We start from the raw sequence: 144,179 nt of genomic DNA, 5'->3' as shown, positions 1-144,179 counted from the left end.
TCTTCCTTCCTTCCTTCCTTCCTTCCTTCCTTCCTTCCTTCCTTCCTTCCTTCCTTCCTTCCTTCCTTCCTTCCTTCCCCCCTTCCTTCCATCCTTTCTCCCCCTTTTCCTGAGGGAATTAAAAACAACAAAAATTCAAAGAAAAAAGTGTAGACACCTATAATCATGCAATCATTTTCTTTCGTCTTCCTTCTCTCATTTTGTATGAATGTACAGGTAAACACCATTATCTGCAGTGGTTATGTTCTATAAAGTCACTGCAAACACTGAATTAGCAAATATTGAACCATTGCTCCAGGGAGAAATACAGAGTTAGGGCTTGTGAACCTCTGGTCACAACATTTTTCACCAACAGATCAATCCATAACTTTATTTTAAGTACGTTTCTGTTTAATGGCATCTCATCTAACATATACTGTTGATGCATTAGCATTGAACTCACGACCTATAGCACTGTGACTCATTCTTGAATGAAGCTTATTTAACACCCGTAGTTTCTCCAGAAGGCACTTCACAGCTTTGTTGTGTTTAGGATCACCAAACAGCACTTTAGTCCTATGCTTGGGGGACATATTTAACAGTGAAATCATGAGGAAAAAGCACAAAAATGCAAAAAAATGTGTCATGAAATTGATAGCCAAAAGGACATGTGTTTAAAATATAAGAACTGAAATAAGAAGGTAAAGCATCACCCTGTCCAGTTTCAGATGAAATTATGCCCATCCGGCTATTTGAATTTTTGTCACTCTGTGCACATCTGTAAATGACCATGAATGCACAGAGTATTGACTTGGGAGACAGAAATACATTTCACAGAGTAGATGAATTTGAAAATATGGAATTCATTAAAAATGAGAATCAATGGTGCAAACACACACACATCGCCTGTTCCCTTTCACATGTCTTTGTCAAATGTACTTTTACATATATTTTGAGGAGATTTTAGGAAACTCTAATACATCCCATTTAGATAGAAACTAGCTGTTAGCAGATACACTTCCAAGAGATGTGAACTTTAAGTTTAGTTGAGATGTGCTGATTTTTGCTGTGCCAAAACAATTTAAGAAATTGGAAAAACAGACCCAGCAGGCCCACCTACATGTGTTTTTAGCTGTCATCAAGGCAGGGACACACGCAGAGCTTTTGAGGACTTTTGGCAAAAAAAAAAAAAATGGCCCACTGGCAGATGTAAAAAGGCCCTTCCCTGTACATAAATAGAAATGAGGAATAAAGTATATTCCACTCTAAAGAGTTAACATGTTTCCTGGTTGAAAGGTGGAAGATAAATTTCTGTATGACAGAGAGAGAGACAAAGCAAACTTGTGGGCAGCCCAAGTTGGTGCTGAAGCAGCTTCCAGGCCCTGGGGGCTCAGACAGAAGGGATTGGTCGAGGACAGAAGCCAAGCCTCCACCCAAAGGTCAGAAGCTGGAATTTAGCTTCCCTTCACTGAGCCTCAAAACCTGCCACATCTATGAAAGGGGGTAAAAAGCACTCCACCCACAAGACTTGAAAAATAACAAGAGTTGTCATTTTTAAGAAATAGAGACTGATTCTAAATATGTTCTGAGGATAGGAGTCTATATTTATTCTTCCCATAGTGGGGAATTTATGTGAGAAATTAATAAATAAACTGGTGAAATTCTTGAGGCCTAACTAAATCAGTCCTTTTATATAGACATTACCAAAGACAAATGGAATTCTCACATATAATCTCCACAAAAGTCAGGCTCTAATAAAATATTATAAACCATAAAGGAAAACACTATCATTAGAGAGACATGACACATAAAGCAAATGGGAGAATTAACATTCTAAGCTGATAATAAAAAATTTGAAGAGAATAGAAAATAATTTTAAATTAAAGACATAAAAAGAACCTATAATGAAAGAACAGGGCAATATTAACAAAGAATCAAAAAAGAACAGGCTAATTTTTTGGAGAAAAAAAAAAAAAAAACAAACAAAAACAGACATTCCAGGAAAGAAAATTCTGATTGTTGAAAAGAAAAATCTAGTGGTTGATTTTAAACTCCAGATTAGACACTTTTGAAGAAAGAATTAGCAATCTGGAAAATAGATCTATCAAAATAATCTAAAATGCAGTACAAAGAAACCAAACCAAAAATAGACAAGTGAAAATATATCAAACTAAAATCCTTGTGCACAGCGAAGGAAACTATCAAAGGAGCAAAGAGACAACCTATAGAACGGCAGAAAATGTTTACAAACTTCATCTGGTAAGTGACTAATATCCGGAATATACAAGAAATTCAAATAACTCAACAGCAAAAAAACAAATAATCTGATTTTAAAATGGACATAGGATCTGGTTAGACACCTCTTAAGAGAAAACATACAAACGGCCAAGTAGATGAAAAAATGCTGAACATGACTAATCACTAGGGAAATGTAAATGAAAACCACAGTGAGATATCATCGCACTCTGGTTAGAATGGCTATTATCAAAAAGGCAAATAAATAAATAACAAATGCTGGTGAGGATCTGGAGAAAAGGGACTGTTACAGAGTATTGATGGAAATGTAAACCAGTACTGTCATTATGGAAAACAATTTGGAGGTTTCTCACAAAACTAAAATCAGAACTACCATACAATACACCAAGTCCACTACTGGGCATTTATCCAAAAGAAAGAAAATCTGTATGTCAAAGAGATACCTGCATCCCCATATTTATTGCAGCACTATTCAGAATAGCCACGATATGGAGTCAACCTAAATGTGTGTCAACAAATGAATGGATAAAGAAAATGTGGTACGTATACACAATGGAATACCGTTCAGCAATGAGGTACATTGATATCCTGTTATTCTTGACAACATGAATGAACCTGGAGGATATTAAGTCAAGTGAAATAAGTCAGGCAAAGAAAGACAAGTACTGCATGTTCTCATTCATATGTGGGAACTAAGAAAAATTGAGCTCATAGAAGTAGAGAGTAGAATTGTGGTTATTAGAGGCCTGGAAGAGGTAGGGGAGGAGAGGATATGGAGACGTTGGTTAACGACACAAAATTCCAGCTAGATAGAGGAATAAGTTCTAGTGCTCTATATCATTGTAGGAGAAACAAGGTTAACAATAATTTATTGTATATTTTTGAAAAGCTACAAGAGAAGATTTTGAATGTTCATGATACAAAGAAATGATAAATATTTGAGGTGATGGATATGCTAATTACCATGATTTGATCATTATATATTGTATACATGTATTGCAATATCCCTCTGTCTCTTATAAATATGTGCTATTATTATATGTCAACTAAAAATAAATAAAAGAAGAAATGAAAGTTTTAGAACTGATTATTCTGACTATGTCGTGATGATTTCATACAGATATACATGTCAAAACTTAAAAAATGTGCAGTTAAATATATCCAGTTTATTATATGTCAATTATACCTCAATAAAGCTGTTTAAATAAAGAGATGCTACCATAGAACAAAAGCTGTTTGGTTTTCCATACTTGAGAAGTTCATTAAAAATTAAAAATTTTGAATGTCAAAAATAGGTTGCCAAGTAAAATATATGATGCAATTCTATTTTAGGAGAACAAAGGGAAACAAACATTAGACCAAAGAAAAAAATTCCAACCTAGACCTGGTGCAGTGGCTCACTCCTTGTAATCCCAGCACTTTGGTAGGCCAAAGCAGGCAGATCATGAGGTCAGGAGTTCCAGACAAGCCTGGCCAATATGGTGAAACTCTGTCTCTACTAAAAATACAAAAAAATCAGCTGGGCGTGGTTGCAGGCACCTGTAATCCTAGCTACTTGGAAGGCTGAGGCAGGAGAAAAAAATAATGGTGTATAATATAGAATTTTTCCCTGGTTCCTGCAAGGGAGCCTCTAAACCCTCAGAATTTCCCAGATGATAGGAGTCTTTGATATTTAGGGTGGACCTCTCGGACCATACCTGAGTTGAAGCTCCGGAGGTGACTCATGGTGTACCCCAAGATAGTTGAGGTTGATGAGATGACTCAGGACGGGGACTGGCCATAACAGAAAGACCAGCCATGTTAGAGCATTAGGGCTTTGAGCCATGGGTATCAGTCCGGCCTCCAGAGGAGAAACGGAAGCTGGAGCTCAAGCTTAATCACACAGCCAGCGACTCAATCAATCCTGCCTATGTAGTGCGATGGATGGATACCAGAGCTCAGCTGAACTTCCCTGGTTGGCAGTGCTCTGCCTATCGTCACACACGAATGTGCTGGGAGGATGATGTTTCCCTGAGGACACAGAAGCTTCACATTTGGGACTCTCTCAGACCTTATCCTATGTTCTTTTGGTTGATCTGAATGTGTATTCCCTTCTATTTTTTATAATAAAACTTGGAAGTATAGGCTTCCTTGTGTTTTGTGGGTCATTCTAGTGAATTACAGAATTTGAGTCAGTGAAAGAACCCTCCAAATTGCAGCAAGTTGGTTGGAAGTGCAGATGGCCTGGGAAACCCAAACTTGTGACTAGTGTCTAAAGGGAGGCCAATCTTGCAAAGGACTGTGCCCTGAACCTGTGAAGTACGGCCCAACTCTGGGGATTTGGTGTCAGAAGTCACTGCAAACAGTAACCACTAGAAGACTAAAAATGGAATGAACAAATTCCAAACCCACAGGTGGTCAAAGGAGAATAAGGTAAACTCGATTATTTCAATGGAAATCACAAACAGAAAAAAAACAAAAAACCAAAAAACAGAAAACAAGAAAAAGATCGTGATAAAAGGAAAACACAAAGTAGGATGATAGAAATAAAGCTAAGTGTATCAGCAGTGACAATAAATGCGAAAAAACTAAACTTGCTTATTAACAGGTTTTGACATTTAAAAAGCACACTGACGCAGTCATAGAAAAAGATCAGAACTTGAATGTAGTCCCTTATGCTTGTTTATATTTGAATTATATATGGTGGAGAATATACCCTAATCTTCTCAGGGTTTAGGGTGTGTAAAGGTCTTTATCTGCCTTAACATGAAATACTTTTATAGCCCTGAGCTAGTTATTTCTATGGAGAGGATGTGGGCTCTGGCTTTTGTATTGGTAAGATGTGGATATCGAAACGTGGGTGAAGGTTCTGAGCAGCGGGGTTGCTGAGACCCAGATATGAAGGACTTGTTGCTGAGTTTGAGGCACAGACTGAGCAAACCTCTCTGCCACCGCCCCCAACCCCCACCAGTAGAACACCAGCATTTAACATGACCTTCCATTATTAGCTTCCAGCAGCTTTCTCAGTGAGGAGCAAGGGCCGCTTCAGTCCACCGCAGCAGGAAGCAGGTGATCAGCAATGTGGGGTGAGCACTCAGTAGCAGGAGAGTGGAAACCGCTGGCACAGGATTTGTGGCTGGGGGATGAAAAAGCAGTGGCAGGAATCACAACTGTAGAACTCATGATTTTAGAGTATGTCTTAGTGTTTTAAATTAAAAGGACTCACTTTAAAAACAAATGGTCGTATCACACACAAAAGAAATATATGTTTAGTTGGTAAAATATATCATGATGTAAAGTTGCTATCAAACATTTAAGCAATAATAGCTATACTTTCTTGAATACTTTCTGTGATTCAGACACTGTACTGAGTGTATTTTATATGAAGGAAGTTTTATTCTTACAGTGGATGAGGAAATTGAGATTTGGAAGTTAAATGCCTTGTTTATGTTAATATAGCAAAGAGATGGTGGATGTAAGATTCAAATCAGCTCGACCTGACAGTGACACAGCCAATGCTGACATTATGGCTATGTGCATTTGATGTCTGCAGCAGAAAACACAGATGAGAGGCACTACTGCAGTCTGCTCCAATCCTGTTGGAGTTTCCAGCTGGTCATGTACAGGGGAGCTGGGCAGGGGAGGTGGACTCGAGAGCAGAATCTTGGCAGCGTTCAATGGTGAGAGTAGTCAATGGAGAGAGTGATTCCTTCCAAAGGGCTTGGGAGGTACAGTGACGCCTGGCAGGACCCCACACTGGAAGAGCTCACAAGCAGATCTGAGGGAGGTGCTCAGGTACCAGCACTCCGTACATAGAAGCAATTCGACCTCCTAGCTGGGCTTATGAGGGCATCAGGATCTGAGGCCACACTGCAGCCACACTGCATGCTGGTGACTCTTTCTCTAAGGAGCTGCGCTCTCTCAAGCCCCATGTCTCTCCTCTGTGCTGTCCTCAGCCTGCTGTGCTCCCCATCCCATCTCTCCATCTAGCATATTGTCCTTGCTAACTCACCCTCATCTTTCAAGCAGAACAAACAGCATTCTCACTTCCAGGTTTGCCCAACTCTCCTTCCTGACTTGGGCACCCCTACTTGGTGAAGGCTGGCATGCTCCTTTACAGAGTTAATTATACTAGACTCCAGTGAAGCTCTGAAGATTGAGCTTTCACCAATATACCTTGCATCCTGCCACTTCACTGCCGAGCATGCTTCAAAGGCTTCCCTGCCGCCTGCATGACAATAACACTCTCTTGCTTCATTGCTCATCACTCCTGGCCTCACCCTCTGGTACTCTGTACCGGTTCATACTGATCCTTGATGTCCCTAGAGTGGGCCTGTCTGTCACTCCTCCAGAGTTTAATCCATGCTGCTCTTTCCCCCTGGGCTGCCCTCCCTTCTGGTCTTTGTCTGGGCAACTTCCTTTCATCCTAAACAATTAGCACTTAGCTCAGCTATCACCTCTTCCAGCAAGCAGTCTCTGATACACCTGGGGACAATTAGGTGCCTGTCTTGTGAGCTTTCCTGCCAACCCTCCCATCACCTGCACCCACCCCGAGGGTTCCACCAGGCCAAAAGGGGCTGGCATCATCAGGGCAGGGGGCTCTACTTTAGATACTCACTGCAGAGGCAGCCTTTGCCATGGACTGGCAAAGCACAGGGATGTCAAACATTTATTTTTCTAATAGCAGCTTGATTCATTTTTAGTTATAGATCCTAAAAACTATTTCACGTTCATTAAAAAAAAACACACACACAGACATCATAGAGGAAAAAAATAAAATCACCAAAATACCACCTCTCAGAGATAAGTCCTGTTACTTATAACCATAATAAGTAAGGAAGTGTTTCCTTCCTGACTTCTCACATTTTTAATCATACTATACAAAGATGTGTACAATATGTTCCCTTTTCTGTCCACTTAGAAATGTATTTGAGCCATGTTTATCAAGTTAGCAGTAGTGGTGGTCATGGTGGTAGGAGTAATCTTTACCCATTGAGAAACATAGATTTACACTCCACATTATCATTTTTCGTTCTTGCACAGTATTCCCCTAGTTGGAAATAATCATGAGAATGACAATAATTGCTAACATTTATCGACTGACTACTCTGAGCTATGCATAGTCATAATAATACTTTATAATAATAATCAATAATATTTTGCAGTCATGATTGTATCTTTACAGTAACATTATGAGGCTGGTATCATGATTACCTCCATGCTTTGCTGATGAGAAAACTAAGCCTCAGAGATGGGTCTTGCCAGAGTCGGTCCGACTCCACAGCCTACATTGTTAACCATCATCAAAGGTGTACTGTCACATTAAAAATTCCCCTACTGGAAGATAATGAAGATGTTTCCAGGGGTTTTTGTTGTTGTTGTTTCTTTGCAATAATAAACAATATTATTTTTGGAAAAAAGAAAAACCCCAGGACCATTTTGTTATGCCCGTATCCCTGCCCTCCCTGACCTGTTCTCTCATTACTTCAATTTGCAAAAGACCACTTTAAAATTCCATCACATTGCTTTTATGAAATACGGTGGCACTGGTATAGGCAGGTCCTCAAGACTCCCTGGATCCCAAGAAATCTGCAGCTCTTTGGAGTCTGGTCAGGTCTTCAAAAGACTCATTTAATACAAATATTATACTTGGAAATTCTTCAGTGCTCAGTTAGAGGTTGATTTGGCTCCTACTTCCTGGGGTGTATTTAGATTCAATTAGGCCAAGAGCTTAGGCTATTGCCTCTCGAGAAAGATTAGAAAATGGGAGTTTCCCCTTTATAGGAAGATTGTCATAAAGAATCAAGCACTACACTCTCAGTTTGAGAGGTGTTGATGTAGCTTTGCCAAACTTCCCAATTAACGCTTTGCGAAATGATCAAATTTCCATGAAGACACACGACATTTCCATTTCCTCATAATGTATACGGATAGTTTAAGAAACTAGATATCTGAAGATGGGAAATTCAGATTAAAAGAAAACCAAAAAAAAAAAAAAAAATCCTTCTCTACTTTTGACTAAACTTGATTTTTTCCTCCCAATTATAATTTCCATGAATATTTTTCATCCTCTTAAGTCAAAAGAGAATGACACTTAATGTCTCCTTTTTAACAGTGACTCAAAATGAAATAAAATAAAAATGCATAACAGCCTTTATGTAATCAAGCAAAAGGTCTTGTTAGCTGAATGTATTTCACCTGAAATGAGTTCCTAAGCTAAGCAAACCCGAAAGATTGAGGGTGGTCTGTGCGGTGTAAATTACTTGACATCTTGGTTCTGGTTTCCTGGTGTGAACAGTGATGATAAATGTTGACTCTTCTCCTGATTTACCAGGAGGGCAAGACATTCACTCGTGCTATTGTGAAGACACTGCAGAGCTGACGGGAGCTCCATGCCTCCTTCACCTAGAGAGCACTGTTGCTGGCCTGTGTGCTGAGAGGACAGGTCCCACTGAATTGATGTCAACCAGAGCTTTCCTAGATCTCATTAGCTTTTGTTTGCAAATACTTTCCCATTATTTCCTAATTCGGTTTTCTGTGGTTTGCCCAATGCAGATTTGTTAGTCCCATTTCAAAGTTTTGCCTTGTTGTTTCAGGAAGTGCTTGGAGGACTAACCAACAGTTTTCACACAGTTTTCCAATCTGGGCCCTTGTGTTGACTTCTCCTGCTTCTAGAGAGTTTACTACTGACCCCTGACCACCAGAATACCTGCTGTGCCCATGCAGAAATCCAGGGCAGGCCCCTTTCTCCCTCTTCTTGGCTCCTGGGTTTTGGAGAGTCATTGCTTCTCAGATGTATGCTTTCCCCATTCCCCTTAAGAATAGAAGCCTGAGGAAGATCAATTCCTCCTCTGTCTCTAGGTGAACTTCTCATAGTTCCTTTTCCTAGAATAGAGATTCCAAGGGTTACCAACCCTGAGAGTTGCCTGGACATGTACAAATCTGTTTTAGGTTTAAAATTAACTTTAGTGAGACAGAGAATTTCCCTGCTCTACTCTGTAAGGCTGACCATGGAAGGGGACATCAGGAACTCTGTTTCTCACGTTTTGAGACGTTAGGTATCAACGGGAAATTAGTGTAGTTTGAAGTGCCCACGTGGCTTACCGGTAACCACAGAGCATTATAAACAGAGTTATTACACATGATATTAGATACCACAAAAACATTCCTCACCAAAAACAAAAACAGGAACATATTTGACTGTCATGCATACAGAGTTTACACATGTGATCATTATGAGTTCATAACAGCATATTAACAAACGTAAAACCAAGACACTTGGAGAGATTTTGTGAAATAAAATTAGTAAAATTTAAGCTTGATTACTATGTAGATTATAGATCATTTGTGGTTTCTGTAGACTTTTCTAAGTCAGCGAGTAAATAGCAGAGATGATCTGTTGCTTTATTTAAAATTTTTTTTGATATTTTGGTGAAAAGAATAAATCTTTAGCTTCTCTCTCAGGCCCTGCCAGAACACTGGTATGATGACCTTGTTTAGGATGACAATTCCATCTACCCACAGCAAACAGAGTAGCAGCAACCATCTGTTTAATTATCCCTCAACACTTTCATCACTCCTTTCTTCTCACCAACTATGAGAGATGGACTAAATAAGCAGGAAAAATAAGTTGAAATTATGTAACTGTCCTTACTGCGTCTTGCTAGATCTAACTTTCCAGGAAAGGATGTATACAAATGAAAAAAACAAGCGATCTTAGTAAAATTAAATAGGATATATGACCTCACTGTGTTCTAGACCAGCACTTTGCACAATTTAATGTGCACCCACATCACCCGGGGAAGAATGTTGTTAAAATGCAGATTCAGATTCAGTAGATTTAGGGTGGGATCTCAGATCCTACCCTTCAACAAGCTCTCAGGTGATGTTGATGCTGCTGTCTGAGGACCACACTTAGAATAGCCAGGAACTAAGAGATGCTTACTTCTCTTTCACTTTTTTTTTTTTTTTTTTTTTTTGAGACTGAGTCTCACTCTGCTGCCCAGGCTGGAGTGCAGTGGCACAATCTTGGCATACTGCAAACTCTGCCTCCTGGGTTCAAGAGATTCTCCTGCCTCAGCCTCCGGAGTGGCTAGGATAACAGGCGCGTGCCACCATGCCCAGCTAAGTTTTGTATTTTTAGTAGAGACGGAGTTTCACCATGTTGGCCAGGCTGGTCTGGAACTCTTGACCTCAAGTGATCTACCCACCTCGGCCTCCCAAAGTGCTGGGATTACAGGCCAGCCTCTTTTACCGTTCTTTATATGGCTACACTGCCAACCATTAGTTAGGACCTCTGAGATTAAAATATGAGAACAAAAAGTAATTGGAACTTAGGTTTGCTAGTTATTGGCCATTGTGACAAAGATTTAGTGAAAGAAGCTACTAGACCACTGCTTCTCCAATGATACAGTGCATAGGAATCACCTGGGAACGTGCTAAAGTGCAGATTCTAATTGAGTAGGTAGGGGTGGAGTCTGAAAAGCTGCATTGTAACAAGCTCCTGGATAGCATTCAAGTTGCTGGTCCAAGGATCAAACTCCGGAGTAGTCAGGGTCTCTAGGCAACAAAATTTACAAAAATTCACCCCACATCTCCTTTTTTTTGTTAGGCTTTGTTGAATTTTCTGAAGAAGATGAGGAAAAGACGTGGTCAAAATCTAAATTTTTATTTAAATGGGATAATTGTTAGGATTCTGGAGAGGGGAAGATATGATGGAGGGGGTGGGATGGAGGGTTTGGCATCAGGAGGGAGAGCGCTGCATTCCCGTGGGTTTACGCTCTTCCCCACGTGGGTTCACATGCTCATTATTTCACTATGGGTGTGCCTGCACTGTGGCCTTGCAGCCTGGAGGTGTCTAGACCGGTCGTCACTCTGCTGCGTGTCCCAGGGCACGTAGAAAGAAGGCTGAGAACAAATAATTTTAGTTCAGGGAGTTCCCTGCATAACAAGAGCTACCTCTTTTTCTTCCCACTTTGAATAAATAGAAGTCAGCAGGACTTTTGTCACCTCTCACTTCTGGCCAATTCAAGTTTCTGTCTGCACGTGTGCACACATACCATCTGAAGGCAAACGGAAAGGCTGGGTTCTGTCAGACCCCAGTCCAGAGCAACTCTTCATTTCCTAGACTGGCAGTGGCAACTGAGTGCAATTTTCCATATGTGCCTAAACACTGTTCCCTGTAAATTCATAGGGTGAATCCTCCCCCAACACTCCATCACCCCCCTCCGATGTCACTGTGCGATTTACGGCTTCAGTCTGGGCTCTAAGTATTGGACAATGACTACTGAAGAAAAGCAATATAGAAAAGGCTGAAGATCAAGGTGATCAGCAGGCTGTGATGTTTCATTCCTTTGCTCACTTTCTCACTTCATACCCATATACTTCAGATGATCTATTGTTTCTGTGCTGAACACACAAACACACACACACACAAACACACCAGCTTTCTCTGTTTATTTCTTCTGAAATTATATCACACAAATATGAAAACCAAAAAACATCCCACTTCCTCACTGGGCAGTTGAAACTTTCCTGATGATAATCCTAAGTAACCACAACAGGGAATGAGTTAACATTTCAGTTGGGAGGATTTCCCCACCTCTCCTCTCCTGTCAATGAGGCATGAAGTTCCCAGTTGATTTCTCCATCTGGCCCAACCATTCCTGGAAACCTGATTCCAAAGAAGGCAATGAGAAGATGTGAAAGAGTTGCCTGGGCAAGGGAGGTGGAGGCAGGAGGTCGATGGGGACTGTGGCTCTCTCATGAGTTCAGGGGTGAGGGCATGCTGCCAATTGTTAAAACTTTACCACTAGCTTGGAATACAAGGTAATGCATCCCTATATGAGAGGGATGCAAGCCCTTGAATGGAAGTAAAATAAAATAAAATAAAATAAAATAAAATAAAATAAAATAAAATAAAATGTGGGAATGCAGAGGAGTTTCAGTTCCTCATTGGAAACATTTTCAGCATGAAAATTTCAAAGACTGGCCTCATACATGAAATCTCAAATGATTTCTGATAAAACGCAATCCACAATTTCAGCAGGAAGGGCTTTGCTGAGCTTACTCATATACATACACAAGATAAAAAACAGCCACAGTAAGATACAATTTCTTAAGTGTTGAAGGGCAGACATCTCTCACCAACCCTTAATCTTTCTCATGATTTATCGAAGAGGGTAGGCTGCATTGTCTCACAGAGAAGTCAATCAGTGTTTTCAGAAGTTAGACACCAATTCAGTTTTTTCCAACTGGGTGAGAAAACTTCCTGGAAGTGTAATTACTTGTGGTTCGGGTAACCACTGCCATATTTAATAGAATTGTGCAAAGGAAACTCTAGCAATAAGAGGCAGAGAGTTAAGATTGTTAATAGTGATGTAGGAGATCAAGATGACCAAGGCTTCTCCCATGACCTTTATGGGGCAGAGATTATTCAATGCAGCATAGAATCCCAGGAATTCAAGAGAACCCAGATTCTCAGATTTTACACCCCTCACACAATCTTTGAATCAGAATGGGTGCCCTCTTTGAGACTGTCTCAGTGGTGTTACTCCACATTGCTTCAGTAATTTCCATGACAATGGAAGAATAATTCTTCCCTTTGCTTTGTGGCATTGGTGACCACAGAGGCCCACCCCCTTCTCATGTGGCTCAGGCAAAGATGCTATTGTTATTGTTATTTCAAGTCAGAGTGGGAAAGATTCCTTTCTGGATGGATCAACCAGTATCAGCGCTGGGCCACTGACGTTCTGGTGTTTGTGGGATGCAGCAGCGGTGACACTGTGCACGCAATGCTTGTCAGGCACAGAGTTAAGTAATTCACATGTTATCTTGTTTAGTCCTCACAACATCCCTTTGAGGTACATACATTATCCAGATTTTACAAATGAATAAACTGAAGACAGTAAAGTCCCTTAGGTGAATTGGTGGGAGGGCTGGATCTTTAGAGGAAGGCATTTGACCTTCCTAGTAAAGATTAGTTACAGAGAGATCTTGAGAAATCAGCAAAAGGCTGACTGTCATCTAAGCAGCACACAAAATTAAGTCAGTCCTCATTCCTCTATTTGAATCATGTTTAAAATTTTTGTAAAATTTATTTGAGCAAATGTTTAACAATAAACAAAAATGTTTACTGTAAACAAAAATCAACTTAAGATGAATTAAGAGCCTAAATACCAAAAGCAAAATCTTAAATTTTTAGGAAATTATTTAAGTAAAAATCTTTCAGACTTTAGGGTGGGTTTTTTCCTAAGCAATCACAAAAACAGTAAGTGTAAAAGAAAATATTGATAAATTTAACAACATATAAAATTGAGAATTTCTGTTCATCAAATAATAGTATACACTTGAAAAACAGATATTTAACATATCAGCATATATATCAGAATATATAAAGGATGTCTATAAATAAATAAGGGGAAAAAAACACTGTCCAAAAGTCCATAAGTCTGATATTGAAATATTGACATCAGTCTTACAGACTTTTAGACAATGTTACCTTATTTCTTCTAGTATAGAATAATGTTCAACTCAATAGCAAAACAGATAAATACCTATGCTGATGTTTCACTTTTTAAAAAAAATACATACAGCCAACAAAAACGTGTTAAAATTATCATAAAGCTGTCTCTTTATATATTTTAAGTTCAGCCTAGCGGTTTCGCCATACATAATGAACTGTAACCTCACTGGATGTCTAAAAGAATGGTGTCAGACTCTTGTGCCAATCACCGAGATTTTGCCAATCAAAGGTGGCCAGCTGTTCAAACTGTGTTCAAATAAGGCAGAAGCCAAGCTGTAACCAACCTGGCTGTTTCTGTACCTCACTTCTTGTTTGGATGAACGGAGGCAAGATGGTGCACTTCCGGGTTCTTCATCCCCCCAACTTTTCCCACGTGCGCGAAAATGCAGCCCGCGACCCGGGAAGGTGCAGACCAACTAGGCATGCGCCAGGTGATGTCAATCTGAAGAGACCAAGATTTACCTGGTCGCACCTGTGGAACGCCCCCCACCCACACACACGCCCGTGCCCCGCCTATTGCCCTCCCACTCCTAGAAAAGCGGCTCCGGACCAATGCCACACACAGACTTCCCAGCTTCCCCACTGTGGTCGGGACTGTTGGAACTCCGTCCAAGAGCTGCACGGGTGACTCTGTGGGCCTCATTTGCCGGAGGCCAACAGACCTCTCCTACCCACCTTCTTCCCCTGAAGCTAGGTGACCAAAATAAACTTGCAGTTTTGCTCCTACCCTTGCCTAGTCGCTGGTTCTTTTGTGCCCGCTCTGGTGGTCTTAGAAAAACAAATCACTTCTGTTTTCTATATGTCTCTTTCCTTTTTGTATCCATAAATCTTCTTCTGCCATGTGGCTGCGCTGGAGTCTCTCTGAGCCTAGCCTCCTGGTTCAGGGGACAGCCAGACTTAAGGATCATTTTTTTGCTCGGTTAAACTTTGTTAACTTTCATTTAAATTTAATTTACATTTAACCTGTCTAAGGTTTTTCTTTTACCACATGTGACACGGTGCTCACCTTCAGTAGTAATAAGGGAAATACCAAGTGTGGATAAGGATGTGGAGGGATGGGCACTTTGATAAACTGCTGATAGAAAAGTAAATTAGTACAGCCACTTTGGAAAACTGTTTGGTAGTCTTTAATTAAATCAAGAATACAAATTCTTATGACCCAGCAATTCTACTCCTAGGTATATATATGTACCCAAGCAGGCCTTGTTTTATCTAATCCTGTGTTAACGGAAACTTTTGTATATTGGAAATGTGTCCTCATTTTGCACAGTTCCGTGACAACTAAGGTAACAGTGATAAGTTACCACAGAATCTGCAAAGCGAGGACAGACATATACAAGTTTTATTTAACACGGCACTGTGCCAAATGAGGATTGTGTGCATGTATGTGGGAGTATATGAGTGTATATATGCATTCAAAAGAAACTTATGCATATGTGCACCAAGATAAAGGATAAGAAAACTAATTGCAATATTGCTTATAATACCCAAAATTTGTGAAAAAAATTAAATATTCATCAAAAGCAGAATGGGTGAATAAATGTGTTATACAGAAGATGGAATATTATACAGTAGTGAACAAGACTGAGCTACAGCTAAATAACAATATGGATGAATCTTATGAGCATAATTTGAAAAAAGATGCAAAACAAAAGAAATCATATAATATAAATCAGTTTACAGAATTTTTTTTGTTTTTTGTTTTGAAATGGAGTCTCACTCTGTTGCCCAGACTGGAGTACAGTGGCATTCATCTTGGCTCACTGTAGCCTCCATCTCCTGGATTCCAGCAATTCTCCTCCCTTAACCTCCCAAGTAGCAGGAATTACAGGCATGCACCACCATGAGTGGCTAATTTTTGTATTTTCAGTAGAGACAGGGTTTCACTGTATCAGCCAGGCTGTCTTTAACTCCTGACCTCAAATGATCCACCTGCCTTCACCTCCCAAAGTGCTGGGATTATAGGTGTGAGCCACTGCCCCCGCCCTGGATTTTTTTTTTTTTTTTTTTTTAGACAGAGTCTCACTCTGTTGCCCAGGCTGGCGTGCAGTCACATAATCAAAGCTCACTGCAGCCTTGACTTCCCAGGCTCAAGGGGTCCTCCCATCTCAGTCTCTCAAAGTGCCAGGATTGCAGATGTTAACTTCCACGCACAGCTAGTTTATATAAAACTTAAAATTAAACTATGTTTGAGAATCATATATGGTGGTAGAACAATAAAGAATAAACCGAAAATGATATTCACAAGAGTTAGAATAATGGTTAATTCTGGGGAGGCAAGAATTGTCTTTGGAAATACACAAACACAGGAATTTCTATGTTTCTAAGTTGTTTTGTTTCTGGCCCTAGTTGTTATTTATGCACCATACTGTAAGTGTGAATTATTTAATATATTTTTTAAACCACAGAATCTTAAAATTTAAGATTTATTAAGTGCAACATGGGTCAGTCCTCCTATTCTGAGTCTAAATTAATAAAGAAACAGAAACCAGTGATCTCAGTGATTCTCAAACTTGAATGTTTACCCCAAACACTTATTCCACCCTGGAGATTTCAGTTCCATGGTTTTGTGGGTGGGATCCTGTAATCTAGTTTTTAAAAATTCCCTAGGTGACTTCTTTTTTTGTTATCGTTTTTTGCTTGTTTGTTTGTTTGTTTGTGATGGAGTTTTGCTCTTATTGCCCAGGCTGGAGTGCAATGGCACGATCTCGGCTCATTGCAGCCTCTACCTCCTGGTTTCAAGTGATTCTCCTGCCTCGGCCTCCTGAGTAGCTGGGATTACAGGCATGTACCACCACGACCAGCTAATATTTTGCATTTTTAGTAGAGACAGGGTTTCACCATGTTGGCCAGGCTGGTCTTGAACTCCTGACATCAGGTGATCCGCCTGCCTTGGCCTCCCAAAGTGCTAGGATTACATGTGTGAGCCACCTTGCTTGGCCCCTAGGTGACTTTGATGGGGCTCATAGCCTTTAGCCCTTGAAATAAAGGCTCATGATTGTACTTATAAATTTAAAAGGGCAAATGAAAACAATGCAACTGTTAAAAACCTTCTGGAAAAGATAATAACTTCTGTTATTTCAGGAAAAATTGTCAGTATCAGACTTACGGACTTTTGGACAATGTTACCTTATTTCTCATGGGATTGGATAATACTTTGGACTTAAAGGGAGATGTTACGTTTTAAAATTTTGTACTTGCACACACAAAATTTGCACTGTTTGTTCATTTTCTACTGATTATTTCTTCTAATAAAGTGGCTATGCAGAAAATTGTAAATGTTATCTTTCTAAAGTTTTGTTTAAAAGTAAGTTGGAAGGAAACCATTCCCTTTGAAATTAGGTTAGACAAGGTTGCTCCCTGTCACGATTCTAGTCAACACTGTATTTTAGATCCTAACTTGCACAATGTCACAAGAAAATATATTAAAGGCATTAGGTTTGGAAAAGAGTGTATAAAATTGTCATTGTTATTGTCTACATAGAACACACATGCCTTTATGGATAAATTATTTGGAAATAATGGGTGAATTCAGCAAGTTGACTAGATGGAATACTAATATACAAAAGTCAATTGTACTGGTTAGTAGTACTAGGATTCCGTATGATGAAAGTGTAATACTTAGCAGATTTAGGGAGAAATATGTCCTGGCACAACAGTATTCTATGAAAAAACATTCTGTTTTATGGGTGTGGTTTACCACTTAACCAATTACTGTAGAAGCCATAGTTATCAAATCAACTGCAAGCTGAGCTTATAACCGGTTGGTATTCATCTATAGCAGTAGACAAAGGGGATTTTTTAAAAATATACAACTTTATAAAGACAACAGAAAAATGGATTGAGGATTCCACACTATGGAATACAGCTATGTAAAAATTAGTCAATTATTTTCAAGAAAAGTCATTATATGCATGTAACAAACCACAATTAACAGACAGCATTACTTTTACTTCAACTTCTCTTCCTTCTAATAGACGTCATGAAACATACAAGACTGGTAGGGTGAGATAGCCCTATCTAAATCTCATTTATTTTGTTGCTGTCTTCATTCAGGTTTTTAGCTCTCTACTGATTTCTTTCTAGGTGTCTGGTACACATTTGCACAGGAATGGTCACCTCTTTACATCAAGCTAGATGAGAAGTATTAGGTTTTTGTAAAAATTTTAGTTGCAATTTCTTAGCATTCATACTTCAGTAGAAAGTCTGTATCATGCCCTTGCCCAGATTCATGGATCTGCGGATTTTAAGAAGAATTTATCTCCTGCATTTCTTCCTGGAAAATGTCCCCAGCTGCTACTTATTATAAGATAAATTGTTAGTTTATCTACTTGTGTAGGATTTCACTCTTCTTTTCTGACTCTTTGTTTACTCCTCTTCTTCCCATTTTTGGTGAGACAAAAGTTAACTTCTGGATTCCAAATAGTTCTGGTACCATGTGGAAAACTCCCCCAAACTGACAGTGGCCCTGTGAGTTCATAGGATCCTTTATCTCATTCAGTCAAACTTCTTAGTAATGACATCATCTCTTCACTTCATATGCCCACTGTTGAGTGGGTCGCAAAACATTTCTGTTTTTAAAGTTGCTGGGTTCTTTCTAAATGGCTTTAATTAAATTTACTTGGTATTTTTAAAAACAATAGAATAAAATATGTAGTGGCCACAAAAATGGTAAATGTCTAGGAAGAAGTTTAGAGTTGTGCAAAATCTATGTGGAGAAAACTTCAAATCTCCGAGAGGCAAAGGGAAAAATCGAAAACTTGAAAGGGCGTATCTTGTTCTTGAGTAGGAAGACTCATCCCCATGAGGTCAACTTTCCCTCAATCAATCTATAAATTTATCATAAGCCTAGGATAAATACTACTGGGAGAGTTTTAGAACTAAATAAACTGATTTTCATATTCATCTAAAAAATAACTGAAAAAATAGAATGTAACAATCTGAAGGAAAAGAATAATGGAAGGATATTAGGCATATTAACAATATAAATCCACTGTAATTAAAACATGAAGGCATGAGACTGCAAATAAACAAATAGATAATAGAATTGCGCAGAAACTGACAAAGCAATCTATGTGGATTTAGGATGTGAAAAGCTGTCACTGTGTATCAGTGAGAAAATACAGTTTTTTAAATTAATAATGTGGGGCTTTTGCACAGTTATCTGAGAAAAAATCACATTGGATTCTTACCCTTCTCCTTACATTAAAATAAATACAAAGTGAATGCAAGATTAAGGGTAAATAGGGAAACAACAAAAATGCTAGAAAAGAATTTTCAGCTAATCCTGGTAGGGGAAAGGCCTTTTTAAGCATGATACAAAACCCAGAAAACATGGATACATTTAATTACAAAACAATAAAATATTTCTGTTAACAATTTCTTGTGCTTTGGTTGAAGAGTACAATTAAGAGTGTATGTGTGTGTGTGCATTTTGTTTTTTTGTTTTTTTGTTTTTTTTAGATGGAATCTCGCTCTGTCACCCAGGCTGGGGTACAGTGGCTCAATCTCAGTTCACTGCGAGCTCTGCCTCCCAGGTTCATGCCATTCACCGGCCTTAGCCTCCCAAAGAGCTGGGACTACAGGTGCCCGCCACCATGCCTGGATAATAATAATAATAATAATAATAATTATTATTATTATTATTATTATTTTGTATTTTTAGTAGAGATGGGGTTTCACCATGTTAGTAGGATGGTCTCAATCGCCTGACCTCGTGATCTCCCCGCCTCAGCCTCCCAAAGCACTGGGATTATAGGTGTGAGCCACCACGCCCAGCCACAATTATGAGTTTTGAGTGCAAAAAGATTATCTGAATAAACATTTCTATACTTGTTAAAATAAAAATACAGGTGCGTAGAAAACAGATTTTATTACTCTCTCAGGTACATACCGGCTATGTGAACTCCAAGACTACTCTTTCAGTTTATATACTTAAGTTCTTGTTTAGTTTTTTTATGTGTTTGTTTGTTTTAGACAAAGCGCCCAGAAAGAATAGGTTCTTAAATGTTAGTATTGTAAACCCAAGCCCATTACTCAGGTCCTATAAGATCATAACATGCTGTTACCCTGAAGGGAAATAGCATCCCTGAGTTTCATCAGAATGATGCTTCACTAAGTCTCGCAGAGTTTCTATCGTTATTAAGGAAAGAGAGAGAGACAGAGAGAGAGAGAGAGAGAGAGAGAAAAGCGCTCCTGGATACTTTCAGTCTGATGTCCACTCATTCAGTCATTCTGTAAGGTCTTCAGCCAATATTGATTGCATAGCTATTTTGAGTATATTGTGTGTAGATGTTGCTGCACATGGGGATGATTGTCATGGTCCCTGTCTCCAGAGAACCTATAGAACCTACAGACTTTGAGAAAGAGTGGATTTCTCTTTGAGTCAAAGACAAACATGTCACTTGACACTTAATATACTTAATATGATGTTTAAGATCAGGGTGGTCTTCCCAAAAGATGACTGAGACCAAGAGATTTTGTCATTAGTTATTTTTTAAAGAATTGGCAGTTGAAAGTGGCCTGTCAATTCAGGTTTTGTTAAAAAACATTCTTATTGACACGTTCCTAAATTTTGGACTTGGTAATAGTTTTGTGAGTTTGCTAAGGAAATTTTTAAATTCACTGCTAATTGTGGCAACAATAATGTATTTGATTAAGTAAATAGAGCGGCAGATTTAATCTTGCATGGCATGTGATTCACCTCTTCATCTATTTCTCTAATAGTATTACTAAATAAGGAGAAAAAAATGATTAAGCCCATTCCTTTTGGGGCTCTAGGCTCTTTTAGCATCATATATCAGTTGCCTGTTATTTCATTACATAAGCTGTTGATTAGCTTATGTAATGTGAGGTACTCATCAATTTACATAGTGAGGTATGTAAAGTGAGGTACTCATCAATTTACATAAATGTGTACACCTGAGTTTTCTTTTTTAAATGAACTGCTATTTTTTTGCTCGTTTACAGATTGTCAACTGACTTTGCAAGGATCATTCAAATGTCTTTCTTAGTTCCTTGAAACCTATTTGCTTCCTTAGCAGCTTCTCCCTCTTGGAGTCTTGAAGTGTCCTAATAAGCGGTTCAAAGGTGAGCCAAGTACCGGGTAGCATTTTCTTTTTTTTTTTTTTTGAGATGGAGTCTCGCTCTGTCACGCAGGCTGGAGTGCAGTGCTGCGATCTTGGCTCACTGCAAGCTCTGGGTTCATGCCATTCTCCTGCCTCAGCCTCTCGAGTGCTATAGGCGCCTGCCACCATGCCCAGATAATTTTTTGTATTTTTAGTAGAGACAGGGTTTCACCGTGTTGACCAGGATGGTCTCGATCTCCTGACCTTGTGATCCGCCTGCCTCAGCCTCCCAAAGTGCTGGGATTACAGGCGTGAGCCACCACGCCCTGCCCCGGGTAGCATTTTTGAAGCAGAACGCTGGCCTGGTATGTGTCCTTCTGGTTTCCATGCAAATACATCAACCTTAGATCATAAAACTCAACCTGTAATAACAATCACTAGTGTTTAATAAATTGCTGACTGGTTTGAAAACCTGTTCAAATATTTTGTAGCACCCACAAAAGCAGCTGTAATAAACTGCTTAGTTATAAAAATCATGTAACACATAATTATTGGCATTATCATGTTCATTTGTTCTCTCATTCTCTCTTTTTGGAAACAAAATTCTTGGTTTGAAAAACAACTTTCCAGTGGCATTTCCTGTTCCGAATTGTGACGTGAATTTTAAGTAAAAAATAAACTTGGGCAGCGATAAAAATGAAATTGGACCTTTTTAAAAATAAGCGATCCCAAACTATAATTTTAAATGAGTCACTGCTGATTAATATAATAATAATTTTCATAGGGAATTTATTGCAATGTGTATAGAAAAGCCACTATGGAAACTCATAAAAATGCTATGGTTTGTCAAGGTTTTAGATTAATTTTTTGCAAGAAAAATAACTTGGAAACTATAAACATGCGCCTGAGTTTAGTATAGGGAATTTTGGATTTTAAAAGAAGGCATTAAGGTCCTGGCTTATTTCTGCTGTCCAGGACTTTACTTTCTAATGCCCTAAAACATATTGAGTTCCTGTGCTTTGGATCCTATTAGAAATGGATATTTCGGCACCTGCCAAGACTCTTGCCCTTGTGCCTGTCCATGTAATGGGTATTTTGTTTTTAAATCCTGAGGTGAGTAGGGAATCTATTTTGGTCCATAATCCAGAGTCAACAATTTTATTAGTCCAGCCAAGTATTAAAAATATGTAGGAAAAATAAAGAGCATCCCAGTTTCAATGAAGCTTTAAACAAAGTTGGCTGGTTATCCATTCAATGTGAATTCTGTTGCATAAGAAGGGGCTATGCCTTTCTGACAGTCACTGATCTCAGGAAGCCATGTACCACTGACAAGTCACTGCCAAGCATCCTCATCACACTCTACCTCAGCGTGCCTCTGTTCAGTGTCTTGACATCTGGGAACAATAGGTAACTTATTTTTTGACCCTTTCCTGTAAAAACTAGATTAAAATCTTAGGCCATTCTGGATAGGATGAAGGTTAGGATCAGGTGAGTGGCAATAGTGTGCCCATGATGAAGAGAGAAATCTATATGAAGGCAAGCTCTGAGTTTGCTTTGTAATGTCTATATAAAGCCCATCAATCAAAGACCAAAGGGAGATTTCACCAATGGGACCCAAGAGCTACCAGGTGCAGGGAAAAGTGTGAAAAACACCTAACACCTCTTAAAAGTCTTTCAAATTAATTTCAGCTGTGAAACTGTCCAAGCCCACACTATGTAATTTCTCTTGCTGTGGGGTTGCAACCATTATATATCTTAATTATGGAGGAGGAAGTTAAACTACAAAGGAAGGGTGATTTACCAAAAATTTAGGAGAAAGTCTAATTGGATCTTTAGTTAGACATGGCAACTTTCTCTTTTTCCAGAAGCTACCTTTTGGCTTTTTCTGGAGTCACATAAACTGCTTGGGTAAGGAGTTATGTTTTAACTCTGAACAAGAGCAGGTACCATCACCCCACAGTTTGCCAGAAGAAGCCTCATGTGTCAGATGAAGATCTGGGTGATAAACAACTACAGACAATGGGGTGCAGAGAGAGGAAACACATGTGAAAGGAGATAATAATATGGTGTTTGTATCAATACCTTATGTCATGGGCTTCCCAATGCCCATACTCCCATTCATCCTTCCTTCAGATGATTAGTCTAAATTAGTAATTTATTCCCCTGGACAGTGATTGGTTCTGGAATTTCAGGCCTAAGCTAGCTAGAGAAAATGAAATATAAAGAGAGTTCAGGATAGCTTTAAAAATCTGAGAGGGAAAGAAGAAAATATACAAATATATGTGAGTTTGTCTATATATGTATATACATAGATGTGTGTATAACACAAATATATATGCATGTATACATATATACACATATATACATGTATATATGCATGTGTATGTGTGTACATATATACATGTATGTATATATACACATGTACGTATATGTGTATGTATACATATACACCTATATGTGTATATATGTATGTATACATGTATGCACATATATGTGTATGTATCTATATGTACACATATATATATATGTATGTGACACTGTAGTCACAGAGGGACACCAAAACACAGCTTCCAAGTGGTGGGAATGGAGAGAAAATGCCTTAAACACTGTTCATTTCCTCATCTCCACCTCTGCCTCACCATGTCCAGATGTGAACAAGGAGACATGCTTTCTTAATTGCTACTGGTAAACCAGCCTTGGAATAATGTTGACCTTATTGAGATGGATAGAGCAGGGAAGTGCAAATACTTAGATCCCTTGATGACATTTGAGACCTCTGATGTCCCTATATTATGAGTTAATACATTTTTTCATTATATAAGCCAGTTTGAGTTGAGTTTATCTACTTGCAACAGAAATCCTAATCAATATAGGCAACATTTCTTAATCTTCACATCATGTTGTTTTTTGGGGTATGTGTACTGGTCACTTACCTCCCCAACATATCCTATCTTATCTTTCTTGTCTGTCCTCAGAAGCTTGACAACTTTGGACTGCATTGCCTGGATTCCAGTGGGAAGCAACAGTATAAAGTGGGGGACAGATAAAGAGTGTTAGGCGTTTCTTCTCCATTCCCACCAGCTTGGAGGCTGCCGTGCTGTTGGCAGCTGTGCCCTTGCATGACTATAGCTCCTACAGGGTGGCCCTTCCTCCTTGGCCCCAGGAACACCCTGTCTTGAACTTGTCCCTTCTGCCCAAGGGGCACTAATGGCTTCTTTCTGTTGCCTGCCTTTGGCTGCTCCAACATCTCTTGTTCCTTCCTTTAACTTTGTCTATACTTCTGGAAGTGACTTTTTTATTAAAGTCTCTTCATGCAAACCATCTGTGGGGAATTCTATTTTCTTCCAGGACTTTGACTGATGCTGTCTGCCTTCTGCCTCACTTTCTGGCTTTCATTTGTTTAAAGTTACAAAATTCTCCAACCTTGAACTATAAGTAAAGATACTTGGGGCAGAGATTGGAAATTGGTAAAGATTTAAAGACTCTTTCCTTTTGCATATTGATTGCCTTTGAATGAGTGAGGGAGTGGCAAGTGTTTTCTATAAATACGTTAGGCTTCCTGGGCCATGCAGTTTCTGTTGCAACTATCAACTCTGCCATCTTTAAATGAATGGGTGTGGATGTGTTCTAATAAAACTTTATTTACAAACAGGTGGTGTGCCAGACTTGGTGCCTGGGCCACAGTTTGCTGAGGTCTGAGTTCGTTCATTTTGTTTATGACCCTGCAATATGGAAACAAGATTTTAGCCTCCTAGACAGTTTCAGAAGAGAATGCATTGTGAGGCATGTTTTTTGATTACAAGGTGACTCCTGCATGTGATAAATGCATTCTGAGGAGATGCATTTTATGTTAGACATAGCACAAAAGAATAATTTCCTGTGTCTACCAATAAGAGCTAAGCACAAATACAGCAGTCACCAGGATTGGGCCCCTCACTCTTGGCCAGGACTTCCAAACTCCCCTCTGCAGCCTGAGTAGATTCATAGGTCTGGGGACAGGCACTGGAGTTTAGAAGCCACTTTCTGCTGCCTACTCTTCATGTCAAGCAAGGACAGGAAATGAGGCATTCTCCCAGGGTGGCTCCTGAGTCTGGAGGAAAGTCTGGGTTGGTAAGCAGCACAGAGATCTGCTGAAATGCCATGTCTTCCCAGGAGCTTTCTGGATTTTTCAAGGTCAAGCGTCCCTCTTCCTTTGTGTGTTTTTCCATAGGGGTTTCTTTAGCGCTACCTTGGAGTTGTTATTATACCTTGGGTGTGGTAAGTTGGCAGTGCTCATGGTTGCCTTTGGCTACCAGTTAGTCATAGCTTGGGGACTGACACAGACTTAACTCATCTTTGTGTGTGCCATGAAACTGAGCATCATGCCTTCCACATGGTGGGTACTCACCACTTAATTAATAGAGCTGAATTTAATTTCTAAATAATTTGTAGGCATACCTTTAACATTTTCAGGGCTGGGAGAAGAGCATCATTGAAGGCCCATAGACTAAAAGCCAAAATATTTAAGTTACTCTGCCTGCCTTGCATTCTTATCCATGGCCCTATAGCCTACTCATTGGGAATCACCCATATGATCTGGGGGCAATGCTGTCCCCTGGGCCAGCCCTGTTATCCTCAGCCTAAGGGGTTGCCCAGCCTCCCGGGGCACAGTAGGGTGGAAACTGTGTCCTAGCTCAGGATTTCTGGGCTGTCCTGGGTAGCCTGGGATGACCAGTGATTCAACTTCCTAGGGAGACAGACGGGGATGGAGACCTTTCCCTTATGCCTCACTTGTCTGACTCAGCATTTCTGGGTAGTTCTACGGGTCTCCTAAAATCACATCCCTTAAGTAGAAGGAAAGAATACAGATATCTGAGGAATTGGTCTGCTAGATATCTACTGTGGACAGTCGGGGACAGCCAGCTTAAAGACAAGCAGGCACTCTTTATCTGCTCTCCTAGGGCAGAGGTGGCAATCACATCCCTCCCCTAAAGCTCCCCTCCCCTCACCTGTCAATCAATCATTCTCATCCTTGCTTTCTCTGGCCTAGGGGTTCTGTTCAACTCACACGGTCTTCTTCTGTAATCATTCAAGTAGTTACTGAGATTTCTAAATTTTTTTGGCCCAGATAAGAAAAATCAAGCATCTTTTGTGGCAGAGTTTGTGAGATCTGGGTCCACTGGGCCGGACCCCTCTTACCAGGATCCAAAGGCAGGACCAGAACCCAGAAACTGCAGCTGGAAGATATTATGTGCGTCTTCCCAGTGAATCTGCTCACGGAACCATTCATTCTTGTTGAAACTTTCTGCCATGGTTGGTGTCTACCAGTGTTCAACTGTGCCTGCAGGGCTTGCTAAAATACTGCTATTGGATTGCATCTCCACAATTTCTCATTCTGCTGTCTGAGATGAAACCTGCAAATTCACGCATCTGACAAGTTCCCAGGTGATGCTACTTCTCTGGGGTCCACATTTGAGAATCACTGGCATCTATGATTGAATAGTCAGTGGAACCCCCGAAATAGCCATGATTCTCATAATTCTACTGACATGCAATGGGTTACCCTCGCTGGCACTGGCCCTAAGACATTGTTAGAAACTTGATCTTTAGTAGCTGGGAAAAGAAGGAAAACATTTAAAGCTGCAAGCAATTTCCAGTCTCTAAGGGTGGGGACACGAATTTACCTCAGAGGCAAATTGTTGTTTTTGGTCTGGGAAAACCACTTGAGTCTGCCATTTATTTACAGAAATGTAAATCAAATATTCACCCACTGTTCTAGAGGGAAATGTGAAGTCAGTATTAACCCCAACACAGACGTTTTAGACCGAGAAGTTAAGTGTTCTATTTGATAACATAAATTTTGGGGAAGGAATGAGCCAAACTTCTGTCTGGGAGACACAGTTGTCTGTGAGGGAGGGGGGTGCATGTTCCAGCATTTCTAGGCCTGTCTGACTTTCAGGGCCCTTTGCTGTTAGCTGTTGCCTATTCTTGTAGCTTTGCGTGTGCAACTCTGTGTGTGGAGTGGTTTTTCAGAACTCCAGAGCTGAGGCCTGCGGACTGAGGAAGGAAGGACATTCCCAGGACAGCAGCTCAGCCAGGCACTTGGTATGTCCCCCACACGGTGATATCTGTCAGAATAACTCATCACGTAAGGAGGCTTAAATATTATTTTCTGATGTAGTTTTTCTTCTGGTGGATTTCCTTTAGAGGAAAGAAATTTTCTCACCGTCAGTCTAACTGGGAATAGGCTGATGTTCAGCTGTGAAAAATAAGCGGGGAGAAGAGGGTACTCCGAGTAAGGGAAGGAACTTTCCTTTCAGGACCTGAGGGCAGCTGGGCCTGGATTCTGGGGACAGTGAGTCCCTTAGAGGTCCATGTGATGGCGGGGGGGCAGCGTGAACAGGGAGCCAGCCTGGGGGAATCACACAGACTGAGCGACAGGGTCCTGGAAGACAGGCCGGGGACCCTGAAACTCACCACTTCCAGTCCAAGGCTACACTCTCCTTCTCTCATAACTAAGTTTTTGGTGAACTGTTTAAAGTTGGAGTTTAGTCTCTTTGTGACACGAGGATTTTAGGGAAGAATATGTTACCAGCTTAGAACTAACTTGCCAAAGAGAGGAGAATGCTCATGTTCAAGGCCAGTTCTCAAGGAAAGTGCCCTTCCTGCAGTATGAGGGTCTCCCAAGGACTATTGCAGGTGTTGAGCAGAGAAACACAAGGGGGTGGGCTATGCATAGAACCACACCACTGGAGGTGGCGAGGATGAGCAAATGCCCCTATGGGCAAGTTGGAGTTCAAGATCAACCATGATTCTGAAGTCATGATATGATGAAACTGGATATTTGGGTCATGAGTGGAGTATAGTTGAATGGTTTGGTTAAACAAGAGAGACGATTTGGCATTGTATGTGAACAGCCATCTTAAAGATATGACACAAGTGGAAAGAGCTCCTCTTCTTTATAGGATAAGGTAATTCATGTCTTCATGACAAGTGAATACATCCAAAGCGACATCTGCAAGATAACACTTTATCTGTCAGTCTTAAATAAGAAATGAGGTTTGATTGTATGAGCTTCCAAAACTCCCTCTAATTAGTCAACCTGATTTCCATCAGCTCTATTAATCTCCCATGGCACAAATACAAAAACTCTAAACATAGAATGAAATAAAACCAAGTTAGAGCAACCTAAAAGGTTGAGTAGGTGCAGGAAGTCACTAAAGAAAATCAATTTTCCTGTGATTTACTTGAGAGATCCAAAAATAACAATCAAATATCATTTTGGAGCCAGATTCTTCCATGCTTTATCATGGCTCCCAGGGACCAGCAGACTGACCAAGGCCATCCAGAAGGTGGGACATCTTGGCTTAGCCAAAGTAAGCATACTAGTGCAGAAAACCAAAGCAATTTGGGAAGAAGAAGCGAACATGTAACACATGCTGATTCAGTGAAAAAGTGAATTTATATCTAGCACATCAAAGAGTTGGATCAAGGACAGCACATTGCAGACACCAGAGCTTTGGTGGTGACCACCAATAATTGGGAGGAAAATGGCTTATGTGGAAGATAGTCATCTAATGCTTAACAAGAGGTGGAAGTCTATCTTCTCTCTCTCTCTCTCTCTCTCTCTCTCTCTCTCTCTCTCTCTCTGTGTCTCTCTTTTTCTCTGTCTCTCTCTCTTTGATTTCCTCCCTCCCTCCCTCCCTCCCTCCCTCCCTCCCTCCCTCCCTCCCTCCCTCCCTCCTTCCTTCCTTCCTTCCTTCCTTCCTTCCTTCCTTCCTTCCTTCCTTCCTTCCTTCCTTCCTTTCTCCCTTCCTTTCTCCCTTCCTTCCTTTCACAGCTTTTTGCTCTGTAGCCCAGGCTGGAGCACAGTGGTGCAATCATGGCTCACTATAGCCTCAATCTCCTTGGTTCAAGTGATCCTTCCCCCTTGGCCTCCTGAGTTGCCGGGACTACAGGCATGCACCACTATGCCTGGCTAATTTTTAAAAATTTATTCTAGAGATGGTGTCTCCCTATGTTGTCCAGGCTGGCCTCAAACTTCCGGCCTCAAGCAATCCTTCTGCGTAGGCCTCCCAAAGTGTTGGAATTCCAGGCATGTACCACTGTGCTTAGTCTAGAATCTGTTTTCTATTCAAAGAGTTTTGTGTATCCACTGGCTTCCTCATCATAAGAATCTTAAAACAAACGAGGGTAAACAACACCACTATTTTAAGGAGTGTGGAAACTATTTTTTCTGTAATAATTCCTCTTCACTCTAGGAATTATAGTAGCATTACATATGAAGGTTCATATGACTAAGTCCAGATCTCATGGATACTATACAGTATACTATATAGTATACTAATGTCTTACTAATACTATAGTATTCTTAATGTCTACTTATGAAAAATATTCCTGGCTGCGTGCAGTGGGTCACACCTATAATCCCAGCACCTTGGGAGGCCAACGTGGGAGGATCTCTTGAGGCCAGCAGTTTAAGACCAACCTGGGCAACACAGTGAGATCTCATCTCTATAAAAACTTTAAAAAATTAGCTGAGTGTGTTGGTGCATGCCTGTCCTAGCCACTCAGGAGGCAGGAGTGGGGGGATCCCTTGAGCCCAGAAGTTTCAGGTTGCAGTGAGCTATATCGCCCAGTCACTGCATTCCAGCCTGGGCAACAGAGTGAGATCTTGTCTCTAAAAAATAATTAATTAATGAAAAACAATTTTTCAAAACATTTTTTAGACTGTGAAACCGTTTTTTAAAAAATTGCTTTAGCTCCTTAATGTGAAAAACAAAAAAACATTATATTATCTATTTAGGATATGTTAGGAACTAATTCGCATTGGACAGTATTTCTTGACTGAATAGTTTTTCCCTGCTTGCATAATTTCCTTGGCAAAATCTACTGGTGTGTAGTTATCTTTCAACCACCCTTTTCTAGTGGAGATTTCAAGGAGTTTTACCAATATTTTCCGATTCATCCCTATGCAGTAGGGATTATTCCTCTTCTTGAGCAATGGAATGGAGACAGTGAAGAACACACAAGTGAAGTAGTTGGCCCAGGCTTGCATGGTGAGTCAACCTGGAGTCAGGCACTGCTTGGGCTCAGGATTCCCAACTGAGGCTTATTGCCTATGCCAGCAAAACTGTTTCAGCTCTGGGGCCATTAGTGGTGTTGAGCCATTGTAGGTATCAATATTCTCTATGGGAAAGCTACTGTTGCTGTAACACCAAAGAGTGGCATGTTGTAGAAATTCAGGAACACTTGGCTGGGCACGGTGGCTCACGCCTATAATCCTAGCACTTTGGGAGGTCGAAGTGGGTGGATCACAAGGTTAGGAGTTCGAGACCAGCCTGACCAGCATGGTGAAACCCCGCCTCTACTAAAAATACAAAAGTTACTTGGGCATGGTGGCGGGCACCTGTAATCCCAGCTAGTTGGGAGGCTGAGACAGGAGAATCACTTGAACCCGGGAGGCGGAGGTTGCAGTGAGCCGAGATTGCACCACTGCACCCTAGTCTGGGCAACAAGGTGAGACTTTGTCTCAAAAAAAAAAAAAAAAAAAAAAAGAAGTTCAGGAACACTCAAGAATTGAGGGCGATGGAGCCTGTAGGACATTAGACTTCACTAGAACCTTTTGAACCAAGTTTTTGTCACACCCATTGTGCACTGCAAATGTGCTCTCTTTAGTTTGTAAGACCTTTGTATGCCAAAGGCTATCAAATAGTTGATTAGCTTACCCTTCACGCATCAGAATAGTTGTTCTGCAAGGCCCATTTTGATGCCAAAGCATTTGGGGTGACTTTTTAAAGCATGTTTTGAAAGGCTTTTCCTTTCAAACTGTGAAAGTGACTAAACTGTTTTTTTAGAAAATATGAAAGCAATTTGAATTCTAAATCAAGTCGACACAGATAGTTCATTAAGTTTATATAGATACTCATGTTGAATACAGTTATCATGTGTTTGGCAATTTGATCTTCTATGGTATTAACCGAAACATTAGCTGTTTAATAATCTGCAAAGAACGTAGCCAAAAAAAGTGCCTAGGAACCTCAAAGTTGGATGGCCAATTTAATACCTTTCTAGAAGCGGCTACTGTGCACTTGCCTTTCAAGGTGCTGCACCCTGTGTTTGGAAGAATATAAAGCATGGTCTTTGCTTTCAAGGAGTTTACCTTTGAATGAGGGAGAAAGAAACTCACATAAAGGTAACAAAAGCTGTACTAGGTACAAAGTACTATAAAAGTATAGAGGCGGGAGAAATCATTGTATGGGAGAGAAGAAAGGCTTCCTGGTTCAGACTGCCTTTGAGCTGCCCTGTGGTTGGGAAGGCGGCACTGGGAGAAGAGGGTGGGTACTCATTCAGGGGGGCTGCAGGAAACCGGAGCTAGTTCAGAAGGCAGAGACTGGTCTGATGAGACCCAAGCCCACGTTTTCCACGTTTTCCATCTCAGTAGCACTCCCCCAAAATGCTTATAAAACATTAAGCAGAGATAATCAATCACAATGTACCAGCTATAAAGATCTGTGTGGTCTTTTTCCTGCCCCTGTATTACAACTAATGGATCAAAGAATTTGCTACATGGCATGTACAGAGGACAATCTGGCTGGCTGAAATTTAGAGCATGATGACCCCTCAGGCTCCTGGACATCAGTTGGCATTTAGGCGACCCGTGGTATGCTCTTGATCTCTACACTATGCCCCTGGATCTGAGTTTGCTTGCAGGTCTAAGAATTTGCCTTTGCCCCTGTATCTGGGAGTATTTTGCTATTGTATAATGAAAGACTAACTATCAGTTTGTCTGGAATATTTGCAAACCCTGATCAGTATGTTTTCTCTCCTGGTATGGATTTATTCATTGGCTCTAGGGGATTTGTCATTATGGGGAATGAAATGTTTGTTAGTCAAAGGCTGTGCCTCCCGATAGGTATACAACACTTTCCATTGAGTGCTAGGAAAACAATACGGGAAATTTCTGTTTCCATTTTAACAATCTCAGGGGTGTACAAGTCAGAGATTCTCATGTCACCTTTCCATGTTGGGTAGGAGGACAGAGTAGTCAAGGCATGACCCCTAGCCTTTGCTCTCATTGAGACTTGTTGCAGTTTACATAAGTGAATTTACATGTTATGTGTCTATAATGTTGTTACCTCACATTATTATATTATATTGTGTTATCAAGTTTAGGCTAAACAAAATGCACAAACATCTTTTTAAAAATGCTGGAAAAAAATAATGAACAGAGGTACTTCTAATAATGCAAGGCAAGTGGAAAGTATGAAAAAGGGTGGAGCAATCACCTTTGCTCAAGTCCTTCTGCCACACAATGAAGTTAAAAACACAATAGTCGATTCTGATCTGAGAAATTAGCCACAAAAATATACACAATATATAATTATATACACTAGGTCAGACACTGTGGCTCATGCCTGTAATCCCACGACTTTGGAAGGTTGAGGTGGGTGGATCACTTGAGGTCAAGAATTCAAGACCAGCCTGGCCAACATGGCAAAATACCGTCTCTACTAAAAATACAAAAATTAACCAGGCACGGTAGCAAGTGCCTGTAATCCCAGCTACTTGAGAGGCTAAGGAAGGAGGATCACTGAACTCAGGAGATGGAGGTTGCATTGAGCCCAGATCCCACCTCTGCATTCCAGAATCTCTAAAAGAGATTCTGTCTCAAAAAAAAAATTATTATTATAATTATAGTTATATGCACTAAATACATATAATTACTAAGAAAACCTTTTAGTTAGGGATTTACAAGACCCATTGTTAAGGATGATCTGGCTCTAAGAGGATGTTGTACCCTAAAATGTTAGCTAATAATAATAAGTAAGCATAATTTATAAATAAACATACACATATAAGGACATAGGTTTAAATTTTGGGGATCACAGAGCAAGAACATCTCCTTCTGTGTGTCAGGTGTCTAATAAGATGGACGATACCCTGGTGAGCATGATGTCATGGATATAGTGACACCTGTCTCTGTCTTTCTTCTCTATAGAAAACCACCGCATGGGCCTCTTCCCTGGGTCAACACTGCCAAATTCTAGTAGTTTAGATTCCCTTTCCTGGAGTTCATATTGAGCATCGGGATTCAGTGTTTCACTCTGTCTTTACTATCTTAGTCACACTCTGATTGTTCTGCTTTAGATCTTAAAGACCTTTGGATTGTAAATAATACTTTGACAGATACAGGTTTAATCCATTATATTTTGATTTTGCTGAGGTCTAAATAAGAGGGGTCACTGTCACATGCCCCTCAAAGGGCACCTTCATTTATGTTTAATGAAGAATACCTCCAATAAAGATATTGAATAAACTAGAATGGAGAAATGGCTTGCTTTCCAAATTGACTTTTCTCCAAACCATGGGATTCCATTTGTATTGTAAGAACAAGTTTCATGAACATGAAAGATGACGCATTGTAGTTTTACTGAAAGATGGTATAGGGTGACGTACCTCTAAAGTAAAGAGGATACAGATGTGTTTTCTTACTTCCTCAATGGAATTGTTGGGGCAAGTGGTTACAATTGAGTTACTTGTCCACAGCCAGGTCAGTACTAATGGCTAAATTAGACTATTGCAGAGTCTTCGTTTCTCTTTAGAATCCTTGGGAGGATTACAAACACTTAGCACTGTATAACACAAGTATGCATTTTACGTCTCATAAATACTTATGATTTTTTAATTGCTTTAAATGTCTTCTCTCTTTTCAGCCAAGGGTTTAAAAAAGTCTTCTGATAACTTTGTTTGTATTAACTTTGTAATGATAGCTTTGTTATGTATTAACTTTGTAAGGTAACCATCCAAGTAGCACCAGAAAATAATAAAACAGCAAGACTATAGGAATTAGCTCATTTTCCCCAGGTTAGAAGTAAAAAGTCATACTACAAGGTCAAGCTATCAAATGAGATGGTGCAAACTAGAGAAGGTTAAGAGTGAATAGTTAACAGTAAATAGGGAAAGCAATTAATGAAATAAGGAAATCAAACCAAAAGTGAAATAAGTTTGTAACCCAATACAAAGTGAGTTTTATTGTTTCCTGTACTGGATCTGAATGAATTAATCTAGCTTACGAAGCTCACTAATATCTAGAAAGTAATGTATACCCTAAGAGAATGTGGCTCACTGTCCCTCTGCACTTTGTGTCACCCTATAAGAATGCTAACATTCTTGGGAGGCCGAGGCAGGCGGATCACGAGGTCAGGAAATTGAGAGCATCCTGGCTAACACTGTGAAACCCCGTCTTTACTAAAAATACAAAAAATTAGCTGGGCGTGGTGGTGGGTGCCTGTAGTCCCAGCTACTCGGGAGGCTGGACCAGGAGAATGGTGTGAACCCGGGAGGCGGAGCTTGCAGTGAGTCGAGATTGTGCCACTGCACTCCAGCCTGGGTGACAGAGTGAGACTCTGTCTCAAAAAAAAAAAAAAAATGCTAACATTCTTTTTGGTGCCTTGCTTGTCCACGTTATGTAATGTTGCCTTTCCCCCTTAAATGTATATGGCATTTAAAGCCTCTAGAAACTCTACCTGGGAAGGTTAGCTAGCGGAGCCTGTCTCCACACACTTCTCAGGGCTCTAATCTAACCCTTGCTCTTCTGCAGGGGATAGGCAGTCCTAATTGCAGCCTGCCCAGCAACTCAGAAAGCAATTTAGGAGCCAGAGCCCTGCCTCTGGCAAGACTTGGAGGCCTGAGTCCCTTAGCATAATAAATATTTCTTTTTAAGTACTGTAAGTATCATAACAACAAGGCCAAATAGGTCCCTGAGTACCCAAATGGGTAGCCTGCTAGCTCTCCATCACAGAGCAATGGAGTCAGGGAAGTGTCTTACCATACATTGGAGGAGGTTTCCTTCCATGGGCAAGTAAAGAAAAGTGCAGAAAGAAGACTGAGCGGAAGTGACTAGATATTTTGGCAGGATTGAGGAGTGGTTTTTTTTTTTTTTGGCTGTCAATGGAACTAGGATTGTTTTTCACATTATTGTTATAAGCAAGGTTAGCCATCAAAAGACCAAATGCAGCAGCATAAAATTCAAAAGAATGATCAAGCACCTGCCACGTGCCCATCCCAAATACAGGTGCTGGCAATCAAAGTGGGCACCAAGGGGCAATTCTTAACATTACCTGGTTAGTGGCCTCCACCTGCTTTAAACTGTATTGAAATGCTCGGAAAGATTCACTTTTCCTTTTTTTAAAATAAGAGAATCGAGGTGGGAGTGTTTGGGGGGTGTGTGCGTGTGCCGGGGCATATGCCTGTGCTCATGAATACACCCTCGCCTTTGCCAGTAGTGTGTTTGTCATCAAACTTGAAAGAAGTGCAAGTTTTAGCTGGAGGGAAAGCTTTTTATAGCAGAGTTACAAATCATTTCAAGGAGTGCTTTCCAGTTAACAGCTGACAGCTCCTGCATGAAGTGACCACGCTAAGCATGCCATTCAAGGAAGCTTGGAGACCAGTTTCATTTGTCATCTAAAGTGGAAGTGATGTGATATGTTCTTGGGAAAGCCATGTGAGCAGGCAAGAGGTAGTGTTTCTGTAATTTTCACTGTCTTTGGATAAAACCAGAGGGAGGTGATAGTATGACATAATATATAATATTGAGGCTGAAGTGATTAAGCAGTTGTGTGTGGAGCTACTGTTTGGGGCATAGTGGAAATGAAAATGATGTTTATTGTTTCACAGAAGGTATCTGGCCACCAAGTTTCTGTTCAATCAATGATCCATGTGTCATTAGGACCCCCAGCCATAAGTTGTTGCCTCTGCATGGCATACTTTATAACTTTTCCCCATTGTATAATGAGAACTCCTAGGCCAGAGAGAGAAATCAGACACACATCTCTTAAGTTGGAGATGGAAATTTATGGTATAGCAGAGTTAAAGCTAACATTGAGAAAGTGAAATAGAGGTCAACAAAGACACTCCTGAAAGTCCATTGAGAAAGATTCCTGTTTAAGTAAGAGATTAAGTCATCTACTCTCTGAAGCAAGAAGGGACCTCCCAGTACAGCAGACCCAAGGGTTATGAATAATAGAGGACACACCATGTCTAGACTAGATAAGAACTCATCTTGAATCCCCACTTTTAGCACCAGTTCCTGAATGCAAAGGAGCTGGAAGCTGATATCAGAAACCACCGTGTTTCCATTCAAGTTCGTTGGCTGTAACTATGTAAGCCTTGACTGTATGGAAGTCAGAATCCTGAAAAAATAGTTGTTTTTTATTTTTTAAAAAACACTTAAAATAATTGTTAAAATAAAAAAAGCGGTTGCCAAAAACATGTTGTCTTTATTGTTATACCAATAATTTTTTATGGAAAATTGAATATTCAAAGGAGCTTAATGGTAGGAAAAACAAGTCATAAACAGCATTGGTTATAGGCAGAGACAGGTCCAGCAAGAAGGATTTGGATGTTGTGCTCCGTCCCTCACTACAAATTCCTGCTAAAGAAGCCTCTGATATATTCAGGGACAGCCCAGGCTTGTCCTTCTACGAGACTTTGCCGTCATATCCTGTTCTTCCTTGACTTTCTCTAGGGTGAAGCACAGGGCCAAGGTCAGTTGTGTATTTGTTTTCAGTGTAGCTGAGAACCTCCGTTCTAATTGGAACTGTGATTTTCTCTTGCTTGTTTTCAACTGCGGCAATGTTTAACTGATGCTTTCCTTGCTTAATTTCACTTACGTGTTAAAAAGTAAAAAAAAAAAAAAAAAAAAAATCACTGGGAATATATATGGATTTAGACAGTAAAATCTCAGAAATTATTGCATTCATATTTTTGAAAAACATTACTTTCTTGCTTGCTTTATTCTGTTATATATGAATTTTAACATGCAATATATATATCTCTATTTAATTTACACATAGCTTTTATGTATCCATATACATCTTGAATAAATTAAGAAATGGCTATGATTCTCATGACAGAGTTTAGGGTCTATGTCCTAAGTTTTATCATATGCAAATACCTGAATCAGTAGACTTTCGCTGATCATCCCAGCCAAAATCCTATTGTACAAAACAGGCAAAACCAAATAAGCGGCATCCTGTGTAGCCCTCTGCCTTAGTGAGGCTTATTTCTGTCTGGGAATGCAACATGCTATAATGGCTTCACCAGATGGGACACTTCACACTGTCAGCACCCCCTTCCACCCCAATATGCCACTGTGTAGGAGAGAAAGCCTTTCAGTGGATGAGAATAAAATGAGGACAGTGTCCTTTTTGAATTAAAAATATAGCACTCATGAAAACCACAGGAAGAAAGTTTAGTTCAATAATCTGAAAGTGAGGGTGAATTTAGGTGCCTCATTAATTACCAGAAGCAGAATCTGGGACACCCTGGTTATTTCCTTTCCTCACCCAAAAGCAAAGTGACTTATACTCTCACCACACTGCTCTCTTTCTACCACCTGCTCTGTTAATTTCACTGACTTACACTTTTGGAAAATTAAAATCCAAATCAAAGCTCTTGTTATTAAAGTCTCACGATTCGCCATGCAAGCCTGTCATGGCAATGCCCACGAATGGCCCACACAGCACTAAAGCCGCTCATTTCCTTCCCATGTTCCCCTTTCTCTGACAAAGAATGCTAACTCTGTAAATAAATGAAGGCAGGCAGTATTCAGGCCCAGGACTGCTGTCCTTTTTTAACATTTAGCGACATGAAATTTAAAATACTTGTTGATGGCAAAGATTGAAACAGAGCCACCTTTTTCCTACTGTACAGTCCCTTTCCACCACCCAATGTCGCTGCCTCAATAATTTTTTTTTCTTTTCGTTAAATCTGTGTTTAACCTCCATCCACTTACTGCATTCTTTTTTGTCTGTTCTTTTCATGGTATTTAGATACAATCACTGCTGAGTTCATCTTCCCCTAAGCAATTCTTCTTCTTAGCTATTGGCCAAAATGAGAGCTGGGACTACCTGGGGGTACTGCTCAGATGTTCAACACATGTAGGGGCTGCAAAAAGCATTTCCTCAATGCATTTCCTTTATGTTAATGCACTTCAAATTTTAATAATAACATTTCATTTAGGGGAAAAGTAAATTGTTCTCTGTCAATGAAGCAGATCATTACTTTTCCATTTGCTGTCGTGGGTATGTGTGCTGTCCTTCATAATTTATATGCTACAAACACACCAATCAATGAGAGGCGATGTGAGTTATTTTTCTAATAAACAGCACACAATATTGTGCTGATCCAGGGATGGTTTGTCACCCAGACCCCCAATGACCAATAACACATATTTGTAAAGTTCCCTGCTGCTTTAGAAATATAGTTTATTATCTCTCTTTTCCTCTGTGAAACTAAATTATTTATTTCAGTTGAACTCCTAGGCATTTCATGTTTAGACTCTTTGTGAAGAAGCAGCAAAACATTGTGGTTAAGAATTTGGGCTTTGGAGTCAGAAAGGTCTAGATGAGCATCCAGGCTCTGTTGTGACCAGCCAAGTGGACTTCTGTACCCTGTATGCTCTCTTGGAGCCTCAGTGTCCCCTCTGAAAGTGAAGATTAACAATCAAACCTGTCTGACAGAAGTTGTCTTTTAGAATATTGAATTAGGTAACAAAGACTATATAAGTTGTATCGTGCCTGGCACCTAATCAGGACTCTTCAAAAGGTAACTTCTTACTATAGTTGGTGTGATTTAATCTTAGGGCATGGTGGGCAGGATCTATCCACAGAGGATGCAGGTCGTAGTCACCCACTTAACATTATGATAACCTCCTGGGGATATTTCGTCTCCACTCCTGAGCTTCTATGGCACCACGCTGTTGGCTATCCCCCTTCTTCTCTGGACTCAGTGCCACATCTTCCTCTCCCAGCTGTTAAATGACATCCTTGACACCATCTTCTACCTTTTCCGCTAAACCAACCCACCATTGACCTGGGGATGGTGGGGACCTGTCCTCTGAAATCTACTGTCTTCTCTCTACATCTACAACTGCTGTTGCAGCCCAGGCCATCAGGATCTGTCACCCAGGCCACTGCACTTGCCTCCCTACAGGCTTTCTTGTGTTCCGTCTCTGTCTTCAGCTCCTTTGCTGCAGAACACAGTAATCTGTTAAAACTGAAATTTGAATGCATTATTCCCAGCCAAATTTCTCCTTCACACTCTTCTTTAGCCTTGTTCTTAGACCAAGGTTGCCACCAAGATCTGTGCTGTGAGGCCTGACCCTTTCTGCTGTCCTTTTTACATTGAATCCTTCCTTTTGCATTTCAGCCATGCTGGCTTCCAGCTCCTAGCAACCAGGGAGCCTTGATGAAGCAATGGTTTATTTTTCTTCCTGCATATACTTTAATATTTATAACTGGGAGAGAAGAATTCAAAACTTCCTTTTCCTTCCTAAGGGCACGAAGAGGTTTAGTGAGTTCTTATTTTCCTTGGGCTTCTGGAGAGTTTCACATAAAATATCAAAAACAAGCCCCAATATATTATTATAACTTGAACTAGGCCCAGACAACTTTGGTATTTCCAGTAGGACTGAAATTATTAAACCAACAGCTATTCTCTTAGCATGTGTGAACTTCCATTTCTAGGCCAAAGTCTAGCTAGAAAAGTGCTGACATTTTGAAACGTTATATAGCAGAAGAGGGTAGTGGAATGTTCTGTCACCTCAAAAGATGTTTAGTTTGGGATTCAATCCCAGGTGTCATGGTAAGTTAGTCAGGTGACAGTGAGGTATCCAAGGTGGATACATAACTCACTGGGGGACCAGGAGCTCAAAAGCAGCACTGGAAGTGAGGTACCAGGCTCTTGAGCATGAATCTGTTCTATGGTAATTTCTGGGTGACAGCCCAGCAAAGTCCTCCTCCTCTATCTCTGCTATTATTCTGATACCTCCGCTCTGGTCATTGCAGGGGAGTGCTCAGAGATAAGCCAAGAGGAGGACAAGAGACTGTAATTGTAATACAGGGATGCTGAGAACGCCTGTTGGAGGGCACCCAGCTACACACAAAAACCTCTATACTCTGACAGTTGCCCAGGATGAGAAGTCCTGGTTCTTATGGTGCATATAGGTGTCTTCTGGAAGATATAGCCAATACTGCAGTTTTCCCATCTCTGCCACTTCCTGAGTGGCAAGTTGGTTGGGACATGGCAGAATGGTTGGCATGTGTGATGCTGCGTAGCTGGGCTCTCAGTAATTCCTTCTCTGTCTTCATCTAAACTTCACAGGCAAAAGTGAACAAGTTGTTGGACTTGTTACTGTTTTCAATTTTGGTCAATTTATTTCAACCACTGAAGCTTTAACGCTTGGAGCTTTCCTGCTAATACCAATAGCCCTTGGCCATATATTGTCATGGGAATTTTATGGAGATTTTTCGAGGTTAAGGGAGGCATTGTAAGACCCTCTGGATCAGGTTAGTCCCCTCTGCTATGCCCTTCAAGCACTTGCTTTTTCTCCATTTACAAAATTTATTCCACCTATAATAATTGGTTTACTACCCTAATTCCTGCCAGACTGGAAGTGCCTTGTGGATGCAGGAATCTTGCATATCTTATTCACTGTGGTTTCCCCTATGTTGGACCTATAGTAAGTGCTAAATACGTTTTTTGTTTGTTTTTGTTTTTGTTTGTTTGTTTGTTTTAAAAGAATGGATGAATGAAAGTAATCCAAAACCAGAGAAGATGTCATAAAATGAAACTCCCAAAATATTAGTGTGGGATTTAAAAAGATGAAAAGTTTACTGCTGCATTTTAACTAGGGCAAGTTTTAGTACCTCTGACACTAGTCTAATAATAAGAATGTAGAAAAATTTAAAAATAATTGATAAGCCGACCTTCATTAAATTTTAAAACTTCTGCTCTGTGGAAGACACTGTCAAGAGAATGAAAAGACAAGCCAGAGACTGGGAGGAAATATTTGCAAAAGACTTATCTGATAAGGGCTTGTTATCAAAACATACCAAAAACTCCTAAAACTCAACAAAAAGAAAACAAACAACCCGTTTTAAAAATGTGCCAAACACTTTAACAAAGAAGATGTACAGGTGGCAAATAAGCATATGAAAAGATTTTCCACACTATATGTAATACAAATTAAAATAACAATGAGATTCCACTGCATGTCTATTCAAATGGCCAAAATTCAGAACGTTGACAATACCAGACGCTGACAAAGAGGTGAAACAACAGGAACTCTCTTTCATTGCTGACGGGACTTTGAAATGGTACAGCCACTTTGGAAGACAGTTTGACAGTTTCTTATAAAACTAAAGCTACTCTTACTATACGATCCAGCAATCCTTGGAATTAACCCAAAGGAGTTTAAAACTCGTGATCATGTACAAACTCGCATATGGGTGCAGGTTCGCAGTTATTCATAATTGTCAAAATGTGGAAGCAATCAAGATGTCTGTTGGGGTGAATGGATAAATAAAACTGTGGTACCTCCAGACAACAGAATATTATTCATCACAAAAGGAAAAGCTACCCAGCCATGAGAGGACACAGAGGAAACTTAAACCCATATTATTAAGTGAAAGAAGCCAATAGGAAAGGGCTGCATACTGTATGATTCCAACTATATGACATTCTGGTAAAGGAAAAACAGTGGTTGTCAGGGTTTTGAGTGGAAGGAGGAAAAAATAGGTGGTGCATAGAAAATGTTTAGGCAGTGAGACTACTGTGTATGACACTATAATGGTAGATACGTGTCCTTATACATTTGTCCAAACCCACTGAATGTGTAACACCAAGAGTGAACCCTGATGTAAACTATGATCTCTGGGTGAGAATGATGTGTCAATGCAGCAGGTAGATTGGTTGTAACAAGTGTACCATTCTGGTAGGGCAGCTGTCTCCAACTGTTTTGGCACCAGGGACCAGTTTGAGGGGAGACAATTTTTCCACAGACAGGGGTGGTTTGGGGGATGGTTTTGGGGTGAAACTGTTCCATCTCAGATCATCAGACATTAGATTCTCATAAGGAGCATGCAACCTAGATCCTTGACATGAGCAATTCACAGTAGGGTTAGCTCCTATGAGAATCTAATGCCACAGTTGATCTGGCAGGCCATGGAGCTCAGGCAGTAATGCTGACTGATCCACTGCTCACCTCCTACTGTGCAGTCCAGTTCCTAACAGGCCACAGACTGGTACTGGTCTTCTGTGGCCTGAGAGTTGGGGACCCCTGTGATAGGGGATGTTGATAATAGTGCAGGATATGCATATGTAGGGGCAACAGCCACATGGGAAACTCTTTACTTTCCTCTGAATTTTGCTGTGAATGTACAACTGCTTTTAAAAAGTTAAGTCTTAAAAAACAAAAAACAAGCAAACAAAAAAGTCAGCTAACATGTAGAAAATGCTAACTGTGGCTAGAATGGTGTTCTAGCATTTTTATATACCCTAAATTATACCATCCTCACCATAGCCTTAGGAAGTAGGGACTATTATCGCCAACTTACAGTTGAGGAGACTTGTGCAATTCATAAAACTGGCAAGGAGCCGGTTCACACCCAATTGTTTTCTTAACTCTATTGTTTTAGAGAACTGAAAGCAGATGCTAAGATAAAGGAAGCATTGGGAGAAATATGTTCTGAGACCTGCTGTGTCCAAGGCCCTGAGAGGGACCCAGAAGCCATTGTATGAAATTCTATCTCAACCTTGAAGGAGTTACAGGAGTTGAGCAGCATTTAAAAAGCACAATGAAAACGCAGAGCAATAACACAGTGTCAAGCAGTAGGTAGATCAACTGGTCTGGAGACCAGGCATGACTAATTGTGATATGAATTGTCCTCATGCTAAATACCAGGGCGCAGAGGATGGAGGGAGGGTCAGCTGAGACCTGGGACAGCCCGGCGAGGTTTCATGGAAAGCAACTGACCTGAACTTAGCCCAGAAAAATGGGCACAAGGGGATGTGAGTGGATGGCTGGAGGGGATGTGAGAATTATGAGGGATGATGTGAGCAAATAAGTCATGTTGAAATTTTTCTTTTCTTAAGTGGATTCAAAATAACCAACAAAATGTTGTCCTTAAGCCCAGATTTGTATCCACCTCTGAAAATAATGTGAGATTTTTGGTCGTTTAGTGGCTTTTCCCCCACATTTGTTTCTCTAGCTATAAAATGAAGGTTTCACTTTCCATATTCCTTGCCCATAGAGATGTTGAAAGGGTTAAAGAATTCTGTAAAGCTTTGAGGGCCTCCTTAAAGCAGTTATGCAAAACCAAATTATAACCATCGTTGTTTTTGTTGTTGGTTTTTATTATCTTTCTTGTAAAACTGCCCCAGGGGAAGCATCACTTTTAGTGTGGTCATAGTCTGCTCAAACACTTAACCGTCTCATTGTGACCCACCTGACTGGAAAGGCGCAGCAGATCCTTGGCCTCCACACACCCTTCTTCCAGCAATCCCTACTGTTCCAGAGGCTTTCCAGGGGCCAGGGCCAGAGTCTGGGGCTGGGACTAACTCATAAATAGGTTTATTTTTCATTTGGCACATACAATCCAAGAAAAAATGAATGCCTTACTGGTATTTAAATGTTGATAAATTTCAGATAAAAATCTAGAATTCTGGCTTCCCTTCTGTAGAAGATCTGACATCCATGGGCCTGTAGGTTGCACATGCCACAGCAGGAATCAGCCAGTTCACTGGATGTGCGCTCACTCCTTGACAATACCCCATGTGGCCTTCATCCTCATGGTGGATAACTGCCAGTCCTGAGAAAGATCCATCAGCTTCTTTCAGTGACATCTGTTTGTTTTCCAGCCAAAACACTGACTGGTCTACATGGAGCTGCCTATAATGGCCACCCCAGTGAGTAGGGTGCTAGGGCTGGGTCAAGCAGGAAAGAGGTGGCAGGACTAGTTGAGTCGATGGAGACTGAGCCAGAGGGAGAAGGAAGGGATCTGACTTTAGAGCCTGAAGCTAAAGGCCAGGTTCAGGGAGTCAGGTATTAGGCTTTTCCCAGTGGGGAATGGGAGTCAACAGCAAAAGTTTTGGAGCCAATTCCACCAGCCCTGAGCATCTGCCAGGGCATGCCCTTAGTGACACTGTTTATTTCAATCAGATAATTCATATTTGTACATTATAAACATTGGAGAAATTACATACATACGTGTTGTTGCATACATATGCGCCTATACCCATATCTAAGCCCACCACCAGCAATTCCAACATAATAGTTGTGGTTGGGGTGGGGGGCAGTGTTTTCTGAAAGCTCTGGGCATTTCTAAAGTGCAATGTACAGCTGGGGTTGAGAACTACTGCTCTCGGTGAGCTGATCTTCCTTGTGACCCCTCATTTCCATTCATTCATCTCAGTCTGACCTCAGAAACTGAACACTCTTTAAATTATTCAGTTCCTTCTACGCAAAAACCCAGTCTCTAGGGGCTCCTCTCTTCCTCTTTCAGTTTCCTAACGTATGTCTGGGTGGATGAAGGAGGCTTACTATGTCTCAGATCTGGGTGGTTGGGTCCTCTGGATGACACCATTTGTCCTATTGGTCATTTACAGCTCAAGCTGGTCCCTAGTGGAAAATGATTTGGCCATCCTTAATGTGGTTAGGGCCTGACAGCCTCCCTGGCTGACTTAGCTCCAGTCTGGCTTGTGCAAGTGCCATGTACCTCTCAGAACCAATGTGACATTGTCCAGCTGTTCCCTCTGGCCTAGGATATCAACCTAGAGGAGTCTGCTATGCTAGATATCACCCCAACACAAGGGCCTCACAGCAGTTCCACTGGCCTTTGAGTATCCCTCAGGGCCTATGCCAATCTGTCCATAACATGATAAATAATCATGGCTCTCTGGGCACTACCATGATGGATTGTCAGTTTACATTGATGGAGCCTTGATTGGTGGGTGTGGAGGCAGCCTTCAAGAGGGTCACCTTCCATAGTTTTATTAAATTAGAATGAATATACTCTACCTTCTGTTTTCGCCAGAATCACTACCCCTCCCTCTGGTTGTCTGCCCTTGCCTTTTTCTCCATTTCTTCTACCAGATATTGTGTGTCTAGAAGAGGCAAATTTACCTCTACTTCGCATCCACGTCCATTGGGATTCCCATGTTGTATCTTGTCCCCCTTGGCAGATGGGAATCTTGCACATAAGGAGACCTAACTCAGGAAGAATTTATGATTGTCCTCATTACAAATTAACTTTCACAAATTCTTCTTTCACACGTTCTTGGCTATTCTTATCCACTTACTCTTCCAGTTGCAGAATCTAGAAGACTTACAATTCTGGAGTACACTTCTTTCTATTAGACCTCTTACCCTTTGAGGCAACAGGTGGTCACTTAGAGTAGCCCAATTCTGTAAGGTAAACTCCACTGTGACAGTACTGGGGACGTCTTGAATGCCATAGTTGCTATAAAAGAATCTCATATTTAGCTTAAAAGAAAAGGATATGATAGTCACCAGAGCTGTTTAAGATGTTCTGGCTTTCTCTCTTTCTGGATGGAAGAAATCATGTCTTCACCTGCTGGGAATTAGCTATGGCCAAGAGACTTGCTTTGGCCAAGGAGATATGAAAGCTGATTCTGGTCAGCCATTAGGAGCCACTTTGAGCTTCACCATTGCCTTGGTGTACCCTTCCAATATCTCAGGCAATGTTCCAGGTGGAGGCTGCTCTACCAGCTGGGAACCTGGTTGGGATCCTGGATGGAGAACATCACTCAGCAGAACCCCACATGACCCTCAGTAGATGTGTGGCATGAGTGAGAAAGAAACTTTAGTCTTTTGAAGCCTCTGAGATTTGATGTAGTTTGCTACAGCTGAGCCTATCCTGAAGAGAAGAATAAGAAGAATGGTGTTTGGTATTTGTATGTATGCAACCAGGAACAAGTACCACAGCCTCCACCCAACCTAATCCTTTTTTAAAAATTTACTGTTCCTCTTTTAAAATTATTTTATATGTATTAAAGGAGAAATTCATCTTTTAGAAAACAGATCTAAGTCCAAAATCACTCTTTTTTTTTTTTTTTTTTTTTTTTTTGAGACAGGGTCTCACTCTGTTGCCTAGGCTGGAGTGCAGTGGTACAAGCATGGCTTACTGCAGCCATGAACTTCTGGGCTCAAGTGGTTCTCCTACCTCAGCCTCCTAAATAGCTGGGACTACAGGTGTGTACCACTGTGTCTGACTACTTTTTAAAAAATTTTTAGTAGAGACAAGGTCTCCCTATGTTACCCAGACTGGTCTCAAATTCCTGAGCTCAAGAGATCTTCCTGACTCACAGCTATAATCCCAGCACTTTGGGAGACCTCCCAAAGTGCTGGGATTATAGGTATGAGCTACTGTGCCCAGCCTTAAAAATCACTCTTATCAGAAAATTGAACCCTTTTGCATTGTTGACGGAAATGTAATTGGTACGGCCATTAAGGAAAACAGTATGGAGTTTCCTTTAAAAATTAAAAAAATAGAACTACCATATGATCCAACCGTCTCTGAATATATGTCCGAAAGAAATGAAATCAGTATTTCAATTCATGTTCATTGCAGCATTCATAACAGCCAAGACATAGAAACAACCTAAGTGTCCGTTTACAGGTGAATATGCATAAAGAAAACATGATATGTATATGTGTGTGTGTATGTGTACGTATATATATACACACACACACATATATCTGATGGAATATTATTCAACCTTAAAAAGAAATAGCCTGCTATTGGTTGACATCACGGACAAACATGGAGAGCATGATATTGAGTGAAGTCAGTGAGACATGGAAAGACAAATACTGCATGATCTCACTCATATGTGGAAAAGAGAGTAGAAATAGAGAATAGAAGAGTGGTTGCCAGAGGCCGGTGGTGAGGACAATGGAGAAGTGTTGGTCAACAGGTACAAAGTTTCAGTTATAAGATGAATAAGTTCTGGAAGTCTAATGGTGGCTATAGTTAATAATACTGTATATTTAGGTGAAGTTTGAAAAGATTTAAAGTGTCCTCGAGACACACACACACACACACATACACACACACACACACACACACAAAGGGTAACTGTGGGTGGTGATGGACCTGTTAATTAACTTGATTGTGGTAATCATTATACTATACATAGGTATTGCAAATCGTCATGTAACCTTGAATACATACGATTTTTAGTTGTTGGTTAAACATTTTAAAATCAAAAAAAAAAAAAAAAAACCAAAATTACTCATCAATTGAAGAAATAGTCTAAAACAAGGACTGCGGAAAATGAACAACCGCCAAAGAGAAAGTGATGCTCTGCGCCCTCCCCTTCTGGTCGGTGCTTGCCGGTGCTTGCCTCCACACTTCCTAAGAAACACAGAGCAAGGAGTGCTCCAGGCACAGACGCAGCTTTCCCTGACCAATAACCATCGAGATCCTGTCCTGCCTCTCGCCCTGCCCTTCCCCTCTCAGACCCTCCTGACCAGTGTAGGGAAAAGCCTGAGGGACTCTTAGTCATTCTGTTTTTGGAATGTGGAATTGAGAGCTAGCTGGTCCCAAGCACGCAGCCGTCTGCGTCTTCTCACAGGGGCCTCACGTTGTTTTCTAGCTAAACAGCGCACAGGAATTTTTCAGCCCCCGCCTCCTCTGTCACAAAGCCTGTGATTCCTTTAAAGAACTGCAAAGCAAAGCATCTTTCCAGTTAAAAAGCCCAAACTGAAATGTGATGGCATCTAAATGTCTTTATCCCCAATTACTAGCCCTCTTCCTGACAGGCCCTCCCATCTGCCTCTGTGCCTAGAAAGAAGATCCCTGCTACTTCAGCCCCAGTTTCCTTTTCTTTTTCTTTTTCTTTTCTTTTCTTTCTCTCTTTTTTTTTTTTTCGAGACAGAGTTTTGCTCTGTAGCCCAGGCTGGAATGCAGTGGCACAATCTCAGCTCACTGCAAGTTCTGCCTCCCAGGTTCACGCCATTCTCTTGCCTCAGCCTCCCAAGTAGCTGGGACTACAGGTGCCCGTCACCATGCCCAGTGAATTTTTTTGTATTTTTTAGTAGAGACGGTGTTTCACCGTGTTAGCCAGAATGGTCTCGATCTCCTGACCTCCTGATTGGCCCACCTCAGCCTCGCAACAGTTTTCTTATTTTTAAGGGATTTATCTTTTGATCACTTAATATTATTAGATTGGTGCAAAAGTTATTGTGGTTTTTGTCATTAAAAGTAATGTACTTTTGTACCAACCTAAAATAAATATTATTTATTTATTCCAGACTTACTTAAAAGAGGACTCAAGGAGGACGAGAAAGATGTGTTTGTATTTCAAGATAAAAAAGGAAATATATGAGGCCGGGCACAGGAATGCCTGTATTCCCAGCACCTTGGGAGTCTGAGGTGGGAGGATCACTTGAGCTTAGGAGTTCGAGACCAGCCTGCGCAATATAGGGAGACTTCATCTCTACAAAAAGTTTTAAAAAATTTATTTTAAACTTTTAAGTCCAGGGGTACATGTGCATGTTTGTTACATAGATAAATGTGTGTCGTGGGGGTTTGTTGTACAGATTATTTCATCACCCAGGTATTAAGTCTAGTACCCATTAGTTATTTTTCTGATCCTCTCCCGCCTCCCACCCGTGACTCTCAATAGGCCCCAGTATGTGCTGTTCCCCTTTATCGGCCATGTGTTCTCATCACTTTGCTCCCACTTATAAGTGAGACCAGGTGGTGTTTGGTTTTCTGTTTCTGTGTTAGTTTGCTAAGGGTAACGGCTTCCAGCTCCATTCATGTCCCTGCAAAAGACATGATCTTGTTCAAAAAGTACAAAAATTAGCTGGGTGTGGTGGCACGTGCCTGTAGTCCCAGCTACTCAGGATGCTAAGGTGGGAGGATCACCTGAGTCCAGGAGGTCAGAGCTGCAGTGAGCCCTTCTGGTGCCACTGCACTTTAGCCTGGGCCACAAAGCAAGACCCTGTCAAAAGAAAGGAAAGAAGGAAGGAAGGAGAGAGAGAGGGAGGGAAGGAAGGAAGGAAGAAAGAGAGAGAGAAAGAAGAAAGAAAGAAAAGAAAGAAAGAAAAGGAAAAAAAGAAGGAAAGGAAGGAATGAAGGAAGGAAGGAAGGAAAGGAGAAGGAAGGGGGAGGAAGGGAGAAGGAAGGAAGGGAGGAAGGGAGAAGGGAGGAAGGGAGGAAGGGAGGAAGGGAGGAAGGGAGGAAGGGAGGAAGGGAGGAAGGGAGGAAGGGAGGAAGGGAAAGGTTGAGCAAAGTAGCCCTCAGCCAGAATGAAAAAGTTACATGAATGTATGCCATGAAATATTTTCCTCTTGCTGAATGTGGGCCAAAACCTGATTTTCCTAAAAATGTCTTTAAAGTGTCATAGTATCCATATAATTAAATAAAATTATTTCAGGAAACGAACAACCATTTCTTGCAGTGAGACTAAAGGCAATTTCCCCAGGGCTCCTCATAGAAAGGAGACTGAATAAAAAAAATGAAGTAGGCCGGGTGCAGTGGCTCACGCCGGCCTGTAATCCCAGCACTTTGGGAGGCCGAGGCAGGCAGATCACCTGAGGTCAGGAGTTCGAGTCCAGCCTGGTCAACACGGTGAAACCCTGTCACTACTAAAAAAGATATACAGAAATTAGCCGGGTGTAGTGGTGTGCACCTGTAATCCCAGCTACCTGGAAGGCTGAGGCAGGAAAATTGCTTGAACCCAGGAGGTGGAGGTTGCAGTGAGCCAAGATCGTGCCACTGCACTCCAGCCTGGGTGACAGAGCATGATTCCATCTAAAAAAAGAAAAGAAAAGAAAAAGACAGTATCCTCTTTCTATACATGTGACAGATTTCACAGAGTGGACGTTTATAATTTCTCTTAATATAGAATGATGATATCACCTGTGATTTCACTCTAGTAAAACACTATGGATGGTATGCCTATCCAGGAACTCAGCTCCCAAATCAGCTGGCTTGATACAACAATGAAATTCAAAGTATCTGTGAGGGAAAGATTAGCCCTCCATGAATTCCTGTTTATGTGGCCAAGCTTCTGAAAGGCATAGGGCAACAATGAATTTGCAAATATCCCTGTTGACTAAACGTGGACTACAGATATATGTGGCTAGTGAAGTGCAGAGCCATATGTTCTGCATAGCCAGCCTGCTTCATACAAAATACAATGGGATTGGGGTGAGGGACAGTTCACAAAAGAAATCTAACTAACTGGTCAAAAAATAAAACATAAAAAAAAGAAGGCTTTCTTAGTGCTGGTGGTTGCATAAGCTAGTATAATATTGTTGGGCATTTTGTTAATAGTTAGACATGTATCTTTGATCTAGCAATTCTATTTCTAGATTGTCACCTAAGGAATTATTTAAGAGTGTGTGCAAATATTAATGATAATGATATTTGTCCTAAAAGAATGAAAACACTGTAAATGTCTACCTCTAAATTGTGGTACCCGCATGTAATGGAATACGATTCCACTATTAAACATGATGTCTTAGATGAATACACATAGGCATGGTCAGTGTTCACTATACATTGCTAGGTTTTATATAAAACAGTTTACTAAAGAATACAAGTATAATAATAGTACTAGTGTGTTGTTATGTTTGTGTAATAGTTATCTTTAATATCAGATTTTTTTTCCTTCTACATACTGCTTTCCACAAAGCCTTTTGGGTCCCATTCCTTTTTTCTTTAACAGCATCAGATCCCATATATTTCTAGTCACTTTCAGTTATCAAATATTCTCCATTTTAAATTTCCAATCTCAATCCAACTCCAATGTCATCACCTGCCCCCTGGTTGTCAGCTTGAGACATTTGGAAGGTGAAGGGAGGGCCTGCTTTTCTTCTTAAGGGGAGGAGACAAGAGAGACTGTCTTTTTCCTTGATGATTTGGCCATGGTCACAGTCATCTCCTTGCTGGAGTCTTTGCTGCTCTGGTTAAAACACGCTGACAGCACTGCCCTCTATGGAGTGGGTAGCCAAATGCAGACCCTTCAAGAGCTCCTAGCAGAGCCTCACTATGCCTGCCAACTGCACACTTCCCTGATGTGATAGATCCACCCTTCCACTCCCTGTCAATTTCCGCCATACACAATCACATGGGCTTTCCTCCTGGATCTCCTTCTAAGTGGAGCAAGATGATCTCTCCTCTGGTACCTTCTGTGGTTCCCCCGTGAGCACACAGGAGGCACAGGCCTTCCGGACATGCCAGTGCCATTGTGCAGATGCAAGCGGCCCCACTGACATCCCCTCTTGGTACCCTGCTCTCTGGTTCATTTACTTTTCCAATTAGGCAGAGTCAGGCAAGCCAGTCCGCCACCTGAGTAGACATCCAATGGGAGCATAGGCCAGTCATTTCTTGTTGCAAATACTCCCAAGATGCTTCAGTAATTTCCTTGGAGCTGCCTCACTTGACTTTGAAGAGGAAAGTGCATGACCACCTCACTAGACAAAAAGACACACACAAAATTATTCTTACTCTGAATCTAAATAACCTACAAAGCCAACAACCTCAATACTTCCCCCTTCCTCTGCTTATACAGACTCTGAAGGAAGGAGCATTGGGATGGTGCCTGGCCGGGGGGTGAGGATTCTGTCACCTCTTACTAAGTCTTGGGGTAAGGTGTCTAGTCTCAGGGACTGACTCTTTGTCTCATTAGGGGACCTTAGTGCTTTTTTTGTTTGTTTGGTTTTTTAATTTCAGCATTGGAGGTTTAGGTAAATTTCATGAAAAAAATAGGAAAAAGTTTCAAATATCTTATAAATAGAAATGTACCTATACACAATCCCAGAAAGAGTTCTGAAGCTATACATCAAAGTGTTAAAGTTTCCATAGTAAAATATGAGCTTATAATTTTTTCTCTCTTTGTGGCCTACATGTTTTAATTTTTCTATCCAAAACCTGTTTTGGTTTTATAATGAAAGGGATACACAAACATTATTTTTATTTAAAAAAAAAAACTATTCATCCCAAAAGGTAAAAGGATAAATAAGTTGTAGTACATTCATCCAATTGAATACTACTAAGTAATAAAATGGAACAAATTACTAATAGAAGCAACAACATAAATGAATAAAAAAATATTATGCTGAGAAAAAGAAATCTGACACAAAGGAGTATATCATTTGTATGATTTTGTTTATTTGAGATTCTAGACCAGATAAAGCTCATCTATAGTGATAGAAATCAGATCAGTGATTGTATAGATAGGAGGGTCGGGAAGACTGACTGCAAGGGAGTCAAGGAAGCTTTCTAGGGTAATGGAAATGTTCATGTCTTTATTGGGGTAGACAATTGCCTAACTCATTAAATTGTATACTTAAAATGAGTGCATTTTTAAAATTTTACTTTAAGTTCTGGTATACATGTGCAGAATGTGCAGGTTTGTTACATAGGTATACATGTGCCATGGTGGTTTGCTGCACCTATCAATCCATCACCTAGGTTTTAAGTCCTACGTGCATTAGGTATTTGTTCTAATGCTCTCCCTCCCCTTGCCTCCCATCCGCCAACAGGACCCGGTGTGTGATATTCCCCTCCCTGTGTCCATGTGTTCTCATTGTTCAACTCCCACTTATGAGTGAGAACATGCAGTGTTTGGTTTTCTGCTCCTGTGTTAGTTTGCTGAGAACGATAGCTTCCAGCTTTGTCCATGTCCCTGCAAAGAACATGATCATTCTTTTTTATAGCTTCATAGTGTTCCGTGGTGTATATGTGCTACATCTTCTTTATCCAGTCTATCACTAATGGGGATTTGGGTTGGTTTCAAGTCTTTGCTATTGTAGATAGTGCTGCAATAAACATACGTGTGCATGTGTCTTTATAATAGAATGATTTATAATCCTTCGAGTATATACCCAGTAATGGGATTGCTGGGTCAAATGGTATGAGTGCATTTTATCATATGTAAATTATACTTCAGTAAAGTTGATGTTTAGAAAAAGGTTTTTTTTTTTTTAATTTTTGGAAAATCAGATTTCAGAGCTAAAACTATGAAACTCTTAGAAGAAAACATGGGATAAATCTTTATGATCTTAGCTTTGGCAATGTTTTCTTAGATATGACATCAAAAGCATAAGGAACAAAAAAAGGATAGATGAGTTGGATTTCATCTAAAAATTTTATGCATTGAAGGACACTATCAAGAGAGGGAAAAGACAACCCATAGAATGGAAGAAAATATTTGTGAATTATATATATGATGGGGTCTATTATTCAGAATACACAAAGAGCATTTACAACATAATAACAAAAAGTCAAATCAACCAATTAAAAAATGGTCAGAAAACTTGAAAAGACATTTTACCAAAGAAGTTATCCAAATGGCCAACAAGCACCTGAAAAGGCATTCAAAATCCTTAGTCATTAGGGAAACACAGATCGAAACCACAATGAGCTACCATTTCACACACACTAGGATGGCTGTATGAGTACAAAAAGGAAAACAAGTATTGGGGAGGATGTAGAGAGACTGGAACTCTCATACCTTGCTGGTAGAAATGTAAAATGGTGCAGCTGCGGTGGAAAAGCTTAGTGATTCCTCAAAATTTAAATATAAAATTACCATAAAACACAAGCAATTTCACTCCTGGGTATATGCACAAAAGAACTGAAAGCAGAAGTTCAAGCCAAAGCTTGTACACAAATGTTCACAGCATATTATTTACAAAAGCCAAAAGGTGGAAACAATTCAAATGTTCATCGACAGATTAACAGACAAAATGTGGTATATTCATACAATGGAATATTATTCAGCCATAAAAAGTGAAGTTCTGATCCATTCTACAACATGATTGAAGCTTGATACAAAAGGCCAAATAATGTGTGATTTCATGTATATGAAACATCTAGACTAGATAAATCCATAGAGATTGGATGCAGACTGGTGGTTGCCAAAGGCTGGGGGGCAGGGGAGTGACTATTTAATGCATAAGGAGTTTTTTGGAGAGGTGATGAAAATGTTCTGGTGATAGTGGTAGTGGCTGTACAACACTGTGAAGGTACTTAATGCCACCGAATTGTGTACTTTAAAAGGTTTGCATTAAAAGTGCACCTTGTGATTAAAATGGTAAATTTCAAGTTAGGTGTATTTTATCACAATAAAAAAAATAGTCAAATGTTATGGTGAAACTATCACATATGTTTCACCCCTCCTGTTATCATGTCAAAGAACTTCCCCAGAGTTATACTCCTGGCTTCCCAGGTTTGGTTCAGTCCCTTCCTGAGGAAGGTGTTTCTCAGGGCAGTCTCCACCAGAGAGCTGCTCCTGCTCAGGATGCCCTGTGACTGGCTAAGTTAGCCTCATTCGAGGAGAAGTTTCAGCAAGACCATTTGTCCTATATCTAAACCATGTCACCCAGACTCGTTTTTATTAATAACAAAGCTAGCACGTTGGTCTCATCTGGATTCTTCATCTGCCTGTCTACATTTCCGATGTTAAGTCGAAGTTGGGTGGGAAGAGGAATATTCTTCACTGAAATCTCCCCCTGACCACTCTTCCTTGGCACTCAAACCCCAGGAGACAAAGAGTTTTAAACCATAATGCATGACCACAATTAACCTCTAAACTGCTTAAAGTACGTGCAAGGAAACCCTCACCTGGGCCATTTTAAAAAGGATAAAGCCAGAAAAAGAAAGAAAGAAAGAAAGAAAGAAAGAAAGAAAGAAAGAAAGAAAGAAAGAAAGAAAGAAAGAAAGAAAGAAAGAAAGAAAGAAAGAAAGAAAGAAAGAAAGAAAGAAAGAAAGAACATCTATCTTTGAGCACTGAAACTTCCTGTGGTCCAAGCTAAACTTACAAAATGTGGTTTGTATAATCAAATATGTCAGGCTACTCCAAGTGATTTATTAATTACAAACTAGTTAAAACTAGGGAGACATTCAGAAAAAAAACATTTTAATCTCCTTATCGTTCCATGTTTTTCTTCATTTCTCTCTCTATTTTCCTCCTTTACAATGTGTCACCCTTATTTGAAGAGTATGACTTCAGGGTGTTAATATAGGACTGTGAAGGCAAAATAGCATTTAGAATTGAGAAATAAGTTATCTGCTTTTCTGCAGAGAATTGCTAAAAGAAAAGGAAAACAAACAAAAATAAGTTCCTAATAAATCAGTTAATATGGTATCACATTTCTAATGTTGAAAACTTCTTATTGGAATTCACCAGCATATTTCAAAACAAACCAAAAAACAAAAACAAAAGGAAAAAACACCCACATTTTATAAAACTAATATCTGATTGGATGCTTTTAAAATTTTTAGTTTCACACCAAGTGGCCTATGGAAAACTTGAAAAGAAATCGTATAAATAGTATAAAGAAGAGTTAAAGAGTTCCCTTATCTTCATAGGAAGATAAGATTTCAAGAAAGAAAAGTATGATTGGCAATAAAATAAATGCCTTGAAACATCTGAAGAGCTTTTGCTGAGGGAATAATGTACTAGAGTCATTGTCTCTTTGGTCATCATTATTTAATTTTCTCCTAGAAAAGCAATGGCTGCTTTACGCTAAGAATCACTAAATATAAGAGTGAGTTCTCAACAGTGGCTGGAGGGTTTGAGAACAGATGGTTAGTGTCAGATGGACATCGCATTCTGATGGCTTGGTGTAGGCTTGTTGAAGGCATGGATGAAGCAGATTGCTTGCCTTCCTTTCTGTCCTCTAATTCTGTTAAGAATGTTACCAGCTGCTAAAGGGGTGCCCGGTGGGCTGGAAGAAGAGAGTAAGAAGGCAGCCTAACTGCCCCCAGAAACTTTTATTTTGTTTTCTTATAATAACAATTCTGGTTGCTATAACTATGTTCTTTACACCTGGGGATTTTTAGGACTCCTATCTGTAATCCACATGAGCTCTAATTTTATATTCTATAGTGAACTGTGCCCTCTTTCTGAGACAGGACTGTGATTCCACATTCCTGTTGTAGATATAATGTGTATGAAAGTGTTAGTAACAAAGGGGCCATACACACTGGTACCAATCGGATTCTCATGCCTCACATTAAGTATGACAAGCTGTGTCCCCAGACCTCACTGAAATAAAAGTAGAAAAACCCAAATTCATATGGTTAGGAAACATATAATTTGTCCCTGTAGAAGTTATTTTTTTTAAGAACCACAATGTCTATCAAAATTAGTGATGACTATAGCCTTCTGTGCAGGAATTCCTCTTCTAGGCATTTATCCTGGAGAAGAATCCATATGTTTATGCAACAGGGTTTATTGAAGTATTTATTATCTGTCACTCTGATGAATTGACAGCAAACTAAACAAAATGAAATGGTAAATTTTCTGTGGTACAGTCATCCCATAAAATATTACACAATAATGACTGGGTGCGGTGGCTCACGCCTGTAATCCCAACACACTGGGAGGCCGAGATGGGTGGATCACCTGAGGTCAAGAGTTCGAGACCAGCCTGATCAATATGGTAAAACCCCATCTCTACTAAAAATATAAAAATTAGCTGGGCATGGTGGCATGCACCTGTAGTCCCAGTTACTCAGGAGGCTAAGACAGAATTGCTTGAACCCGGGAGGTGGAGGTTGCAGTGAGTTGAGATCGTGCTACTGCAATCCAGTCTGGGTGACAGAGTAAGACTCCCTCTCAAAACAAACACACACACACAAAATTACACAATAATGATAAAGATGGAGGTAGAGCTACATATTTGGACAAAAAAGATATCTTAGACATATTGCTAAATGAAAAAGCAGGTGTCACAAAGACATGAAGAGCATGATTCCATTTGTGTAAAAAACAGAAAATAAAACCAAACTATATAGCAAGATTCAGCCTGAAGAAAGTTTGAAAACTCCCAATGTGCCCATCACTGTAACAATGACTTTATATATGCTATCTCATTGGAAACACACAATTGCTTCTTAGAAAGTGAACTATTATTATCCACATTAGAGATGAAGAAAGTGAGGCACAGAGGTTAAGTAACATACCTCCAAGGGGAATAACGTAAGCACATGAAAATACATAGAAAGAGTCCAAGACAGGGCTGGGTACAGTGGCTCCCACCTGTAATCCGAGCACTTTGGGAGGCTGAGGCGGGTGGATCATGAGGTCAGGAGTTCAAGACCAGCCTGGCCAAGATGGTGAAACTTCGTCTCTACTAAAAACACACAAAATATTTTCTTCCTGAGAGAAAATGGGATTGGATAGGAATCGGTGGTGGCTGTATTCTATATATGTATATGTATTGGTGGCTTACACAACAAATATTTCTCACAGTTCTGGAGGTTGGGAGGTACCAGATCAAAGTGCCAGCAGATGTGGTGTCGGGTGAGGGCCCTCTTCCTGTCTTGTAGCTGTCTTCTTGCCATGTGCTCATCCGTTTTTCCTTGGTGTATGTGTATGGGCAGAGAGAGTGCTCCGATTTCTTCCTTTTCTAATAAAAATGCTAATCTCTACACGGGGACTCCATCCTCAAGATCTCATCCAAACCTATTACCTCCAGAATGCCCTGCCTGCAAATATCATCAATTACATTAGGGATTAGACCTTCGACATGAATTTAAGGGGAGATAAACATTTTAGTCTACAACCTCACACACACACACAATTTACTTTCTTTTAAAGTCAGAAGAAATAAAAATAGAAAGAAAACAAATAAAAAGAAAAATGACTATTGGCCGAGCAGGTAGCTCATGCTTATAATCTCAGCACTATGGGAGGCTGAATTGAGCTGGTTGCTTGAGCCCAGGAGTTCGAGACCAGCGTAGGCAACCTACCAAGAACTGACCTCTACAAAACAAAACAAACCAAAACAAAACACCCACAAAAATTAGCTGGGCATGCTGTCACACTCTTGTGGTCCCAGCTACTCAGAAGGCTGAGGAAGAACGATTGATTGAGCCCAGAAGATGAAGGTTGCAGTGAGTCATGATCACACCACTGCACTCCAGCCTGGGTGACAGAGCAAAACCCTGTCTCAAAAAATAAATTTTTAAAAAAGTGACTATTCTTCTTTGTTTTAATTTTCCATTGACCTGAAAGTTTCCCTTTGATCCATGTGTATAACGCTCTCCTGAAGCTCTGTTAGAATCTTCTGGCCATATCTTTTGGCCAACTCTTGTTTCCTCTGGTCACACCAGCTTCAGCAATGGTGAGAAGTTAAGGATCCACTAACAGTCACGGGGATAGTACGAATATTACTCTGCTCCCCCAGGCTCTGACCATAAGATGTGAGGAATTCAAAGACCAGGGAATAAACTCATTGTTCTGTTATTTTCAGGCCCCACTTTGCAGAGTCTCTGAGACTTCCCTCAAGTCTACATCATTTCCCTGGCAGAGTCCTTGGTAGCCCACAGAAATGGTCCCTTATGGCTGTCTTACTTCCCTGCCTGAACTAAGTCATGTTATCCTGCATGCCATGACTTCATTCAACACTCACCTAGTGACTCACATTGGTTCCAAGTCTACAGATCATCAATGAAAGAATTCTCTCTGCTACCAGCATTGATCTTTTAAATTTTCCTGGTGTATGCATGCGGGCTCTTAAAAAGAAATTGTAGCACCTTCTATTGCAGTAGCCCTGCTGTGGAGCACATGGTGTCAAATTCTCTCCAGAAGAACCACAGGACATTTTAAAGAAACTAACTAAAGTCTTTCCTTTATGCTCACCTCTAACCAGGATCCAAATACAGCACCCACAAAACGAACCTAGGGATTATTCTACTCTGAGGTGTTTTCCCTGTCTACTTGGGCACTTTTCTCTCAAGTTAGGGGAAGACTTTGTCAACTTTATTTAGGAGTCTACATTTGAGTGTCCAAGAATGCCACCTTAATTTCTTTTCATCAATTCTCCAAGAAGGCCTATCAGAGCCACATACAGAATTACTCCCGATAAATGACTTTGGATCCCAGGTTTCCAGAGTTGGATGTGCCAATTAGGCTTCCCACTTTTCTTGGTCTCCTGATGCCTATACAACACTTTCCTAAGCATCAAGTTGAGAAAACAGGAAATGGTCTGGAATGTGTGTGTTCCTTAATCTCTTGAAAGATTTTTTAAAAATTGGGATGTATTTTTTAAATTATACATTTAATCTTGACAGAGCTAAAATTTAGAAAAACACATTTATTAATGTAAACCAAAAATAAAAACCTAAGTCTCCCAACTGACTGAATGCACTCCCTCTTGGCTAAAGGGACTACAAAGAAACCTGAAAAACTGCATTCCAGGCTGTGATGGGAAGGGAAGGGAGAATGAATATACCTTGTTACACCCCCTCCCTTTTGGAGTTTAGGCACAACTGACCATTATTGACGTTAAAATGGAGATCATGAGACTGACTGAATGGACTCTGTGGCAATAAGGTATCAAATTCCAATCTGACTGACGTGACAGATAGCAGACTCTGAAGGAAATACAAATATTATATCTCAAATATATTTCTTTGATATGTTTTAAAATGGCCCTGCAAAGCCAAATTTCATGAAGGAAATTTGCATCTGTAGAGAATCTCCATGAATGCAGCCAGGACTTTCCTGGATTTAGGAGAGATTAACTAAGAGTCTAACACCTTTTAAGGTTCAAACAGAAATATTTGGTGTTATTTATTTTCTCTAAAGTTACTAACTGGAGGCTTCATCTACATAACTAAAACTTTGGCCTTCACAACCCCCTTATCTTAACTCAAACACTCCCTTTTACTGGCTTTAGCCTTCAGACAAAGCTTAATTCTTTCAATCAATTGTCAACCATAAAATGTTTGAATCCACTTATGACCTGTGTATTAGTCTGTTCCCACATTGCTCCAAAGAACTACCTGAGATTGGATAATTTTATTACGAAAATAGGTTTAATTGACTTGCAGTTCTGCAAGCTGTACAGGAAGCATTGCTGGGAGGCCTCAGGAAACTTACAATCATGGTGGAAGGTGAAGGGGAAGCAAGCACATCTTACCATGATGGAACAGGAGAGAGAGAGTAAAGTGCTACACCCTTTTAAACAACCAGATCTCATGATAACTCCATCATGAGAACAGCAAGCGGGAAGTCCACTCCCATGATTTAATCACTTCCCACCAGGCCCCTTCTTCAACATGTGGGGATTACAATTCAACATGAGATATGGGTGGGAACGCGGAGCTAAACCATATCAACCTGTAAGCCCCCACTTCAAGATATCTTGTCTTTTTGGGTTGAACCAATGTACACCTTCCATGTATTGCTTTATGATTTTACCTACAATTCCTGTCTCCCTACAATGTATAAAGGCAAACTGTCACCTGACCACCTTGGGCACACTTTCTTAGGGCCTCTTGAGACTGTTTCAAGGGCCATGGTCCATCATATTGAATCGGAATAAACCTCTTTAGGTACTTTACAGAGTGTTTTTTTTTTTTTTTTTTTTTTTTTGTCAACATATAAATATTCCATGAAGATCAAAAACAGTATTTTTGCCTTCTCCTACCAGTTCAAAGCTACTACCAGTTACATATGTCGTACACACATGTAAACACTTTAATGCAATACACACATAGGCAAATACAAAATGCTGAAATGAATTTACAAATATATGGAAAATAGGTCTATCCACAGAATAGTAATCAATTGTAGAATACACATTTCTAGGAACACAGATAATTTGCATTATTACTCATTTTCCACAAACATAAATAATTTTAAAATAGCCCAAAGACCAAAAAAAAAAAAAAAAAGTAAAGATAATCTGGATGGGTCCACTAGACAGAACTCCAGTAGTTTCTGGGTTCATTTTAAAGTCTTTCACAATTTTTCTTTGCATTTGTTTCTTTGTATATTTTAGTGTTTTAGCTCTGTTACTTAAAAATTCCCTTAACAATGATGAGCATCTTATATCTTAGGAGCAGTTGGACAGTTGAGGAAAGAAAATAGTTATCATGTCTGATTTTAGAACATGTTTTAAAAATGTTAAAGATGTGGAAATGGGAGAAAAAAAAAAGAATTCCTGGGTGCCTTTCCGTGAAATGCTAAGCATTGCCTAGCGAACTCTCCTCTGGGAATTATCTCATTTTATAATAATGTTCACCTTTCACTTAACTATTAGCAAATATTGTACAGGAGAAGTTAACATTTAGAAGGTTGACCATATTGGAAAGAATTCCCGTCCACAGCAATTCAAATTATTCCTGTTCATAACTATTCAAATGAATTTCTCCAGTAGAGAATATAAGCCTTTATAAATCACATTCTCACTTGAAGCAGTTTTAACATCTTAGTGGTTCCATTATTAATTTATAGGCTAACTGAAAGTGTTTGACACATGTTCATTTTATATTTATATGAGAGTTATGATTCTAGAGCTTTGAAAACTATTCCTTGGTGATATCCTCTAATTAAACAGTTTGGAGCTATAAATATATGGCCATCTCAGGAAGCTCCCTAAATATTTCAGAGCTTTCTCCTACTCTCTCTTCAAATTCATTAAAACTCAGTCTACAGAAGTCTTAGTTCAAAGGATCCAGTGTTGCTTCTAAGTACCTCCTGGAGAGGTAACTGGAGAATCTGAAAAATCTACTAGCCTATTTTCTGTTGTTCTTTCTTCTGTCGTTATGACTCAGTATCATTCTTGAATATAATTGGTCCTGCCCAGTCTGATGCAATTTCCTGCTACCTTTGAGATGCCACTGTTGGTCTTGTAGTAATTGCTCAGTATATAGTGAGGGTAAGGAAAAGAAGAGATCCTGGCTTCTGGTGTTAACAGTTTTTCAAACACAGTGCTGCAGCAGATCAGGGTTTGAATGGGTCACAGTGGTTCTTCAAGGCAGGACAACTCCATTTCCTGCAAAATGGACTAAAAAAAAAATTGTCAAAGGAGAATGTGGGTTCTGGCTCCCTGAACCCACATTCAGAGGGCCCATGAGCATGTTCCTAAGCAGATCTTCTGGAAGAAGGTCGGTGTTCTGGGAAAGGGCTGTTTGTATATATTGAAAGTGTAGCTAGTTGGATGTCCAGTACAATACTCTCTTACCGATATACTTAAAAACTAGGAAGTCTACTGGCTGCATATTAGGAAATTTCATCTAGAGATCTGTGACTTGTCAAGATCAGTCTGTTAGAGGTGCGTGAAGCAGAGCAACTCCATCTTAAACAGGAGCTGGGTAAAATGAGGCTGAAACCTATGAGGCTGCATTCCCAGATGGTTAAGGCATTCTAAGTCACAGGATGAGATAAGAGGTCAGCACAAAATACAGGTCATAAAGACCTTGTTGATAAAAACAGGTTGTAGTAAAGGAGCTGGTCAAAACCCACTAAAACCAAAATGGTGATGAGAGTGATCTCTGGTCATTCTCACTGCTACACTCCTACCAGCGCCATGACAGAGTACAAATGCCATGGCAATGTCAGTAATTTACTCTATATGGTTTAAAAAGGGAAGGCATAAATAATTCACCCATTGTTTAGCATATCATGAAGAAACAACCATAAAAATGGGCAACTATCAGCCCTCGAGGCTACTCTGTCTATGGAGTAGCCATTCTTTCATTCCTTTACTTTTTAATAAACTTGCTTTCACTTTGCACTATGGACTTGCCCTGAATTCTTTCTTGTGCAAGATCCAAGAACCCTCTCTTGGGGTCTGGATCAGGACCCTTTTCCTGTAACATCTTTCTGGTGACCATAGAAGGGACTATACTGTGGAAAACTCTGACCCAAAGGCTAACTTTGGGTAAGTGGTGGGATCCAATAACGTCTTTCTCGTGAACACAAAAGGGACAATACTGAGGAGACCTCCTGACCCAAAGGAAATAGACTACAGCACTGATTGGATGACTTTGGGTAAGTGGTGGGGTACCTATGTAAAGAATGGGATTGGGTTAGAGGCCCAAATTAGGGGAGTTAGAGTTCTCTCCTAAGACAGAGTGGGTTAGAGGCTCCTCTTAATAAAAGGCAAGGACGCTTGACCAACCTTGGGTTAGAGGCCAACTTGGGAGGGTTAGAGTCCCTTCTAAGATTTAGGAGGTTAGAGGCCCTCTCGGGTAAAATCCTCCTTGGCTAAGAACAGGTTTGGCACTATGGGGGATTAACTGCTATTCTCTTTGGATTAATCTTCCTTACACTCTTTGCTGATGGCTGTGGGTGACACGGTTAGGCATGTACAGGATTGTGGGACATGGGGAGCTTTTTCCTCTCTAAAAGGGGAAACTTGAGAGCTGATGGGACTGCAGGAAAAGATCCCTTTGTTACTGACAAGCAGGTGCCTGAACTTTTCATTGTCAGCTTCAATGAATGTGTCTTTTCTCTGACCTCCCTAAGCTCTTCACCTTCCCCACCCTGCCACAGGAAGTACTTTCCTTCTCTATTTTTCCTTTCCTGTATTTTCTGTTACCCAGGGCAACCATCTTGCTCAGAGGCCATGTATTGAAACTACAAGTCAAAGGTTGGATTAAAGATAACAGGGCCCATCTGGGGGCAAATTTAAGGCTTGCCAGTTTATTGGGTGCTAAGCAGAGTGGATAATGTCTATGTTTTATCACACATATTTTGCTCTGACCATAATGAAAAAAAAAAAAAAATTTCCTTTATGATGTGGCTTGGCCCCCAGGGTGATGGTTTCGCAAGCTGGATCACTAGGGCCACACAGGCATGCCAGCAAAAGGGTAAAATTTCTTACCAGTCAAGTTTCTGGTTTCTCTGTGTGGTTGAATAAATGGTGAACAAAAAAATAAATAAATAAATAAAAATCAGTGTTTATCGCCTCTGTAAAAGTTTGGATTAATGAGAAAAAGAATTCTAAGGCTAGTCTTAAGCTGGTGTGTTTTGTGCTATGAATTTGTTTTTCTGTGTCAAGGGGTACTTTAGGATAAAACACAGGCTTAGAACACCTGTAAACCCACTTTTCAAGATGACCTAGCAAGCTGGTCAGTAACAAACTTGGCTGCAGGTCCCTGAAACAAACAAAAAAACTGGATGAAGTCTCCACCTTGTTTTATGTCCTTAGGAGCTTGACCTTTTAACCCTGCCTTCCAGGGAACAGGAATTTTAGGATTCAAGTCATAGTCAAATCTAAAAATCATATTAAATAGTTAAAAGCCTTTGCAAGCTCAAAAATAACTACTCTAGACTCCTTCTAGGAAGGAAAATGGAGACTACCCTGTACTGTAGTTCAGTAGCTAAAGTTTTGTACTTTCACAGTGGTGGTCTGCATTCAATTCCCCACCCAGGAATTAAGTTAAACTTATTTCTGGTTTAATATATACATGACCTTGTCTACTCTCTTCTCCTCTTTGGACTATCTTAAATTTTCCTTTCTCTAAGCACCTGGGAGGTTACCTTTGGTAAAGTTCAAAAGCCAGAAATACTGGCTGTTTGGCACAAGAAATTCTAAAAGAACTTTATGCAAGAGTGCTGTGGTTAAAATCAGTTTAATTAAAAGCAGATATTCAAGCTCTTAGAGCCTGGGCTCCTTGGGAAAAACAGGAGGCACCAGAGACTCCTTTCCTGGCCCTGTTTTTCCAAGGGCTCTACCCTAAAGCCAGTAATCTAATTAAGAAACTTAAAAACTAAAAAATAAAAAATCTTGCAATTACTGTAGTAATCTTCTTTTGTCTTTCTGTGTAGCTATATATGTGGTGTGTGTAATGTTTCTATAAAAGAGCTCTAATTAATTGGCTTAAACAAAAATACACACTTAAATATCTTGAAAGCAAAATAAAAACTGTAATGCCTTTTAGTTCATGTAACTTTAGTAATCTTGGAGAAATAAAAACAACTTCAAAAAGTATTGATAAAAGCATTTAGACTAAATTATGTGGATCAGATATTAAGTCTGCTAAATGCTTTAAGGTCATAAACTGCCTCTTTAACTTTTAAAAAAGTTTATCTACTTTAAGGCCATTAGATTCTAGATAAGGCCTGGGGACATGTGGAGTTAGCCATGCCCCTAGCTATCCAAGAAGATTATAAAGAAAGAGATTTCATATAAGAAAGGATCTTGTATGGTAAATTCTTGTCCTGAAGTAAAATGACTGGTTATTTAAAATGAGAGATGCTTAAAGCAAGTCAGAAAGTCCAAGAATGTCTCAGATGGTCTGTGTAAGTCATGAAAGGATTTGTGAAAGGGAATTTATGCAAGAAATGTTATACAATTCAAAGATTGTTAGGCCTCCTAAATGCTTCATAAAAAGCCACTATGATTCTTACTGAACAACTTGACTGCTTTACAGCTAGGTAAGGCCTAGGAACATGTGGAGTTTCCTAGCTATGCTGGAGACTCAGCTCTTATCTGCACTTCTGCCTGGTGTGTACTAGGCTAGGCTCCACACCTAGTACACAATTAAAATCTCAAACTTACCAAGGCTTTTATCAAAAATAAAAGTTGCCAAGGGTTATCATTATAATATGTAAGTGATACTACTAAAAACACAATTTTACATGGAAGGTGTGTAAAGAAAGTAAAATGTGTTTTTGGTGAAAGATTATCAGAAGTCATGGAAATGTGGACTTTTTTCTGCCTAAAGTGTTAAAGGATTGTTTTAAGTAAGAAAAAATATCTAAAGGTTTAAACAAGTTGTGGAAGGTTTATAAAAATTAATTGTAAGAGATTCTGTGTGTGAACATATTGGCTAAAGTTTAAGAGTTATTATTCATTTTTTTCTGTGAATTAAACATTAGAATAAAAGCACAATAGGGCCAGGAGCAGTGGCTCATGCCTGTAATCCCAGCACTTTGGGAGGCTGAGGTGGGTGGATCATTTAAGGTCAGGAGTTCAAGGCCAGCCTGACCAATATGGTGAAATCCTATCTCTACTAAAAAATACAAAAATTAACAGGGTGTGGTGGTGTGAGCCTGTAGTCCCAGCTACTCAGGAAGCTGAGACAGGAGAATCGCTTGAACCTGGGAGGCAGAGGTTGCAGTAAGCTGAGATTGCACCACTGTACTTCAGCCTGGGCGACAGAGTGAGACGCCATATCAAAAAAAAAAAAAAAAAAAAAAGCACAATAGATGTTTCTTAGAGCACTGATCTGCTCTTTCACATACACAAAAATGTAAATGGTTATAAAAGTTTTATAAGAATCTTACCTTATGGTTAAACATTAAAATTGGGTAAACATGTCCATAAGATTTTATTAAAAATTGTGTTTAACATTAATAGTATATTAATGTAAAAGTGAAATTAGGCTTATTTGGTATAAAGGTCACACAGGAAGCATTATCAAATGTAAAATGGTGTTTTGCTTTCTATGGGCTATATTTGCATAAATGTGTTATTGGTATATATTTTAAACTTGTAGGAAACTCCTATGATTCTAATGACTTAGTGTATGTTATGAATAATTACAATTGTTATGTAAAATTTTGTGCACCACAGAAGTAACCAAATTTCCTTACCAATTGTGACTTTAACAGTGACTATCCTAAAACTTTTTATCATCCACAGACAATTGTTGCCTTGTTTTAATTCTCTTTAGAAGGTGGTTTATAATCAACTATAGAACTCTAGCAGGTGTTTTTAAATGCAGGTTTCTAATAACTTTGGAAATTGTAACGTTGGAATAGGGGAAACAACTTTCAGAACTCTCATGAAGAGCTGGAATGTTCATGAATACCAAATAGAATGTTCATGAATACCAAACAGGAGTTAACTGAATTAACTGAGCCAATCAAAAACTGAAGTAATCTTTTTAACTTTGCTTAAAATGCTGCTGATCCTTTGTTTTGTTTCTCAGAGTCAAGGAAACTTTTCTTTTGAGCTATTTACAGCTTTTAGCAATTGAGGAAAGTATACTCCTGTGAACAAAATTTGGAGCATATTTGTTCATCTCTACCTGATTCCTACAAAATTTAGAAGCTATTTTTGAGTATTCTTAATTTGTGGCAATATGGTTATTTGCAAAAGTGCAATAAGAATCTGTTTTCTTTTGTAACAGGACACAATTGGAGAAATTGGTTATTTTACCAAGGCTTTAACTGAAATGGTGTGTTTTCCTTTAAGGAATCCAACTTGACTTTTAAAGCCAATAAAAGCCCCTGGGAGAATTGGCCTCAGACCTTGTCTGCAACAGTCCCTGTACAGGGTTTCTGAGCTGTGGTAAGTAAAGAATGTGACTTTCTGACAGGTCCAGGAGCCCCAGGTTATCTTGAGACCACAAGGGGAAAGGAATTTACAGAACTCATGGTTATATGAGGGCAAAAATCCATGGCTGATTTTGGTTTTAAAAAGTCTTATGTAAGATTCCTTCTATAAAACAGAGGTCCATCAAAGCCCATTTAAAAATATCCTATGTGAAAATAATTATTCTTGCTACACTTTATACAAATAACCAGGCCAAATATAATAAAGCAAATCAATCTTACCATGATTTGTCTTTAGTAAAAACGGGAAACTGGAGAGAAAAATATTGTGTTTCAAGAACTATGCTACACTTGTTGTTAAATTCTAGTCTCATTAGTTGTTTTTAAGTTTGTTTCTGCAATTGAGGCTAATGCTGCTTATTCCTGTCAACCAACCAGTTCTGTTTGTAGGAAGACAGGACAAGCTTACTGAATGTTTTCTTAAATTAAACACTTATTAATCTTCCAGATATCACCTGTTGTCAAAACTCAAGAGTTATGAATGGACCTTACCATACTGATGCTTTCTCATTGAACTCATCTCTTCCCTGAATGCAAGAGACACTCATAGTTAGGCAGGAATATCATTGCCTCTATTCAGCCTGAAGAAGTTACAGAAGATGGATCTTTGCCTCTCTGCAACCCTTAGGATTAAGGGTTCTCTTATAAAACGGAGGGAGTCAATGTGAGAGCATGTGAACCAGAACAAATCCATCTTAAACAGGAGCTGGGTAAAATGAGGATGAAATCTACAAGGCTGCATTCCCAGACGGTTAAGGCATTCTAAGTCACAGGAAGAGATAGGAGATCAGCACAAAATACAGGTTATAAAGACCTTGCTGATAAAACAGTTTGCAGCAAAGGAGCCAGTCAAAACCCACGAAAACCAAAATGGTGATGAGAGTGACCACTGGTCATCCACACTGCTACACTCCCACTAGCTCCATGATAGTTTACAAATACCATGGCAATGTCAGGAATTTACCCTATATTATCTAAAAAGGGGAGGCCTGAATAATCCACCCCTTGTTTAGCATATCATCAAGAAATAACCATAAAAATGGGCAACCATCGGCCCTTGGGGCTGCTCTGCCTATGGAGTAGCCATTCTTTCATTCCTTTACTTTCTTTTTTTTTTTTTTTTTTTTTTTTTTTTTTTTGAGACGGAGTCTCGCTCTATCGCCCGGGCGTGGTGGCTCATTCCTTTACTTTCTTAATAAACTTGCTTTCACTTTGCACTGTGGACTCACCCTGAATTCCTTTTTGTGCAAGATCCAAGAACCCTCTGTTGGGGTCTGGATTGGGACCCCTTTCCTTTAACAAGTCTTGTGTGTCCTTTCTTCTGAATTCAGCCTGGCTTTCCCCATGAGAATAAAGTGTTTAGACAAATGTAATGTTCACATCTCAGCTAATTTCCTTTATCTTGATCAAAGAATTAAATATGTGACTGGAAATTCCTGATTCCATTTAAAAATCTCATTGCTGCCTGTCTCATTGTTTTAAAAATATTTTTGAAGAAGCAAATCTTAGGATGATAATTGCCCATTCACATGATTATTTATATCTCTTCTAGCGTCACAACTAACTTGTTTTCTTTCCCTGGTGCGTTTTTCCCCCTACTGCGTCTTTATTGCCCTTATTCTCATTGCCAGTGTTTCATTTTCTCACCAGTGCCCTCCAATGAAAGGAGCCCTTCATAGTTTACGCCAAATAACTTCTCTGTCCTTAGCCCCCTAGAGACCTTCTTTATGTTCTCTGTAGTTAATCTTTTCTTAACTTTGGCAGTTTTATCAGCTCTCAAAAGAGCTCTTGAGAATCTCTCTTTTTGAGGTTATTACCTGGTAATCAATGTCACTGCCTTGCATTGTATAAGGCATAAATTCTATGGGCATCTTTATAAACTCCTGATCATTTCAGCAATAAGCAACTATAACTTCTCACTATCTTCTAAACTACATCTTTCAAAAAAGAAAAAAAAATGTTTCTGGGATATTAGATGACTGGATGCTTTGCTTTGCTCTTACCATTTGGTTATTTATTGGACAATACTTATCAAGTGCTGACTATGTGTCAGGTACTGGCATCAATACTTAGAATAGAAAATGGGGAATTTACTAGCTCTGGCTGCTAGGAGCTCCTAGTCTAGTAGCTGCAGCAAATACATAAGCAAATGTAAGATAGTGAGATTGCCAGACGTTGCTGAAACACAGTGACTTCATTTTGAGTGAGGGCTAGAGAAATGAGGTTGAGACTTGCTGGGCTGCATTCTCTGAAAGTTAGGCATTCCTGGTCTCTAGATGTTTACAGTTAAGGGAACAAATTAATAATGTTTACTAAACAGACCCAGACTTGAGAGTGTCCAGATATTCTGATATCTGGACAACAAAGGCATCCCTAATTTTGCTTTAAAGATAATAATATCAATTCTTGCAAAATATAATAATTAAGACAAGTAATCCTTTATCACAAACCCTTGAGGCAGAGCACATCTCCCCATATATACAAGCATTGTATTTAGGGTGGATGCCTTCCTCCTCTTACTTTAGGGAACATCCTACTCTGTCTATGGAGTAGCTGTCCTTTCACCACTTTACTTTCTTAATAAACTTGCTTTTACTTTGCACTGCAGACTCGCCCTGAATTCTTTCTTGTGTGAGACCCAAGAACCCTCTCTTGGGGTCTGGATCAGAACCCCTTTCCTGTAAGAATATTACTAACAGAGTTAGAGAAAAATCCTCTGACAACACCATAAATGCCTTCTGTTGAGAGACTGGAGATGAAAGAGTACACAGAAGGGAAAAGAATGTCATAATAATCCCACAAAATGTTTGAACAAAGTTTTGAGAAAAGAATAGGAGTTCTCCAGGCAGGGCACACAGCTAGGGGTGGGGCATACAAGGAAGAAAAAGCAGCAAGTGGGAAGGTAAGGATACCTGGAGAACCCTAGAGTTCTGAGAAAGCCGTAGTTGGCTGTAGTAGAGACTCTGTATGGGGGCATAAGAGGAGACGAGGATGGAAAGGTACTCAGGCGTCAGAGAACAAAACTGAACAGATGATGTGTTTGAGCTTCCCTTTTGCCTGTTGAAAGTTTGCTTAAAAATCATCTGATAAAAGGCAGATTAATAAGGGGAAAGGCATATGAATGTATTAGTCTGCGGAGGGGAAAATCACAGAATGATTACCCAATATTCCACTGAGGCTAATTTAGGAGGTTGGGAAATACAGGTAATTCTATTGAGGGGCAATAAATGATTACTAGGGAGAATAAATGGATCAGAGAATGAATATCAACTTGTAAGTAGTTCGCTTTGGAAACCAAATGAGCCTGACAGCTAGACATTATCCTGTGAAAGGGACTGTTCAAGGGTGGTGACATTCTTGGCCAAATGAGATAACAGAGAGGAGAAAGAAAAATCACTATTTTCCTTGAAGGGCAGCTTGGGTCTTCATGTAGGTAGGGAAAAATTCTTGAAACCATCTTTGTTAAAAAAAAAAAAAAAAAAAAAAAAAAAATATATATATATATATATATATATTATATATATATATATATATATATAACCTCAGATGAAATATGACATAGCTAACTCCATCTTGTTTCCAACCTCACAAGCTCATTACCTTTGTTAACTTTAAAACATAGATGATAACAGTCCCTTTCCAAAACAAACCCTCCCCTTACTTGGGGACCAAAACTGTCCTTGTAAGACTAATGAAAGTACACAAGTTTAGGATTTGGGAGTGGCCTGAATTCTGCCAAGATGTAGGTGTAGTTTAAAGATAACCAGTCATTGTTCCTAGAATCTCTAACTGTTTAATAGCCATGCAGTTGGAGATCACAAGATCTGTAACTTCCCCAATTGCTTCTCCAGAGGACATCACTGTCAAAGATGTTTGAACCAGAGCAACTCCACCTTGAACAGGGGCTGGGTAAAACAAGGCTGAGACCTACTGGGCTGCATTCCCAGGAGGTGAGGTATTCTAAGTCACAGGATGAGATAGGAGGTCAGTACAATATATAGGTCATAAACATCTTGCTGATAAAACAGGTTGTGGTAAAGAAGCTGGCCAAAACCCACCAAAACCAAGATGGCAATGAGAGTGACCTCTGGTCATCCTCACTGGTCATTGCATGCTATTTATAATGTATTAGCATGCTAAAAGACATTCTCACCAGCACCATGACAGTTTACAGATTCCATGGCAACATCAAACAGTTACCCTTTATGGTCTAAAATGGAGCTCTCAGTTCTAGGACTTGCCCATCCTTTTCTGGGGAAACTCATGAATAATCCCCCCCTTGTTTGGCATATAATCTATAAGTAAAAATAAGTATCTTTGGTCAAGCAGCCCAAGCTGCTGCTCTACCTATGGAGTAGCCATTCTTAATAAACTTGCTTTCACTTTATGAACTCACCCAGAATTCTTTCTTGTGTGAGATCAAAGAACTCTCACTTGGGGTCTGGATTGGAACCCCTTTCCAGTAACATCTTTCTGGTGACCTCAAAGGGATGGTACTGAAGAGACCCCTGACCCAAAGGAAAATTGTCTGAATGCCCATATTGGCCAACTTTGGATAAGTGGGGTGCATTTACCCGGGTAGAGGACGGGATTGGGTTAGAGGTCCAACTTACGAAAGTTAGAGTCTCTCCTAAAGGCCCCTTTTAATAAAATGCAAGGACACTTGACCAAACTTGGGTTTGCGGCCCAACTTAGGAAGAGTAGAATCCCTTCTAAAATTTCGGGGATTAGAGTCCCCTCTCAGTAAAATCCCTCTCAGTTAAGAAAGTATTTGGCACTATGGCATGTTAACTAGTATTCTCTTTGGATTAATCTGTCTTGTACACCTTGCTGATGACTATGAGTGATAGGATTAGGCATGTACAGGAACGTAGGGCATGGGGAGCTTTTGCCTTCCCAAAAGGGAAAACCTGAGAACTGATGAGACTGCTGGAAAAGATCCCCTATGAGCGGCCACCTGAACCTTACAGTGTCGCTGCAATGGGTGGGTCTTTCTCTGGCCTCTCTGAGAATGCTTTTTTCCCTTTCTCTTCTTTGCCTTTGTTATCTTTTCTGCTACTCAGGGTGACCATCTTGCCCAGAGACCACACGTTGAAGAATGTCCTTGAAAGTTTGACCTTTTAACCATGTGGCAGTACCTTCTCTTGGTCTCTGCCACCTGGAGGACAGAAATTTGGGGGCTCATGTGATAGCCCTAAAAATTATCTTGAGCAACTAAAAGCCTTTGCAAGCTCAAAATTGACTGCTCTAGACTCCTTCTGGGACGGGCAGTGGAAACTCTCTGATGGCTGTAGTTCAGTAGCTAAGGCTTGGTCTTTTCACTAGGGTGGCCTGGGTCCAGGGTTCAGTTCCTGACTTAGGGAATGAGACCTTTCTGGTTGCTATATATGTGACCTTCACCACCTGTTAATTCTCTTCTCATCCATAAACCATCTTGAATTTTTCTTTCTCTGAGCACCTGAGTGGTTACTTCTGGTAAAATTTAAAAGCCAGAAATATTGGCCTTTTGGCCTGGCTAAAGTTGGGTAATAAGAAATTTAAAAGAACTTTTTTTTTTTTTAAGAGCACTATGGTTAAAAGTCAGCTTAATTGAAAGCAGCTATTCAAGCTCTAACAGCCTGTAACTCCTTGGAAACAACAGAGGAGGTGGCGTAGACCCTGTTTTGGGAAAAACATCTGTTTTCCTCATGAAACCTCAAGAATTGAAAGTGGATACATCTCTCTCAAAATCTAAGGCTCTGTTCTGTTTTGCATGCATTGTCTGATGTTTTTGACTTTTGGGGATATCGGAAATTCGCATTATGAAAGAGCTTTGGTGTGTAATAACTATGTAGGAAATATACTTTGGGGGATAACTAATGACAATTATGGGGAAATACATGGCTTTTTGCAAGTTTGGATCAGAGAAACATGCTCTTGGCCACTTGGAAGGTATGGAGATATTCCCACCCTCTCACTGAGAGATAAGACTCTCATGGGGGATCAGCTAATCACAGAATAAGCTTTAGGTTATTTTGCAGTGAAATGTATGGTAAAATCATGGCACTGTTTTGTTCTGCAGCATTTCTCTTTTGGGGATCTAGGATCTGATATAAAAATTGGACCATTAATTTTTGGAATCTGTTTTGTCTTCCAGTTGCGCCTGCTTATTGGGCTGTAGAAACTGCATGTTTTCCTAGCCTTGTTCCTTCAAAAGCTCCATCCTGAAGCCAATAATCCAAATAAGAAACTGGCAAATGAAAAATCTTAGAACTATTGAATCTTCTTCTGTCTGTCTTTGTATTTATGTGTGTTGTGTATGTGATGTTCATATATGAAAAATCTCCAATTAATTGGCTTAAAAATAATAAGTGCTTAGGCAAGGTGTGGTGGCTCATGCCTATAATCCCAACACTTTGGGAGGCTGAGGCAGGTGGATCATCTGAGGTCAGGAGTTCAAGACCAACCTGGCCAATATGATGAATCCCCATCTCTACTAAAAATACAAAATTAACCCATACCTGTAATCTCATCTACTCAGGAGTCTGAGGCAGGAGAATCACCTGAGCTGAAGAGACAGAGGTTGCAATGAGCCAAGATTGCACCAGTAAACTCCAGCCTGGGCAACAGAGTGAGACTCCATCTCAAAAATAAAAATAATAATCATAAGTGCTTAAATAAAGTATTTGTCAGAAAAATAAAACTAATGCCTTTTAGTTCACATGCCTTTGGTAAGCTTTGGGAACTAAAGACAGTTTTAAGGATTATTGGTAAAATAAAAATATCTTCAAAATTAAGACATTCGGTCTAAATTATTCAAGTCAGATATTAGGTTTGCTGTATGCTTTACGATCATAAGCTTTTGACCTTCTTTAGCTTTTGAAAACAGTTCAACTTGCCTGCTTAACAGCTCGTTAAGGCCCGAGGACATGTGGGGTTAGCTACATCTTCTAGTTATGCTGGAAAGAGTCAGACCTTATCTGCACTTCTGTCTACATAATTTAAATAGCTTACTATCCAGGTTTCTCAGCAAAAATAAAAGTTGCTAAGAGTTAACAGTGTAACATGTATTTGAGACTACTGAAGAAACAGTTCTAGACACAGGCATGTAAGGAAAGTAGAATGCAATTTTACCAAAAGAAGGCATGGGAATGTGGATTTCTTGCCTAAGTTTAGAGGGTTAAAGGATTGTTTTAAGTGAGATAGGAAAAATCTAAAGCTTTGAATAAGTTGTTTAAGATTTATGAAAAATTAATTGTGTGTGACTATATTGGCTGAAGTTAAATGTGTATTATTCAGTCATTCCATAAACTGAGCATTGGAATAAAAGCACAACAGAGTTTTCTTAGAACATTGCTCTACTCTTTAACAACAACAGCAAGTTGTAAAGGGTTATAAAAGGTTTATAAGAATCTTACCTTATGGTCATACTGATTAATATTGGATAGATTTATCTATAAGGTTTTATTAAGAATTAGGTTTGACATCAATAGTGCACTAATGCAAGAGTAAGATTGACTTTCTCTCTTGAACAAGATTTTCACATAATATTTTTTAAAATGAAAGATTTTTGTCTTCCCTTTTGAATAAACTGTAGGAAAAATAAAGGAAGGAAAAGAGACACATTGTTTGGAAAGGAAAAGATTTTGCCTTTTTAAAATTTTTGATTTATCATTTTGGCTAAATTAGTGACTTATCTGGGATTTGATATTTGACAAACTTTCCAAAATCAAATGATAAATTATGACTTTTTCTGACCTGATTAATCTTTCAGATATCAGGTCCCCTGAAGTCCAAATTGGCTTATTTGATATAAAAATCATACAGGAAGCATTGTCAAATATGAAATGGTATTTGGCTTTCTTTGGGCTTTATTTGTGTAAATATGTTAGTGGTATGGTATGTGTTCCAAAATTATGGGAAACTCTTATGATCATGATATGACTTACTGTATGTTATTAATAGTTATAATTGTTATGTTAAAATTGTTGTATTCCCTGGAAGTAATCAAAATTGCTAGTCAATTATGGGTTTAACAGTAGCTGTCGGCCGGGCGCGGTGGCTCAAGCCTGTAATCCCAGCATTTTGGGAGGCCGAGACGGGCGGATCACGAGGTCAGGAGATCGAGACCATCCTGGCTAACACGGTGAAACCCCGTCTCTACTAAAAATACAAAAAACTAGCCGGGCGACGTGGCGGGCGCCTGTAGTCCCAGCTACTCAGGAGGCTGAGGCAGGAGAATGGCGTGAACCCGGGAGGCGGAGCTTGCAGTGAGCTGAGATCCGGCCACTGCACTCCAGCCTGGGCGGCAGAGCGAGACTCCGTCTCCAAAAAAAAAAAAAAAAAAAAAAAAAGGAGCTGTCCTAAAACTTTTGTCATCCACAGAAAATTGTAGTTTTGTTTTAATCCTCTTCAAAAGGTCACTTATAATCAGCTATAGGGCTTTGACAGGTGCTGTTGAATACAGGTTTCTAATAACTTTGTAGATTGTACATTAGAATAGAGAAAAAAACTTTCAGGATTCTCATGGAGAGCTGGAATGTTCATGAATATCAAGCAGAACAGGAGTTAACTGCATGAACTGAACTAATAGAAGAGTGAAGTAATGTTTTTGACTCTTTTTTGCTTAAAACTAAGGGTCTTTAACTCAAAATCCTTTTTTGCTTTTGACTTTTTCTGCTGGTTTTTTTTTTTTTGGCAAAAAAAAGAAAAGAAAAAACACTTTTTTTGATGATCTTTTGTTTTGTTTTTCAAAATCAAAGAAACTTTTCTTTTGAGCTATTTACAGCTTGTAGCAATTGAGTAAAGTATACTCCTGTGAACAAAATTTGGAGTATACTTGTTTCTATCGACCAAATCTCTCCAGAATTTGGAGAAGACAAGAGTGACCTCTGGTCATCCTCACTGCTCATTGTACGATAACTATAATGCATTAGCATGCTAAAAGACACTCCTACCAGTGCCATGACAGTCTACAAATGCCATGGCAACATCAGGAAGTTACCAAATATGGTCTAAAATGGGGAGAAAGCCCCAGTTCTAGGAATTGCCTATCTCTGTCTCAGAAAACTCATGAATAATTCACCCTTGTTTGTCATATAATTGAGAAGTGATAAGTATTCTTGATCGAGCAACCCAAGCGGCTGCTCTGCCAATGGAGTAGCCATTCTTGTATTCCTTTACTTTCTTAATATACTTGCATTAACTTTATGGACTCACTCTGAATTCTTCCTTGCATGAGATCCAAGATCCTCTCTTGGTGTCTGGATCAGGACCCCTTTCCAGTAACACCAGTATTGTCAAAACCTAAGACTGGTCTTTGAGATATTTGTCAAACTTTTGCATTATGGCAACCAAATGATTCTAGTCAGACCTGTGAGTCAGACCAAGAAACTGACTCCCACCCAGGAACTTTCATCCACAAACTGACTTAGCAGAAAGACAGTTTAGATACTTATATTATTTCATCTTGTCTTATAAGCAGCACTAATTCGCTAGCCCTCTACCTGCCAAATAATCTTTAAAACCCTAGCCTCTGAGTTTCCTAGGAGGCAGACTTGAGAAATGTCTCCTGTCCTTTTGCTTAGCTGGACTTGCAATTATTAAACTCCTTATTTGCTGCAAAACCTGCTGCTCTCAGTGCATTGACTTTTCTGGGCAGTGGACAGGAAGAACCTGTTGGGCTATTACAGTCTGTTGCTTTCTAAGGGTCTTTAACTAAAATAATCTTTATAACAAGGAGCCATATTTTGGGATGACGTTCCCTACACTCTTTCCGATGCTACTGGATTTCCATTTACTCTGCAGGTGATGATAAGATATTGAAGACTTTGAAGACTGAATGGGCTTGAAGTAAGGAATCAATTTGACAGGATATTGGCGAAATGAGAGTCCCAGGATAGGAAAATTATTTCAGCAGTTTAGGTGAGAGATTAAAGGCCATGACAATGAAACTGAGAGTGCAAATTTTTAAGAACAGGCATTCAACAAAGCCTTGTTGACATCCATCAGCCAGACACTAAAATTAAGGAAGGCAAAATGGCAGAGCATGGGTGCTGATGAAATTTGTGGAGGGAGGGACAGAAAAGAGTTAAAGTTCTTTAACAAGATTTTGACTTGGGGCCCCTGTGTAAATTCTGGTGCATTAACCAAGATGTGAATTCAGAAGAAAGAAAAGAATGGGTGGTGGTGAGGTGGGAACTTGGTTCAGTTTTCAACCTAATAGAATGTGAGTTTCCTAATGGTCATTAGAGTGAGGACTGAACTTAAGAGAGAAGACATTGCTGGAAAGGAAAAGGGAAGAGATAATTCATTTTTTATTCTAGATGCTAAGCCTTGTTCTAGTTGCTTAGGCTGCTGTAGGGGCCCAGTGGAAAGGGATTTTAATGATTTAGTGAAGGTATTAACATTCTGGATTCTGGTAGTTTTCCTGTATTGGAGATTTCTCTTGATTTTAAAAATTCACACTGGGCCCTCTAGTTACATAAAAGTAATGCAAAAATTACTCCATGATTCTTGGATAAAAATGTAAAGGCATTATAAATACAAATGCAGATGCTGTAACATGAGATGCTAAGTGGTCTGTTTAATCATGTAAATTGCGTATCTCCGTGGCTGAACTATGGCCTTGAAGGGTTAGAGGCAAGTTTTCCATACATTCCAACTTAGACTGACCGTTTGGTATTTCCCACATGGTATTTTTTAACACTGACAAATCCAGACTTTGGCAAATTCACGATAGACAATTATGGGCTGTGGAGGACACACGAGCACACAGCCTGTGGGAAAAATGAGGGTGGGAGTCCTCCTGAAAGAACCCAAAGAAAACAAGTAAAACTCATCCTTTCTTTCCATAAGAATCTGGTAAAAACAGACACAAAAGTAAAATCCAAAGAAACTTGGTGATTTTAGTGAAAGAGACAGAGATTTGAGCAGGGTATGTGGGACACTTATGGGAGATACACAACTCAGTAACAGTTGGAATAAGGTAGGGGTAAGGGGGAAACCAGGGAAATGCTTAAAGGAGGTGATGTTGGCCCTGAGTCTTGGGTGGTGAACAATAGTTAGCCAGGTCAAAAGGTGTGTGGAAAGCATTGCAGAGAGAGAAAAGGGTGAAAGGCAATGTGTTGCAGAGGGACACAGGTGAAGAGACAAAACAGCTGAATGAGCAGGAAGAGATTCATACGCTTCAGTGTCCTAGTCTAGAGGGCCAAAATGGGAGGGGTGGGGAGTAGTGGGGTTGGGCTAAAAAACTTGAGCTACACCCATGGAGGATGATAGCAAGTCATTGCATACTTTTAAGCAGGGGACCAATATGCCATCCCAGCAGTTGGGTGGAGGATTGAGTGGAGAACATTCTAAAGAAGGGGAACACAGATAATTCTCACAGTAGATCAGGTCAAAAAAGTTGAAGACCTGAATCAGGTCAGGGTAACAGGGTTGGAGGGGAGGAGCAGATCTAAAATGGATATTAGGGTGGTAAAACTCATAGTCAACTGAGACTTTGGTGCTATTGATCAAAGTGGGGAATAAAAAAATAGTTTTAGATGTACTAAACTTGAGTTTCTATGGACATCAAGAGAGACATCGAGGCTAGAAACAGACTAAAGACCCTCACAGCAGGTGATGGGGAGGAGTATGATAGGATTTACTGAGCATTTAATTTATGTCAGCTTCTGTGCTAATTGCTTTGCATTTATCAGGTCATTCATTCTTGCCCTGCTTTATTCTTCATAGCTCCTATCACTGTTATGTATTAAATAATTCACTGGCTCATTAGTTCAGTGTCTGCCCCACACTATTAATAGAAGTGCTACAATGATGAGGATTTTTAATGTGTCTTGTTATCCCTGAATGGCATATATGAAGTATTCAAAACTTTTGGTGAATAAATAAGGGAAGCTTTGTGATAACTGTATCAGGTAGGGATGATTATTTTGCCCATTTGATGGATGTGAAAACTGAGGCTTAACAGATTACATCTATTGTCCCACATCACATGGCTAGTCAGAACAAATACAGATCTTCAGATCTATATTTGGATAAATGACCTTTGAAATCACAGGGAAGTATTGAACTGGTTTCCTAGAAAGAATGCAAAGAGTGAAAATCGGTCAAAGAGGAAATCCTAGGGGAGCCCCAATCACTGTGGGAGAAAGAAGAATCTCCAAAGGAGACTGAAGGGCAGTGCCAGGGGCATAAGAGGAAGCCAGGAAAGGAACTATGTTCTATAAACCAAAGAGGGAGAGCCTGCCCTGAATGAAGGGCTAGTAGTCAGTGTCACACTCAACTTAGGTTTTAGGGAAGATGTGCTCTGGAAATCAGGGATCTCTGTGGCAGAACTTTGGCCTTGAGGAGTGAGAGGCCAAGTTTTCCTTAGAGCACTAATGAGTGCTGGAGAACATAGTGAGTGCTTTGTCAGTGGGATGGCAGTGACAGAGTTGGCCTGGGGTAAGAACTGAAGGGAAGGGAGTGGAGACCCTGAGGGACAATAGTGTCCATGAATCACCCATGAGAGAAAAGAGGAAAACAGACAGTGACAAGTAAGAAAGAGGTGATGAAAGATTCCCTTATTACAATGGGAGAGGATCCAGTTCTGTGGCTTGTGCTTGCTGCAGAATAAAATTGTGTGCATATGTGGGGGATGCGTATGTATGTGTGGGTGTGTGTAGGTGGGGTGTATGTATGTTTGCATGTGTGTGTTTCATGAGTGAATCAATAAAATGTAATAATGGTTGTAAACCTCCTTTGTACATTGCAAAATGCAAAACAAATGTGAAGACTTATTACTTTCTGCTTGGGTTAACTTTGAGGAGATGATGCCTTCAGACTTCCCACCTTATGCTACATAAGCAGAAGGTTACGGCTGTGGCAAAGATCCTCATCACTCCTCCTGTCAAAGGGCACTGTACATTCTGCCCAATGCTGTTGTTTAGAGGGAGGTTATGTGAAGGAAATTCTTCCTCCTCTTAAGGAGAGAAAGTGCATCGTGCATCTGTTACTGAAAAACCAGGGGTTCAGTCTAGGTCCTGATGTCCACACACAAAAAGCCAATCACTGAGACAACAAGTATTGCCAGGGAAGAAGGCTTTAATTGGGTGCTGCAGCAGAAAGGTGTCAAATTCATCTCCTTGACTGACAAAAATTGGTGGGCTTTATATGATGGGCAAGGCAGGAAAACAGGAGTTAGAGAAGGGCAAGGGAACAATCATAAAAAATAAGAGGCCTAGATGCAGTGATCTGGTGAGTTTCAGTACCCTTACCTTAGGGTCAGTTTCCTGAGGAAGCAACTCAGATGAGACAAATTTAAGTTTCAAGTTTTAAGACTAGGGAGGGTCAACTTCTATGTTTATCAAAAAAAACCTGTAAATATCAGTTCTATGAGACAACTGAGCTGGTTTCACATCATTCCTCTCTCTGCAAATGTTCATATGCCTGAAGCAGACCTGAGAGGAGCCACAGTGAAGGCCTCCCTGGCCATGTGGTCAGTGAGCTCCTCCCGTGCTTAGGCAGCAGGTTGTCTTCTCACTTCTAGCAAAAAGAGAAAGTGGAGATGGTTCTCCATTCTATTCCACACAAAGACTTGCCTGTGGACAAAACCCACTACATAATTTGCAGGGTCCAGTGCAAAATGCAAATGTGACAGCCCTTCTTTAGCTATGATTATGAACATAAAGTCAGTGACTACAGAGCATTAAACCAAAAGTGGGTCCTTCTCAGCACAGAGTCCTTTCCAAGGGTTGAGGCATGAGCTCTGCAGCTGGCCCTGCTGCAGACTGGACTACCAAACATCATCAGTTTGGATGGATGCTTGAGTTCTCAGCATGTGTCATTATCTTTGTAAACCTGGCCATTACAGAATTTCTTATATTACCAAAAAAAAAAAAAAAAAAAAAAAAAAAAAAAAAAAAAAAAAAAAAAGATTATTTGCTCAGACTGATGCATACTCAGGTGATTTATTCCCCCATCTTTCTGGCAGGTTCTTTTCACTCTCTGTTGTGGATTCCTTGTCCATGTGTCTGAAGTGCCATCCTCAACTTTCTTTTCTCCTTACCCACTACACTAGGGAGTATTGGAAATTTAATTACTTTAAATCCTGGGAACCAAGACAAAAATATCATTGACTTACGTATTTGGTGAGTTCCTGAAAATGTGAGCCCACAGCTATTATTTATATTTGATATTATATCCTCCCACAGGTGTCCATTACATTTTCAAAGACTTCCCCACAGGTGACTGCAGAGCATCCCAAACACTTTAAAGAATACAGGTGCACAATCATCCACAAATCTGAGAAAGAAAATACAGGTCTGCAAACTTTTTAAAAAATTATTTGATTTAAGTAATCAAATTATGTGAAATAATTTAATAGTGTTTATCTCACTTAGTGTGAATATTTTCACGTTTTACTGAAGAAAATTTAATGTGTTTGAATGCTTCCCCCAACTCCTGATGGGGGTGTTACACAATACAGAGTTTGTGCTCACATTACCATTCAAAAAAGTACAACAAATCCCAAAGTGTGGCCCACATGGGTTATGGTTCAAGAATTGTGACCCTATATTAATATTCACTTTGGGAAGCAATTTGCACCAGTCAATGTATAATCTGTTATCGTTTGACTTGTACACAAACTCTCTGGGAATGTAATTTAATGGTCATTTAAACCACCTCTTTTATATTCAAATAAAGGCCAAAAAACATGGTTATATACTTCCCAGATATTTCCATTTCTTTGGGAATATTTAGTGACTGCATGGAATTTTAATATTTAACTCATAAATCTTTATCTACCAATTCTTCATGAATTTATTGGAGTTAATAATCCTATATGTAAATACTACAATAAAGAGGTTTCTGTTTTTAAAAATTCTGACATTACTTCAATTCATAAACATTTCTAACTTCACTGTAGACAAACAAACAAAATGTAACCCATAAACAGATGTATTCTATAGGTTGAATCATTTAGGAAGAAATGAAGGCTTTTTATTTTTCTGGAAAGCTATGTATATATATACACACACCTAATGAGCACTTACAGTATTGTAGTTAGTGAGTGAATACTAACAATAGTTATAAATTCTGCAAAGATATAAATCTCTGCTAAGCGCAGGTAATTTGAGCTGTTATCCCTGTTTACCAGATAAGCAAACAGAGGCACAAGGAGAAGGAAAATATTCTGTATTCGACCTTTGAGTTTACTGTTGGTCCACAGAGTAACTGCTTAGTTCCTGTGTGTTCCTTAGTTCTTCCTCTCCCTCCCTCTTCCCTCCTCCCCCTCCTCCTCTTTCCCTTCCTTTTTCTCCTCCTCCTCTTCTTGTTCTCTCCTTCTTCTTCTTCTGTAGTTTAATGTCATTAGCCCACTGTTCATTCTTTTGTGACTTAGATTTTCTATTATCTTCATTGTCACTAAGCATTTTTCAGTTCCTATGTGAAACATACAATTGATGTCTTCAAGATTAATCATTCTGTCTTCCTGAGGACAGAATTAAATACAGTGAGAACTTATGAGATATTGGATGAGTTTTACTGGCCAACTTCAAAATCCATTACTTGGTAGAGCCATCGAGGTTTAATACAATGAATGCCAAGAAAGATCTAGCAGCCATAATTATAAATGCTACTGAAATGCTACTAAAAATGAGTAATATTTTAAAACATTCCTGCAATTATGTCTTGGTAATTCTTAACTTATGGAAAGCCACAGTTCATAAAACACCAGAGGGGCTGATGCTGGACAGGTTGAAGAACGATACAAATCTCAACTAGACTTGACAGAGGACTTCACAATAATTTGGCGTTCCTTATAATTTGGTGAAGTGAGTTTTCCCTTCAAGGAGACAGAGGCATGGAGACATTTGATAGTATACCTATTACAGAAATGAAGTCAGTGGTAGAGCCAGAATTAAAACTCAGGGCATCTGAGGATCCTATATCTGATATCACCCATTTAGCCACATAGAGGATGAATTGAGTCACCAGTGAAAATTCTGGGGGAGGGGGCCCTAAAATAATTTCTTCTGACTATGCTACATCTTATCTTGCCACACTGTGGGTGACAGAGCCTGTCCTCATTATCTTATGCCCAACCATGAGCCCTTGTGTAGGAGAAGTGAGAAAAATGAAGTCTGTGGTGTGATTTTGATTGTCATGTGGGAAGAGGATGTAAACGGCTCCCTCCTCATGGACTGGGGATCTGAGTGTGCAGGCCTTTAAACATGGATCCAGGGCACGGCTCTCTCTTCTCTGCCTGACAGCTGAGAGCGCACCTCCTACTTCCTTGGCCACAAGCACACATTTTTAATAAGACATCAGTTGAGCAGTAGAATATCGGATATGAGTTTTAATTGCATTCTGCTTCCCATAAGTTCTACCCCCTCATTGTTAAGGAAAATATCACTACCTTTGGGTTCACAAGGAAGCTTTCTTGATAGGCAGTCTCCAAATTTTACAAAAAAATTCCAATGAAGATAAGACCCACTTCACCAGCATGTGGTACAAAATAATGTCTCCTTTCTTCTGGTGTCCAAATCCTATTGACTCAGCCTTTGTTCCACTGATCACGAGAAGGCTCTCCCTCTGCAGGTGCTTCAAATGCATTCTAAGTGGAAGGGGACCCGTAGTGATTAATAACCCTTTGCAGAGGAGGAAACTGAGAAGTTTGGCCACTTCCCCTGAGGGAGTGCTTTCTCTACTGCCTTTGCCACTGCCTGGTGTGGTCAGCAGGCGAATATTCTAGGGCAAGGCTGCAAGCCCCAAGGCACTGAAGAGCACTTGGCCTTACTTCTGAATCCAGGGTGAGGAAGAAACTGCTTTTTCTCTCAGGTTTATTCTCATCTATGGGTGCTTCACACCACACTCAGCCCAAATTCCAAGATATAATTCTATCACTTTTACTCAGACACAGACATTTTCTCCAGGGCGTATCATGGTGCCTGGACACTGGTTCGGGGGATGGGGGAGGTTACAGAACCCGCTTTGCCAGAAAGAGCTCACCCTACCAACAATAAGACCCTGGCGTTAAGCCTAAATCCAACTCGCCTGGGAGCCCCTCGTCTCATCTGTTGGCCTCATCCAGAACAATGCCATGATATCAGATATCCTCTAATAACCCAGGACCTCAAAGCTTTCATTTCTTTCCTTCTAGATGGCTATTTGGCCCTTAATAGAAATCTGTTGCTACAAATAGATGCAGAGGAGAGGGGCAGTGCCCAGCTTTATCCACCTGGGAAAATTGTGTCTCAGCAACTTGCTATGTTCACAAGAAGATCATGGTGTGCTCACCTCATATCACATATTTAAATGGCTATGTATTTTTCCCCCCCAAAAATTATTTGTTTTGCTGCTAAAACTAGAAATAACTAGAGCTGTTTGATGTCAGTTTTCAAAAAATAAAAATAAAAATACAACAAACTAACTAATCAAAAAGATCCACTAACAGTACTGTCTTGGACTAAGTGGTCATTTCAATACAAATACTGTTGTTGAGGAAGAAGACAGAACTCTGATAAAATAGTTTAGTGTATGAAACAGTAACCACCAACATAGATGTTCTGAATGTGTAAAGGACCAAGAGAAAGCTCATGAAATCTAATGTGACAAGGAAATTGAGGGTTGGAGGAAGAAAACCTCACCTCAGTCACACAGATCCCAGAAGATGCCCAAGTGCTGGATAATGAGGAAACAGATATGAGAGTGACCTGCCAGGACCCAAGTGGACCAGAGTTAAGAACATTCCACACATCCTTTGTGTGGACAAAATTAAACTGGGCAGCTTGCACCACATTCCAGCTTAGGTAGGGTGGAATAATATCTAACACAAGACTAGATTCAGTATATAAGGCAAATGTTATGTACAATTAAAATATCTTTAAAAATCTCACAATCCATCCATAGGTTCAGAAAGTATTGCTTTGTGGGCATAACCCCAGAAGAACATCAGGTTCTCATCTATTTCTCTATTCTTGGGCATATGCATTGAGTGGCAGGTGGTATCACTTACAACATTGTCATGTTCTTTTTCTCAAGTGCATAGAGTTGGAATCATGTGAGTCACATGTGCATATGATGCGGCTGCATTGTATGTGGGAAGGGGAAGCATGTCCATGTGGCATCTTGAAAAAACTAATCACACAAGGGAAAGGCAGTATCTGTCAGAAAATACAAAAGAAAAGCCTACCTCTAAAACTAGTCTTGGTATTGAAACAGAGAAAAACATTTTTTTTTTTTTTTTTTTTTTTTTTTTTGCTCTTGCCAATAATCTGTCCATCTGAGATAAAGCCAAAAAAATTACAGGAGCTAAAGAAGAGATTGACACAATTCTTGAAACACTCTTTAGAGTATTTCTAAACTTTCTAAACACTTTATAAAGTGTTTCTAAATCTGACTCCCAGGGCACCACACTAGTTCTGCTTCAATTGTACTGGTCTTTCCCTGTCAATCTCTGTTGCTCCTGCCCCCTCATCTTCTCAACCTCCAAAGATTGACGTCTCACGAGGCTTAGCCTTTGGATCCCTTTTTTTCTATGTATTCACTCGCTTGCTTGGTGATTGCTTTTGTTCCCACGGCTTTATAGGCCACATATCCCCACATGTATACGCTGATGGCTCTGCATTATGTCTCTAGCCAGAGCTCCAGATTCACATGCATAACTAGTTACCTAACATTTCCACTTTGATATAGCAAAATCTTAGGCAAACGTGTCTAAAACCAAACCCTGGAGTCTTTGTTTTAATCATATTGGCTCTTCTTCGTCTAATATATCCCCTCTCTGTCAAAGGCACCGCTGTTCACCAAGTTGTTCAGGTCAATTATCTGGAGTCATTCAGTTCTCTCTCTGTCCCATGCAGTGTCTAATCTATCAGCAAATTCTGTTGTCTGGATCTTCAAATTTTATGCATCATCATCTTTTTTGACACCACTCTCATCCAGGCCACTGACATCTCCTGCCTGGACCTTTGCTATCCTTCTCTAACTAGTCTTCCTTCATACTCTTGCCCCTCACAGACCATTCTCCTCACAATGGCCAGAGATGCCTTTTAAATATATAAATTAGATTACAAGTGACTCCATTGTTCAAAAGTTTCTGATGGCTTTCCATTGTGGTTGGAATAAAATCTCAAGTCTCTTTATGGCTTTCAAAACTCTTCATGATCTGGTTCCTACCTAACATTTCAAACACATCTCATGCCTTTGGACTCTTATAAAACTAACCTCAAGCTTATTTGGCTTTTAACAGTTTCCAGAACCACACCAAACTTTTCACCTCATCACAACATTTTTGTTTGCTAGTCCCTTAAGCCTGGAACCACCTTCTTCAGTTTTAGCATAGCTGGCTCCAAGCCTAAAAAGCTATACATAGAGCAGAAGGAAGAGTGTAATTAAAAGAGCTAACCAGGTCTTACTTCACACTTCAGATCCTTAGCGCCATGGATCAGACCTGTGTTGGGAAGAAAGAAGTCATTTAAATCAAGTTTATGATTGAATCTTTAATCTAGATACATGTTAATACAGAAAACATTGTGGAATTTGCTTAAGATGTTATTGAAAGATACAGATGGGAAATTCACTATACCATGGTTGAGGGCAAAGTTTGGGGGAAAAATTAAGAAAAAAAGAATAAAAAATACATCATATGTATAGTGTCGCCATTTAACATTTCTCAACAAACAGCTTCTGTGGTTTAGGAAAGGCCACAGATGCATACTTATATCAGAACCAACCACATGGTGAAGCTTCCGCCTTGGTTCTAATAATATTCCAGTTGACTCCTTTTAGTTTTCTAAGTAATGTATCTGGGATGTATTATAAGAATCTTATACACCAATTAAGTAGTATTATGTGTTAAGCAATAAAAACAATTCTCACAATGCAAGTAGTCAAAAAAATGGAACTTTTGAATATATTTACTAAAATAAAACAAAGTAAAGGTGTACTTCAACTGATGGAGATGAAAACATAAAACGAAACAACTTAAGAATAAAAAGGATCTACAGTAAATATTAAAACCATTAACTCTATAGAGTGAGGTACACTGCTTATAAATATTAATTAGAAACATAAATACACAAGTCACTATGATTCTTTAAAAAACAATGGCATATTACACAATTAGTCATGTAATTTAAAAATGGATCTGATATCCCAGGTCAATTAATGGTATGTAAGAAGTAAAACAAGTAGAGAATAGATGAAGTAAAAACGTACCAAATACTTTACTGCAAATATTGTCAGACTTAAAAGTTCTTGAGAATTAGAGACATGTAGATTTAGATGTGTGGCTTGATACTCTGAAAGAGATTCAAGTGGAATAAAAAATATACGTAACTTGCAATTCACTATAAAATATTAAAGAAAAGCCTTAATATTGATATTCTCAAGAGTCATTGTGAACTGAAGGAAAAATCACTTTTGTTTTATATAAAAATTATTTGCAAATATAGGAAAACATTTAGGGAAATGTAAGAGTGTTGTAGTTATTAACACTGTGTCTGTTAAAGAAAATTACTTTTTTAAGTGTAGGCACATAAAATAAATATTAATATAATGATAAATTAGTATGTGTTTATTTACTTTTCACTTAAAAATAAAAGTATATCTTCTCTTTACATGTTCATAAAATATTTAGCATATATTATATATTAGTGTACAAACATCAATAATTTTCCAACAACAGTTATTGCACAAAATATCACATCAAAATTCCTTAAAGTTATACCAAAATATGCATTTTTAAAACTTCAGTCTCATTAGTTTCTTTGGATCTTTGGTTAACATTTAGTATATAAAATTTCAAGTACCCAACTCTCAGTTTTCTCCTTAGAAATGGAACTTCCAATTTTTGGCTACACAGATGGCCAACTAGAATAAGGATTCCCCTTGCACCTAGGTTAGACATGTGACTACATTCAAGCCAATGAGATGCAACATGTACCTTCTGGTAAATGTCCTTCAAGAGAAAGGATATCCCTTTCCTTGTCATTTTCTTTTTCCTGCTGCCACAACAATGAATTGGAGCATAAATTGCTGTCCTGGGTTCTGGAGCATCAGCTAAGGATGGCTGAGCAACACAGCAGATAATCCTGGGAATCTGATGGTACCAAGACCTCTCTAGATACCTTTATCGGGAGCTGTTTCTGGTTAGTGATAGAAAAATAAACCTCAACTGGGTTGTGTGGAAGCTGAAGTGGTTGACAAGAAGCAGCAGCAAGGAGTGCAGACTACTCTTTCTAAAAGCTTCACAGTGAAGCAAGGAAAATGTGGAGCGGTAGTTTGTGGGAAATCAAGACTGAGAGAAGGACAACCTTTTCTGGGGGCATTCCAGGAGAATCTGGAATGTTTATACTCTGAATTCAAGAGAGAATTACCTGGGAAGAGAAAGAAAAATTGAACAAACTGTTAGAACAAAATCTAAGAAGGGCTAGGAAGGAATAGAATCAAAAGCAAATGGGGAGGAGACTAATCTCCTGTGGCAGAAAGGAAGAATAAATAGAGATAAAGACACATTTGGCTAACACCTAGGTGATTGGGTTGGTCTGTGCAGCAAACCACCATGACACACATTTATCTAGGTAACAAACCTGCACATCCTGCACACGTACCCCAGAACTTAAAATAAAAGTTGAAGAAAAAAAGGACACATTTGAAAGTTCAGGGTAAGTAAGTTAAGGATGTAGTAGTCTCCATTTTTTCCCCAAAACTTGAGAAGCAAAGCAAGTCTTAAGAATGAAGGAAGTAGTCAAAGTTTGAATAATCCTTGAGGGATTTGAAAGACAAGCAAACAGCAGAAAAGAAAAGAAAAGAAAAAAAAAAAACATTCTTGAGCGTTCCCGAGGTCTCACCTGAAGGCCATAGAATTTGTCATTTCCCAATGAGCAAAGCAAAATGACTTCCTTCAGCAGTGCTTCACAGCTTAGAAATCAGAGTCGGTCAGAATGAATCACTAGGCTGTTGTAGAACAGACTATCTGCAAGGCTTATACAGCAGAAGATCAAAGGGTTGGTGGAAATGAGTGTGTTGATGACAGTGTGGTGGAAATAATAAACCATGAAGTCCAGACAAATTAGGAAATACATCGAAATAAGAAAGGACTGAGAGTCTGATTCAATAGAGACAAGGGAAGGAGATTAGGCTTGGGCACATTGACAGTGAGCAGAGCAGGTAAGAAGACATGGCGGTGACAATGGAAAGAGGGAACCTGGTAGTCCACACAGGGAAGGTCACAGCAGAATACGGGAAGTCAGAGGTGGAGCGGAGAGGCCAAGGGATGGCTGCAAATGAAGTTACAGCAGAGAGGGGGGAAAGTGATCAGAGCGGGGGGGATCAAATGACTGAAGTTGGGTAGTGAAATGCCTCATCAAAATCAAAGTTGAAATCACCCGTGGTTTTGGAAGGAAAAGGCTTAGAAAAAAAAATATGAATCCAGAGTCCAGCCTTGTTCCAGAGGCTATGGCTATAAACCCAAAACTCATAACATGGAGACAAGCAGTCATTGGAAATAAGAGAGCAGCCCAACCAGCTAAAGAGATGCTTCTTGTCAGTATCACCCAGGACTTTCCATAAATGTAAAACCCACAAAATGCACACGTTAGGTCTGCTTTAAAGTAATTTCTAGAAAAATATTTTATTATTATTAAATCACTGTGAGTGAGATATGTTGAGTTCTTACTGTTATTTTTGTTTTCCTAATAATAATATCTTAGTACTTACGACAGAACCGTGCAGGATCAAGGTAGTATTGATTTTTTACTTTTTCTCTTGTTCCAGTAGAGGGCACTCAAAGCTCAAATAAATGCATGCAATAATTTTTACAGCAATTGTTGTTTTATATAATTAAAACTCATCTTTAAATGAAAAAGAGAACATCTAATTTAATAAAACTTAATTACTAGTCATGCATGCAAATTTTACTAAAATGAGATGAGATCTTGTAAGTGTCTAAATGAGGACATGCCTCCCCAGACACACTTCTTTCATTTTCACTCAGCGCACAACTGAAAGTGGAAAGGAAATTCTCTTGTCTAAGAAGTGAATTGGGCTTTCAAAACACCAAGTCTGCCGCAGACACCTGATCCTCAAGTTCTATTTTCATTCCCATCTGGACTTCTTCGATAAGGGTTTTCAATAAACTGGAAAATAATCCTGTGGGCTACTGGACAAATATCTTTCAATGGAAAACATCTAAGAAAGAGTTAATGAGACAGAAATGACATTGGAACTAGAGAGGCCACCCTCTGAAATATGTACAACCAATGAATTAGATGGTTAATACTGAGGCTGCTGCCACTGCACAGTCCATAAGAAGTTCTCAGGAAAGTTTCAAGAAGACCTTATGGTTTAGAGAGTTAAGAAAATGCAAGTATTATCACTGCTTGAGGGAAGACTATCTTCCAAGCACAAGATTAACTCTGTGTGGCTTTGGTTCCATGTGGAAGAGTGATGGTGGAAGATATGAACAGTGGTAACATTGCTGTCCTCCTAGAGGAACTAGGCCCTGGGGTCAAATGATTCTACTGCTGACGTCTTTGCCATGGTGGGGCTGCTATGATCCAAACATGGCAGCTTTTCCAGGCACAGAGGACATTTCAGTTTGAATTTATTTTTTACATTGGAGTAATGATTCTTTGCGGGGAGCACATGGGAATCATGCCAGCATCCTTCAATAATGGTGATCCATCAACATGAATTCGCCTCTTCAGTAGAGTTCAGGATGCTGCAGGGGAGAGAAAACTGTCTCCAGAAAAGTCTTTTTGGCAAGGATGGTAGCCCTGGCATTATAAAGAGTATGTTATGACTTATTGATAAAAGAGTTTTTAAATAACTAGTTGCAAGACTCTGAAACATTTTGATTTAAGAACTCCCTTCATCTGCACCTCACCCTGACTAGACACACAGTCCTCCTTGCACTCAGAAACTGAGTCTCTTCTCCTCAGGAATAGCTCAGTGCTGGGATTCTCCTGTCATATTAGAGATGCATCAACTCTGTTACACTCAGGATGCAAATACCAGCAAGGCCAAAGTCTAAGAAGCTATGCAAAATGGAGTTTTTTTTTTTTTTTTTTTTTTTTTTTTTTAAAAGCACTTTCCCTTTTTCCTAATAACATGGCAGTACAAGATAAGGGATTTAGAATTTAAGACCCTGAGGGTGTCCACAAATCAATAATGACAATCAAAGTACTTTAAAACTGTAGGTTAAATATAGAATATTTATGGGTTGGTGTCATCGTTGGCCATATCCAGCCTTGCCATCTATCGTTGAAAGACCAGGCTGCCGCTGTCTCATTGTTTATTCTTTTTCTCAGCTCTCTGACAGCGGCTTGGCTTATAGTTGTAGGCAATAAATTACAAGGTTGAGTCTAGTTTCTAAGCTTGTGGCTAAAGATCTCCCATTACCTGGTTAGGCAAGCTAAATATTTTACTTAAAATGGCATCCTTAGTCATTATAAGAAAATCATTCAAAGGAGAGTGAATGCTGATGGCCTTAACATGAACAAGCAGTTCCCTATACAACAGTGTGGTAGAGTGGCAAATACACAGTAGTGCAGCCAGAAGGTCTGCCTTCTATAATTTGGGCAAGTGTTTCTTCCCTCTGAGTCTCAGTTACTCCTTCTTCACCCAAAGCAAATAATCTGTAGACTCTGTGCCTGTAGGTATGATTTTTGTATCACCTAGGATGCATTCTGCTGCAAGCAATAACAATAACAAAAAACCTAGGTAAAAGTGGCTTAATAAATAAAGATGCATCTGGTCTTACCCGATAGGAAGTCTAGGCACCAGGAAATTCCAGGGAAGTTCAGTCAGGAGCTCAATGATGTCAACCATCTCTGCAATCATCTTGGCCTTTGCTTCAAGATCACAAGATGGTTGTTCCCAGTATCATATCCTTACACGGTGACATTTAGAGACAGAAAAATTGGTATTTTTCTTATTTCCATTTTCTTAAGGGCTGGAAACACTACTCCAGAAGTTCCAGACTTTACCTCATTGGCCAAAATTGTGCAAAGTGTCCATTCCTGGGTGAACCACCGGTCTAGGATACAGAATTACCATAGTTAGCCTGGATCGATCAACATTCTCCCCCTGTGGCAGCAAAGAGTTCCAGACTGCCCTGCCATACAAGGTGAACATGAACAAAATCAGGGTTCAGTGAGGAAAGGGTGGTGGCAGGTGACTATGTCTCCTTCCTAATCTCTATTTGCATGGAAACATATACACAGATTTACTCATTCATACCCCTAATGACAAGTATTTCTATCTAACTAACACAGTTCCATCAGGTAGACTCTGCCCTCTGTGCTGCACAGTTTGGAAACTGTCTTCTTTAGAACATATTTTCAGTTTGGTCAAAGTACTTAGGAGCGCATACAAGGCCCCACATATTAAATTCCTCAAACAGGATCTCCTAAGCCTGCTTTAACTTTATTGAATCCCAATCCCTCTAACTAATGACATTCCATGATATCAATTATGGGGAGAGTTGATCTATCATCACTGCTTAGAGCCTCACTAAGTGGCGATGGCATAGAAGGGGAGACGAACATAGGGTTACTTCTAAAACTCATCATGATCAAAAGGTCAACTTCATATAACCAGTTTCTTTCTGTCCCTGTGGTTCGATAATTTCCTTCAGAAAAGACCCAGAAGCCTCCCTTTACCGTATATGTCCTCATCTTTCCATTTCAGGAAACCTCTTCAATTCACGATGGTCTCGCCTGTGTTCAGCATGGTACGCTGTCTTCCCTTCCCTCCACGAGGATGGTTCCACAGATGAAAACAGGTAATTTATGACCAGGGCAAAGTGATGTAGCTTCTATTCTTTACCCTTTCACCTCTGGCTTCATTGTCTTTGTCTGAAATCCTGTTACTGGGGATGGAGGGGAAATGGAGCTTTTCTTCTGGAGTTGGGCTGGAGTTCCTCCTTATCTCAGTCCAGCTGAGCTGGGACTGCAATTTGTTCTAGGAGACTGTCACACTGGAAGAGTAACTGAGCTCATAAATTAGAAGAGAGCTGAGGTCCAAAATACCAGAAGGTGAATCAGGATGTTCTCAACAGTCAGAGGAGCATGGCAGAGGCAGATGTCAGTTGGGAAATGGATCCAGAAATTCAGTGCCAGGACAGTGTGAGCAGGAGAAAGCACCTCCTGCCCCCCGCATCAAGGGAACAAATAGAGAGAAGGGGATGGAGCAACTGATGGACATGTGGGTCAGCCAGTCTGGCTTAACCAGGAGTTGTTTGGATAAAAAAAGTCTTCCAAGTTGTTCGCATCATCAATCTATTGGGCTTTGAGAATGGCAGTGATAAAAATAAGAACACATTTCTAATTTTCTTGTTTGAAATGAGTTGCTTTGGGATTGAAAGCTATTTATTCTTAGAGTAATCTGAGGTTCTCCCTTGTTCTCATACTTTAACCTCATCTTACTCAAGATTCTTTCTAGATTTAGGGATCATTATTCACATGCAGTTACATTGTATCTTCAGGGAAAATGAGTTGGCATGGAGTTTGTTGTGTCTGTCTCCCTATTATTGCTGTGGATTTAGATGTGCTACTTTGTACAGCATGTTAAAGAAAATAACCTGGAGACACTATGCATGTACATTTGGGTTCAGATGACAATTTATTCGATAGATTCATTCTGTGTAGAGCAATTAAGCTGTATTTTCTTATACATGCCTGCATTGAAAAAGAATGATTTTTTAGGGATAAATCTATCTATTGATAACTATATCTATATCTATGTCTACATCTATATCTATACCTAATCTCTATCTATATTTACATATGTCTTGGTTGAGAAGCCTTTTAGCTTCAAGGAATAGAAACTTGACAAATACTAACTTAGTCACGCAGAGGCTTATATGTCTCAGTTAACAATACACTTGGAGCCAGACAGTCCAAAAGCTACTCTTTTCATCTTTTTGCTCTGCCATTCTCACCATGATGGCTTATTGCCTCAGTGTCAAAAGGTGACTGCTCCAGCTCTAGCCATCTCATCTGTGTCCAAGTCAGGAGAAAAAGAAAATTGCTGGCACTTTCTATACTTTTATCAGGAAACGATGGGTTTCATGGTCTTGCTACCTACAGAGAAAGCTGGGAAAATGTGCTTTTTGTTTTTCCAGCTTTCATGGAAGAGGTGGTCCCAGAAGAATGGGGCTGGGGGTGATTCTGAAGTAAAGCAGCTAAGAATGACCCACGCCTCGCTGCAGTGAAGGCCCAACACAGGGCAGCAGTGACAATCTAAGGACAAGATCTTGTTTGTTGGTTTTAACTTGGGCATTTTTATAGGGTTTTCTTATTTAAAGGAAACTTTGCTTGGAATGCCATAACAGCCCTGAACAATAGTAGATGTTTAGAGCTTCAGAAGCTGAATTTAGAAACAGCCTGAGGGCTGGCGAGTGGGAATGTTAAAAACAACTTTTTAAATCTAATGTTTATTTGTTTGCCTTGCATTTCTTCCCTTATACCTATCTTTTCATAAAGAGATTTCAGGAGTCTTATAAAGGAACATAAATTATTACAAAGTAGCACAAGTTAAAGTTGGAGCAAAAAAGTGTATGGAGCAGAGCAACCTGGAAGCAGAAATTGGACCAGAAATGCACTTCATGTTGAGATAAACATGTACTCTGGGAGGGACCTAAATCTGCCTTTAATCTTTTTATCTGTCAAAAAGGACAATCATGGCAGTCACATACATAGGTCACAGGGCATATGAGGTGCAAACAGAGCCAAGGCATCGAGGAAGAGCACAGAAGAGGGTCCTACATCCAAGTATTTCATCTAGATGCCCAATTTCTCTTCCTTATTTTTTGGCTCCTGTTTCCTCTAGAACACATCCTATCTAGGTTTCCTTCTGCTATAGTGTAAATGACTCTCCCTATGTCTTGGAGCTGAATCAGGGGGAGAGTAGGCATCATCCATGGGTGCCCTCTTGCTTCCCAGTATTATTAATATTTGCACCTCCCTCTTGGTGGTGAGGGCTCCACAGCTGGTTGGCCATTTGCAGTATTTTTTCTAGTGCCTCTCTTGTGAAGTGACATTTTTGCTTTACTTCTTTTCTTGGGTTACAGGAAAAAGAAGACATATTTATTAGAACAAGTAAGGTATCAGGTACTAGTTGTATGTCTTCTAGTAGCTCATTTAATCTTCCTGCTGGCTTGGAAGGAGTCACATATTATAGTTGGGTTGAATTATTTGCCCAAGGTTAGAGCTCATCACTGGCAGAGCTGGGATTTGAGCTTGGATATGTCTCTGAAGTCTTTCCATTATATCGCTTTTTTTTTTTTTTAAACCCTGCATTTATTTATAAAACCGAGTTCTACAGCTGAAGTTGGACATCTGAGGTTAGGCTAATCTCTCCTCTTACCTCTACTCCGCAGCCAATTTCTCTGAGGGCTGTGCTCAGAAGTTTCCTGGAGTTGGAATTGGAAGGCTCATTTATTATTTTGTATTCTTTTACTGAGTAGCTGTGTGACCATGGGTATTTCACTGAAGCCTTCTCAAAGCCTGTGCAGTGGGAACTACGATTATAACCCCACTGGCTCCATGGTAGTGGCAGTGGGAGGGAGGGGTTGGTGTCAAACTCAGACTAGATCGTATTTGTTGTAATTGCTATGGAAGAAATACGCTTTAATCACATTCAATGCATTGTTTTTTACTTATTACTATGACCTCAAGATGTTGTTGTTGAGAAAAATCCTACTTCTCCTTTGGTTTTCAGCCCTTGGGTCACTTTTTAAGGAAAATCTGGCTGTCTTGTCTCCGGGAGTGCTGACTCCATGAGCTCCCTGTTCTGTTAATGTTTGCCTTCTTCCTGCAGAAAAGGGGAGGTTGACCGTTTTATTCAGGGCTGTCTTCCTAGCCTCTACCACAGGAGTTAATACAGATCAATAGGAATATCTCGGAATTTTAATGTCAGGTCAACCATCAGGTTGAGAGATCACTCCTTAAAACTAGAAGACTAAAATTTTTTTAGCAGATATTTCTTGCAGTGAGGTAGTTGCTTTGGGAAGGGAGGGCTTTTGGGGTCGTGTCAAAGGTGAATAGTTTGTAACTCAGACGTCTCATAAGGCTGATCCCACTCACAGCTCCAAGAGGAAGGACTCATGCTGGGGAAGTAAGCATAGGAGCAACTAGATAAAACAGATCCTAACTGACATTTTAGTGCCTCTCTGAAACAGAAATTGCTGGTATATTGTACTTACACACACAAGGCTATATACACTTACATCCATCTCTGTGGGCTCATGTGCACAGACACATGACACTGTAGTTGGACTCTGAGGAGCACACTCTGGGAAGAAGGGGCTTTGGAAACTCAGCTAATCATTCCTGCAGATCCCTCAGTTATTAGCAGGGACAGCGGCCATCCTACAACCACAGTCGGGCAGCCTCTGCCCCTGGCCGCTCCACACAACTCTGCAGCTCCTCAGTCCTCTGCCTTGGCAGAGTTTCCAACATTTAAAAGTAAATAAGTAGAGAATTTTCTTTTTCTCATAATGAATGGTTGCAAATCAAGCTCAGCTTATACCTAGAATCCAGGAACATATTCTTGGATTTGACTACCTGGAAACGAGAAATTTGAGGCAATGTCCTCCCAGCATGACTTCCTAACCACCAACATAGTTTAGGGGAGTATCCACACACAAGACAAGGGGGAACGGGCTGAGCTGCAAAAAGAAAATGGAAACATTCAAGGGAGACAGTAGGAAAATTTTTTTGACTCTGCAGCCAATCAGGCAATGGAATAAATGACTTGGGGAAATATTTGTGGCTCCCTAAATAGAGGTGTTCAGGAGAAAAGTGAGATGGAACACATATTCTCATTGTCATTATTAAGCAGCATTTATTGAGTGTGGACAGAGTACAAGATAGCTTTCCAAAGGCTGAGGCACCCCCAGTTCCTGTGGAAAAGTGTGGAGAAGAGCTACACTTTGGCACTCTGGGCCATGGCAGAACTCATGACTCATGAGGACCCTGCTGGCGGTCAGAGTCTGTGACTTCGTGGCAAGTTTACAAACTCTGAGATGCCTTCTGCTCAGAAAACCGAGTCTCAGGCTGGTTATGAACATGAAAACATTAATAATTGCTGTGATCATTAATGGTAACTCTTAACAGTTTAGTTAGAATTCTATGTGAGATTTTTGCTATTGTGTTTTAAAACATTATTAATCAGACATATCATTTTTCTTATTTGATATAGAACATTGCGATTGGGAATAACCACTAAGCATTGATGTATTCTGCCTCATTTTGAATTGAAACAGGAGGACGAACAGAGAATGGTATGAATAAAGGAGAATGGGCTGGAAAGTTGCATGTGAGACAGAAAAAGGTAGGAAAAGTCTAGGCTTTTGTTCTTGTCCAGAATCTTATCATGTAGCAGAAGGAAGAAAAGTAGTTGGTCAAAATGCTCCAGAAAAACCTTCCTCATGACCTGCTTTTCCTTAGAACTACAGCAGGGGTAAAAGACAGAAACATAGAATTGTCTCATTATTTCATAGAAAAGCCACCCTCCTAGTTCCCCTTTTTGGTTACTTTAAATAACCAACAACCAAACCGATAATTTGGGAGATATTTTCATTAACTCTGATTTCCTAGGGCCTGACTGGCTAACTTATGCATTGACTCATGAAATAAAACAGCACTTTTCATCAGAAAGAAGACGGGGTTGGGTGTGGTAGCTCACTCCTGTAACCCCAGAATTTTGGGACGCAAAGGCGGGGGGATCACTTGAGGCCAGGGGTTCGAGATCAGCCTGGGCAACATGGCAAGACCCCCTCTCTACAAAAAAATTTTTTAAAAAATTAGCCAGGTGGGGTGGTTCATGTTTGTAGTCCCAGCTACTCAGGAGGCTGAGGTGGGAGGGTCATGTGAGCCCAGGATTTTAAGGCTACAATGAACTATGATCACCCCTCTGCACTCCAGCCTGGGTGACAGAGTGAGACCCTATTTCTAAGGAAAAAAAAGAATTGAAGTTAAAAATTTTAAATATTAAAGAAAGGAAAACACTATATCCTTCCTCCTAATTTTTGACTCTTAACTAAAACTAGTCATCTTCTCTCCACTTTCACTGCACAGAGAGGACTTTCCAAATGGGCTATAACATTGCCTTTTTTCCCCTCTCTCCCCTCTTTTCTACCCGTTACTTTCTGCATCAATCTTGGGACTGCCACTTCCAGAAAACAAGGGAATACTGACACATTAAATCTTGAAAACACCACCCCCTTAGTAAAGCCTTCCTTTAGGGTAAGAAATGGAAGTACCTCTATAGAAGTGTGTCTTAGGAATTGTAGGTTTTCATGTATACCACCGATGTAGAATATAACAGAATCAATGATTCTAAGAAGAATGCTTAACGGAGTCTAGGAGTTACTAATTACCTTCCTTCCAGGGTATTTAACAGGTTACAAAAGTCAGAGAACAAAGCCAAAGAATCTGTGTTATCTAATTGCAAACATCAAGTGTGAATGGCTCTCTTTCCAGATGAAAAGGAAAAAAGAAAAAAAACAAAATAAAACAATGAAAGAACTATATGTCTGAAAAAGAGAAGTGTCCAGGATGTTTAGCATTCCATGGAAAAGCATTCTTCTTAAAGTTATTTACTAACAGAAGGACATTTTAGAAATCTGATACCCTGAAGCAGTCCAAGAAAAAGTGGCCTGAAAAAGACAGAATGATAAGATAAAAGCAGTAGAATAATTTAGAAAGAAATCCAGGATAAAAAAGGGCCAAGTGAGATAAAAAGGATAAAAAATTTGCAATTGCAGAATTAAAATCTGTACTAGAGATGATAAAGGACAAGATGGGTATTGAATAAAATTCCACACAGATGAGAGTGATACACTTCAGCAGCTCTTCTAGTAAAAAGAAGAAATATACCAAGAGACGAATACTCACAGAGAAAAGATATGGGGTTCATAAAATGGAAAGCCAACCTAGGAATTGGAGAGGAAACTAGAGTAATTGTAAGAAAACTTTCTTGAACTAAAAGAAACCACCAAAGTGTTCAGACTGAAAAGGGCTAAACACGTTTCAGGAAATATTAATAGAAAATATCACGTATCATTCCACCATGGTAAGTTTTTGAATTATGAAGAGAAATAAAAACAAAATAAAGCAGAGCTGAGAAGTCTCCATGAAGAAAATTTAAAAAGACAGTAACAAGCTAACTTTGAGAGAAGCAAAAAAATCAGGCTGACTTTAGACTTCTCCAGAAGGAAACAGAAGGCCATAGAGGGGTGACATCAATAGAGTGCTAAGATTAAAAGATTAGTACCTGAGAATTTGATTCGATCAAGTCTTGATTCATGTCTGACAACCCAGGAACACATTCTCTGACATGTGCCAGTTAACGCAATGTGTTATCACAGGCTTTTTTTGGAGGAACACTTGTCAACATAGGCTATGGTACAACTATGAGTTTAAAAATGAAGCCTGGTAAAGTGTATTTGTAAAATGAATTGTTTCTAAGGTGACTGAAATATAAGATATTTACTAAAATTCCCACAAAACCCTGGGAAGCAAGCAGATAAGATTTATGGCCTCTGTATGTAGACAAACTAAGATTTAGAGAGTTAAGAGGTGTATCTCAGGATCTCACTAATAGAAATGGAATCAGGATTCATATCTAATTCTTAATGCAGAGGGTGTGAGCTATCAGATCAGCATTGCCCCTTTCTGTTTTAATTTGATTTTGGGAAGTTTCTATAATAAAAACAGAAGGAAATAAAAGAACATTGGCTTGAAGGGTTGACTATACTTAAAATACATTTCTCTTTCTTTCCCAGGACTAGGTTAGTGTCTTTGTTTCATTAGAAGTCTCTTTAGATTCCACTAACAATCTTGCCAACTACAATAGGAAAAGCCCTTCAATAACAACGTGCTTTTATTTTGGGAGCCCTTATTTTGTGCCAGATACTCTTCTAGGCATAGGGTTCAAGATAAAGAGAAATAAACCAAACAAAATCACCTACTCATGTTTCCTATCAAGAATTAGAGGTCAGGAAACAAACATGCTTAGACAACAGCAAAAGGCACTCACTCTAGCTCTGGTAATTAACATGCCCACCATAATAATTAGCATACTCCATCTTGAATACAAAGGAACAACCTAGGATAACTAGGCATGAAGAAAACCAAAGTTATGAAAGGTGAACAAACAAAAAAATAGATGATGTGGAAAACAGAAATTATTCAGAGCACAGAACAGAAAGTGTCTTTTCTAAGGGCACCTTTACAAAATGTTCTTAGAAATATTTTAAAAGAAATTAAACCCAAAGACAGAAAGGAAATAGCAATTCAAATGCTTTTACAAATGAAAAATATTAGTTAAAACAAAAGTAAAAGGAAGGATAGACGGTTAAGTTGAAGAAGTCTCACTAAACACAGAGCAAAGATATGGAAATATGAAAGAAAAAAGAAAAAAGGACACAATAGGGACATTAATTAAAAAGATCCAGCATCTAATTAACAGCCATGGTCTGCAGTGGCACAGTCAGTGTGTCTCTGTTGTGGTAGTGGCTATTGTCATTGCTTATATATTCGTAAAAACAATAGCCAACATTTCTTGAGAGTGTTCATTGTGCTAGAACCTGGGCTAAGGTCCTAACCTACAATGTCCTGTTTTATCATCCTTTAAAACTACATATAAGGTAAATGGTTATGATGTGGTTATTGATTGTATTTAGTTGTGCAGACTGAAAAGAGAGTAGTCAAGAAAGAACTCTTGGGTGATTGAACACCAATAACTGAGATCAAAATTCAAAAGTAGGAGCTTGTTTAGGGAGAAAGAAGTTGGTTAAATTTTAACATGTTGAGTTAAAGGTGCCTAAAAGACTCCTGAATGGATAAAATCAATATATGGTTGTTTGTATGAGTCTGAAACTCAGATAAAAGGTATTGCCAGAGAGAGATTAGGAATCACCAATATTATCAGTTAAAACTAGGAAGTGGATGCAATCACTCAAAAAGAGAACACTGAAGTGTTCTGTAGAGAGGATTATTGGTAATATTTGTCAGAACAGTTTTAATGGTATTCATGGCACACACCAGATCACAGTTGAAGAATGAATGAAGAATTAGTTCATCACATTCTTCATCTGCCTCAGGTGCTAAATGGATTAATAACACCTATGTGAGTGGATACTGTAGGATTAAAAGATACCACGTTTGAAGAGTTTTTAGCAAAGTGCCTGGCAAATAGTACATGCTCAACAAATGCAGGAGAGAGATAGATACATAGCACTCCATAACTCCATATATCACCCAATCACTATAACATAATACTGGAATATATCGCTTTATTATGACAGTATGCTATAGTGATAGAGTGCATGGAGTTCAGAACTGGATAGACTTGGGTTTGTAGTCCAGCTCTGCCACTGTATAGGTGTGTAAAACTGGACCAGTCACTCTGTTTATGCACTTTTTCTTTCATCTGTAAAATGGAGAGTAGAGAAACAACTATCTTCTAAAATAACTTCTAGGCATTGTATATTATTTTGTCCTATAAAATGGTATTATTTTTAAAATATTTGTGTTCTGTTATCTGGCTGAACTCTTATGTAAGCTTGCAAATTAACATAGTTAGGGTTTGTTGTGGTCACACAATGGTGAATACAATGTGTTTTAATATCGGTTTGTGTTTTATCTTTTGTATTGTCCTTTTTCGTGTATGAAAGGTAGAAAGCCAGGGCTTTGTATATCTTTGCCTCAGATGCTTCTGCAGGGCAGACTTTTACTAAATTTGGAACAGGCTGTGGTGGGTATCTGGCACATGCAGTGCAGAAAGGAAAATGGACTGGACATGGCCAAGGGAGGAGAGGAAGAGGTGGGTGGGAGGCTGGCAAAACCCTCACAGGAGCAGTGGAGCTTTGCAGGCAGCTGGGCAGTACCTAGGAGAGCAGCAAGGTCTCAGTCCTTGTGGGGCCCCTCGGAGAGCACTGGCACCCCAGCACTAGCCAATGGGGACCTATGAACAGAGGAACTTTCCTTTGCCAAGACCAGGAAACTTTAGAATGGGGGGAGGGTAAAAAACCATAAGAGAGATTTGACTTCCCACTGATTTGTGTTGATTTCAGAACTAAAGAAATGTCATGTGTTTTGCATATGAATTTGTGCACTGAAAAATTATACCTGTAGCACACTCACACCATCTACTAAGAAATAAAGATAATTTTGTCACCGCTTTGTTGCATTTTGCTCATTATTTTTATTTTTGCCTTATTATACTGACCAGAACTTGAAAAACATTATAATAAAGGGCCTCACAATTAACAATGAGGAACAAGTTAGCTCTGATCTGCCTAGAACGGGAAGGAAGAAAGGTTCTGCATGGACACAGGTAAGATAGGTGCTAAGTCACATGTTACCCTCTCTAGCCCAAGACTGAAAAAACGAGACAAGCTCTCTCATCCCTCTGCTCTACTCCACCCACCCTCCCCGATTCCTGAATTTAGGTACAGAAAAAAATGTGAGGACTTCAAATAGAGTGAGGCTTATTTACCAGCATATGGCAAATTGAAGGCTCAGGGTAGGAATTTAATGCAATCACAGAAAAATAAATTACCTATCCTGACCACCCATGTATGTAGACTAAGACTCATCCCCACTCTTATCTCAGTGCTTCTGGAAATTTTTATCTTGTGTGATACTCTCACGGAAGCAGGTGTAGCAAGAACCAGTTGAATGCTACTATGCTAACCAGGCACTCCTAAATTTAAAAATGCTTCCTGTTTAGTGCCATTCTAATATCTGTTAATATAGGAAGCATTACACTTAAATGTTTCTCATGGCATGAGATATGAGTATTGTGCATGCCATACATATTATATTTTAAGTATGAAAGTTTAAGGTCAATTAATATTAGCTTGTCAGCCTTTTGCACCATCCCAAATGAAGGCCTTCCAAGGACTCTCCTTTCCAGGAATCTCATCCAGTGGGTTCCAGTATCCCTGCCTTCTTCCTCCCACTGCACCCCTTCCTACTTTCCCACTTGTTCCATTGTAATCCGCTGCCATAACTCTCAGTTTCCACTCTAAGCTTGCCCACCAGCTAACTTCTCTGACATAGAGTCCTCCACAGACAATCCCCCTCCTATCAAGCCCGCATGTTTTCCTGCAGCTCCTTGATCTGGGAGACATGGATGAGGATGGGGGTGGGTGCTAGCCACTAAGGACTCTTACTGCTGACCACTGCTGCTGCAAGTATGAAGGCTCAGATAAGAACATGAAAGACATAAAGAAAAAAGAAGAAAGTAATGGAGCTTAGTGCTGGACAGCATGAGCTTTCTTGTCTTTTTCAATTTTTTTTTTTGTTTTAGAGTCTCACTCTGTTGCCGAGGCTGGAGTGCAGTGGTGCAATTTCGGCTCACTGCAACCTCCGCCTCTCAGGTTCAAGTGATTCTCCTGCCTCAGCCTCCAGAGTAGCTGGGACTACCCAGTAGCACCACTACGCCCAGCTAATTTTTTGTATTTTTAGTAGAGATGGGGTTTCACCATGTAGGCCAGGCTGGTCTTGAACTCCTGACTTTAAGGGATCCACCTGTCTTGGGCATCCCAAAGTGCTGGGATTACGGGCATGAACCACTGTGCCCTGTCAGCATGAGCTTTCATGCCAAGCTGCCTGGATTGAAATCCTAGCTCCATCACACCTTCAGGGTATATCCTTGGACAAGTTGTCTGGTCTTTCCAAGCCTCAGTGGCTTCATCTGTAATTGGCAATAATAAGAAAACCTATTTCAAAATGTTATTTGAAGGGTGAAAGGGTATTACCTATATATCAAGCACTTTGCTCCATGCCTAGCAGAAATGAGTGCTTGATCAATGATAACTAACAGAACATTATCTTCATCGTATTTCCACCTTCATATAGAAACAGCCTTGAGGCTGTGGCTGTCACAGTATACATCTCTGTGCCAGACATCTACCCCAGGTTTTTTATTCAGCCAACCCTCTCTTACAGACCTTTGAATCCCTTAACACCAAAGACTTTCACAACCACTCCACATAAAAAACATATCCCATGCCCATGCCCTGGGCTGTTTTACTATTCACAGTGGTTTGTCCTTTGAAATCTTAGTCTTCAGCATTTGATTTTCTGAGACCCAATGCCCATCAGCTCTCACTCTCTCTCAACATACCTGCATTTCACATCATCGATAGCTCTGATTTCTGAATGATGTTATTTTTCACAAACCATCAGTAGCTTTCTGGCTTCACATCTTTCTTCACCTGGTTCAGGTTCCTGAGGGCACCACACAGTTTCTTTACTGACATTTCCTCTTACTCTCATTCTTTGTTGTCCTTTCTCAGCTACTGATCTGCCAGAACCTGAGTCTGGACCGCCCGACGTGCGCTGTGTAGTGTGCAGCCTGCCACAATAGCCACATTCCAAATGTTCAATAAGCACACGTGGCCAGTGGCTACTCGATTGCACGGTACAGATTGTAGAACCTTTTCATGATTGCAGAAAGTTCTACTGGACAGCAGTGCTATATCTAAACAATTGACCTTCTCTCTTCTACACCTTATAGTGAAGAACACTTCTGGGTAAGACAGAACAACTCTGTGGTTTGGTGTTCCTGAAACTTCGGTGCATTCAGTCTCAATGTCTTCCAGAATGCCTGGAGGTGTTCAGAATCCACCTCATCTCCTATCTGGTTCTGCCACTGTTATAATATTTCACCTATCTTTTCAAACCTTCCACTCCACCACCTCCACCAGCTTTGACATCTCTCTCAGCAGATGAGCTTACCTTCTTTTTTACTGCAAAATCAATGAGATGAAAATTCTCTTAATTCCCTTCTCTGTCAGTTATTATCATGTCTCTCTATGCCCATCCTTTATTTTTTTTCTTCTTGTTTAAGGCTAATCCTACCACCTATGCTTAGGATTAATTCATCAGCCAACGAATATTTATTGAGCAAGTACTACATGCCAGACACAGTTTTAGATGCCAAGATTTAGCTGTTAACAAAACAATGTCTCTACCCTCATTCTAGTGTTGTCACATAGACAATAAACAAATACCTCAGATGGTGATAAATATAACAGAGAAAAATGAAACAGGCTGGGTGTTAGGGTGTACCAGGGTGGAGTCCGTTGCTATTTTATATTGAGTGGTCCAAAAAGGCTTCAGTGATCTGGAAACAAATAACAAGAAAGTCAGGGAGTGAGCTGCGAGGGTGTCTGATGGAAAATGACGAAATTCCTGGCAGAGAAGATGTCAAGCACAAAGGCTTGGGACATGCACAAGCTCATTCTGTTGGAAGGAAAGCAAGAGGGATCACATGTGAAGAAGACAGAGACCAAGGACAAACAGAGAAGACATGATCGGGGATGTGGCCAGGTCACGTAGCTTCTCTCTGGCCACAACAGTGAGTGAGTGGAGAAGCCACGGGAGGGTAGGAGCAAAGGAAAGACCTCATCTGCCTTGCATTTTTGAAAGGGTCATTTTGAGTGTTGGATTCCCAATAGTCTACAGGGGCAAGGATGGGAATAGGGAGATTTGCTAGGAGGCTGTTGCAATTATTCAGGTGTGGTGGTATATTTAGATCAATAAGAATGGCAGGTTGGCCTGAGGGACAGTGATGGAGGTGGTAAGGAGTGGTGTGAACGTGTGTCTATTTTGAAATCAATCCATCATTTCTTACTTCAGGAGGAAATTTGTTTCTCTGTCTTCTCTCATATTGTAAAGTTATTTACCTTTAGCAGCTCACTTCTCTCAGAAGAGAAGCTTAAATCTCCATCTTAAAATTTGAAAGGGCTTTCTCTCAATCCTCAGTGTCTCCTTCTCTAGTCATTACTCAATTTCTTCTTAACAACGTTTGACAGAGTGTATCTCCTTAGTCTTCTCATCCCCTCCTCTTCCCACTAAAATCTGTCCCCAAGTAACAAAGCTGATCTGCTCAGGCTAGCACTGCCACTGATTAGAATATTGCCAGATCTATTGGGCCTTTCTCTCAGTGTCTTACCTGACCACATCGTGTCATCTGACATTTTCAAACTCTCACTTTTCTTGACTTCCTTGACAATGTTCCCTACGTGTTTTTCTCCTACACATCTGATTCCTCAAAGCTCCTCACAGACTCCTCTTCCTCCACTCACCTCGTAAATATGAAGGTTCCCAAGCCTCTGCCTTTAAATTTCTCATCTTCTGCTCTTCTTATCTTGAAGGTAATAGTTGCTAGAAGAAATAGATCCCAAAATGATGATGCCTCAAAATCAATAAAGGCTTATTTCTCACTCAAGCAATAATAGAAGACAAACATTTAGTGTTTTAAAATTGAAATTCTAACCCAGGGGCCAAAATACCAGATAGCTATCAGATACCAGAGTGAAGGGGATAGAGACCACTGCAAAGGAATCTTTAAAGTAGATATCTGAGAACAGGTTCCATTATTTTAAGACTCTGGAGAGATGTTGAGAATATAAAAGTTTAAGAGAGTGGAGAGCAAGGCAGGGGGGTGGGCGGAGGGTGAATTTTGGGGGACGCCTTCAGAAGAAGCACCTGCCAGTTGTGTGTGAGTCCCAGCTCTCCCAACAGGGTAGGGTTAATTAATCTTCCTCAACTCCAGGAAAGATAACTAACATAGGCTTCAACAGCACCTTCTGCAGTTGAGGGACCCTGCACACTAATGCCTAACTCATGCCTGAATAAATGTAAATTGGTCTAAGACAAGGTAAAGGATAAAAAGAGGAAGGGGCTATGTTTATTAAGAAACCACGTTCCTATCAATAGTGGGCTAGAAATGCATGAGTTTCCTGTGGACCTAATAGGGTCTACATGGGAGGGAAGGCAGGCCTGAGGCTGTTTTAGGTCCTGCCCAAGAGGAGAAGAACGTGTCTCACAGAGAGAGTCTGTATGCAAGGGACTGCAGAGAAGCAGGGTCCAACTAGGGACCGGGAAGCAGCCAGCCAACACACAGCTGTGGCAGCTGTTGGGGGAAGGACCCAAAAACAAAAGAATGAGTCAGGTGTGAGCATCTGCCAAGCCTGGAGTGCATGGGTGATTTTAGTTTTCTCTCCCTAAGTTTTGTTAATGGTGGCATAAGCTTACATCTAAGCATGGAGGAACAGAGGCTTTGTCACAGGTAGGAAAAGGAAATGAGGAGTGAGAGCTGTAAGCTTGAGACATGATGAAGAATTAAACACATGCAGCAGTGCAAAAGAAAAAGGCTGCAAACTCCAACATCTTTCTAACCCAGTCCATTCCAAAACTAGGGAAAAGGTTGAGACCTGAAGCATATTCCTCCAACAGAAGGGACACACTCCTAACTTGTCAAGACAGGACCTGGCTGCAGGGTCAACAGGAAGTTCCAACCCGTGACCTCAGCTCTTGTCCTAGGCCCCAGAGGCCATTAGCACCCAACTGTTAGAAAAGATGTAGATGGTGTTCAGAGAAGTAGAAAGGAGGATAGATGAGAACACATCTATGCTATTTTAGGGCAAACAGTAGACCTGCTGTCTTATCCCATTCAAAAATGAGTTAACAGAAAAAGAATAAACAGCAACATAGGGCTTATGCATAAATTCCTCAACTAACAAGAAGAAATGAAACAAAGAGCAAAGAAAGCTAAAGAGCACACTCAAAAACTAAATCTTTAAATCAACAATTTACACATTCAAGAAAATTTTAGAAACAAACAAAAACACTTGTCAAAAATGCAATAGAAGAAAACGTTCCTGAAATGAGGAAAGATCTTTCCATTTCTGGAAAGACAGAAACCATAATTTTGTTTCTGGTTTTCTTTGGATGATTAAATTGTAGGAGCCCTCTGTCCCTCCTCCCTCTTTTCCCTTCCTCCTTCTCTCCCTTTCTTTGTTTCCTCTTTACCTCCCTCCTCTTTCTCTTTCTTCCTTCCTTTCTTTTTTCCTCGATGGTGTTTGTATTTGAAAAATGAATACCTATTATTTTTAGAATTAGGAAGAAGCTTTTTTAATTAAAAACACTGTTTAAGGCCAGGCACGGTGGCTCACGCCTGTAATCCTAGCACTTTAGGAAACCAAGGCAGGCAGATTGCCTGAGTTCGAGACCAGCCCAGGCAACGTGGTGAAAATCCGTCTCTACTAAAAATACAAAAAGTTAGCCAGGTGTGGTGGTGCATACCTATAGTCCCAGCTACTCAGGAGGCTGAGGCATGAGAATTGCTTGAACCCAGGAGATGGAGGTTGCAGTGAGCGGAGATTGCGCCACTTCACTCCAGCGAGGGCAACAGAGTGAGACACAATCTCAACAAACAAACAAACACACTGTTCAATAATATGCTACCATTAAATGACAAACTTTGAGTAACTACAGGTAGAGAAAAACCTAGAATCATCTACAGTTGTTATAAAGCCCTGGCATTAGGAAATTATATTTTAATCAAGATAACTGTCAGCTTGTGGACTTGAGTCACATACATAAAAAGACCTGGGATAGGACAGAACTAGAGTTAAAAGAACAACTTTAAAACTGGGAAATGACATGAATGGAATGGGATCACAAGCTTAGCAACACACTACAGATCAATCGAATGAAATTAGTGCTCATATTTATACACATTCAACAGGTGATGAAAATGGCGCTCCAAAGTGAAAAGTTCATAAATGGTGCTCATTCAATTTTTGGAAAAATTTCTAAAATGTCATAGCTCTTCCTTGTTCTGTATGCCAAAATATATTCCAGATATGTTGGATTAAAGAATAAAGTGTCAAAAAATATTTAGTGAAAAATACACATGAGTATCAATTTGATTTCCTGATGGAGAAGCCTTAGCAAAAAGATAGCAATTCCTAGATGAGTTCATATAAAAATGTAAACTCTCTTTTGGCCTGAAACACTATTAATACAAACAAAATTAAAGGGCCAGGAACTAACAGGGGAAAAATTACAATAATATGTAGAAGACAGTAGGGTAGGAGTCTTAATATAAAAAAAAGTTCTCATTAATAATAAAATATACTTTACTATAGATAATATAAACGTATATACAATGAAATTTCATTTAAAATATAAGAATGAGAATAGGGTTCTTATTAATAAAAGCAACAATGGGCAAAGAACATGAACAGTTACTCAAAAGAAAGTTGTTCAAATGGACAACAAAATGTCCATTTTAAATAATAATTTTAAAATTCAAAATAAAACAAAGCATATACCGTATTTGGCCTGGGTGGGAGAGAACTTTGATAATAACATCCATCCCAAAACACAGGGAAAGAGTCATGCCCTTACACTGTTGGTTGGAATGTAACAGGTAAAAACTTTCAGGAGGGCAGCTGGTTATATATATAAAGATCTTAAATATGTCCACATTTTAATTTTTTATTTATCTTATTTAATTTTAATTTTATTTAATTATTTATTTATTTATTTATTTTGAGAGGAAGTCTTACTCTGTCGCCCAGACTGGAGTGTAGTGGTGCCATCTTGGCTCACTGCAACCTCTGCCTCCTGGGTTCAAGTGATTCTCATGCCTCAGCCTCCTGAGCAGCTGGGATTACAGGCGTGTGCCACCACACCTGGCTAATTTTTGTAATTTTAGTAGAGATGGGGTTTCACTATGTTGGCTAGGCTGGTCTCGAATTCCTGACCTCACGTGATCCACCTGCTTTGGTCTCCCAAAGTGCTGGGATTATAGGCGTGACCCACTATGCCCAGCAAAAATATGTCCACATTTTTAGATCTAGTGATTCGACTTCTAGGAACTCATCTCAAGGAAATAATAAGAGATGCATTTAAACACATAAAAGGATGGATGCAATACTCACACTTACAAAATTTGGGAAATGACTTCAATATGCAATAATTGTGGACTGGTTTAAAAATAAAGACACACCTATTTGAAAGGTTACTCCCCAGTCATTAATATTTTCAAGAAATAATTTGACCAATTGAAACTGCTCAACATACATTGATAGGTGAAAAATATCAGTATACAGTACAATATTACAGTAGGATTGCAATTTTGTTTTACACACGCACAGAAATTTTAATAATGATTATTTCTGGGAGGGATGATTACATGTGATTTACATTTTTTGTTCTGTGTCTTCCACATTTTATACAAATAATATGTTTTGTTTTAAACTTAGGATGGATGTCATTTAAAAAGCAGCAATTTTGATATTGGAAGTGGACAAATCACAGAGAAGGTGCCCAGTTGCTACAGGGTTTCTTTCTACCCAGAGTTTATTCCTGTTCAGATGCACCAGAAGGGGGCGCCTCAGCCTCTTCCCACTGATGGACAGCTGGATCACCTGGTAAGTCTGGAATATTCAAGTCTGCAGGATTCACTTTCCCTCATGGTTATGCTCCTTTTCTGGGTCTCTCAGAAATTTCCATAGAAGAAGGATATGGAAATTTGAATGACACCGTGAGAGTTTTATCTAGTCACGTGATTAACAGTCTGTGTTGGTGATGTGTGCTTTTGTCAACCTGTTCTACCTGGACAGCTGCTGCAAATCAGGAGTGCCTCTCCATCAGGAAAAGACAGAAACAGAACAGGACTCTACCCAATAGCTTTGTCTTAATCGTAACAAACAGGTTCACGGAAATGACCAAATTCACAACTATAACTTAGGAGGTTGACTCAGCCGCCAACTAACTGTACCTGAATCAGAGTTTGCTTCTTAAAAAGTTATACGCTCTTCTTCATGGAACCAGTTAGGGGGCAGCAGATATCCTGGCATCTTTTGTTGTCTAAAGGAAGCTTCCAATTAGGAGAGCCTAAAGTTTCTGTGTATTATTATTTTATTTGCCATGTGACATGGTCTGGCAGTTCCATCCTGCACCAGTTGTTCATTTTGGAAGCCAAATCTCTCACCTAGCAGAGTGCTTATAATTCATTACTGAGCAAAGGTTAACCCAAATAATAAAGTATCCTATATAATTACTGCACTCTGCATCAGCCGTTTCAGTTTCATCATTATCTAAATATTACGAAGCCCCAGCCTTCTCTTTTGGTCTATCATTCTGTCTCTCACACACGCTTAAGTAAACTTTATTTTGACTCCTTAAAATACCCTCAGGATGAGAATGCAAGTAAGGGGATGAGTGTAGGCATCTATAAAATGGCTTCTGCAAAGACCTCAAGATGCTAATTTAAGAGGATGAAGCATAGCCCAGCCTGTGGTAAAAAACATTTGCTTTTCCTGATGCATGCAACATTGTGGAGATGCTACTTTTGTGAGTATGTGGGGTGTGTGTGTGTGTGTGTGTGTGTGTGTGTGTGTGTGTAGCTACTGAACACTCTGAGAATTTTGTCTGTTCAAAAAGAAACAACAGAAACACGATGCTGAGCTCTTGAGGATCCTTGAACCAATGTCTTCTTTTTGTTTTCATTACGTACCTTTTTTAGTTTCCAGAAGTTCCTCATGGGATACTACTACCTACCAGTAGTAGGTGTGGAAACTGGACCACAGAGAGGTAGACTGACTTATAACTTTCCAGCCAGGGACAGAGCCAAATGTGTAGTAGGGTCTTCCCAGTACCAGTCTGCCCTGGTGACTTGTCACAGAGCATTTACCCATCTTTCCAAGGCTCTACAAAGTAGGATGTAGGGAGTTCAGGTCAGCCAATAAAGCTTTTTTAAAAAAGGAAGAGAAATAATACCAGTAAGCAACATTGACTATGTACCAGCATATTCTATGTGGCTCACAAAATTAACGGAGCTATCCCTGACAACAATCCTATCTATGAAGGGGGTGCTATTCTTATCCATATTTATTATACTAATCGGGGAACCAAGTCATTTGTCCAGCAGTTTGAAAATGGTGAATCCTAAATTTGAACCCAGGCAGTCTGACTGCAGGACCCATACATTCAACCACTACTTTTTACCTCATCTTCAAATGGTATTTTTCATATTTCAGAGCACTGAGGTGCCTGTGCCCTTGGTCACTGGGAGGCCATACTTGGCTGCACCCGTCTGGACCATCAGGGTCTTCCCCAGTCAGAGGCCACTGCCAGGGCCAGAGACAATGGAGAATTATTTAGTTCCCTACAGTTCTAGAAACTGCCTCTGTTTCAAGCCCAGGAAGAAGGCGTTCTGAGGAGGACATTTCTTCTTGGGACAAGGACCCTTGGTGAGATTTGGCCTTTATGCACCTCCATCTGAAAAGCTAAGCTTCTCTCTGGGAATTCGAATTGAGGGTTAGGGATGATTGCTCAGATGGGGAAAGTGTGAAATGGTAATCACTTTCATATGACACTCGAGAAATGTTATAATAAAGCTGAGTAAATTGGAGCATGAGTTAGCCGGTCCTTTGCCTAATGATGTCACCCACTTTGTGCTTCCTCCAGCCTATGATTAATAAAAGAGGGGTTATGACAGTAACTCACTCCTAGTGGGCAGCAGTGACGTCAGCAGCAGCTGAGCAAACTGACTACATTTAGTTGTGCGTGTGTATGTGGGCATTTTTTTTTTCCTGTGACTAACATGAAGCTAACAGCATCTAATAAAACAAAAGCTCCTTGAAATTTGGGAAACTTATTGGGTGAACTCTTTTCTACAGGGAGCACCATTTTAATTATTCTCAGCTCATAGTTAAGTGATGTTGGAGTTGGCCAAAATTACCTTGTTGGCTTTCTGCCCCTGTTTCATTAAGGGATCACAAATGAACCCCTGGCCTTTGAGAGAGAGGTTTTCTGGAGTGTTTTTTTTTTCCCTTCTACTATAGAGGTTCCTCCCTCATTCATTATACTCTTCCATCTTTTAAGAGGAACTCAATGAGTAGAAGAGGGATTGTAGCCATAAGTTATTTTTTGAGAGTTTAAAGCTGGTTGTAGAATTCAGTGATTCCATTTTAAACTCTAAGAATATTGTGCTTAATTACAGTTTGCTTTTCCAATCTGATAAAGTGACAGAAGTCCTACTTACTATTTCACCTTTGCAAACTTGACCTTCCTAAAATTAGAGTGGGCCACCTGGAAATATTTGCTCACCTGGCTGAGCTGCTGCCAGTGTCCACGCGAGTCCACAGGACTCGTGAACAGCAGCACTCAGACCATGCCTTGGAGCTGCTCCCACAGAGGGCAGAACCTTTGGACTCTATTAGGACACGAGGGAGGCAGCAATTCACTGATTTAAAAAAAATACACACAGGACTGCCCCCAGGCTTTTCTGTGGGGCTTTTTCCCTCCAAGCAGTGATTTGGGAACAGGCTGTGGGGGGATCTTTGTGGACACGCAAAACTGGATGCAAAGCAAGATTGCTGCCCTCTTATCAGTCCAATGGAATCTACGTGCTAAACCACCATGTCTTCAAGTCAGCAATGGAACTTATTACCCAAGGGGATCCAGGTGAGAAAAATGATTACAATAATCTGTTCCATGTTCCTTGGGGAGTATTTTTCAACAATCTTCTGGGGCAATAGGAAGATAAATTGTTGAAGCAGATGTTTCCTGATTGGGTTAGAACTGAGTCATGATAAACAATTTTGAAACATATATTGGTCAGGAAGAATGTTGAGGGCATATTTCTTCAGGTTGAGTTAGTCTGGGTTTTTTTCAATGTATGTTTTTCTATAGTGGTTGTAAATGAGTATTTCTCTCAATATTGAATTCTTTTACATGTACCGCATGGTTACCTCTTGGGAAGAACTCCAGGCATTTCTGAATCATTTGAAAGTTGATTGAGTCCTTTGGTTCCAAAATGACCATTTACCTGAGGAGACGGTGATTCACAAGTTGGAAGAGATGACACAGCGTCAGAGTGTCTAAGACATTCCCCTCATGGCTCCCTTCATCTTAAAATGATCTCTGACCTACCCTTTCCTTTCTGGAGGACCCATGTCACTCAGGAGGTAAGTGATGAACCGGGGAAGTAAGCCCTCACTGTCTGGACAACAGGATTTCAGTTCTAAGCTAGTTTCACCCAGGCAACTTCCCTTTTGTGCATTTCACCAATACTTGTTGATTACTCTTATGATTTTCCATGAGGTGGAATCCTTCACAATAGTTTCCCCAGTCCTCACAGGAGAGCAACACCTGGAAGGGCTGGAAGGGCATGGCCTTCCTTTAACAGCCACACCACTTCCTTTTACAAAGGAAGTCTGGAGAATATAATGTTGCTTGCAACAGCCATTAGGATTTAGCAAAACACTGTTTTATCTCTTTGGATATTGATTGTATGTCATTTCCCTAAGGTATTAAACAAATAAAATCAAGCTACAGCATATTCGTTTGCTCTAGGAGAAAGGCAGGGTAATCTTACTTTTGTGAATTTTACTTCAGGGAATTCTCTCTTGCATGGATTTATCTGATACTGAATTGCTAAAATGAACAACTCAATCCTTTATTCATTTATTCTTTTGCATGAGTCTCTTGTCTCCTAACAACTTGGGTGTGGGCCAGCCCATCTCATTTTGTTGCTGGCCACCAAGATTCTGCTTTGGGTTAGAACAAAAAGCCAGCAGGAAAATGTATTGAGGCCATACATGGAAGTTGGTTGGAGCAACGATGTTGCCCAAGAGGAGCATTGTATCTGTAGTCTCTAGTAATCAGAGAACATAAGATGCAAGAGGAAGCAGAATCACTTGAATTATTAGTATTTTGTAGAGTTGCAATGTTTTTCTTGGTTCCCAAGGTCTCTTGGAGATGGATAGGGAGAAGGTTGGGTGAACTTCACAACTATAACATGAAATCAGGGTATCTCAAGTGCAGAACAGTTAACACCGTAGGCCAGATAATTTCTTGTTGTTGGGGGCTGTCCTGTGCATGGTAGGATATTCAGCAGCATCCCTGGCCCCTACCCACTAATGATCAGTGGACCCTCCCTCCCAGCTGTAACAACCAAAATGTCTTCAAACATTGCCAGATGTCCCCCGGGTAGCAAAATCGCCCCAGTTGAGAACCACTGCTGTAGAATGAAGAGTAATAGATTACTTACTGGATTTTTTTCCTTCTTCTCTTTTCCCCAGTTGTTTTAGTTCTAGTATCTGGGTTCCCTTGGTTCAGAAAACAGCATTTCCAAATACTCTGAAAACAGAGTGCTCTTACATAGCAGAAGGCCTTGTGGGATATTCCAGTGGTTCTGAAAGAAATGTGAAGCTTAGGAATCAAGTTTCAGATTAACCATTTCTGACCCTGTTCTCAATGAATTTCAGGGGACTTTTTAATGTTTCCCCCTTTCTCTCTGTTTAGAGCTATTCATTCATTGATTTAACTTGAAAGCAAAACAGCTTCCCAGTTCAATTTTGAATGTGAAACACTGCTTCTCCTTTGTCCCAACTCTTTCTAACATTCAACCCAAGTTATGCACAGGTTGTGGCTGTCCAGGAAATAGGCAGTGTTTGCCAATCCCATGTTCAATGTCAACCATTTGATGAGACCCTTCTTCATCACAGACTCTCGCAGTCTCCCTGCAGCAGATAGTACTCTGGATCCTGCCCACATTCTCTGTCACCCCTCACCAACAAGGCCAGGTTTTCCGGCCTGAGCCCCAGAATAACACATTAGCTGCTGGGAACACCTTTTGATTTCTCTCCATAGTCACGTTTTATGTTCGGTTTCCCAGACGGAATGAACCAGAAATCATGCGTTTTTGGAAACAGATTTTTTCATAGGAAGGAACGAAAACACCCTGACTCGTCAGCGCTCTTGTCCGTGCCTCTGAACTCCCAGCCTTGTGTCATTTCAGCTGAATCAGAGAACAACATCCCAGTCACCTGCTTGGGGCGTTCACGTCTCCTGGCTTGTATTTTTGACTGAATAACAGCAATCCGTGAGCAGCAGCTAAAATAATAGAGCCCTGAAAAATGTCCCCCCCCTCCCCGTCCCGCTTTTCTGGGCCTGTCTCCTTGCTCAAGGAGTAGGGAGGAAAGACACCAATTAATAGCGTGGATGAAAGCTGAAGGACAGACGGTTTGCTTGAGAAGAAAAGTGAACATTCTTGCTTCCTCATCTATGCCAACTTTGAACAGGGACAGCTGCTGCCACAGGTAAACACCACTATAGGGTTGGCCATGGCCCTAAGCTAGGTGTCACCGCAAGCCACAGGCCGGCACACGAACGCTGGCCTCTCCCCCATTCGCACAATTGAGCTCTTATCCTTAAACGAACTTTGTTTTTTGACCAGCTCACTAATTGTGATTGAAAACACCAGCTCCCCAGCAATGCACACGCATTGGAGTTAGCAGCAGCAAGACAGGCCCTAATTGCTCCATTTACATAAAAGTAGAAACATACAACTTCTAAATATAAATCTCTGGCACATCGTTCCTTTTGCAATTACAGTAAAATAAGGTACCACAGTTTCCCTCCCGGCTCCTTCTCGCAGCAAGCTGCTCCACCGGGTTCGCTAGTGGCTGCTCCTCGAGGCGAGAACAGAGCCATGCAAATGCTCCAGCGTGGAGTTGGGTTTGTGAAGTCGCCAGTAAATCAGGCCGCCTCCACTAGGTGAATAACGCGGTGGCAGCGGGCCACTTTGCTAGTGCAGTCGCTGGAGGACCGCGCTCTGCACTCAGAAGGGGGCAGTTAGCTGGTGCGCGAGCGCTCCCTGCTCGCCTCTGTCCGCGGGGAGCCAGTCGGCCCCTCCGCAGGTCCCGCTCCCTGACATTTGCTGTGGTTTCAGTCCCTGGCAGTGAGGGCTGGGTTCAGAGATTCCCAGCTGCACTCACTGAAGAGTGATTTTTTTTTCCCCTCCCTGAATTCTTTAGCTGCCAAAAGGGGGGAAAAATCAAGAGCTGCTCTTAAAAGAAGTTGCCCTTGCTGGTGCTCAGGGTAAAAATAGAGGCTGCCGCTTAGACCGGCTTGGCCCTGGCTCCAGGCATCCCGCTAGCTGGGCTCGAGCAGCGGCCGCGTTCCGGCGTGATCCCTGGAAGCTGCCAGCAGGTGCTGCTCAAGGTACAGTAGCAGGGCCGAGAAGCCGGGACCCGAAGGGCCTGGGGTGCGGGGAAGCTCCGGGGGAGGGGGAAGTGAAAGAGAAACCAAACCAAGGAAGGAGAAGTAGATTCTGGTCAGGACTGGGCTGACCAGCTTGTGCCCCGGGCCCTTGAGTTCCGCAGGGAAAAGCTGATTCCCAGTCTAGAATATTCCACAGAAGCTATTTTAACCTGCCTGCTTCCTCCACCACCCCCACCTTGATTTGCACCGAGCGAGGAGACATTGCCACTGTGGTGCAGGTGGTTGCAGGGGGGTTGCAGCGCTGCTGGTAGGCTGGTCTGGCAGGTGGGCACTTGGTGGCATCAGACGGCCAGCGGAGTTTCAGAGTCACACTTGTGTTGTGGCTCCTCTGGTCAGAGTGCTGCAGATTTCTGTGACACCCGTGTTTAAGAAGAGCCACCAGGCTTCTCAGAAATAGTATCACTTATTATCTGACGGCTGCCCTTGACCCCCACAGGTTCATATTATGGATCCCATTTTATAGATGGGAACACTGAGGCCTGAGTTTACACGGTGAGTGAGCAGAGGAACTGGGATCTGATCTGGGTTTGTTTTGTGCACCCCTGCCCCCATCACCTATACACACACACACACACTACTTTGTGTGTGTGTAGGGGGGAGGGGATGTTTTCAGGACACTAGGGTTCATGTGTGGGGCAGAGGTGAGTTTAGATGCCCTGAAAGTCATTGACTCCACTAATTCTCAGCATGAAGGGTGGAGAAGTTCCTTTCTTATAAAGGGTTTGAGTTCACCCAGTGCTAAACTGAGGGGCAGGTTTGGAGTTCACCATCATTAATCCTATTTCTGTCTTTGCCACTCAGATTCACTCTCTTCCTCTACAACCTAATTATTTTTTTCCTACTTCATTTCTGCATATGCAGTTCTTAGAATACTCCTTCCCCCCATCCCCATGCAGCTCAGCACCCACACTTTCTCTGTATCTAGCCAAGAGAGACCCTCTTACACAGAAAACTTCTGGTGTCCTAATGGAACCTGCTTAAGCCACACATCAGGAGGCCAGAGCCTCTCTATTTTGCTTGCGGGCACAGTGAAAAGTTTATTTTATGCATGTTAAATCCTGCATACAAAACAACATATCTGGTCATATGGCTCTCATTAGCTCCCAATTTTGCACATTTTATCCAGCTTGTCATGAGAACTGGGCTTATCCTTCAACTATACTCCTTCAAACAACCCTTCACCATTCTTGTCAGAGGACTTCTTCCTCCTGTGTTATTTACCAGACTTGCCAACACCTCTCCCCACCCCCAAAAAGCCTGACCGGCTTTACCCCTATTTCAAGGAGTGTTCACTTCTTTTCATTAATCTCCTGTTACATTTGTAACAATTTAGAAATTATAGGAGTTGAAGTTCTAGTAAAAAAGAATGATGCATGAGGGTTTTTGTTGTTGTTGTTGTTGTGTGTGTATGTGTGTGTGTGTGTGTGTGTGTGTGGTTAGTTAGGATGGATTCTAAAGACCTGGGAAGGATACTTATGAAGTTCACTTAAAGAGAATGACTATTTCCAAAGTTCTTGATTTATGAAGCAGGCATTCAATTTCAAGATGTAAAATAATAGTGTGAGTTGGTTGGGGTGGGGGGGACAATCATCATATGATTATACAGATTTTCGCAATTTTTTCCTCAATGAAATAGCTTATTTAAAAAAATAAAATTAGAATCCATATAAAGAGCACTACCAATTTTCTTTCCTGAAAGAAACAATAAAATACTTTGTAAATAGAAGCAACTTCATGAAGTAACAGATGTTTTATGTAAAGACATAAAACTGAACCTGAATATAACGAGACGTGTGTGCGAGTAGTAAAAGAAAAGTTGAAAGTTGGACACACTCATTGAGACATATCTATTTGATTCCAATATTTTTCTAAAAGGTAGAGTAATTCTAGCCAGAGGTTTCACTGGCTCAGTGCATCACCCAGTAGTGTCTCAGAAGCCAGGAAGGGCTTTCCATTAGATAATGAATTATGAAATGTCTCACACTGGAAAAACCAGTCATCTGCTGATGTCATGCTGATTCCAACCAATCCCAAACAAAGCCCCAGCCCTCCTCTGTTTCAGTGGTACCAATGTGTGGTGTACAAATAAGTAGTACAGTATAAAACTTCACAGTGCCAATACCATGAAGAGGAGCTCAGACAGCTCTTACCACATGATACAAGAGCCGGCTGGTGGAAGAGTGGGGACCAGAAAGGTAATGCTTTTTAACTCTTACTTCTGAGCTCTTTACACATTCAAAGACAGGATAGCTAGGAGGAATTTTACAACTAATTGGCATTTCCAATGTGCATTGTGATGTATACCTTTTTATATTATTCAGGCAGGTTAATATAGCTTTTAATAGTCCTAGAGCATGCAAATAGATTATATGTTTATACAACCCACTCAGCACATATATACAAGTACATATGCCAAAGAGAAAGCTATTTTTAAGAGTTACATTCGCAAACAGTAAATTCAGGGAACACACACGTACTCAGATGCAGAGAGAATCCAAATATTGATAAGTTGCAGTTATCTAAATGCTGCTATTAGGACTCTTGAGTTGTTTAGAGTCATTAAACTTTTGGTTGTATTTCAGACTTTCTTGTAAAACTTAATTGGACTACAAAACGTTTTGGATACTGTATATGTGACTCCAAATAGGTGGATGATGTTAAGTATTATAGTACAAAGATGTTTTATAAAACCATTATAACACAAATGTCCCCTGCCTCCCCCATTCTCTTTCACCATCCCCGTAAAAAATATGAGGCTTTTTAGGCAATGTTGACAAAGTTTCAACAATAATGGTGGAGTAATTGATGTTTCTGGAGCTGAAACCCCAAAGGTGTTAGGTTACTTGTAACAGAAAAAGTCTTACAAATAGTTGTTTTGGAAAAGGAGACAGTATATACAATTCAGAGAGCATTGTTAACCTGTGCAGACTGTAATTTTAACTTAGTGTCATAATTTTCTTGCCCTCTTCCCCTTGCACTCAGATCTTATGCTTGTAGTAATGATATTTATTAACTCTTTCCACCTAAACTGCATTGCTTGACTATAATGCTATGAACACACTAGGTGTCAGATATAAGCTGAGTGTATCTTCAGAAACCAAGAGGGCTTATGTGTGGGAAAGAAACCGAGAGGGAAGGAACGCTTTAACAGATGGACCCCTTAAAGATTCTTCTGCAAGATAAAAGCAATAAGACAGAAAATGAAAAAAGGGGAGGGGGAAGAATTTTTTTTAAGCCTTAGAAAGGCATTGTTAAAAAATTCACATTTTTCTTTTTCTGTGCACACTAAAATCCATGATGATTTTATTTGCACTGTTCCTTTGAGGGAAGAAGAAGCAGTCAAGGAGGCTGTCTATGAATGCACTGGTCGGGACAGGCTTAGGGCAAGCTGAAAAAACTACCACATGACAGAGAAAAATAATTTGCCAATATATTTTAGAGAGTCTTTTCCCATAGGATCAGTTATTCAAGTCATACGAGTGCACTCTTTTTATAAAAGGATGTGGGAAAGGTCAAGAGAATTTTGCATTTTATCTGTGAAGTCCCGCGAGCAGTGGTAGGCTGTAATGTGTGAGAGTGAGTGGATCCCCGGCAGAAGGGGGCAGCTGAAGGCGACGGGGAGAGCGCTTCTGGGACTTGGGCTTGTGACAGGCTGCCTGCCCTCTGGTCCTTCAGTGCCCTGCTGCATTTCACAGTTGGGAAGAGTGGAGTGTATTATATGACCCCAAACAAAAGTTCCATTGCGCTCTCCTCAGATCGCCTGCCAGTGTTGATGACCTGAACATTTAAATATGAATGAATGGGGGGAAAGGACCATCTCCCCTGGATCCCATCAGGCCAGAACAATCCACTGGCCCGGGCACCCTCTGTTATCCCTGAGCTACTCTTCCCTGACCTCCACTACCTGTCCATTGGACCTCCCTGGTCAGGAGGGCATTTTACCACCTAGGGCTGTGGCTTGGCAGGGTGGAGGAGCGGTGGGAACAGACTTTTTCAATCAAGTCATCCCTGCTGATTGAGACACTGTGTTTGTTTGGGGTTTCTTTTCTCCCCTCCAAAAAAGGAAGAAGGTGAAACCAGGAGACTGGGCAGAGAAAGAAAAAAAAATAGTGAACAAAATTAGGAGAATTTATTTTAGAAGAGAAAGTAGAACCCCCGAAATTGGTGATATTTGAAGAGAGGTGTCTGTGAGGAAGCTAAGAGCAGAAGGAGAGCAGCCTGTCAGAAAACGGGCTGTCCCTCCCTCCCTAATCACAGCCCTACTCACAGCAAACTCCCTCCCTCTCCATTCACTCACTTACTTAGGGCCAATCCGTTCTCTCTCTCTCTCCCTCTCTCTCTCTCTCTCTCTCTTCCTTTCCCTTTCTCCCTCTCCCCCTCCCTTCCCTCCCTCTCTCCCTCTCTCTCCCCCTTCTTTCTCTCTCTTCTCTCCCCCTCTCTCCTCTCTCCCTGTCTCTCTCTCCCTCCCATCCTCTCTCTGTCTCTGTCTGTCTCCCCCCCACCCTGTCTCTCCCTCCCTCCTTCCCTGTCTCCCTCCCTCCCTCCCTCCTTCCTTCCCTCTTACTCCGAGACAGTCAGAACTCTCCTCCCTGACAGCCACAAACCTACAGCACTGACTGCATTCAGAGAGAAACCTGCAAACAAAACTTCACAGAAAACTTTTTGTTCTTGTTCCAGAGAATTTGCTGAAGAGGAGAAGGAAAAAAAAAAAAAACCAAAAAAAAAAAAAAAAAAAAAACAAACCCACAAAAAAAAAAAAAAAAAAAAAAAAAAAAAAACCCTGTGCGTGAGGGGGGAGGAAAAGCAGGGCCTTTTAAAAAGGCAATCACAACAACTTTTGCTGCCAGGATGCCCTTGCTTTGGCTGAGAGGATTTCTGTTGGCAAGTTGCTGGATTATAGTGAGGAGTTCCCCCACCCCAGGATCCGAGGGGCACAGCGCGGCCCCCGACTGTCCGTCCTGTGCGCTGGCCGCCCTCCCAAAGGATGTACCCAACTCTCAGCCAGAGATGGTGGAGGCCGTCAAGAAGCACATTTTAAACATGCTGCACTTGAAGAAGAGACCCGATGTCACCCAGCCGGTGCCCAAGGCGGCGCTTCTGAACGCGATCAGAAAGCTTCATGTGGGCAAAGTCGGGGAGAACGGGTATGTGGAGATAGAGGATGACATTGGAAGGAGAGCAGAAATGAATGAACTTATGGAGCAGACCTCGGAGATCATCACGTTTGCCGAGTCAGGTTGGTGCTGGCATTGGCAGGGGGTGGGGAGGGGTGGGGGGTAGGAGGGTAAAATATATTTCTTTGACAGTCCCAGGAGGAACTTCTTTTCCCTCCAGCTGGAAACTGCCTGGGAAGGTTATTAGTTATTAGGTGATGGTAGCGGACTAGCGGACGGAGGGCAGGCAGGGGAGGGGGAGAGGACTTTACAGAAAAGGAATTCTCGGTCGAGCTCTGCCTGGAGATGACTGGCTTACACTTGCTAAACTCAGCCGGTCACACAGAAAGGACGCTCGGGGCCAATGTTGAGCTGGAAGGCAGACTGTGAGGGGCTGCCTTGCCCTGCCTGTGAAACCAGATCTGAGCAGCCGGATGAAAGCTGCGGCATTTTCGGGTGCTTGGGGAGCAGAGGAGGCTTCCGGACCCCATCCAAGTTTTTATTGAGGGTAGAGGGGTGAGTGTGCCAGGATTGGAGTGGAATGGCACAGATGAAGTCACTCTCTTAAAACAAACCTTCCCCTTTAAAAGTCCAATCTGGGGCCACATTAGAGAAGCAGAGCATATTTATGAGTGACAGTCATTTTTACCTTTAGAAACTGTCTATAAGTGCACAGGCACCACATTCAAGACAGGGAAGAGCTACTTTGGGGGACAGTTGTCACTGAACCAGCAGTTACTTTTGGGACACTGACTTTTGCTCTCTGAAAGAAAAAAAAAAAGAAAGAAAACAACCAGTTTTGTTCTTTCTAAAGTTACTAAGAGCTCTCTGCCAAGGAACGCAACCTTGACAAAGTACTCTCAGATACTATGCTGAACTCACTCAATCCTTAAGAGGAAGAACTTTCATAAATAGGTTCTAATCGTTGGCCCAGGACCACACTAACCTGTTGCTGAATAGCAATACCTGTCAAAAGCATGGGCCTATGGACTTGGAGCCAGGCTATTTTTATAGTTAAGTGACACAGATCATTTGCATGCCTGCAAGCCCATGCACGTCAGGCACACAGATGTGTTAATACCGTGTTACTTTCATGGTAATGCCAGGCTAAAGAACTGCATCCTTTGCCAACTCCATTTGAAAGGAATGCCATTGTTTTGTTTGGTAGAGCATATGGCCAGTAAAGTATGTGCAGGGACTCCCAGCATTTTTGTTTAAAAGTTTGCCGCAGCAGTATAAACAATTAAGGCAACACTCAGAATTTCCAATCCTGAAAACCTGTTGACTCAGATGTTCTGTTTTCAAGAAAGCCATGAAAGACCGGGGCATCTTTCTGGGGGTGCAGATAGCCTGCTGGCTGTGTGGCTTCCCCTTGCAGGAGAAGCACTGGTGTCCCACAAGCTTCCCAGTTTGGCTGTCTTACCAGAAGCCTCTTTCACTTGGGGAAGGTCCTACTTTCTTTCCCTAAAGCTCTTTCTTAACCCAGCCCCAAAAGGCATGATCATTAGGACTTTATCTTCTGAAGCTTTCTGAGGAAGAAAGCTAGGTTAGAACTTTTCAAGTTGACACCCATTTTTTTCTCAACTTTTCATGATGGGAAAAGATAAAAAAGAAAATATTTATGATATTTGGCTGCGCATGTGAAACAGATTTCAGTGGTCTAGAGGGTTGCTTCGTGTCTTTATATACCAACCTCCACACACGATGGATTCCATGACAGCTCCTATCCAGTTGCCTTTAACTATGTCATACGACTAAGTATACCTATGCCTTTGACCACTTTTAACCGCACGACTCTTACTAGCAATATGCCCCTCTTTCTGACTTACTGGACTTGTATAGCAAATCACTCTCTTAGCATTTAGAGATTTGGCAGTGAAAAAATTTGACCATTTACATTCTTGCTTTTGTGTGGCCTTCCTTTCAGTGCCAGTCTTCTCTCAGTTGTATGAGATTTTGTCATTTTTTACTTCTCGGTTAGGTGTTTAGTTTGAAAGAAAATAAGCGACTTTTTAAAAAGCGATTCATTGGACGTTCACGTTGAGTCAAGTTTAAGATTTGTAATGGGAAACTCCTGGTTGACTTTACAACTTGACTTTGAATTCTTAGAAAACGTTTATTACAATTGCTTCTTTTTCTCTGAGGGATTTCACACATCAACTTCAAGTTGATTTAATATAATTTCACATATTTAATGATTGCTACATGGACAGTCTACTCTTCAAGCAGAAAACCACGTGAGCATTTTGCTGCTGATTTTGCTAATCAAGGAAAAGATATTTATCATCTGAATGATTGTAGCAAATATATGAACATGAATAGCAAAGACATATGTCTTGCTGCTTTTGGAATAATTCAACTTTAATGACATTCCAACTATGTGGAATGTCAAGACTTTTTGGAGAATAGAAAAAGCCATGCATTTTTCTTTCCCTTATAACCATTTTGTGCAGCATAGAATCCAGACATTGTCACCCATGAGCATGCCACAAATGCAGACCCATAGCGGCCCCTTTCAACCTTAAGATTCTTCAATTTGAGGCTACGTTTACTTTTTGCCTTTTCTCTCCTTGATTGTTGGATAAAGCCAAGGCATGGCTAAAGAAGTAGAGAGCCTGCGAAAGCTGAAGTGCCTGGGACTCTTTTAACTGAGTTTGTCCCATCCTGCTTAGGTAGAAAGTGCTTGATTTTTGTAAAGCTGATGCGAGTTGTTATTGACTAAACAGCAGGGAATCACTCTAAGGCTCTCTGAAATGTGTCCCAACCAACAAAAATGATTTTATTTTTATGTATGTCACATCACCCAAGATTTCTCACCAAGATTAGTGTGTTCTTTGCATGGCTGGCACAAAACCCTCAATGTTTACCTTCAGGCCTATAGAGTTCTTCACAAGGAAAGACAGAAGGGATGGGTAAAGCCAAGCTATAGCTATAAATGTCAATGAAGCTAAATTCAGTGGCCTTTTTGGCTGATACAGCTTATTTTTATTTTATTTTGACTCATGACAGTAGCTGGTCAATCAGTGCATAGTAATAATGTACCTCTGAGTCTCCATATGCTTTCAAACCTGGATATGGGTTCTGGTAATTAGCTTAGCAATTGATAGCACCTGTTGTAGAAAGACTAGGGAAAGAAAGACAAACGAAACACCAAGAAATGGATGTGCTCACGTAGCCTAGGTGTTGTTGAGTGCAACACATAAGTCTACCCCTTGGAGGATACTACGTGTGAAAGATTTGAGTTCGAAGTTTACACTGCCCAGACAGGGATCCAAGAAGCCTTGCTTGGATGACCATTTTCCCCACCCCAAGAAAGCCATCTCAAAATGGAGCTAACTCCCACCATTCCATGCCCATCTTCCGAACTTTTCTGTGAATCACCCATCCCTTAGGGATGTCTTTAGGGGTTACACGTTCTCTTCTGTGAATAATGGGGAAGAGCGGCCACAAGAGGGCGCGTTCCAAAGACTTTTGCTCCTTTTCAGTTTATCCAGGGAAAGGCAGTTGCGCCTACTGGAAGCACCCTGTCTGTAGCGCCCAGTAATCTTGGCGATTATCAGTTACCTCGTGCTCCCTCTTATTCTGCAGAAAAAGTTAGGAATTTATGAGATGGGAGAAGCATGACTACCTGTAATACATTAAATGAGACAGAAGGAAAGGAAATGGAAATTCTAGTGATACATGTGAACATTCCGGAGCTCTATGGAAGGCAGACGAGTGATAAATTTCAAAAGCAAACAAAGCAGAGCAGGGAGAAATGTGACCATGAATCATCAGCGATACTGATTTGCTCACAAGTCTCTCCCTAATACGGTCTCCCGGATCGTAACAAAAACATCTTCCGTCTCCCCTGATTTTGTTGCCTAGTTTTCCTGCCTTATCAACAGTTTCCACCAGCGACAAATGACAAGTGACTTCAAACAGGGAGGAAAAAGGTTCTTTCTTTAATGCCTTGTGGGAACATGGTGTTCAGCCTCTGAGGATGCGTTTGTTTCCGAACTGAGGGTTTGGAGAGAAATGGTGGGGAAAGATGGGGAAAGAGATTAATATAGTGGTCTGTGGCCTGTGCAGTGGATGGACTGGGCTGGGGGTGGTGGAGATGCCAGGGTGGAAAGTCCGTTGTAATATTTAAAGAACTGCAGTAATACCTTCCCAGGCACTTTTCTTGAAAACACATATTTATCTTGGCCCCTCTTCTGCTAAAAAATACTTGCACATGATCTCCTAGCTGTAGTTCAGAATTCTTCGTACTCAACTGGTTCCTAGGTCCAAAATCAAAAGTGCCAAAGTTCTTAGGAACTTTGGAAGAAGTCTCTGAAATTTTGTGGGTTGAACCTTAAGAATTTTTGCTACTTGTAGGAATCTAAAACCCCTCTCTTCTGAAATATTTAACCTTTTTCATCACCATTTTAATGGAAGAGGCATGGATGATGGATGTTTGTGGCTGGGCATTTATAAATCAATAACGGACCCTAAGGAGGGACATTAAAGCTAAAAAATTAATCAAGATAATTTATGGCCAAACCTATAGTTCTACTGCAGGAAAGATCCTCTACTGTAGGTCAAAGGAGGAATAACCTTAAGACCTCACTTGCTGCTTTCTGTAGAAACCCCTGGAAGCAGTCCAAATGCAAAGTTAGAGCTTCAGAGAATGCACCCTGTAAATGGTAGTTGTGTATACCCTTACCATTGACTATACCATATCTAGGCACAGTGAAATCTTGATGAAGAATGGAAAATTAAAGGAACAGACGCTTTTTACAGGGAGGCTTCCCCCAACCCCCACCCCATGGTAAGTTTAAATATGTTCTGTAAACAACGAGGCTTTCCACATTCACATTAGAGACATAATTATTGCCCATATGTAAAAGAGCAACATATTTTAGGCAGGACCCTGGTGAGGAAAACAAAACCAAATCGAAACACTGCATGTGTGTGTTGCTTATTTAACTGAAAATGTTCATATACGCACAAATCTGAGATGCTGGACTTTTGGATGAGTCCATCATTTTGCATCTTAGTGTAGGGGGAGGGAACAACAAGGGGCTTAGCTGCTTAACCCTTGGCATGCCTTCATGATTGACTTATTCAAAACGTTTTGAAAGGAAAGGAAAGTGTGCTGCAAACACCCTTCCAGGTATCTTTCCTTCCAGCTTACACAGTCTCTCCTCTGTCCAATCCTTCCCACCCGGCAGCATTTCAGAGGTATTCCCTGTGAGGTACGAATTTTCTCTTTGCCCATTTTTCTGCACCTCTTTTTCTCTCTCTTTGGTATGTGTCCACCGAGCTCATAGAGGTTTAAGTGATGAAATATTATCACCCACATGGGTTTGCGTGGGACTTTCTTAGTGAATTACTCAGGCAGAGCAGGCTGTGATACAGCCTTGCTCACAAGCCTCAGGAGGGAAAAAATAGCACAGAGGATGAAAAGAATATTATCAGAGAGTAGGTAATGAAAGGTTAGCAAAGCGACCAGCTATATCTGGCTAGCTAGGTAATAGTGCAGGAACCTAGGTCGCACCTGTACAAACTAATGCAGAACCTGCTCACGGCGCATTATGGGAAGGCTTTCATTTCAAGATTTTACAGCATGAGATATTTAAGTGAAAACTAAAACTGATTAGAAATTGATCCTGAACATCCCAGCCTTAGTCAACCTTCCCTTTTCCAAATTGTTATGCATGGAGGTTGGAGGATTGGGGCATCTTGAAAGTGTCACTGCAGTATAGCCATCTCTCTCAGGTAATATAAAGATAAAGGGAATATAACAAATTGACCTGCTATTTATTATATTTTTCATACCTAGGACATTCTGAGGCTGTAATATATTTCTGAAGCCTGCAGCCCTGATAAACATCAATCCCACGTCAGTTTCCAGCAGTCTCATCTCCCCACCCCCTTCTGCAATGAAAGCTAATGTAAAAGAAAGAAATATGCACTGCTTAATAAGTCAGAATACAATAGAACTTGTAAAATGTACCTGCATATAAGGTAGACATTAGGAAGACTTGAATCTCTCTCTTCCCCCTGTTCTCCTGAGCATTATGGCAACAGCATTTTCATGTAATTAGATCTGTTTTATTTTTTTTCCTGATAAAATATCATGCAATATACAAATAGCAATTCCAGAAATGGACACCAGGAGAAGGAGGCGACAGGCATGTCAATTAGTAGGGGGAAAATCCAAATGTCAGAAATATGGGGGAGAGAGAAAGCACGCAGGCAGTGGATGCAAATACAGGGAACAGAGTCTTTCAATTCAGATAATTAAATGGATGCATAAATCAGCGCCCGTGCCTCTCCATAATATGCAGGCGATGCCATGCAGTTAATTATCAGCCAAGACCAGCATGAAAGTCATTTTATGATGACTCTCTGATCCTAATATAACAGCACCTGACAGATTGAGCCCCCTCTAATGAGTACTCTCTTTGTACAATCCTCTCTCAGGAACACTAAATCATTTGCTTCCAAGTACAGCTGCCTGTGAAGAAGGGGTGGGGCTAGATCATGCATCAGAAACCTGCTCTTGTGAAATGAGGGGCTGTCCTGTAGGCTGTGTGACTAGAAGCCAGCAGCCTCAGCCTCTCTAACCCTACAAAAGCAATTTACACGTGGCTGTCCCTAATTCTAGTCAGCCAACTAACCCTCCCTTGGCACCCCCACCCAAACATCTGGATGTTATTCATGGAAAGTCCACTTCATGCAGGTCAGCACTGCTGTCCATCGGCCTTCACCCTGACCCCTTCTGGCAGGTGTGGATGAGAGCAGAGTAGATCCCATGGGGATGAGTTACCCAAACCCAGCGAGCCTCCCTATGCGGGGTACTAGTCAGATGCTCCAGTTTCACACTCTTTCCTGGAAAAACAAAACCCAACCTTGTGCCCTCTGGGTTCTCTAATTTAGCAGCTACTATCTCTCTGTTTTTGGAGTGACACCCTGTGCAGTTTAGAATTTCAGAAGCTGTCCCGCGTAGAGGCAGAAGGGAAAACAGCAGGTAGCTTGTTACCATTCTCCATGGGGCAAGGCAGATGTGCCCACGCTGGAGGTAACCTGCACACCCTCCAGGCCAGTTATCCGAGGCTTGGGAGGTTTTTGGTCTCCTCCTAAGGCCTTGGCAGGACGCTGCCACCCTAAAATCAACGGCTGATTGCCTTTTTAGATTTAAATGATTAAGCTCTGTTTCTGGGAATCTTCTTCTCTTTACTTTGTTAAGAAACAAATAACAACAACAAACCTCCACCAATTCTTAGCAAAGGGGAATATACAATTCAGATTTTGAAAAAATAAGTCATCATGCTTCCTAAAATAAGACAGCTTCTCCCTCTAACTGCTCTCTGCTCTGGTATTCTATCTAATCATAAACCCAGCTTTATTATTCATTTCAACTCCTGCCAAAGACATGAGGTCGGAGTCAGAGGAACTCCCCTTACCACCACCACCACCATCATCATGGCCAGCATCCTCGTAAGTTTATAGAAAGATGCCAGAGAACCTTTCATATCCATCTGCAGCCCTGCTTGGCCCTTGCCTCAGTGAATTTACCACTATCATAATCACAGTGTGCAGAGTGTGTTAAATTAAGAACAGAATCTACAGTACGCAATGCACAGAAAAGCCTGCCTTCTGCTGCAGAGAACTTGAAACTGTGCCTAAAATTTATAGTACCGTAAACATCTCAGGGCCTCGAGTGATAAGTATGGCTGGATTTCCGTTAACTATAGAAATTCAGGCAGGGAGATCCTCCCAGGGAGTTGCGAGTTCTAAGATGAACTTCTTGAAGATTGTTCACAGATTTGATTTGTGCATGGGATGCATGTACAGCGGACAGTTGTAAGGAGGTCCATGGTCAGGGAAAAGAGGGTATGTTTCCATATGCCACCAAGTGGGAAAAAAGGAAGTGAGGGAACATATTTGATTAATCAAAACATTTTAGTTTGGATACCTGCTTTCACAGTAATTGTTGCTGCGTCATTAAACATACAGGTGCTTATGAAAAGAGAAGGAAATAGGTGACTTTCAAATTTTAGAGTTAGGCTAGAACTGAGTGGTTGCTAAATTCAACTGTCCTGACAATGTGGGAATTTCCTGTCCATTAGCAGCGATTGCTATTTGACATATGTTTCTGGTGCTCATTAGGCTGCACTCTAATGGGTCAGAGGCAAATATTGGGGATTCAGAGGTGCAAGGTGGCTCGCTTAATTTAATAGAACTCAATGCTAAGGACGCCTCCATTTGTTAATAAGTAATCAAGTCATTGCCTACTTTCTGCTGAACACTAGACTATGATAGTGACCTTAGACCCTGGGCATTCTAAACCAGGCTGGCAGGAGGGTGGTGGTGGAAGTGATGTGAAGGAAGCCTCCTAGAGGAAGTGTTGTCCAAACAATCTGAAAATTGAAACATTATTAAAGGCAGCACTAAGGGTGCTGTGTTGGAGTTGGGGCAGGAGCACTTGAGGCAGAAGGAACAGCAGGTATCACTGCCTGCGGGTGAGACAGGGGGTGGAATTCTCAAGGCCTTACACCCCAGAGACCAGGACTGGGCAAGAGCTGGCATTCAAGGAAGGAACAGCATGTACAGAGCCCAAAGTCCCAGGAAATTTCTGTTGGATACTGAGAGCAATAGGAATTCCGTAAAGGACTTTCAAAAAGTGATGTGATCAGATCTACCTGTGAGAAAGATGCCTTTGGCTGCTTCATGGAGAAATGACTGGAGGGGAGGCCTGCCTTGGTGTTGCAGAGCCAAAGTAAAGAACATGCTGCTGCAGTGACCCAGCAAAGAGGTGATGGGGGAGGAATCAGGCTCTGACAGGGGAAGAGGAGGCTGACTCAGTGTGTCCCAACTGCACAGACCTACATAGCGAGGCGAGGCCAGGGGCTGCATTTTTGTCTGAGAATAATATTTCCTTAGCTCTCTAGAGCTTACAGTGTCTTTTCGTTTATGTTATCTCAGTTGATCTTCCTAAATCTGTGAGATAACAGGTCGAAGGTCCTTATTCATTCCTATTTTATAGAAGATGAAACTTAGGTTAAGCAATTAGTCAATAGACACAGACTCACAGGCCCTCTTCATTCTAAAGCAAGGGTCCAAAACCTTTTTTCTATAAAGGGCCAGAGAGTAAATGATTTACGCCTTGTGAGCCAGAGAGTCTGTTGTAGCTACTCAGCTCTGGGTTATTCTAGTGCAAAAACAGCTGTAGGCAGCATGTACAGAAATGAGCTTAACTATGCTCCAACAAAACTTTATTTACAGGCACTAACATTTAAATTTCAGACAATTTTCACATGTCACAAAATATCACTTTTCTTTAACCACTTAAAAGTATAAAAACCATTCTTAGTTTGCAGGCAGTACAGAAACAGTTTCGGCCCGTGGGCCGTCATTTGCTGACCCCTGTTCCAGAGGATCTATCACAGAAGACTCTTGCTTGCCTGAAATTTGTGAGTGTATGTAAATGTTGGAATTAATAGGTGTCACTGTTTTCTCTTATGCTGTCTTTTGTCTTCAGGAACAACCAGGAAGACCCTGCACTTCGAGATTTCCAAGGAAGGCAGTGACCTGTCAGTGGTGGAGCGTGCAGAAGTCTGGCTCTTTCTAAAAGTCCCCAAGGCCAACAGGACCAGGACCAAAGTCACCATCCGCCTTTTCCAGCAGCAGAAGCACCCGCAGGGCAGCTTGGACACAGGGGAAGAGGCCGAGGAAGTGGGCTTAAAGGGGGAGAGGAGTGAACTGTTGCTCTCTGAAAAAGTGGTAGACGCTCGGAAGAGCACCTGGCATGTCTTCCCTGTCTCCAGCAGCATCCAGCGGTTGCTAGATCAGGGAAAAAGCTCCCTGGACGTTCGGATTGCCTGTGAGCAGTGCCAGGAGAGTGGCGCCAGCCTGGTGCTCCTGGGCAAGAAGAAGAAGAAAGAAGAGGAGGGAGATGGGAAAAAGAAGGGTGGAGGTGAAGGTGGGGCAGGAGCAGATGACGAGAAGGAGCAGTCGCACAGACCTTTCCTCATGCTGCAGGCCCGGCAGTCTGAAGACCACCCTCATCGCCGGCGTCGGCGGGGCTTGGAGTGTGATGGCAAGGTCAACATCTGCTGTAAGAAACAGTTCTTTGTTAGTTTCAAGGACATCGGCTGGAATGACTGGATCATTGCTCCCTCTGGCTATCATGCCAACTACTGCGAGGGTGAGTGCCCGAGCCATATAGCAGGCACATCCGGGTCCTCACTGTCCTTCCACTCAACAGTCATCAACCACTACCGCATGCGGGGCCACAGCCCCTTTGCCAACCTCAAATCATGCTGTGTGCCCACCAAGCTGAGACCCATGTCCATGTTGTACTATGATGATGGTCAAAACATCATCAAAAAGGACATTCAGAACATGATCGTGGAGGAGTGTGGGTGCTCATAGAGTTGCCCAGTCCAGGGGGAAAGGGAGCAAGAGTTGTCCAGAGAAGACAGTGGCAAAATGAAGAAATTTTTAAGGTTTCTGAGTTAACCAGATAAATATAAATTAAAAAAACAAAAAAACAAAAAAACAAAAGTAAATGGAAAACAAAACCTGATGAAACAGATGAAGGAAGATGTGGAAAAAAATCCTTAGCCAGGGCTCAGAGATGAAGCAGTGAAAGAGACAGGAATTGAGAGGCAAAGGGAGAATGGTGTACCCTTTATTTCTTCTGAAATCACACTGATGACATCAGTTGTTTAAATGGGGTATTGTCCTTTTCCCCCTTGTGGTTCCCTTGTGAGCCTTGAGTCAACTAATCTAAGTCTGCAGTAGTGTGGACTAGAGCAACCCAAATAGCATCTAGAAAGCCATGAGTTTGAAAGGGCCCGTCACAGGCACTTTCCTACCCAATTACCCAGGTCATAAGGTATGTCTGTGTGACACTTATCTCTGTGTATATCAGCATACACACACACACACACGCGCGCACACAGGCATTCCCACACATTGCGTATATACACATGCTGGTAAAAGAACAGTCGTGTGCAGGTGGTCACACTTCCTTTTTCTGTACCACTTTTGCAACAAAACAAAACAAAACAAACAACATTAAAAAATTGAGAACAAGTATGGAAAGAATGAAAGATCAAGGAAAAAAGAATACCAAGTTACATTTCGTTAAGGTGCTTATGATCTTAGAACTATGCAACCTAATAGGTTTGAAACTGTTTACCTGAGAGAGAACAAAAAGAGAGACTTTTTTGTATTGGAAGTAATCTGATTAATTTTTATTTTCTTCAAGGAGAGATACTTGAAAGGAATATGTTTGTCCATCTGTTGGATCCAAACATTTCTATATTTTGTAAATGTTGTTGTTGTTTTTTTTTAATCGTTTACTATTTGCACTACAATGGTGTTTGACCTGTCTAATCCTTATTTAACAAGTATTTTCTTTGAGTGGGGGTGGGGGTGGGGTTTAAGAGCTGCACTTAATGTGAGCTATAAAAGAACTGCTACAGCACACAAAATAGCTATTTTTATTATTATAATTATAATTATTATTATTATTTTGTACCTTAAAAAATAGACACATACACCAAAGACATTTGTGTGAGCCTTTAAACAGTCTGTCTGTGGTTGGTATCATTCACCATCAATGAGTCAGGGGTTGGGATTCAAGGCTGAGTAGTGTGGATTGTGTTCAGGCTTAAAAGACCTGAGAAGTTTGGTTTTTGACTCCTTTTACATCCATGAAACAGGACATTTCATACTGGATGTACAGTAGTTGTACACTGTTGGATATCAAGTTCAATCAAATTCATGGAACTACATGCTTGTATGTGTATATATACATTGCTTGTGCATATGCATATCTGTATGTATATATACATGTATTGTACCATGTCCATACACATTTTAAGCACTTCAGGCTGTCATTTTTTAATGTTCTTAAAGCAATGAATGTTTGTGTGCAAAACACAGTATTTTTAAGAAGGATAGGCTATAGTTTTTGCTTTTACTCTGAACTAGGTGGGCACATTTCAAAAATTCGGATGGGAAAAAGCCTGAAAATTCCAGTGAATATTCAGCAAGGCCCTCTTTTGTTGTACAGGGATCAAATTTCCTCCTCTTTTTTGTGCCCCCTCCCACTTCTACAAGTTTTCCCCTATGGGGAAAACAGGATGATAATCAAAACTCTGGGCTGAAGTTTTTCCAACTTAGTGTCTACTGGAATCAATCTTAAATCAGAAGCTTTTTCAGAAAAATATAATATTTAGGTCAGAATTAGAGTTAAGTGTATTTTTAAAAAATGATTAAGGCTTGGTTGTGAGAAATATTACCTGTACCAGCTGGGAAAAATAATGTCGCCACTAACTAAAAGATAATTAATTTGGGAGAAGGTGTTAAGAGAGGGAGAGTAAGGAAGAGAACAGTTAAGAAGAGGCAGAGATGAGGGCAGTAGTAAAAAATCTCTAAATTTTTAATTTATAGCCAAAAACCTTCATGTGTAAATTTGTATTGATTCAGATGCAGAAAGGAAAAAAAACAACAACCTTTGTTTTATAAATATCAAAGTACATGCTTAAAGCCAAGTTTTTATCTAGTTTATTCTAGTATTTAGCTTGCCTAGAATAGCTAATAAATTATTCATGTATGTGCTTTTGAAAATACAGAGCCTTATTTTTACAGACTTACGTGAAGTTGGCAAATATTTTGAAAAAAGGAAAAAAGTTTCTAATAATTGGGAACAATTACGTTAATTAATATTTTGTAAAATATTGAAGCTTTTAGCCCTATGTCAATTTGTAGATTAAAATAAATTAATTATGGGAAAGGAAGATATCAGTGAGAAACCAAAGATTACAAAAGGTGGTTTAGCTTTCCTTGAAAAATATACTCAGTTGGTATACTGTAACACTTGGCTGTATGTAGGCAACGTCACTACAGGGCAAATACACTTACTGTGTTTTAGAGGCCGTCCTTTCTTATGCAGAAAACACAATATGCACTGCATGAGAAGCTTGAGAGTGGATTCTAACCAAGGTCTATTGACCTTGGATGTCATGCATGTGGGAAGGTGGGTGTGGTGAGAAAAATGTTAAGGTGAGAGTAGATGGCCACGTTCAACTTTACAAAATTTCATGGAAAACTGGCAGTATTTTGAACTGCATCTTCTTTGGTACTGGTACCTGCAGAAACAGTGTGAGAAATTAAGTCCTGGTTCACTGTGCAGTAGCAGAGATGGTCAAGGATATGGAAAAAGCAGAAATTTGCAAAGAAAGCTAATACCCATGTATAGTTCCCATTCATCTCAAATACATCTGCTACCTTTTTAAGCTAAGTCCTAGACATATCGGGGATAACATAGGGATTGATTAGTGACCACAGTTATCAGAAGCAGAGAAATGTAATTCCATATTTTATTTGAAACTTATTCCATATTTTAATTGGATATTGAATGATTGGGTTATCAAACACCCACAAACTTTAATTTTGTTAAATGTATATGGCTTTGAAATAGAAGTATAAATTGCTACCATTTTTTGATAACATTGAAAGATAGTATTTTACTATCTTTAATAATCTTGGAAAATGCAAGCCCTGTGAACAATCACTCTTTCACTTAGCAGCATGAGGCCAAAAGTAAAGGCTTTAAATTCTAACATATGGGATTCTTAGTAGTATGTTTTTTTCTTAAAACCAGAGTGGCTCTATCTTAGCTTACTATCTCCTCGCTCTTTCTCTAAGGCTAAACTCTAGGCTCTTAAAAATCTGCCCACACCAATCTTACAAGCTCTGAAAAGGATTTGTCTTCAAATATCTTTTAATAGTAATATGTATTTTATGGACCAAATTGACATTTTCTTTTTTTTTTCCAAAAAAGTCAGGTGAATTTCAGCACACTGAGTTGGGAATTTCTTATCCCAGAAGACCAACCAATTTCATATTTATTTAAGATTGATTCCATACTCCATTTTCAAGGAGAATCCCTGCAGTCTCCTTAAAGGTAGAACAAATACTTCTTATTTATTTATTTTTTCACTATTGTGGGATTGGACTTTTAAGAGGTGACTCTAAAAAACAGAGAACAAATACGTCTCAGTTGTATTAAGCATGGACCTATATTATCATATTCACTTTAAAAAAATGATTTTCTGTGCACCTTTTGGCAACTTCTCTTTTCAAGGTAGAGAAAAACTTAGTCACCCTGAAAACCCACAAAATAAATAAAACTTGTAGTTGTGGGCAGAAGGTTTGGGGGTGGACATCGTATGTGTTTAAATTAAACCCTGTATCACTGAGAAGCTGTTGTATGGGTCAGAGAAAACGAATGCTTAGAAGCTGTTCACATCTTCAAGAGCAGAAGCAAACCACATGTCTCAGCTATATTATTATTTATTTTTTATGCATAAAGTGAATAATTTCTTCTGTATTAATTTCCAATGGGTTTTACCCTCTATTTAAATGCTTTGAAAAACAGTGCATTGACAATGGGTTGATATTTTTCTTTAAAAGAAAAATATAATTATGAAAGCCAAGATAATCTGAAGCCCGTTTTATTTTAAAACTTGTTATGTTCTGTGGTTGATGTTGTTTGTTTGTTTGTTTTTATTTTGTTGGGTTTTTACTCTGTTTTTTTGTTTTGTTTTGTTTTTTTGCATACTACATGCAGTTCTTTAACCAATGTCTGTTTGGCTAATGTAATTAAAGTTGTTAATTTATATGAGTGCATTTCAACTATGTCAATGGTTTCTTAATATTTATTGTGTAGAAGTACTGGTAATTTTTTTATTTACAATATGTTTAAAGAGATAACAGTTTGATATGTTTTCATGTGTTTATAGCAGAAGTTATTTATTTCTATGGCATTCCAGCGGATATTTTGGTGTTTGCGAGGCATGCAGTCAATATTTTGTACAGTTAGTGGACAGTATTCAGCAACGCCTGATAGCTTCTTTGGCCTTATGTTAAATAAAAAGACCTGTTTGGGATGTATTTTTTATTTTTATTTTTATTTTATGTCTTATTTGTTTTCTACGATCAACTTTGCACACATATTGACACATCCTTTGCTGGGTGATAATTTTGTTTTTACTGTAATTATCCAGAAGAGGATGAGAAACAGACTGAATGTGGGAGAGAACAAAAGCTGGAGTGAGAGAGCTCAAGTAGAAAAAGAATAGATATTGCCATGGCAGAGGCTGTTAATGGGCTGCAGATGCTTGGATCAGCAATATTTATATTTTATTCTTTTGTTGATTTCCCATTTCTTCAAGTGTAGTGGCAACTACTCACAGGAAATAAAGAGATATTCATTCCTTCCCTCCTTCTTTCCTTCTTCCTCCTTTCCTTTCCAGTTAGAGAACTGGAAATTCATGGAGCAACTAGAGCTAGAGAACTATATACCTGGGGAAAAAATGTACTTAGTCTTATTACTGGGACCAACAGAGTTGGAATTTGGAATTACAGAAGTAAGGTCAAACATTAATTGATAGGTCGACCTTTTCTTCTATAGTTTTTCTCTATTATCTGTGCCCATCTCAGAGTTTATATGGAGAAAGTAAGTTCCACAACTGCTCATTTGGACCGGGAATATCCCATGTATCGCCTCATTTAATATTCACATATCATCGTTTTAACCACCCTGCACAGTAGGTGTTATTGCTGCTTTTACAGATGAATCTGAGGCATGGTTGAGTAACATTAATTGGAATTAAAATTCCAACCCAGGTCTATATTCAAATCTAAAGTTAATTTTCTTTTTGTTCTTCCATAATTGCATTTTTGTGTTAATTTTCTTATGTAGTGAAAAAAAAGGGGTGAGTGGACTGAGTGTTGAAGTCACTTCTAACGTTTTAACACAGAGACACTTCATACCCACCAGATAGTTCACTGCACTTATCTTGAAGTGAAATGCCAAGTTCATGTAAATTTATACTAAACCCTTTTTACTTTAGCAGGAAAGTTTTGATTTTTAAGTTAGAAAATGGGAATTGTTAGTTTTGCTTTATATGTATTACTTTGTCTTATCTTGCCATTCTCATATTTTGCTAGGGGTATTCCAAAGTACTTTATTTTACTTTGTGGGCAGTGGGACATTTGTGTGTGTGTGTATGTGTGTGTGTGCCTGCAGGTACACACAGGAGCACTTGCATTAGCCTTTATTTCCTGCCAAGTTTAACAATGAATACATTTTAGGGATGAAGTAAAAACTTCACTGAATTATAAACGAGTAACCTTGTAATGAAGTTTATATGGATATTATCATAATCAAGGTGAAAATTACTGAAAGAAAAAGTGAGGTATAGAAAAATACTTTGAATATGCATATATATGTATATATATACACACATACATATACATGAAATATATGAATATGTGTGTGTATATATGATATCTGTACACATACATATGGGACTGAGAAAGAGAATGTGTCATCATTTAACATCAAAATCCATTTCATATAGGAGTTTAATCCTTTCTTAGAAAACAATTGTCTGAGGAGTCGTACAGATGGAAAAAAGGGAATAGAACAGTGTAATAATTCTTTTTTTCTATCAAATCAAGTGCCAGCTCCTTTAATAGTATTCCAGTGTTTCTACATTAATCCAACATCAAGTCTTCTTTCAGCCATAATAAGTCAGGATTCATTAGAAATTCTCCATTACACCCTTTTAGGCTTTTGTTAATTGTTCTGTAATTAGTGCCTACAGTAAGAAAAACAGGAAAGGCAAACTGTCCACAAGCAAAGAACTGTCACAGAGCTGTTTCAGGCTTCTTAGAAATGAACAATTGCCCTGTTTGATGATGTCCAACTTCAAGAAGAGCCCATAATCCTGAGCGTTCCACCATGACTTCAAATTCTCTCAACAGATACCAGAGAAGCATTTTTCTTGCAGAAAACTTGGCAGTTGAAATCTGGAGATGGTTTTGGGAAATATTAGGCCAACTGAGTGAGCAAAAATGATGAAGAATGTTTTTTGGTTTAGCTAACTTCTCCTCAGGAAGACGTCAGGGGAAGTGTTGAGAGAAGGTCCCATCATTGTCAGAAAAGAGCAATGAGCCACCTAGGGCTAGAGTTAATTTCCTACTATCATTCTTGCTGTCATGGTGGTGGTGGTGCCTGCATCACTGTTATGTGGCAGACCCCATGTTCTAACACAAATACTATAATGTGGCAACAAAAGTTCCCATGGAATACACCTTTCATTAATGAAGTTTTATCAACACAGTTGAGTTCCCCAGCCTAAACCATTTAAAAAGTTTGGTGCTTACATGGGATAAAGGCACTCATTAAGGGGAAACTCTTCCATTGTGAAAGGAAGAAAGGAAAAAAGAAAGAAGGAAAAAAAGACAAACCGTGCTAATCTATGCCAGAAACAGGCAGGCCTAAGGCAGGAGAATGACAAAGCATTGTGCTTCAAAGTGTTTATTGTTACAGCTTCCAACCACTTTGAAGACAACCATCAAACCCTCCTAAATGAAACCAAGAAGGCTTCTTGCCATTGATGTGACAACAAATGTTTGTGTTTCATGGCAGATCTACTTATCCCTCAAAGACTCTAAGTTGTCAGTACATAGGATATGTTTTAAAGATAAAGCTAATTTTCCATCTAAGTAATCGTATCCTAAATGTGATCTAATTGCCAACCAGATGAAATGCTTAGGTTCTCTCAGTGGCATACATTTAGTAACTATTAATATACCAGATACGATGGGGTTCACACTTCCGAAGTCAACTAACTTCTATGTTCTCAAAAGAGTGAATTTAAACCAGTCTCCATCAGATCATGGACTAGCCCATACTGCCATGAAGTTACTAATGGCCTCAGATTAAAAACATGGAGTAGGAAAACAGTCCTTTCCTTTTGGGCTTTGGATAATAAGATATGTATTACAATTAAAAATCTAGCTAATTGGGCTGATTGAATCATTAATTTAACCACTGTATGAAAACATTCTGGGGTAGAGGACTTAAGAGTGATCCACAAGCTAAACACGGTCAAGGTTAACAGATAGGGTGGCTTTTTGATTGCTTTAAAGAGGAATGGACAGCAAACATTAGCTGGTCCAATCAATGTTCCCAGCAAGCCAAGTGTCAGCAGCTTCAAAGAAAACAAGACAAGCTTGCCTTCCTTTTCCTAAGACAGCAAGTTCCCAGTCCGCCACCTGACCACCCCAGCTTACTCCTGCAATTAGGCATCACCAGTGAGTGAGAAAAGGTGATAGATGAATAGCTTTTATCTTTGGGCTTTAAACATTTTACAAAACAGGGAATGTAACCCTAACCCATTATTGTATTGAACAAGCACACATTTATGATTCTGACTCAATTCATCCATCACCCAGAAGACTGATTTTCAAAGTAATAAGCCCAGAATTGATAGTAGATGGATTAAGCACTGAAAGTAAATTTTATGGAAAAAAAAAATCCCTGTAATAAACACACCATTCAGATGATCATATATGGGAAAATAGTAGATGCAATCTAGGAGCGATGAGGCCAAGATCAAGTGCCTTTCTCTATCCTCTACTGTAACTTAGATGTGTCAAGGAATAGTCTGATGAAGGCATGGCCTGGCCTTTGGGAATCAAATTGCTTGAGATTTCGCCCAGGTGAGGTGATCAGGCCTGTAATCCTAGCACTTTGGGAGGCCGAGATGGGCGGATCACTTGAGGTCAGGAGTTTGAGACCAGCCCAGCCAACATGGTGAAACTCCGTCTACTAAAAATACAAAAATTTGCCAGGCATGGTGGCGAGCTCCTGTAATCCCAGCTACTCAGGAGGCTGAGGCAGGAGAATGGCTTGGACCTGGGAAGTGGAGGTTGCATGAGCCCATTGCACCACTGCACTCCATCCTGGAGACAGAGCAAGATTCCGTCTAAAAACAAAACAAACAAAACAAACAAAAAAAACAAATTGCTTGAGGTTTTGTGTTGTTGTATTCCTGAAGAAGTAGGTGCCAGGAGAAAATAGGGTAGGGAAAGTCACATCCTCCACCAGTCAGGCTTCAAGGACTTATGCCCAGACCAGTAGAGAGACGGGCTGCAGGCAGCAATGGAAGAATCCTTTTGCATCAAGAACTCAATGTAAAGGGGTCACTCTTGGTCCCCAGGTAACAAATTGTGATACTCTTTGGGAGAGGGGAACATTTTCTCTGATTTTGCTTCAAAAACAGCATCATGGATGCTGCATGAAGAATAGGAAAACAGCTTTGGGGGATCTGGGAGAATGGATCTTCCCCAGATTTTGGCATTCACAAGGTATCCCCTGGAAGTAGTGGTGGTGTGATGGATCTCCATGAGAGTGGGGCCCACGTGAGATGCCTGAGGGTTCCCAGACATAAGTTTAGGGATGGGGTGTGGAGCTGACTAAGGTCTGTCTGTTGAGGCGGTGAGGCAAGAGCTAATGAAATTGGGTCCATTTCACTTAGTATAACCTTGTCTGCTTTTACAGACTTGTAAGAGTGGAAGGAACTCCATTTACAGTAGAATCGCACACAGTGACACAGAAAAGTGTGGTAGGTCCTTACGGAATGTTAGCTGAACCCAAATCAAAAAAAAAATACAAAAGAATTTGTCTTACAAATGGAGATCTTTACAAGCAACTCATGTTTTGGCAATTTGAGTGATGAACCTTAGTCAATTTGAGGGAGATTTTGTGTAAGAAATGAAGCCCAGGAAATAATATCTATGAATTACTGAAGAAAGGAGTTAGACAAAGTTAGGATCCAGACTTGGAAACAGTGCCTCCCTGACTAGGGTAGCTGAGAGACACTATCTACAATGTGTATGAGTATACCACATAATTATTTTAAAAACTCCTATGATGGTATTATGTGCTGGGCATTGTTCTGAATGTTTAAAGCCTTATAAAAACTCTATGAGGTAGAGCTTCTGCCCTGGCTTTTTCAAAGGTGGATCTTAGCCACCATTCCATAGGTTAGAAAAACAAACTGTTTTGGCAAAGAGTAGTGCAATAACTTATCCAAAGTCAAACACCTATGATGCGACAGAGCTGGGGTTCAAACCCTGGGAAGCCCTTTACCAGCCATTGACCTTCAGCCATTTGTCCTACTATAGTCCACCAAAAGCATGATTCCTGCTCCCATAAGTCTGCTGATATCACAACTGCGTCCTTCCACTTCGATATATAATTTGCATATTTACAGCTGATACGGCCAACTACTTATCTGGCTGGTATTCTACAGAGAGGAGGCACTGGCGAGGAGGAAAGAATGCTGGACAATGAGTCAGGAAATCCAAGCTTTATCCTTTCTCAGTCACTAAATAACTCTGTCACTAAGTTACATTTACATTTTTCATTTCAATGTCCACATCTATAAAAAAGGCAGAGTGAGACTCTCTCAAGTGTGGTTCAGCCTTAAGACACTAAAATGCAAAGTAGCTAGACATGGATAAGACATGGATCTCTTGGACACAGCTTCTGCATCTCCCTTTGTAACAATAGATCTTATCACAAGAACCTACCTAATCATCAGACATATTTTTAAATGGACAGTTACTGTGTGTTTGACGTCCCAATAAGTACTTGTTGTCGTAACAGCAACAACAGTAAAATATTTGACTTCAATACTTGCTGTAGGACAAAAACAATTGTCAAGACAATTCAACCAAGTTGACTAGAAAAATTACTGCCGAATAACCCATGTTGCTTTTAAAGAAGAGATTAAAACAAAGAGATGAGGTTTGAATACATGAAATGTGTTTCACACTAAGTTATGATTAGACAGATATGTTCAGATACAGCTTTCTATTTTTGGGGGGGGCGTGTTGTCCAGCTATCTTTTGCTTGTGTTTCTATATTTCTGGGTCTGTGTTTCACTTTGTGCATCATTGGATTTTAATCTCTTTTCTCTTTCACTCTCTTGATAGAGTTTCTGCTTCTATGTATTTCTTTTCTATCATTCTTCATGTTTCTAGAGAACATTCTTTCTTTGGCTCCTAAAAGCCAGAAAGGAAGGTCATTAAGAGTAAAACTACTTGGGCAGGGAAAGTTTCAGATGGGATTTCATCCTTTAATCCAGAAATTCTCCAACTTTAGTGTGCACAGTCATCTGGGAACCTTATTAAAAGTATTAAAAATAAACATTCTATGCTTCACCCACCAGAAATTTGGAGACAATAGATCAGGAATAGGACAAGAGAATCTACATTTTTGTAGAAGTTCTGGAGTACAGACTTAGTGCTTTCATTTTAAAAATTATTCAACAAGTAAATAGAAGAGGAGAGCTCTGTGAAGATGAGGTTGTAGTTTTTTGTTTTTGCCAAAAGGTAAAGGTAGACCAACTAGAAAAACTGAAAAATGCCGTACCGTATTGGTGACCCTGAATTCTTCTTTGGAAGCAAATACATGGAATGTTAGTATGAACTGGCCAAACCCACATTTGTTCACATCTGGGTATTTCCTCTGCTCAGATAGTCTTTTCCAGGTTCATGGATAAGAAGTGTGAGCACATAGTGTAGTAACTGCAGAAGTAGACATCAAAAGATTATGTACTGTGATCTAATTAGAGATGCATAGGGTTTTAAATGGTATGTTTAGGGCTTAGTGATATATTTCCACCTCTGTTTTTTCTTTAGATATAAGATAAAGATAATTTTATTAATTGTATAACTTTATCTTTGAGAAATGTGAACTTGATTTTATGTGCATGACTAATATGGAGCATTAATTAACATTACTAGAAATTGTGTATGCATGAAGAAGTAGGAGATGTATTGAGTCCTAGAGTGAGTACTAAATGTATTTCATCCAGGCTGTCTTTTTACTCAATGATGTAACCTTGAACTAGATCCTTTGATTCTAGATTTATTCTTCTGTAGGGTGGAGCCAATTATACCTATTTTGCTTATGTCCCTGAGGTGCTGTTAGAGTGAGCTCATGTCAAACCACTTTAACAGTTTAAGAATCAGAATAGTGATGAGTATACGCCTTTCATTTCTTTAATCCATAAACACAATTTTCCAGACCATTGATTTGGTTCTAATCTTTACTTTTTTAATTCAATAGTTGAATATTGTACCCAAACCACCTCAATGAACCACTGATAGATGAATTTATGATAAAGAAGCATAATCTGTTTGATATATAGTTTTTTGTTTGTTTGTTTTTGTTTTTGTTTTGAGATAGGGTCGCACTCTGTCACCCAGACTGGAGTGCAGTGTCACAATCTCAGCTCACAGCAACCTCTGCCTGTCAGGCTTAAGTGATTCTCCTGCCTTAGCCTCCCAAGTAGCAGGGAAGCAGGGATTACAGGTGAGTGCTGCTATCACTGGGGTAATTTTTTTTTTTTTTTTGAGACGGAGTCTTGCTCTGTCACCTAGGCTGGAGTGCAGTGGTGCGATCTCGGCTCACTGCAACCTCCACCGCCCAGGTTCACACCATTCTCCTGCCTCAGCCTCCTAAGTAGCTGGGACTATAGGCGCATGCCATCACGCCTGGCTATTTTTTTATATTTTTAGCAGAGATGGAATTTCACCATGTTAGCCAGGATGG

The 144,179-nt window shown here is 40.2% G+C and overlaps 1 protein-coding gene and 1 long non-coding RNA gene across 2 annotated transcripts; one reads left to right on the top strand and one right to left on the bottom strand.

The window, feature by feature from the left end:
• Nucleotides 1-42,975: 42,975 nt before the first annotated feature.
• LOC104663126 lies at nucleotides 42,976-127,873 on the bottom strand. The gene is made up of 4 exons (XR_748098.1): nucleotides 127,695-127,873; nucleotides 111,007-111,199; nucleotides 49,521-49,619; nucleotides 42,976-45,506 (listed from the first exon to the last, which is right to left on the bottom strand). It is a non-coding gene; the product is annotated as an uncharacterized LOC104663126 (long non-coding RNA).
• INHBA (inhibin subunit beta A) lies at nucleotides 118,653-136,654 on the top strand. Its single transcript, XM_010364260.2, has 3 exons — nucleotides 118,653-118,756; nucleotides 121,239-121,797; nucleotides 131,226-136,654. Exons 2-3 carry the CDS (start codon nucleotides 121,410-121,412, stop codon nucleotides 132,116-132,118), a joined length of 1,281 nt encoding a protein of 426 aa, XP_010362562.1. The 5' UTR covers nucleotides 118,653-118,756; nucleotides 121,239-121,409; the 3' UTR covers nucleotides 132,119-136,654.
• Nucleotides 136,655-144,179: the final 7,525 nt, after the last annotated feature.

Source organism: Rhinopithecus roxellana, chromosome 6 (assembly GCF_007565055.1).
Source record: "Rhinopithecus roxellana isolate Shanxi Qingling chromosome 6, ASM756505v1, whole genome shotgun sequence".
Classification (NCBI taxonomy): domain Eukaryota; kingdom Metazoa; phylum Chordata; class Mammalia; order Primates; family Cercopithecidae; genus Rhinopithecus; species Rhinopithecus roxellana.
Note: the sequence above shows the minus strand (reverse complement) of the source record. Positions and strands in the feature narration are given on the sequence as shown.

Excerpts from the sequence above, each read along its gene's own strand:
- INHBA (XM_010364260.2), top strand. The coding sequence starts at position 121,410 with ATGCCCTTGCTTTGGCTGAGAGGATTTCTGTTGGCAAGTTGCTGGATT. Across the intron at positions 121,798-131,225 it reads CATCACGTTTGCCGAGTCAG|GAACAACCAGGAAGACCCTG; the intron begins GTTGGTGCTGGC and ends TTTTGTCTTCAG.